The sequence below is a fragment of the Miscanthus floridulus genome, chromosome 17, assembly GCF_019320115.1.
Source record: "Miscanthus floridulus cultivar M001 chromosome 17, ASM1932011v1, whole genome shotgun sequence".
Classification (NCBI taxonomy): domain Eukaryota; kingdom Viridiplantae; phylum Streptophyta; class Magnoliopsida; order Poales; family Poaceae; genus Miscanthus; species Miscanthus floridulus.
Window position 1 is genome coordinate 25689964 of NC_089596.1, and position 144179 is coordinate 25834142.

General features: G+C 46.0%; 3 protein-coding genes across 3 annotated transcripts; all 3 read left to right on the plus strand.

The window, feature by feature from the left end:
* The first annotated feature begins 42409 nt into the window (after window positions 1-42409).
* LOC136516332 (beta-glucuronosyltransferase GlcAT14B-like) lies at window positions 42410-45371 on the plus strand. The gene is made up of 4 exons (XM_066509697.1): window positions 42410-43181; window positions 44036-44111; window positions 44184-44299; window positions 44378-45371. Exons 1-4 carry the CDS (start codon window positions 42626-42628, stop codon window positions 44893-44895), a joined length of 1266 nt encoding a protein of 421 aa, XP_066365794.1. The 5' UTR covers window positions 42410-42625; the 3' UTR covers window positions 44896-45371.
* Window positions 45372-46091: 720 nt separating this feature from the next.
* Window positions 46092-102781, plus strand: LOC136515437 (uncharacterized). The gene is made up of 5 exons (XM_066509019.1): window positions 46092-46428; window positions 56605-56767; window positions 91105-91422; window positions 102378-102438; window positions 102532-102781. Exons 1-5 carry the CDS (start codon window positions 46186-46188, stop codon window positions 102779-102781), a joined length of 1035 nt encoding a protein of 344 aa, XP_066365116.1. The 5' UTR covers window positions 46092-46185.
* Window positions 102782-116890: 14109 nt separating this feature from the next.
* On the plus strand, window positions 116891-117642 carry LOC136516237 (protein GAMETE EXPRESSED 1-like). The gene is made up of 3 exons (XM_066509597.1): window positions 116891-116947; window positions 117046-117232; window positions 117398-117642. Exons 1-3 carry the CDS (start codon window positions 116891-116893, stop codon window positions 117556-117558), a joined length of 405 nt encoding a protein of 134 aa, XP_066365694.1. The 3' UTR covers window positions 117559-117642.
* The last annotated feature ends 26537 nt before the right edge of the window (window positions 117643-144179 follow it).

Below are 144179 nucleotides of genomic sequence, written 5' to 3' on the forward strand. Positions count from 1 at the left end.
TGTAATATGTGGCATGTATGTTGAATCCTGTACGATCTTGGTTGTTGTACATCGTTTATCGAGACCCGTCGTGGTACTCGACGGACTACCGGGTTTATATGGGTTCAAGTATGACAGTGCGACCGCTTGCGGATTGCCATTATACTTGTATTCTTATAAATTGGTCGGTTCTGCGACAGCTGGTATCAGAGCAAGATTCAACGTTAATTGTTACAAGTGTATTTAAAACAAAAGTTTTTGTTTTCCAAAAATCCTTCTCTAGCAACTAATAGTCAAATAATAGGTATTTGAAATCTAAAGTGTGCCATTGATCACTTTCCTTATGCCCAAATTAAGGACTATTAGGTGGCTATTTAAGTACTAACCTGGGGGTTTTTACTTCGTCGTCCATACGGCGTGCTATAGTATAGATGCCATTCACTTGAGTGGTAATGTATGGATCAAATGCCTCTACGCCAAGGTAAGATGAGTGTATGACCGCAAGATGAGAGCGTGCGGTCGGGAAGAGTTAGCTTTGGTACGGCTATGTATGCATGCTTGCATGTGTATATGGTACGTATTTAATTGTGGGTTTAAATCATTGTTGGGTAGATTGATACGGAAATATATGTATGGGTATACATATATGAAAGTATTTACAATTACATTCTGCATATTTCATTATGGGTTTAGGGCTGAAATGAAATTTTATGCAGGTACACTAACAACGAAACGTGTAGCTCGACTAGTTACGCTATTTATGAGAGAACGTATGTATGCCACCGTGTCTACCGTTAGAAGCAAATTTTTCTTAAGTTTGTGAGGACGTACGGAACGAGCATGCATCATGTTAAATTACCATTCATGTAACTACATTGTTCCTCCCCTTATAAAGATTCTTACTCGGTTATGTAACTCTTATCCATTATGGCATTGTCTCACCAAGGGTACATGTTAATGGTGCAGATGGCACGCACCAAGCAGACTGCTCGCAAGTCCACCGGAGGCAGAGCTCCTAGCCGTCAGCTTGCTCCATGTACCCGTCAACGTCACACGTTCCTTGGAGAGTTTGGGATGCCTACACTCTTATGGAGAGTGCTCAGCTATGTAGGTTATCCTGATGGAATGGAACCCCGCTACTTCTAGGCGAATGAGCAGTTGGGAGAAGGTCTCTTAGTTACAGTGGAGGCCGTTGTTCGTCCCCGAGGTGACGATTCTGAGTGGACAGGTTGGTGTTATGAGTCGACTGGTAGGACTGCTGAAGAAGCAGCTGGCAGGGCAGCCTTTGGGATCCTGAGGGATATCATGGATCGTTTTCCTCAGGAGCTGGCAGCCGCTTTGGTTGGAGTTTTCCCGAGGGGCAATCCCTCCACTGACTCATGGCAGTAGGCAAGAGGAAGACCCTTGGAAATTGGTGCAGCAGAAGGGCAGAACAGCGATAACCCTGCAATGAGAGCCATGTTCACAATGATGAGAGTGTTAGATGGAGTTGAGGGTAGCCTCAGACGTGTGTCTGGTGCTCTTGGTCATGCCCGTGAGGACCGACGTCAGCTTCAGAGGGAGCACGACATCGAGATTGAGAGGCTTACTGAAGAGATGACTCGGTTAACTCACCAGCGAAATGTAGCTTGGTCCAGGGAAGATGTCCTGAGGGCTCGACAGTTTGAGCTAGGACAGCAGCTGGCCAATGCGGAAGAATACAACGATAATCTACATGAAGAGGTTCATCTACTGCACAATCAGCTCCACCCGTATGTTCCACCTGGAGCCGTAGAAATGGATCTAGAAGGGTACGAGGAAGAAGAAGAAGTGGCACCTGAAGAAGAAGTCGAACCTGAGGAAGGAGATGATTCTGCGTCTGACCTTGATAGTGATCATGATGAGGATTAGATCGCTTAGCATTTAGTGGAAGGACTAATGTATCACCATTATTTATGTAATGGACCTGTAGTTCTAAGTTGGCATTAGTAACCAGACTATCATGTAATGTTAATCACATGTTTGGAGGAACGTCAATGCAATTCCTATACTTTGTCGTTAATCACGCTTTAAAAATTGCATGCGTTAGGAGCACGATAAGTGGTCAAATTAGTGATGTCATGTTGCGAGAATGAATTGTTATGCCTCTGTTTTTATTGTGCTTTTGAGAATATTCTCTAGTAATTTCAGTTTGGCATGAGTACCTAATTCATCTGCAATCTCTTGGCATCAACCAATAATCGCTTATTGTTGCAACTTCGCAGATGACGCGCACCCGTGCTGGAGCTGGTGGCAGCCAGGATGGCAACCATGATGACTTGCCACCCCCACCGCCACCGTCTGCTCAGGAATTCTTTACCCAGTTCCTAGGGAGCCAAAGGACAATGGAGGAAGCTTTGCGCCTCATCGCGCAAAACACTGCTCGTGGCCACCCACAGCAACCGGGGGCCGAGCCAAATCAGCACAGTTCATTCAAGGAGTTTCTGGACACGAAGCCTCCGATCTTCAAGGTGGCTGAGGAACCACTGCAGGCCGATGAGTGGCTGAATACAATTGAGCAGAAATTCCATCTGTTAAGGGTCACGGAGCACCTAAAAGCAGAATATGCTTCTCATCAATTGCAAGGACCAGCAGGAATCTGGTGGACGCACTTTCTGTCGTCTCTACCTGCTAATGCGAGAGTGACCTGGGATCAATTCAAGCTGGCTTTTAGGGGACACCATATTCCCCTGGGCCTGATGCGCATGAAAGCAGCAGAATTTATGAGGCTCACTCAGGGAACAAAGTCACTCACAGAATATATGCACGCATTCAATAACTTGTCAAGATATGCTCCAAGTTTTGTGGATACTGAAGAGAAAAAGATTGAGAGTTTCAAGCGAGGGTTGGGTACCAAGTTAATGAAGACTATGGCAAATTCTCGATGTGCCACGTACAATGAGTTTATTAGTGATGCCTTGACCCAAGAAAACCACAACAACATGCATGCAGTTGCTAAAGGTCGCAAGAGGGCATATGAGGCCGATGCATCCGGATCTTTCCAGTCAAAAGCGCCTATCACAGCTAGGCCACAATTCCGTCCACCTGCACCCAAGTTCAGGCCTCCACCACCGAAAGCTCAAAATAATAGGCCACAGAAACCATTTCGTAAGGCGTTCACTATTGCCTTACCAAAAGGAAATGGCAATCAGGACAGCTCCACAGGATTCAGAAGTAATCAACCATGTTTCAACTGCAACCAACTGGGTCATTGGTCCAAGGAGTGCCCCCACCCCAAGAGGAATGGCAACCCAAATCAGAACAATCAGAGGCAGGTGAATGCCAGGGCACGTCAGGGACAAGTGCATTATACCGCTGTGGAGGAAGTGCCCGCCGGAGAAGTTGTTACGGCTGGTATGTTTCTTGTCAACAAGCATCCCGCTGTTGTTTTATTTGATTCAGGAGCTTCTCATTCATTTATGAGTCAAGCATTTGCATCTAGACATGATCAAGAAATAATAGAAGTAAGTAAAGGGGGTTTTAACATAAGTTCAGTAGGGGGAACTGTTACTACCAAAAAGATAGTAAAAAATGTACTCATCTTGATACAAGGGAGGGAGTACACAACAGATTTGATAATATTGCCGGGATTGTCGATAAGTGTAATCTTAGGCATGAATTGGATGAAGGATCATGGTGTTCTTATTGACACTAGCACCCGCACCATCATGTTGAGAGAACCCACGGGAGGGAATGCTTTTCTAGTTCCACTCTCCCACGATTTCGAACCCCAACATTTAGCCTGTGCTATCCAAGCCACCACCATATGTGATATTCCAGTGGTTTGTGAGTTTCCGGATGTATTTCCAGAGGAATTACCAGGTCTACCACCGGATAGGGACGTGGAATTTAAGATCGAATTAGTGCCAGGTACCGCACCCATATCCAGAAGGCCCTATAGAATGCCACCCAATGAGTTAGCAGAACTCAAGGTTCAATTGCAAGATCTATTGGACAAAGGTCTTATCCAACCTAGCTCATCTCCGTGGGGATGTCCAGCACTGTTTATGAAAAAGAAGGATAAGTCACTAAGGATGTGTGTAGATTACAGACCACTCAATGCTGTGACCATCAAGAACAAATATCCGTTACCCCGCATCGACATCTTGTTTGATCAGCTAGCGAAGGCAAAGGTATTCTCCAAAATTGACTTAAGATCAGGTTACCATCAGATAAAGATCAGACCGGAGGATATACCTAAGACTGCTTTCTCTACTAGGTACGGCTTATACGAGTATTTGGTTATGTCTTTCGGACTAACAAATGCTCCAGCCTACTTTATGTACCTAATGAACTCGGTATTCATGCCCGAACTTGATAAGTTCGTAGTTGTGTTTATCGATGACATATTGATTTATTCAGAAAATGAGTCAGATCATGAAGAGCATCTGAGGATTGTCCTATCCAGACTGAGGGGACATAAGCTGTATGCCAAGTTTAGCAAATGTGAATTTTGGATGAGCAAAGTACCTTTCTTAGGTCACATTTTATCAAGAGATGGAATCTCAGTAGACCCATCAAAAGTACAGGAGGTCATGGATTGGAATGCCCCAACTTCGGTTCATGAAGTTCGGAGTTCCTAGGGTTAGTAGGATATTATCGCCGATTTATTCCAGATTTCTCAAAGATAGCTAAGCCTATGACCAGACTACTTCAAAAAGATGAGAAGTACAAGTGGACACCAGAATGTGAAACAGCTTTTCACACCCTCAGAACTTTGTTGACTACAGCACCAGTGCTAGCACAACCAGACATTGAAAAGCCTTTGATGTATTTTGTGATGCATCAGGAATAGGTTTGGGATGTGTGCTTATGTAACAAGGGAGAGTAATTGCATATGCCTCTCGGCAATTGAAAAAACATGAAGTCAACTACCCTACACATGATTTGGAACTTGCAGCCGTTGTCCATGCATTAAAGATATGGAGACATTACTTGTTGGGCAATGTATGTCATATCTATATTGACCACAAAAGCCTCAAGTATATCTTTACCCAGCCAGAACTGAACATGAGACAACGTAGATGGTTGGAATTGATCAAGGACTATAATTTGGAAGTGCATTACCATCCGGGTAAAGCTAATGTAGTAGCCGATGCACTTAGTCGGAAGTCCCATTGCAACACTATGGAAGCACTATTGGAAGATAGACTCAACTTGCTACATCCTGCTGTACTACACAATATCACAATCAGTTGTTCGCTTGAGGGCAAAATCATAGAGCTACAGCAGACTGATGTAGGAATAAGTCACATCAAGAGAAAAATGCAAGAGCAAGAAACCAAACATTTTAGATTGGACGAAAGAGGTGTATTATGGTTTGAGGACCGACTAGTGGTGCCGAAAGACCGTGAGCTAAGGAATCAAATTTAGAAGAAGCTCACTCGTCCAAATTGTCTATCCACCTAGGTAGTAGTAAAATGTATCAAGATCTAAGAAAACCGTTTTTGGTGGACTAAGATGAAGAAAGAGATCGTAGCCTATGTTGCTAGGTGTGATAACTGCAGCAGAGTGAAAGCTGTCCATATGAAAACCGCTGGATTACTTCAGCCACTGCCTATTCCAGGATGGAAATAGGAGGAGATCAGTATGGACTTTATCACAGGCCTTCCAACAACACCCCAAGGTCACGATTCAATCTGGGTCATTGTTGATCGTCTCACCAAGTCAGCACATTTTGTACCAGTTCACACAACATATCACGCGGGGAAATACTCTGAGTTATATGTTTCCCAGATCGTGAAATTGCATAGAGTACCCAGGACCATAATCTCAGATAGAGGACCACAGTTCATAGCTCGTTTCTGGAGCACTTACACCAAGCTTTGGGAACCAAGCTAATCAAAAGTTTAGCTTATCATCTGCAAACTTCAGGACAGACAGAGCGAGTGAACCAAATCCTAGAAGATTTACTTAGGGCTTGTGTTATATCTTCAAAAGGTTCATGGGAGAAATGGTTACCTTTAGCTGAATTCTCCTATAACAATAGTTATCAAGCGAGTATCAAAATGGCTCCATTTGAAGCCTTGTATGGCAGAAAGTGCAGAACTCCATTGAATTGGATTGAGCCCGGTGAAAGGAGATATTTTGGTATTGATTTTGTCAATGAAGCCGAAGAACAAGTACGTATCATCCAACAACACATGAAGGCAGCTCAATCAAGACAGAAGAGTTATGCCGATAGAAGAAGAAGACCACTAACTTTTGAAGTAGGTGACTATGTGTACTTGAGAGTATCACCCATGAAAGGTGTGAAGAGATTTGGGATGAAAAAGAAGCTTTCACCAAGATATGTAGGGCCATACAAAATTTTGGAACAAAAAGGAAATGTTGCGTATAAGCTACAACTACCACCAGAGATGAGTGCAATCTTTGATGTGTTCCATGTTTCTCAGCTAAAGAAATGTCTTCGAGTACCGGAAGAAGCTATTGCACCCACCAACGTGCAGCTTCAATCGGATTTGACTTATGAAGAAAAGCCAATTCGAGTATTAGAAGAGATGGAGAGAGTAACAAGGAGTAAGATCATTAAGTTCTATAAGGTGGTGTGGAACAATCATAGTGAACAAGATGCTACGTGGGAAAGAGAAGATTATCTGCGAGAAGTTTATCCCGCCTTTTTCCAAGAATGGTAGGCCTTGCAAATCTCGGGACGAGATTTTTATAAGGGGGAGGGGCTATAACACCTCGGGTGTTAGCCTTGCATAACTTGACTTGCATAACCTGAGCATGAGCATCAAGCATTCATAATCATCATTTACAATTGAAACATTTGATCGAAACATATGAAACATTTCTTGTTATCTCGTGTTTCTTAGAACATATGCATATGATCTTGTACAAATGAATGCAAGTGGGGTAATGCTAGTCACTAAAACACCTTAGCCACACTTAGGTTAACAAAAGGAACCTTGTTCATGAAGGCCACATTTCATGATCAAGCACTTAAGTGATATTTCATGTGTTGACCTGGATAGCTCTATGAGTGACCACTGCATAAAATGATAGGATGACCTTGCAAATTGCTCAAACATGCTTAGGATATCATTAGGAACAACTTTGGTATTTAGTGCTAGGGCTAGTTTGGTCATTTAGCCATGGTTGAGTATGTATCATGATTTCAAAGTGACATGTTTGACTAAAGTTGAACTAGGTGTTAGAGACCTTGCATGGAGGAGTTCACTAAAGCAAAGTTGTAGTGTTTGACATAAGGAACAACTTTTATTTTTGGGTCATGGACTGATTTAGCTTCTAAGATGCTTGTATGGGTCCCACAAAAACCAGCAAAACCCAGCTTTCAACACTTAACGATTTTTTTTTCTAAGTCTAGGTTCACTGACAGCCTGACGAGCCGATTTTGATCATGATTTTACTCAGTTTACGATGAGAATTGGAACACGATCATTGAACAACATTTGTAACTGGTACTTAGGTCTACAAAGTCGGTTTAGTGACCTAGCGCTAATTCCTCACGGTTTGGAAGTTATTCATCACCAAAACTCGTCGTCAGGCACTGCATCGCGCGATTGACGAACTGAATCGACCGGCACAGTGGCCGACCGATTTCAGGACACCGCGTGCCGCAATGGCGCGGGAAAATGGCCGCGCGTCGCCGCCGGTCTGTCCGCGTAGGGCCATGACGCGCCTGGGCGCGCCTTCATCACCGCCAGCGTCCGCCCGACCCCTCCACGCTCCATTTTTTCGTTTTCTCGGCCTTCCTCCTCGCCCGCTGCTGCAGCCATTCCCGCACCAGAGCCGCCAGCGCCATTGCCGACGACAGCTCGTCCCTCGCTGCTCCTCCGCCACCGCAATAGCACCACCGTCACCCCCAGCAACTCCAGACGTCCCCCTTTGCCCGCTGTTCAGCTTGGTAAGCCGCAGCAACGCGCACGCTCCTCGCCGGAGTTCGCCGCCATGTTCCGTCGTCGTGGCCACGCCGTGGTAGTCTACCATTCCACGCGATAGCTGGTGCGCTAGGGTCCGCCGTAGTACCCTAGTGCTCGTCCGAGCCTTAGATCGGGCCACCGAGGTCGTCACCGGCGTTTTGCCGTGGTCCAGCCCCGCCGTTCCGCCATGGTCGCCGCCGTCAGCTCTAGGGTCGGCCATAGGACCGGCCAAGTGGCTCAATCACTTCGCTAGGTCACGTAGGTCGTGTGGTGAAGACGTTACCGCCGGCAAAGCTTGCCGTCGACGAGCCGCAACCGCGCAGTGCCCAGCAGCGCCGCTGCTCTGCTCCGTGTCACTGACGGGTGGGGTCCCCTGACCAGCGGGTCCCACCAGTCAGCGACTCATTGTTTGAAGGCTAACTCATTTGATTCCAGTTTTTGATTTATTTGGTGAATTTTGTATCTTCAGTTTGGTAGCTCCTAAAATGTTGAAATAAATATGATTGTGTTGCTTAGAAAGTGTAGTATTTAAGAAAAATATGTCCTTGGTTTCAACAGTAGAAATTTCTGGAGATTTAAATAGGAATTTGAAATGTGCTTTTGAATGCATTCAAATTTGTTTATTTTATATCTAGAGTTCTTGTGCTCCAAAAATTATGAAATTTTTGTGGTAAGCTAGTCTGAGCATATATGAGCTTGGGTAAAAATTGAAGGCCAGTGCATGTGTAGAATTATAGTTATTGATTTTTCTTTTATGGCTAGTCCATCCTTGCATAAATTTTTTATAAATTATTTATGAGTCCAAAATTCATGAAATTTGTTGGAGGTAATTCTAGTACCTTATGGATGTTAAGAAAAATAATAAATCTGTTGCTTGACACTTTCAATAGGATTTTCCATTTATGCTATTTCAAGCCTTGCTTCCTTATCATTTTTGTATAGAATGTTCTACTTAGTAAAATGACATGAAATTTTTATAGTAGTCCTTTGATAGCATTAGTAAGGCTCTGTAAATTTTTGAGAATTTATTAAGCACATCTGATATATATTTATTATTTAACCTAGATATCTAAATAAAACAATAAAGGCAATTTGATAAATAGTTTAGGCTTTGCCATTATATTATCTTAACTATATTTGGTATGCTTAAACTGTTGGTAGGTTCTAGGTTGTCAAATTGTGAATGATTACCTGAAGTAGAAGTATTCTTACTTTATATTGCATGTTAAAATCATTTCTGACTGATTCTAGAGTGTGATGAGTTGCATATTGAAACTGAGGTAGACTGTAAAAATAGGTTAATAACAAAGTTGTAGAGAATTTGATAAGCTTTCCAGAAAGTCTAGGATCACTGTTTTTGGATTTGTAGAACTCTAGTTATGAGTGAAACAAGTAGCTACTATTATGGCATAGTCGATGCATTGTAGAAGTAGTTAAGTAGTAATCGAGAAGAGAATATGCACCTACTCAAACAACGTGATGCACTTGTTAACATATATGCATTCATGATACTCATACCTACTCATGCATCTAGGATCGGAGGAAGAGATCACGTTGCTAGAATTCGAAGAAGTAGAGGAAGGGAACCCGCAGGAGGATCCGCAAGCCAGCAGCTTCCCGAAGGCGTGGAGCAGAACCCTGAAGAGCTTCCGGAGTGTCCTGACCATCGCCCTACTTCCTTTCTGCTAGGCAAGCCCCGGAGCATTATAAGTCTCCCAGTAATTTACAACTGTTTACTTACGTACTTATGATTGTTGCATTCGGATTATAAGAGTTGATTGAAACCACTTGGTGCATGTACATTCCTTGTCCAGATATCACCCTTTAACCGGTATAGGTCCAGGATCGAATATATGCTTAGCCATGCTTAGACCGATAGAAGTCGGGTGATTTCCTGTCACCTGCGAGATATAGGTGGATACCGGAGCATGATTGGTTATAATTGTTATCGTGGAAAAGAACCATGGTTAATGTAATGGAGACCGGGCGGGATAGTCGATAGAAAAGCAACAAGACATGGAGGTCTTGGGTGTGGATCTATCCCCGTCTGTGTTCGATCAAGGACCGTACCGTTGTTGGAACTTCTGACAAGATTGAACGCATGCCTCTCACTTAGCTGACCGGATAATTCAGTTCCGACCGCGAAGCCGAGTAATTCAACTCAGGCCAGGAACCGTTCTGTTGTGCGCTCCTTCTAGGGAACGATCAGACTGAGCCCAAGGGCAGGCTTGGCCTGAGCATCCTAGCATTCTGGTGTTCCAGATTGTGCGGCGCGGTACGGACCCGCGAATGTGTACCTGAGTTGTATCAAAGGTGACCTAAGGCTATCGTGGCTGGTAGACCTGGGTTTGTGTTAGGAATAAACTCCCAGCTGGTTGAAATCGATTCGAATCGCCGTCTCTCCCGGATAGTGAGAAACTTGGCTAGCTCCAACATCGTAGTAACTGTGTTATGAAACATGATGGTTTCAGATAAAATTGGAATTTCAATACCGGCTATGGTTACTATTGTATGCTTCTAATAATATACCACATGTTTGGCACAGGATAGTTGCTAATCTAGAAATGGATAGTTATAATTAACTTGATAAAGGAATCACAATCGTACAACGATTAATTGCCTTTTTCGCAAAAATGTTGTCAAGTTCCGTCCACTTATACAGCCTTGCATAATCCTTGGAGTCATTTTATTTCTGGTTCATGATGGGTAAGTCTAGCTGAGTACCTTCTCGTACTTAGGGTTTATTTTCCCATTGTTGCCAGATGGCACTGTGTATCATGGTTATTGCAAGAGTTGCTTCTATCCTGCTGTGGATGAGGAGTAAGCCTTGGGCAGGCTTCCTTAGTAATTCCTATCTTTGCTTTTGTGGACCGTGATCTGGTTTGGCACTGTATCAAACTATGTTGGAAACTTTATCTTTCGAACTGATTTGCTTCCGCTTTATTTATCAAACTCGGTTTGTAATAACTTTTATTCGTACTCTGATGATGAAAAGTATCTGTGAACTTTATGTAATATGTGGCATGTATGTTGAATCCTGTACGATCTTGGTTGTTGTACATCGTTTATCGTGACCCGTCGTGGTACTCGCCGGACTACCGGGTTTATATGGGTTCAAGTATGACAGTGCGACCGCTTGCGGATTGCCATTATACTTGTATTCTTATAAATTGGTCGGTTCTGCGACAGCTGGTATCAGAGCAAGATTCAACGTTAATTGTTACAAGTGTATTTAAAACAAAAGTTTTTGTTTTCCAAAAATCCTTCTCTAGCAACTAATAGTCAAATAATAGGTATTTGAAAATCTAAAGTGTGCCATTGATCACTTTCCTTATGCCCAAATTAAGGACTATTAGGTGGCTATTTAAGTACTAACCTGGGGGTTTTTACTTCGTCGTCCATACGGCGTGCTATAGTATAGGATGCCATTCACTTGAGTGGTAATGTATGGATCAAATGCCTCTACGCCAAGGTAAGATGAGTGTATGACCTGCAAGATGAGAGCGTGCGGTCGGGAAGAGTTAGCTTTGGTAGCGGCTATGTATGCATAGCTTGCATGTGTATATGGTACGTATTTAATTGTGGGTTTAAATCATTGTTGGGTAGATGATACGGAATATATGTATGGGTATACATATATGAAAGTATTTACAATTACATTCTGCATATTTCATTATGGGTTTAGGGCTGAAATGAAATTTTTATGCAGGTACACTAACAACGAAACGTGTAGCTCCGACTAGTTACGCTATTTATGAGAGAACGTATGTATGCCACACCGTGTCCGACCGTTAGAAGCAAATTTTTTCTTAAGTTTGTGAGGACGTACGGAACGAGCATGCATCATGTTAAATTACCATTCATGTAACTACATTGTTCCTCCCCTTATAAAGATTCGTACTCGGTTATGTAACGCTTATCCATTATGGCATTGTCTCACCAAGGGTACATGTTAATGGTGCAGATGGCAGCCACCAAGCAGACTGCTCGCAAGTCCACCGGAGGCAGAGCTCTAGCCGTCAGCTTGCTGCCATGTACCCGTCAACGTCACACGTTCCTTGGAGAGTTTGGGATGCCTACACTCTTATGGAGAGTGCTCAGCTATGTAGGTTATCCTGATGGAATGGAACCCCCGCTACTTCTAGGCGAATGAGCAGTTGGGAGAAGGTCTCTTAGTTACAGTGGAGGGCCGTTGTTCGTCCCCGAGGTGACGATTCTGAGTGGACAGGTTGGTGTTATGAGTCGACTGGTAGGACTGCTGAAGAAGCAGCTGGCAGGGCAGCCTTTGGGATCCTGAGGGATATCATGGATCGTTTTCCTCAGGAGCTGGCAGCCGCTTTGGTTGGAGTTTTCCGAGGGGCAATCCCTCCACTGACTCATGGCAGTAGGCAAGAGGAAGACCCTTGGAAATTGGTGCAGCAGAAGGGCAGAACAGCGATAACCCTGCAATGAGAGCCATGTTCACAATGATGAGAGTGTTAGATGGAGTTTGAGGGTAGCCTCAGACGTGTGTCTGGTGCTCTTGGTCATGCCCGTGAGGACCGACGTCAGCTTCAGAGGGAGCACGACATCGAGATTGAGAGGCTTACTGAAGAGATGACTCGGTTAACTCACCAGCGAAATGTAGCTTGGTCCAGGGAAGATGTCCTGAGGGCTCGACAGTTTGAGCTAGGACAGCAGCTGGCCAATGCGGAAGAATACAACGATAATCTACATGAAGAGGTTCATCTACTGCACAATCAGCTCCACCCGTATGTTCCACCTGGAGCCGTAGAAATGGATCTAGAAGGGTACGAGGAAGAAGAAGAAGTGGCACCTGAAGAAGAAGTCGAACCTGAGGAAGGAGATGATTCTGCGTCTGACCTTGATAGTGATCATGATGAGGATTAGATCGCTTAGCATTTAGTGGAAGGACTAATGTATCACCATTATTTATGTAATGGACCTGTAGTTCTAAGTTGGCATTAGTAAACCAGACTATCATGTAATGTTATCACATGTTTGGAGGAACGTCAATGCAATTCCTATACTTTGTCGTTAATCACGCTTTAAAAATTGCATGCGTTAGGAGCACGATAAGTGGTCAAATTAGTGATGTCATGTTGCGAGAATGAATTGTTATGCCTCTGTTTTTATTGTGCTTTTGAGAATATTCTCTAGTAATTTCAGTTTGGCATGAGTACCTAATTCATCTGCAATCTCTTGGCATCAACCAATAATCGCTTATTGTTGCAACTTCGCAGATGACGCGCACCCGTGCTGGAGCTGGTGGCAGCCAGGATGGCAACCATGATGACTTGCCACCCCCACCGCCACCGTCTGCTCAGGAATTCTTTACCCAGTTCCTAGGGAGCCAAAGGACAATGGAGGAAGCTTTGCGCCTCATCGCGCAAAACACTGCTCGTGGCCACCCACAGCAACCGGGGGCCGAGCCAAATCAGCACAGTTCATTCAAGGAGTTTCTGGACACGAAGCCTCCGATCTTCAAGGTGGCTGAGGAACCACTGCAGGCCGATGAGTGGCTGAATACAATTGAGCAGAAATTCCATCTGTTAAGGGTCACGGAGCACCTAAAAGCAGAATATGCTTCTCATCAATTGCAAGGACCAGCAGGAATCTGGTGGACGCACTTTCTGTCGTCTCTACCTGCTAATGCGAGAGTGACCTGGGATCAATTCAAGCTGGCTTTTAGGGGACACCATATTCCCCTGGGCCTGATGCGCATGAAAGCAGCAGAATTTATGAGGCTCACTCAGGGAACAAAGTCACTCACAGAATATATGCACGCATTCAATAACTTGTCAAGATATGCTCCAAGTTTTGTGGATACTGAAGAGAAAAAGATTGAGAGTTTCAAGCGAGGGTTGGGTACCAAGTTAATGAAGACTATGGCAAATTCTCGATGTGCCACGTACAATGAGTTTATTAGTGATGCCTTGACCCAAGAAAACCACAACAACATGCATGCAGTTGCTAAAGGTCGCAAGAGGGCATATGAGGCCGATGCATCCGGATCTTTCCAGTCAAAAGCGCCTATCACAGCTAGGCCACAATTCCGTCCACCTGCACCCAAGTTCAGGCCTCCACCACCGAAAGCTCAAAATAATAGGCCACAGAAACCATTTCGTAAGGCGTTCACTATTGCCTTACCAAAAGGAAATGGCAATCAGGACAGCTCCACAGGATTCAGAAGTAATCAACCATGTTTCAACTGCAACCAACTGGGTCATTGGTCCAAGGAGTGCCCCCACCCCAAGAGGAATGGCAACCCAAATCAGAACAATCAGAGGCAGGTGAATGCCAGGGCACGTCAGGGACAAGTGCATTATACCGCTGTGGAGGAAGTGCCCGCCGGAGAAGTTGTTACGGCTGGTATGTTTCTTGTCAACAAGCATCCCGCTGTTGTTTTATTTGATTCAGGAGCTTCTCATTCATTTATGAGTCAAGCATTTGCATCTAGACATGATCAAGAAATAATAGAAGTAAGTAAAGGGGGTTTTAACATAAGTTCAGTAGGGGGAACTGTTACTACCAAAAAGATAGTAAAAAATGTACTCATCTTGATACAAGGGAGGGAGTACACAACAGATTTGATAATATTGCCGGGATTGTCGATAAGTGTAATCTTAGGCATGAATTGGATGAAGGATCATGGTGTTCTTATTGACACTAGCACCCGCACCATCATGTTGAGAGAACCCACGGGAGGGAATGCTTTTCTAGTTCCACTCTCCCACGATTTCGAACCCCAACATTTAGCCTGTGCTATCCAAGCCACCACCATATGTGATATTCCAGTGGTTTGTGAGTTTCCGGATGTATTTCCAGAGGAATTACCAGGTCTACCACCGGATAGGGACGTGGAATTTAAGATCGAATTAGTGCCAGGTACCGCACCCATATCCAGAAGGCCCTATAGAATGCCACCCAATGAGTTAGCAGAACTCAAGGTTCAATTGCAAGATCTATTGGACAAAGGTCTTATCCAACCTAGCTCATCTCCGTGGGGATGTCCAGCACTGTTTATGAAAAAGAAGGATAAGTCACTAAGGATGTGTGTAGATTACAGACCACTCAATGCTGTGACCATCAAGAACAAATATCCGTTACCCCGCATCGACATCTTGTTTGATCAGCTAGCGAAGGCAAAGGTATTCTCCAAAATTGACTTAAGATCAGGTTACCATCAGATAAAGATCAGACCGGAGGATATACCTAAGACTGCTTTCTCTACTAGGTACGGCTTATACGAGTATTTGGTTATGTCTTTCGGACTAACAAATGCTCCAGCCTACTTTATGTACCTAATGAACTCGGTATTCATGCCCGAACTTGATAAGTTCGTAGTTGTGTTTATCGATGACATATTGATTTATTCAGAAAATGAGTCAGATCATGAAGAGCATCTGAGGATTGTCCTATCCAGACTGAGGGGACATAAGCTGTATGCCAAGTTTAGCAAATGTGAATTTTGGATGAGCAAAGTACCTTTCTTAGGTCACATTTTATCAAGAGATGGAATCTCAGTAGACCCATCAAAAGTACAGGAGGTCATGGATTGGAATGCCCCAACTTCGGTTCATGAAGTTCGGAGTTTCCTAGGGTTAGTAGGATATTATCGCCGATTTATTCCAGATTTCTCAAAGATAGCTAAGCCTATGACCAGACTACTTCAAAAAGATGAGAAGTACAAGTGGACACCAGAATGTGAAACAGCTTTTCACACCCTCAGAACTTTGTTGACTACAGCACCAGTGCTAGCACAACCAGACATTGAAAAGCCTTTTGATGTATTTTGTGATGCATCAGGAATAGGTTTGGGATGTGTGCTTATGTAACAAGGGAGAGTAATTGCATATGCCTCTCGGCAATTGAAAAAACATGAAGTCAACTACCCTACACATGATTTGGAACTTGCAGCCGTTGTCCATGCATTAAAGATATGGAGACATTACTTGTTGGGCAATGTATGTCATATCTATATTGACCACAAAAGCCTCAAGTATATCTTTACCCAGCCAGAACTGAACATGAGACAACGTAGATGGTTGGAATTGATCAAGGACTATAATTTGGAAGTGCATTACCATCCGGGTAAAGCTAATGTAGTAGCCGATGCACTTAGTCGGAAGTCCCATTGCAACACTATGGAAGCACTATTGGAAGATAGACTCAACTTGCTACATCCTGCTGTACTACACAATATCACAATCAGTTGTTCGCTTGAGGGCAAAATCATAGAGCTACAGCAGACTGATGTAGGAATAAGTCACATCAAGAGAAAAATGCAAGAGCAAGAAACCAAACATTTTAGATTGGACGAAAGAGGTGTATTATGGTTTGAGGACCGACTAGTGGTGCCGAAAGACCGTGAGCTAAGGAATCAAATTTTAGAAGAAGCTCACTCGTCCAAATTGTCTATCCACCTAGGTAGTAGTAAAATGTATCAAGATCTAAGAAACCGTTTTTGGTGGACTAAGATGAAGAAAGAGATCGTAGCCTATGTTGCTAGGTGTGATAACTGCAGCAGAGTGAAAGCTGTCCATATGAAAACCGCTGGATTACTTCAGCCACTGCCTATTCCAGGATGGAAATAGGAGGAGATCAGTATGGACTTTATCACAGGCCTTCCAACAACACCCCAAGGTCACGATTCAATCTGGGTCATTGTTGATCGTCTCACCAAGTCAGCACATTTTGTACCAGTTCACACAACATATCACGCGGGGAAATACTCTGAGTTATATGTTTCCCAGATCGTGAAATTGCATAGAGTACCCAGGACCATAATCTCAGATAGAGGACCACAGTTCATAGCTCGTTTCTGGGAGCACTTACACCAAGCTTTGGGAACCAAGCTAATCAAAAGTTTAGCTTATCATCTGCAAACTTCAGGACAGACAGAGCGAGTGAACCAAATCCTAGAAGATTTACTTAGGGCTTGTGTTATATCTTCAAAAGGTTCATGGGAGAAATGGTTACCTTTAGCTGAATTCTCCTATAACAATAGTTATCAAGCGAGTATCAAAATGGCTCCATTTGAAGCCTTGTATGGCAGAAAGTGCAGAACTCCATTGAATTGGATTGAGCCCGGTGAAAGGAGATATTTTGGTATTGATTTTGTCAATGAAGCCGAAGAACAAGTACGTATCATCCAACAACACATGAAGGCAGCTCAATCAAGACAGAAGAGTTATGCCGATAGAAGAAGAAGACCACTAACTTTTGAAGTAGGTGACTATGTGTACTTGAGAGTATCACCCATGAAAGGTGTGAAGAGATTTGGGATGAAAAAGAAGCTTTCACCAAGATATGTAGGGCCATACAAAATTTTGGAACAAAAAGGAAATGTTGCGTATAAGCTACAACTACCACCAGAGATGAGTGCAATCTTTGATGTGTTCCATGTTTCTCAGCTAAAGAAATGTCTTCGAGTACCGGAAGAAGCTATTGCAACCCACCAACGTGCAGCTTCAATCGGATTTGACTTATGAAGAAAAGCCAATTCGAGTATTAGAAGAGATGGAGAGAGTAACAAGGAGTAAGATCATTAAGTTCTATAAGGTGGTGTGGAACAATCATAGTGAACAAGATGCTACGTGGGAAAGAGAAGATTATCTGCGAGAAGTTTATCCCGCCTTTTTCCAAGAATGGTAGGCCTTGCAAATCTCGGGACGAGATTTTTATAAGGGGGAGGGGCTATAACACCTCGGGTGTTAGCCTTGCATAACTTGACTTGCATAACCTGAGCATGAGCATCAAGCATTCATAAATCATCATTTACAATTGAAACATTTGATCGAAACATATGAAACATTTCTTGTTATCTCGTGTTTCTTAGAACATATGCATATGATCTTGTACAAATGAATGCAAGTGGGTAATGCTAGTCACTAAAACACCTTAGCCACACTTAGGTTAACAAAAGGAACCTTGTTCATGAAGGCCACATTTCATGATCAAGCACTTAAGTGATATTTCATGTGTTGACCTGGATAGCTCTATGAGTGACCACTGCATAAAATGATAGGATGACCTTGCAAATTGCTCAAACATGCTTAGGATATCATTAGGAACAACTTTGGTATTTAGTGCTAGGGCTAGTTTGGTCATTTAGCCATGGTTTGAGTATGTATCATGATTTCAAAGTGACATGTTTGACTAAAGTTGAACTAGGTGTTAGAGACCTTGCATGGAGGAGTTCACTAAAGCAAAGTTGTAGTGTTTGACATAAGGAACAACTTTTATTTTTGGGTCATGGACTGATTTAGCTTCTAAGATGCTTGTATGGGTCCCACAAAAACCAGCAAAACCCAGCTTTCAACACTTAACGATTTTTTTTCTAAGTCTAGGTTCACTGACAGCCTGACGAGCCGATTTTGATCATGATTTTACTCAGTTTACGATGAGAATTGGAACACGATCATTGAACAACATTTGTAACTGGTACTTAGGTCTACAAAGTCGGTTTAGTGACCTAGCGCTAATTCATCACGGTTTGGAAGTTAATTCATCACCAAAACTCGTCGTCAGGCACTGCATCGCGCGATTGACGAACTGAATCGACCGGCACAGTGGCCGACCGATTTCAGACACCGCGTGCCGCATGGCGCGGGAAATGGCCGCGCGTCGCCGCCGGTCTGTCCGCGTAGGCCATGACGCGCCTGGGCGCGCCTTCATCACCGCCAGCGTCCGCCCGACCCCTTCCACGCTCCATTTTTCGTTTTCTCGGCCTTCCTCCTCGCCCGCTGCTGCAGCCATTCCCGCACCAGAGCCGCCAGCGCCATTGCCGACGACAGCTCGTCCTCGCTGCTCCTCCGCCACCGCAATAGCACCACCGTCACCCCAGCAACTCCAGACGTCCCCCTTTGCCCGCTGTTCAAGCTTGGTAAGCCGCAGCAACGCGCACGCTCTCGCCGGAGTTCGCCGCCATGTTCCGTCGTCGTGGCCACGCCGTGGTAGTCTACCATTCCACGCGATAGCTGGTGCGCTAGGTCCGCCGTAGTACCCTAGTGCTCGTCCGAGCCTTAGATCGGGCCACCGAGGTCGTCACCGGCGTTTTGCCGTGGTCCAGCCCCGCCGTTCCGCCATGGTCGCCGCCGTCAGCTCTAGGGTCGGCCATAGGACCGGCCAAGTGGCTCAATCACTTCGCTAGGTCACGTAGGTCGTGTGGTGAAGACGTTACCGCCGGCAAAGCTTGCCGTCGACGAGCCGCAACCGCGCAGTGCCCAGCAGCGCCGCTGCTCTGCTCCGTGTCACTGACGGGTGGGGTCCCCTGACCAGCGGGTCCCACCAGTCAGCGACTCATTGTTTGAAGGCTAACTCATTTGATTCCAGTTTTTGATTTATTTGGTGAATTTTGTATCTTCAGTTTGGTAGCTCCTAAAATGTTGAAATAAATATGATTGTGTTGCTTAGAAAGTGTAGTATTTAAGAAAAATATGTCCTTGGTTTCAACAGTAGAAATTTCTGGAGATTTAAATAGGAATTTGAAATGTGCTTTTGAATGCATTCAAATTTGTTTATTTTATATCTAGAGTTCTTGTGCTCCAAAAATTATGAAATTTTTGTGGTAAGCTAGTCTGAGCATATATGAGCTTGGGTAAAAATTTGAAGGCCAGTGCATGTGTAGAATTATAGTTATTGATTTTTCTTTTATGGCTAGTCCATCCTTGCATAAATTTTTTATAAATTATTTATGAGTCCAAAATTCATGAAATTTGTTGGAGGTAATTCTAGTACCTTATGGATGTTAAGAAAAATAATAAATCTGTTGCTTGACACTTTTCAATAGGATTTTCCATTTATGCTATTTCAAGCCTTGCTTCCTTATCATTTTTGTATAGAATGTTCTACTTAGTAAAATGACATGAAATTTTTATAGTAGTCCTTTGATAGCATTAGTAAGGCTCTGTAAATTTTTGAGAATTTATTAAGCACATCTGATATATATTTATTATTTAACCTAGATATCTAAATAAAACAATAAAGGCAATTTGATAAATAGTTTAGGCTTTGCCATTATATTATCTTAACTATATTTGGTATGCTTAAACTGTTGGTAGGTTCTAGGTTGTCAAATTGTGAATGATTACCTGAAGTAGAAGTATTCTTACTTTATATTGCATGTTAAATCATTTCTGGACTGATTCTAGAGTGTGATGAGTTGCATATTGAAACTGAGGTAGACTGTAAAAATGGTTAATAACAAAGTTGTAGAGAATTTGATAAGCTTTCCAGAAAGTCTAGGATCACTGTTTTTGGATTTGTAGAACTCTAGTTATGAGTGAAACAAGTAGCTACTATTATGGCATAGTCGATGCATTGTAGAAGTAGTTAAGTAGTAATCGAGAAGAGATATGCACCTACTCAAACAACGTGATGCACTTGTTAACATATATGCATTCATGATACTCATACCATACTCATGCATCTAGGATCGGAGGAAGAGATCACGTTGCTAGAATTCGAAGAAGTAGAGGAAGGGAACCCGCAGGAGGATCCGCAAGCCGCAGCTCCCGAAGGCGTGGAGCAGAACCCTGAAGAGCTTCCGGAGTGTCCTGACCATCGCCCTACTTCCTTTCTGCTAGGCAAGCCCCGGAGCATTATAAGTCTCCCAGTAATTTACAACTGTTTACTTACGTACTTATGATTGTTGCATTCGGTTATAAGAGTTGATTGAAACCACTTGGTGCATGTACATTCCTTGTCCAGATATCACCCTTTAACCGGTATAGGTCCAGGATCGAATATATGCTTAGCCATGCTTAGACCGATAGAAGTCGGGTGATTTCCTGTCACCTGCGAGATATAGGTGGATACCGGAGCATGATTGGTTATAATTGTTATCGTGGAAAAGAACCATGGTTAATGTAAATGGAGACCGGGCGGGATGTCGATAGAAAAGCAACAAGACATGGAGGTCTTGGGTGTGGATCTATCCCCGTCTGTGTTGATCAAGGACCGTACCGTTGTTGGAACTTCTGACAAGATTGAACGCATGCCTCTCACTTAGCTGGCCGGATAATTCATTCCGACCGCGAAGCCGAGTAATTCAACTCAGGCCAAGAACCGTTCTGTTGTGCGCTCCTTTCGGGGAACGATCAGACTGAGCCCAAGGGCAGGCTTGGCCTGAGCATCCTAGCATTTGGTGTTCCAGATTGTGCGGTACGGTACGGACCCGCGAAATGTGTACCTGAGTTGTATCAAAGGTGACCTAAGGCTATCGTGGCTGGTAGACCTGGGTTTGTGTTAGGAATAAACTCCCAGCTGGTTGAAATCGATTCGAATCGCCGTCTCTCCCGGATAGTGAGAAACTTGGCTAGCTCCAACATCGTAGTAAATGTGTTATGAAACATGATGGTTTAGATAAAATTGGAATTTCAATACCGGCTATGGTTACTATTGTATGCTTCTAAATAATATACCACATGTTTGGCACAGGATAGTTGCTAATCTAGAAATGGATAGTTATAATTAACTTGATAAAGGAATCACAATCGTACAACGATTAATTGCCTTTTTCGCAAAAATGTTGTCAAGTTCCGTCCACTTATACAGCCTTGCATAATCCTTGGAGTCATTTTATTTCTAGTTCATGACGGGTAAGTCTAGCTGAGTACCTTCTCGTACTCAGGGTTTATTTTCCCATTGTTGCAGATGGCACTGTGTATCATGGTTATTGCAAGAGTTGCTTCTATCCTGCTGTGGATGAGGAGTAAGCCTTGGGCAGGCTTCCTTAGTAATTCCTATCTTTGCTTTTGTGGACCGTGATCTGGTTTGGCACTGTATCAAACTATGTTGGAAACTTTATCTTCGAACTGATTTGCTTCCGCTTTATTTATCAAACTCGGTTTGTAATAACTTTTATTCGTACTCTGATGATGAAAAGTATCTGTGAACTTTATGTAATATGTGGCATGTATGTTGAATCCTGTACGATCTTGGTTGTTGTACATCGTTTATCGTGACCCGTCGTGGTACTCGACGGACTACCGGGTTTATATGGGTTCAAGTATGACAGTGCGACCGCTTGCGGATTGCCATTATACTTGTATTCTTATAAATTGGTCGGTTCTGCGACAGCTGGTATCAGAGCAAGATTCAACGTTAATTGTTACAAGTGTATTTAAAACAAAAGTTTTTGTTTTCCAAAAATCCTTCTCTAGCAACTAATAGTCAAATAATAGGTATTTAAAATCTAAAGTGTGCCATTGATCACTTTCCTTATGCCCAAATTAAGAACTATTAGGTGGCTATTTAAGTACTAACCTGGGGGTTTTTACTTCGTCGTCCATACGGCGTACTATAGTATGGATGCCATTCACTTGAGTGGTAATGTATGGATCAAATGCCTCTACGCCAAGGTAAGATGAGTGTATGACTGCAAGATGAGAGCGTGCGGTCGGGAAGAGTTAGCTTTGGTACGGCTATGTATGCATACTTGCATGTGTATATGGTACGTATTTAATTGTGGGTTTAAATCATTGTTGGGTAGATTGATACGGAAATATATGTATGTGTATACATATATGAAAGTATTTACAATTACATTCTGCATATATCATCGTCAGCATAGGTAACTGTACTGGCAAAGTTTCATCTTCACGAAACTCAAATCATCCCTCTCTTCTTCATTATCCTACTAAGTCATCTAAAATACTGATGTGGCAAAGTATTTAATGCCAATAAAATTGCCACTCAGACTGATCATAGAGAAACCAGCGGGATCACTCGTCCCTAGATGGTCACACGGGTTTGTTGCTAGATTTAGATTTAATCATATTCTTTTTTTCTAAAAAACTTACATACTTAATTACTTTTAAGTATTTTGTTTGCGTATTAGGAAGACCAGCGTGATCACTCATCACTAGATTAGGGATCTCGCCCAACAATAATATCAAGTATTCATATCGCTTGAGTTTTCTATCGACTAGAAATCTACCATCTCTTTTATGTTTATATCTCGAACTATCAGTATTGCATTTGAATTATTTACATTGTAATTTGTCAAAGTTTTCAACTTAATATTTGAAACTAAGATTTATTATGTTATTCGTGTATGTATACCGAATAACACACAATTTTATAATTGTTTACCGAATTAATAAATGATTTTACCAAATTGCATATGATTTTTTATGGAGCATTCCCTTTGGTAGAATTTATTGTGGGGGGCAATCCAAATTACCAAATGGCATATGAAACTTTTTGTGGGGTTTACTGTAACAGAACCGACCAATTATACGAAATTAAGTAAGAAAATCATCCGCCAGAGCAGACGATTTAGCAAACTTAAGCCCGTATAACCCGGTAGTCTGTGAAATCACGAAGGATTTCAAACCAACTCACATCCCAGCCAACATCGTAATAAGTTTAATGGTCACCATCACATATTACATAAAAGTTCACATCTCAGATACATCAAAGTTTAAACATAGTTATTACAAAATGAGTTCGAATAAAAGTAGCGGAAGCCATTTGTTCAAAACCACACACACTCACACGGAGTTCAAATACAGTGCCAGCTAATGATCATCTCCAACAAAAGCATTAGACGAGACATAAGGAATGACCATGCCCATGGTCCTAAGCATCACCCATCGCAGGATAAAGGCAGTTGATACAGTAGCCGTAATACATCTGCCCATCTGCAACAAGTGGGAATAAAACACTGAGTACGAGAAGGTACTCAGCTAGACTTACCCGACATAACCGAAAATAAGTGACACCAAGGATTATGAAGGCTTTATAGTAGGGGAGCTGACTCATTTGCAAAAAGAAGCATTTTTAGCATTTCAAGAACCTTTCTAAAAGCATTATTGCTAAATTAACTATTTATAACCTGTCGACTAGATTTGCACCTAAACTAGAGCAACCAAGTGATTAAGCCAATAATGATAACCAATAATCATTAAACAACTTCCATAATGTCATATTCATTATAGCTGTCCAAGTGTTCCATTAACATTACTACGATGAAGTCACTCAAGTCAAGTGCTCACTATCCAGGAGCGATGGCGATTCGAATCGATTCCTAACCAGCTAGTGATTTATTCCTTACACAAACCTCACTCACCCGCTAAAGTGAGGTATTGATCACCGAGTCAACTATCCAGGAATCTCGAGTTTGCCAGGAACCACATGTACCCGGGGGCCGACCGACTGCACTTTGGTCTTATCATCTCGCCCCCGTGTCCTACCACACCTGCTCCGGCACAGTGTGCTGCGGGCAATCTACTCGGCCTGAATAATCTCCCAGCTTCGCGGTCGGAAGGTACTTTATCCGGCCAGCTAAATGTAAGGCATGTGTTCAACATAACTCGAGGCCCAACAACGGTTGGTCCTTAATCGACACAGACGGAAAGCACTACAGTTCAAAACTCTGTAAGTCTCCGTCCGGTCTTAACTTCATTTAACACTTAGTTATACCATGACTACATAGTTATCCAAGCAGATCCAGGTAACCACCTATAGCTCGCAGGTGATACAACTTTTATCAAAATGAGATAATTAATTTATAAGGGGAGGAATGCATGACATGAATGAAAGGCACAAGTAATATGATGTATGTACGTGCCGTACGTTCTCACAAACTTATGAAATAATTAATTTCTAGCGACGAATTCGGTGGCATACAAACGATCTCTCAAATACGTAGCTAATACGTTCTACATGATAGCGTTGTTATGTACCTGTAGAAGATTCATTTCAGCCCAATTCCCAATGAATGCGTAAAAGGAGTAAAATTTTTTTATCTACACGCTCTACACGAATCCCCAGATATGTGTACAATGGTAGTAACTACCCGAACCATCGCCCTATTGACGGCATCGCCTCAACAGACGGAAGACCCACACATGAGGTACCTTTGTAAAACATACGTAGAACATGTAATTACTCCAGCATCATATAAACATTCACCCTAGATCGGCGGTGTATCCGATCATGCTCTCACAACTCACACTTACCGAGGCGTAGAGGCAATTGATCCATACATTACCACTCAAACAAGTGGCACTCATATAATAGCACGCCGTATGAGCGACGAAAGAGAAATATGATGCAAGAACCCCAAGTCAGTACTTAATTAATCCACCTAAAGTCCTTAACTGGGCATAAAGGATATGACCACTGGCACACTTTATAGTTTGGAAATCATGTTTTTCAATTACCTTTTTGTTTTAAATACACTTGTGAACAGTAACATGCTAAACCATGCTCTGATGTCAGCTGTAACAGAACCGACCAATTATATGAAATTAAGTAAGAAAATCATCCGCCAGAGCAGACGATTTAGCAAACTTAAGCCCGTATAACCCGGTAGTCCGTGAAATCACGAAGGATTTCAAACCAACTCACATCCCAGCCAAGATCGTAATAAGTTTAGCGGTCACCATCACATATTACATAAAAGTTCACATCTCAGATACATCAGAGTTTAAACATAGTTATTACAAAACGAGTTCGAATAAAAGTAGCGGAAGCCATTTGTTCAAAACCACACACACTCACACGGAGTTCAAATACAGTGCCAGCTAATGATCATCTCCAACAAAAGCATCAGATGAGACATAAGGAATGACCATGCCCATGGTCCTAAGTGATGAGGACATCGCCACGCTGGACACACCGACGCCATGGTCTTCCCCAAGTTGCAATTCGTTCCCAACTCAGCTGCCACGTCACCCTCGGATTCAGCAGACACGTCGTCACTGTTTTGGTCATAACTTTCTCATACGACATCGAAACGGGCCGTTCTTGGATGCGTTGGAAAGGGGACGACGACGCCGTCGTTTTGGATCTGGTCCCAGCTCCAGAAGGTCCGTGGATCATTCTGTGTGACCATGGCAAGGTGCTGCATCACCTATTTGGGCCAACTTGGCCATGTATCGTGTTGGGCCTTAAGCCCAAGTTGTGGGCACCCAACCCCTGGCCGTCCCCAACCCTAGGTCGAGTCTTAGACTATAAACACAGCCGCTGCCGCTGCTATACAATTGGGTTTTGTTTAGAGTTTAGTTTTCCATCGAGAAACTGAATCGTTCATTGTAACTATGGTGACAAATCCTTTTACAGTGATCCAGGGCCCCCATTCTTGATCTCCTCCACTATGTCGATTAGTCCTTTGGAACCGAGTTCTTGAATCCTCTATTGATATTAGCGTCATTCATATTTGCAATTTTAGATTGCGTGTTTTACCTTCTTGCTTGTGCTCTTCGATTCGCTCGCAGGAAAAGCCTTCTTGGCGAGGTAAATCAAGTTGTGCTTGGTTGATAACCAACGGAGCAGTGGTGTAACGGTTGCAGGGTTCGAATCGCGTCTGATTTGAAGCCGGATCGCCAACATCGAGATCTCCACAAAATCGAACTTACCAGCTACCTCTCGAAAGATCGGGCATGTACTCATCACTAAGCATCACCCATCGCAGGATAAAGGCAGTTGATACAGTAGCCGTAATACATCTACCCATCTACAACAAGTGGGAATAAAACCCTGAGTACGAGAAGGTACTCAGCTAGACTTACCCGACATAACCGAAAATAAGTGACACCAAGGATTATAAAGGCTTTATAGTAGGGGAGCTGACTCATTTGCAAAAAGAAGCATTTTTAGCATTTTAAGAACCTTTCTAAAAGCATTATTGCCAAATTAACTATTTATAACATGTCGACTAGATTTGCACCTACACTAGAGCAACCATGTGATTAAGCCAATAATGATAACCAATAATCATTAAACAACTTCCATAATGTCATATTCATTATAACTATCCAAGTGTTCCATTAACATTACTACGATGAAGTCACTCAAGTCAAGTGCTCACTATCCAGGAGCGATGGCGATTCGAATCGATTCCTAACCAGCTGGTGATTTATTCCTTACACAAACCTCACTCACCCGCTAAAGTGAGGTATTGATCACCGAGTCAACTATCTAGGAATCTCGAGTTTGCCAGGAACCACATGTACCCGGGGGCCGACCGACTGCACTTTGGTCTTATCATCTCGCCCCCGTGTCCTACCACACCTGCTCCGGCATAGTGCGCTGCGGGCAATCTACTCGGCCCGAATAATCTCCCAGCTTCACGGTCAGAAGGTACTTTATCCGACCAGCTAAATGTAAGGCATGCGTTCAACATGACTCGAGGCCCAACAACGGTCGGTCCTTAATCGACACAGACGGAAAGCAATATAGTTCAAAACTCTGTAAGTCTCCGTCCAGTCTCAACTTCATTTAACACTTAGTTATACCATGACTACACAGTTATCCAAGCAGATCTAGGTAACCACCTATAGCTCGTAGGTGACAGGAAATCACCTGACTTCTACCGGTCTAAGCCAGCTAAGCATTGACTCGACTGCGGATACCAGGGTAACAAGGATATAGTATAACAAAGGTAGACAAGGTATAATGCAGCAACGGTTGCAAACAACTCCTGAACGTAATGCATCAATTAAAGTAAAGCATTTAATTAATAATTGCAAACCAGGAGAAAATGCTCCGGGGCTTGCCTCTCTCGAAGGAGCTTGGGTGGTGATCGGGGCACTCTGGAAGTTCCTCAATGTCCTCCTCGTCGGCTTCGGGCACTTCCTGCGGCTGCACCTCGAGCCGCTCCTCGGGCTCCTCAGGTATGATGACTGGGTTCTCAGTTTGCGATCCTATATGATGTAATGTGCATAAGTGCTTATGCCATCGGTGCATTGGATGAGATGAATACAATGGATATGCTTGAATGCAAGGTAGTCAACATCATCCAAGAACATATACTACAAGCACATGTCATCTACTGCATTCTCTTCTACTACTAATATGCTAAGTCAACACATCTCATTAAATTCTTCAAAGATACACCAAAGCTTCACTAATTTCTTAATCACACATAAAGCAACACTTGATTAAACCCTAATTAATAATAGGTTTGAATAGTAACATCTATTTTTATTGATTAGAAAAATCTTAGAAAATTACCATAGCACAGTACTACCCTAAGTAGTCTACCATCAGATTTTCATGGTATTTGAATGAGTGGATTAGCCTACACAAAAATAACAAGCTATGGCATGATTATGAACATGAAAATACTTTGTACTGTGAAAAGTGTCAAACAACAGAGGAAATATTTTTCCTATGTTCTACCCAGCAAATAATCACTGTACAAAAATTATCACATGCATGTTTTATACAAATTTTGCTCTCTAGCAAAAATAACAAAAATCAGCCATTAAAGGCACTTGAACTACACCTCATACTTTTTCTACAGCACATGCATGACACATATTTTTCCTAGTAAGTACATTACATAAGAAGATTAACAAACTTGGAATCATATTTTTCTGAAGCTTATATGTTTTTCTACACATTTTTCAAGTTATCAGCAATATCAAGGATTAAATAAAGCTCTACAGAAAAGTATCTCAAAATGACATGGAATATTTTTATCATGTAGATCTGGTGACAAGGAACCTAGCAAAATTTGTTTCAACAGATTTGGAGCAAATTTGAGTATACAAACATTTTCCAAATCATTTCTCTTTCTAAATAAAAAAAGAAAAACTGAAAACAAAAACTTCCTATTACTACTGGGCCGGCCCGTGGGAACCAACTGGCCCATGGCCACTTTCGGCCTATGCAGTCCGAGCAAAGGGGAAGGGTGGCCTGGCTTGGGGCTTCGGCCCATGGCCACTTGGCCCAGCTCGGCCGAGGCGAAGGGGTCGCGCCCCGCCGGCGCTCCGGACGACACGGTGGCGCGGCATGCTCGCGTGCGGGCACCTCCCGGCCACAGCAAGGCATGGGGGGCATGCACAATATGCGCAAGGGCAAGGCGGGCACGGTGCACGCGGAAGGACGAAGATAGGAAGGTAGAGCCGGGCTATCCGCGTGGGCACAAGCTCTGGCAAGCTCGGCCACGGTGGTGCGGAGACAAAAACCGACCACAACCGCCTCTCACCTCGACGATAGTAGCCGAATGCAGGCGCAAATGATGGAGCTTGACGAGGCAGAGCTGTGGACTAGAAGTAGGTGGTGGAGGTGCGGTGGAGCTCGCGCGAGGCGACGGCGGAGGTGGTGCGGTGCTCAGCGGCGCTGTGCTCTACCGCGGCGAGAGGAGGGGCGAGCACGGGAGAGCGAGAGAGCAAGCGAGAGTGAGTGGAGAGGAGCACAGCGCGGTCGACAGAAGAAGGCGCGCGCGTGGAGGCAGAGTCAGGCCATGGCGGCCGCGCGGCGGGCATCGCCGGTGCATGGTCGCCACACGGCGATCACGTTCTGACGCGGTCGGGACGCGGCGCGGGCGAACGGCGCGGCGCAGCGCGGAGGCAGGCCAGACACGCGCGGGGCTGGGCTGGGCCGAGGCGAGGTGGGCTAGCGCGGGCGCGGGAGGTTCCCTGGGCTGGCTTTGGCCGTGGGCCGAGAAACGGGGCGACGGCCCGCGAAAGGAGGAAACATTTGTCTACATTTCTATTTTTAATAAATTTTCAAATATCAGTTTTCAAATATTATTTTGAGCAAGAAAATGACATCTTTTGAAAATGGCCCAAAAATAAAAGTTGCTTAGAATTTAATCCTCTACAACTTTGCTTTTATGTCCAAAGTCTAATTCTTGCTAGATTTTGAATTATAAATTTAAAGTCAATTTTAACTCAAAACCCTAATTTTGGAGAATTATTTTTAAAGCAAAATTTGCCAATAATTTAAATACAAACTTTGCTCCAAAAATTTTGCTAAATAATTCTAGATGATTTACAATCATTGCCAAACAAGTTCTACTAACCTAGCAAGCATAATTAGGGCAAAAACAACTCTAAACAAGTGTATGCAACATTTACGTTTCACGAGCATGTTTCATATGTTTCGAAGCAGGGTTTTAGTTATTATTTACATGATTAGGCATGTATGATTAGGATGCTTGATGATGCATGATATGCATGATTTACAGTGCCTAAATGCTGGCATAACACTGGGGTGTTACAGCCCTCGCCCCTTATAAAAATCTCGTCCCGAGATTTGGGTTACGAACCATTTGTTATAAAAATCTTCATAAGCTTTTTATAGATATTCTCCCGTTTCCTAAGTTGCATCTCCCTCATCATGATGATCCCACTATATCTTGTATGTTTTCACCACACTATTCTGAGTAGCACGTTCTTTAGTGTCTAACACACGGACCGGTTGTTCATGGTACACCAAATCTGATTTGAGTTGGATGCCTTGAGGTTCTATTCTTTCCTCTGGAACACGCAAACACTTCTTGAGATGTGATACATGGAAAACTGGGAAGATGGTACTCATTGTCTCAGGTAACTCTAACTTATAAGCTACTGGACCTCTTTTTCCAAGATCTTGTATGGTCCTACGAATCTCGCGGCAAGCTTTCTTCGGACTCCAAACCTTTTCTTCTTCATTGGCGTGACCTTTAGATAAACATAGTCACCAACTTCAAACACAAGGGGTCTCCTTCTTCTGTCTGCATAACTTTTCTGACATGATTGGGCCGCCTTCATATTTTGCTGAATAATATGAACTTTCTTCTTGGCTTCTTCTACAAAGTCAATGCCATAATACCTTCTATCTCCAGGCTCAACCCAATTCAATGGTGTTCTACATTTTCTGCCATACAAAGCTTCGAATGGAGCCATCTTGATGCTTTCTTGATAACTATTATTATAAGAAAACTTAGCTAATGGTAACCATGACTCCCATGATCTCTTAGAAGACAATACACAGGCTCTTAACATATCCTCCAAAACAGCATTCACTCATTCAGTCTGACCATCTGTCTAAGGATGATAAGCGGTACTACGAATCAAACTAGTTCCTAAGCCTTTGTGTAAATGTTCCCAAAAGTGAGCCGTGAACTGTGACCCTCTATCAGATACTATAGTCCTTGGTATACCATGCAACCTCACAATTTCTGTGATATACTTCTCGGCATATTGAGGTGGTCGATAAGTTGTCTTGATAGGTAGGAAATGAGCGGTCTTAGTAAGACGATCCACAATCACCCAAATCGAATCATGTCCTTTTTGAGTAGTGGGCAAACCCGAGATAAAATCCATACTTATATCATCCCACTTCCAACTAGGGACTGACAAGGGTTGCAACATACCGACAGGTTTCATATGAATGGCTTTCACTCTACAACATGTGTCACATCTGGCAACATATGCTGTAATTTCTTTCTTCATTTTGGTCCACCAATAATGAGGTCTTAGTTCTTGATACATCTTACTACTTCCCGGATGGATAGATAGCTTAGAAAGGTGAGCTTCATCCATGAGTTTATTCCTAAGCTCTTGATCCTTGGGAACCACAAGACGGTCGTCAAACCACAACACGCCCTGTTCATCCACTTTAAAGTGCTGAGACAGCTTTTCTTTTATTTTCTCTTTGATGTGGAATATTCCCTTGTCAGTTTTCTGGCCTTCTATTATCTTACTCTCCAAAGAGCAACTAATCTGAATACTATGTAACACAGCAGGATGCATCAGATCGAACCCATCTTCAAGTAATGGCTGCACATTCAAGTAATGTGACTTTCTGCTCAAAGTATCTGTCACTATATTGGCTTTTCCAGGATGATATTGCACATTTAAGTTGTAATCTTTGATCAATTCCAACCATCTACGCTGTCTCATGTTTAGCTTGGGTTGGGTGAAGATGTACTTGAGACTCTTGTGATCCGTGAAAATGTTGCACACATTACCAAGTAGATAATGTCTCCAAATTTTTAGGGCATGCACAACTGCAGCAAGTTCAAGATCATGTGTTGGATAGTTGACCTCGTGCTTTCTCAATTAACGTGAGGCATAAGCAATGACTCTCCTTTCTTGTATAAGAACACAGCCCAATCCAGTTTTTGATGTGTCGCAAAACACATCAAATGGTTTCTTGATATCTGGTTGTGCTAGAACAGGAGCAGTGGTCAACAGTTTTCACAAAGTGTGAAAAGTTGCTTCACACTCCTCTGTCCACACAAACTTGTGATCCTTCTGTAGCAGACTTGTCATCGGTTTGGCAATCTTTGAGAAGTCTGGTATAAAGCAACGGTAATAACCGGCTAGTTCTAAGAAACTTCTAATCTCAGGAACTGTGGTCGGTGCCTTCCAATCCATAACCTCTTGCACCTTACTTGGATCGACTGAAACTCCATTTTCTGACAGAATGTGACCAAGGAAAGGAACTTTCTTCAACCAGAATTCATATTTGCTAAACTTAGCATACAGCTTATGATCTCTAAGTCTGGTCAAGATAATTCTTAGATGCTCTTTATGATCCTTCTCGTTCTCAGAGTACACCAGAATGTCATCGATGAACACCACCGTGAACTTATCCAATTCTGGCATGAAAACTGTATTCATCAAAAACATAAAGTATGCAGGAGCATTTGTCAAGCCAAAGGACATGACCAGATACTCATACAACCCGTATCTGGTGGAAAATGTAGTTTTTGGTATATCTTGTGGCCTAATCTTGATCTGATGATAGCCGGATCTCAAATCTATTTTTGAGAACACCTTAGCCTTGGCTAACTGGTCAAACAGAACATCAATATGAGGCAAGGGATACTTATTCTTGATGGTTACAGCGTTAAGTGGCCTGTAATCTACGCACATTCTCAACGTGCCCTCTTTCTTCTTCTTCACAAATAAGGCGGGACATCCCCATTCAGACTTGCTTGGCCGGATAAACCCCTTTTTCGATAACTCTTCTAGTTGCTTCTTCAGCTCAACTAATTCATCTAGAGGCATCCGATAGGGTCGCCTTGAAATCGGAGCTGTTCCGGGGATTAACTCAATTCCAAACTCAATATCCCTATCTGGCGGAAGACCAGGTAGCTCATCGGGGAATACATCCAGAAACTCACACACTACCAGAATCTGCTGAATAGGAATAACTTCAGTAGCACATGTAACACTTACAAGGTCTGTTCTCCGAGGCAATGGTACTTGGAAAGTACCCTCACCCAGGGGATCCTTAAGGGTAAGTACTCAACTTCCGGTATCTATGACTGCTCCCTAATCCTTCATCCAATTCATCCCTATAATGACATCCAAAACTAGTCCAGGCATAACTATCAAGTTCACTCGAAACTTCCTGCTACCTAATTCAAGGGTTGCCCCTCGAACCATCCGATTGGTCAAAACATCAGCCCCTGCTGAACTTATACGGTAACCATAACCTAATTATGTGCATAGTTGTTCATGTTTCTGTGTAAATGCTTGACTCATAAAAGAATGCGATGATCCAGAATCAAAGAGAACAACTGCAGGGTTTAGGTTGATAGGAAACTTACCAGCAGTGATGGGCTCTCCCTCAGGAACCTCATCCACAGTCATACTATGTACCCAAGCATTATAGGTCTGCTTCTTCTTGGGCGGATAAGGACAGAATCTTGAGAAGTGGCCAGGTTGGTCACAATTGTAGCAGGGTCCCCTCACTGTCTCAGCAGATCCCACAGCTCCCTTGGAACTGCCTTGTACCGCAGTTGCGGCTACCTTGTTAGGCTGTACTGCCATTTTGTAAGGCTTCTAGGGTCTACGGAAATTCTGACTTCTCTACTATGGTGGCCTGAACCTAGCGCCAGGTGCAGATGGACGATAGGGAGGACGACCTCCCGCAGGTGCTCTTGCTTGGGACGGACCACCTTCTAGGGCTCTCTTGCGAGTCTTGGCTATGGTGCTGGCATTGTTGTTTTTTTCCTACTTCAGATGGTCGCTGATGAAGTCATTGAATCTGACGCGGTTGTTGGTACCCACATGCTTCATCATTTTTGGATTGAGTCCCCTCTTGAAACTGGCTATTCTCTTAGCATCGGTGTCAACCATGTTGGAAGCATAACGACACAAGTTGTTGAAGGCATGCAAATATCACGTCACGGTCTTAGTGCCCTGATTCAACGCCAAAAACTCTCCCAACTTCATCTCGGTCAGCCTGGGTGGAATATAAACTCCACAAAAGGCCTCAGCGAACTCTCTCCATGAAATCTGAGCATTTGGAGGGAAGGTGGTGCGATGGTGCTTCCACCACATTCCCGCTGGTCCTTGCAACTGATGTGCAGCATACTCCATTTTCAATACCTCAGTCATCCTCAACACACGGAATTTATCTTCCATAGTGTTGATCCATTCTTCAGCATCAAGTGGCTCTGTTGCTTCCTTGAATATTGGCGGCCTAGTGTTCATAAAATCTTTGAAGCTGCTATATTGGTTCACCCCAATGCCACCACCCTGATTGTTACTGCGCTGAACATTGTTGGCGATGGTATGCAGAAAATCCTCCATGTTTTTCTGGGATTATTCCGCGTTGCGCTGACTCCCGAGCAACTATGTGAGGAACATCTCGGGGGTAAACGGGGGAGAAGATGACAAATGTGGTTCATGGGGAGGCTCATTGTTGTTGCCGTGGTTTCCACCACCACCACTGGTTCCCGCACCGTTAGCACCGGTCTCAGCGGCCTCATACGTGGTACGGCGAGTGTTTGTCATCTGCATATTTTAGCAACAAGTAATGATTGAGTGAAGCTGTAATAATTGTGAGTGAAGGAAAAATTATGCCGTACTGAATTTACTGGAGAGAATAAATTCATACAATAAAACAGAGGCACAACAATCGCATCCCAATTAAAACAACATCACTTAATCAAATTACTTCAACAGCAAATATCGCGTCCATACAACTAAATTGTCAGCATACATACACTGGACTTTTATGCGTTCAGATACGCATTCTTAATCAAGTTCCAACCACATGCCAAGTCTCATAAGTTCGAAGCAAAACACATTAGGTTACATGCCAACAAAAGAAAGGTCATCACGATAGGACCTAGATACTAGCGCAAGGCAACTAGCCTACTCCTCGGGGCCATCGTCGGGGTCGGAGACGTCACCATCGCCCCCAGGTGAAACTACAGGCTCATCCTCGTTGTCGTCGTCGATGTCCATGCCAGTGGCGTCTGGTGGAGCATATGGGCCAACCCCATTGTAGAGCGCATGAAACTCCTCGTGCAGGTTGCCGTTGTACTCCTCTAGCTCATCGACCCTCTATAGTAGAAGGTCCCTCTCATCCCAGGCTTCATTCCTTTCCTAAACCAACTGTCCAATCATGCGGTCTACATTGTTGTTGGCTTGAGTCAACGTATGCACCCGCTGCATAGCTCTATCACCTCTCTCAACCACCTGGTCTCGCTGTAAGTTCATATCAGCCAACTGCTCCTACAAACTAGCTATAGCACGTGCCTGTCTCTTCTTCTGCTTTCTCCCCTTGAGCTTATCCTGACCACGTAAGCCAGTCAAAGTCCAGTAGGTACTCTCAAGACCCTCATACGCTTTGATGGCGGCGAACATAGCACTCATAGCCTGATTGTCGCTAGCCTGTCCCTCAGCTGGACCTCTGACCAAGGCACTTCCCTGAGGCTGAACCCAAATAGCATCACGAGGATCATCCCTAGGAAAAGTGCTAGCTAGAGCTGCTGCAAGCTCACTGAGAAATCTGCTCATGATATCCCTGATGACACGGAAAGCTACTCCCTCTGCACCCTCAGCAGGAGTGCGACCCTCAAACTCCAAGTGCCAACCATCCCAATCTGGAGCATCACCGAGAGCAGGAACCGTGATCTCTACCACTGCAAGTCCAACCTCTGCTAACTGGCTCTCATTCCAAGAGTACACCGGCTCTTGACCCTCTGGGTACCCCACATCATGGAGCACTCTCCAAAGCAAGGTCGGCATGCCAAACTCGCTCAAGAAGGTGTCTGTGGTGCGGTGCTCCCTCAGGGCCAACGGACGTCGAGGTGCTCTTCCTCCGGTGGACTTACAGGCGGTTTGCTTCGTGCGGGCCATCTGTAGCAAAAGTTCTTTTATTACCCCGTGGAAACATATTTTAGATGATACAACTTTTATCAAAATGAGATAATTAATTTATAAGGGGAGGAATGCATGACATGAATGAAAGGCACAAGTAATATGATGTATGTATGTGCCGTACGTTCTCACAAACTTATGAAATAATTAATTTCTAGCGACGAATTCAGTGGCATACAAACGATCTCTCAAATACGTAGCTAATACGTTCTACATGATAGCGTTGTTATGTACCTGTAGAAGATTCATTTTAGCCCAATTCCCAATGAATGCGTAAAAGGAGTAAAAATTTTTATCTACACGCTCTACACGAATCCCCAGATACGTGTACAACGGTAGTAACTACCCGAACCATCGCCCTATTAACGACATCGCCTCAACAGACGGAAGACCCACACATGAGGTACCTTTGTAAAACATGCGTAGAACATGTAATTACTCCAGCATCATATAAACATTCACCCTAGATCGGCGGTGTATCCGATCATGCTCTCACAACTCACACTTACCGAGGCGTAGAGGCAATTGATCCATACATTACCACTCAAACAAGTGGCACTCATATAATAGCACGCCGTATGAGCGACGAAAGAGAAATATGATGCAAGAACCCCCAAGTCAGTACTTAATTAATCCACCTAAAGTCCTTAACTGGGCATAAAGGATATGACCACTGGCACACTTTATAGTTTGGAAATCATGTTTTTCAATTACCTTTTTGTTTTAAATACACTTGTGAACAGTAACACGCTAAACCATGCTCTGATGTCAGCTGTAACAGAACCGACCAATTATATGAAATTAAGTAAGAAAATCATCCGCCAGAGCAGACGATTTAGCAAACTTAAGCCCGTATAACCCGGTAGTCCGTGAAATCACGAAGGATTTCAAACCAACTCACATCCCAGCCAAGATCGTAATAAGTTTAGCGGTCACCATCACATATTACATAAAAGTTCACATCTCAGATACATCAGAGTTTAAACATAGTTATTACAAAACGAGTTCGAATAAAAGTAGCGGAAGCCATTTGTTCAAAACCACACACACTCACACGGAGTTCAAATACAGTGCCAGCTAATGATCATCTCCAACAAAAGCATCAGACGAGACATAAGGAATGACCATGCCCATGGTCCTAAGCATCACCCATCGCAGGATAAAGGCAGTTGATACAGTAGCCGTAATACATCTGCCCATCTGCAACAAGTGGGAATAAAACCCTGAGTACGAGAAGGTACTCAGCTAGACTTACCCGACATAACCGAAAATAAGTGACACCAAGGATTATAAAGGCTTTATAGTAGGGGAGCTGACTCATATGCAAAAAGAAGCATTTTTAGCATTTCAAGAACCTTTCTAAAAGCATTATTGCCAAATTAACTATTTATAACCTGTCGACTAGATTTGCACCTACACTAGAGCAACTAGGTGATTAAGCCAATAATGATAACCAATAATCATTAAACAACTTCCATAATGTCATATTCATTATAACTGTCTAAGTGTTCCATTAACATTACTACGATGAAGTCACTCAAGTCAAGTGCTCACTATCCAGGAGCGATGGCGATTCGAATCGATTCCTAACCAGCTGGTGATTTATTCCTTACACAAATCTCACTCACCCGCTAAAGTGAGGTATTGATCACCGAGTCAACTATCCAGGAATCTCGAGTTTGCCAGGAACCACATGTACCCGAGGGCCGATCAACTGCACTTTGGTCTTATCATCTCGCCCCCGTGTCCTACCACACCTGCTCCGGCATAGTGTGCTGCGGGCAATCTACTCGGCCTGAATAATCTCCTAGCTTCATGGTCAGAAGGTACTTTATCCGGCCAGCTAAATGTAAGGCATGCGTTCAACATGACTCGAGGCCCAACAACGGTCGGTCCTTAATCGACACAGACGGAAAGCACTACAGTTCAAAACTCTGTAAGTCTCCGTCCGGTCTTAACTTCATTTAACACTTAGTTATACCATGACTACATAGTTATCCAAGCAGATCCAGGTAACCACCTATAGCTCGTAGGTGACAGGAAATCACCTGACTTCTACCGGTATAAGCCAGCTAAGCATTGACTCGACTGCGGATACCAGGGTAACAAGGATATAGTATAACAAAGGTAGACAATGTATAATGCAGCAACAGTTGCAAACAACTCCTGAACGTAATGCATTAATTAAAGTAAAGCATTTAATTAATAATTGCAAACTGGGAGAAAATGCTCCGGGGCTTGCCTCTCTCGAAGGAGCTCGGGCGGTGATCGGGGCACTCCGGAAGTTCCTCAACGTCCTCCTCATCAGCTTCGGGCACTTCCTGCGGCTGCACCTTGAGCTGCTCCTTGGGCTCCTCGGGTATGACGACTGGGTTCTCGGTTTGCGATCCTATATGATGCAATGTGCGTAAGTGCTTATGCCATCGGTGCATTGGATGAGATGAATACAATGGATATGCTTGAATGCAAGGTAGTCAACATCATCCAAGAACATATACTACAAGCACATGTCATCTACTGCATTTTCTTCTACTACTAATATGCTAAGTCAACACATCTTATTAAATGCTTCAAAGATACACCAAAGCTTCACTAATTTCTTAATCACACATAAAGCAACACTTGATTAAACCCTAATTAATAATAGGTTTGAATAGTAACATCTATTTTTATTACTTAGAAAAACTCTTAGAAAATTACCATAGCACAGTACTACCCTAAGTAGTCTACCATCAGATTTTCATGGTATTTGAATGAGTGGATTAGCCTACACAAAAATAACAAGCTATGGCATGATTATGAACATGAAAATACTTTGTACTGTGAAAAGTGTCAAACAACAGAGGAAATATTTTTCCTATATTCTACCCAGCAAATAATCACTGTACAAAAATTATCACATGCATGTTTTATACAAATTTTGCTCTCTAGCAAAAATAACAAAAATCAGCCATTAAAGGCACTTGAACTACACCTCATACTTTTTCTATAGCACATGCATGACACATATTTTTCCTAGTAAGTACATTACATAATAAGATTAACAAACTTGGAATCATATTTTTCTGAAGCCTATATGTTTTTCTACACATTTTTTAAGTTATCAGCAATATCAAGGATTAAATAAAGCTCTATAGAAAAGTATCTCAAAAATGACATGGAATATTTTTATCATGTAGATCTGGTGTGGGGGGTACGACCCCGGATACCCACGGCAGGTCACATGGGCTATGCCTCTAGGGGCAGCCCAGCCTACAAGAAGGAGACTTGCGGGGCACGATTCTGCTCGGCGGCCCCCGCAAGGCACGGAGAGGATATCCTGAGGATGTTACGAGATCTGATAGGATATGTACGATCCCATGTTTCTTGTAATCTGTTATTACTTTCCGGTTATCTCTCAGATCTAACCGACTTGTAACCTTGCCCCCCAGACTATATAAGGCGGGCAGGGACCCCCTATGAATTCACGGCAAATCATACGATAGCTAATGCAAACCAACAGACCACAGGAGTAAGGTATTACGTCGTACCGACGGCCTAAACTTGTATAACTCGTGTGTCTCTGTTGTCTTCTTGTTCTTGATTACACGCTTCTCTACCGATCAATCTACCATCGCGGGATGCCCCTCGGTGGACTGCCGACGATATTCTGTCGACATCTGGTGACAAGGAACCTAGTAAAATTTGTTTCAACAAATTTAGAGCAAATTTGAGTATACAAACATTTTCCAAATTATTTCTCTTTCCAAATAATAAAAAGAAAAACTAAAAAAAAACTTCCTATTACTACTAGGCCGGCCCGTGGGAACCAACTGGCCCATGGCCATTTTCGGCCTGTGCAGTCCGAGCGAAGGGGAAGGGCGGCCTGGCTCAGGGCTTCGGCCCACAGCCACTTGGCCCAGCTCGGCTGAGGCGAAGGGGTCGCGCCCCGCCGGCGCTCCGGACGACACGGTGGTGCGGCATGCTCGCGTGCAGGCACCTCCCGGCCATAGCAAGGCACGGGGGGGCGCGCACAAGATGCGCAAGGGCAAGGCGGGCACGGTGCGCGTGGAAGGAGGAAGATAGGAAGGTAGAGCCGGGCTATCCACGCGGGCACGAGCTCCGACGAGCTTGGCCATGGCGGTGCAGAGATGAAAACCGACCACAACCGCCTCTCACCACGACGACGGCAGCCAAACGCAGGCACAAATGATGGAGCTTGACGAGGCGGAGCTGTGGACTAGAAGTAGGCGGTGGAGGTGCGGTGGAGCTCGCGCGAGGCGGCGGCGGAGGTGGTGCGGTGCTCAGCGGCGCTGTGCTCTGCCGCGGCGAGAGGAGGGGCGAGCACGGGAGAGCGAGAGAGCGGGCGAGAGTGAGTGGAGAGGAGCGCAGCACGATCGGCAGAAGAAGGCGCATGCGTGGAGGCAGAGTAAGGCCATGGCTGCCGCACGGTGGGCGTCGCCGACACATGGTCGCCACGCGGCGATCGCGTTCTAACGCGGTCGGGACGCGGCGCGGGCGAACGGCGTGGCGCAGCGCAGAGGCAGGCCAGATGCGCGCGGGGCTGGGCTGGGCCGAGGCGAGGTGGGCTGGCGTGGGCGCGGGAGGTTCGCTGGGCCGGCTTCGGCCGTGGGCCAAGAAACGGGGCGACAGCCCGCGAAAGGAGGAAACATTTTTCTACATTTCTATTTTTAATAAATTTTCAAATATCAGTTTTCAAATATCATTTTGAGCAAGAAAATAACATCTTTTGAAAATGGCCCAAAAATAAAAGTTGCTTAGAATTTAATCCTCTACATCTTTGCTTTTATGTCCAAAGTCCAATTCTTGCTAGATTTTGAATTATAAATTTAAAGTCAATTTTAACTCAAAACCCTAATTTTGGAGAATTATTTTTAAAGCAAAATTTGGCAATAATTTAAATACAAACTTTGCTCTAAAAATTTTGCTAAATAATTCTAGATGATTTACAATCATTGCCAAACAAGTTCTACTAACCCAGCAAGCATAATTAGGGCAAAAACAACTCTAAACAAGTGTATGCAACATTTACGTTTCAAGAGCATGTTTCGTATGTTTCGAAGCAGGGTTTCAGTTATTATTTACATGATTAGGCATGTATGATTAGGATGCTTGATGATGCATAATATACATGATTTGCAGTGCCTAAATGCTGGCATAACACCAGGGTGTTACATTTACCCATTGGTACAATTGTTTACCTGCAGCGATTCACACTGTGCTCGGCAAGGATTTTTCTTGTCCCGCATCACCAGTTTCGTATTTGTCCCAGTTTCAAATTTTAGAAGACCATATAAAACTTAAATAAATCTAAGAAAGGAACAAAACATAGAGCATATTCTAATATTAAATTATCTATGAATTTTCTAATAATTCTAATAACTAGTTTTATATTTTCTAAAAATTATCTATGAATTTTCTAATATTAAATCAGATTATAGTATTTTTAGATGCATTTTAATTCCAAAAAATATTTGCATATTTTCAAAAATCATTTATATAGTTATTTCATAAAGTTTAATTGAGCCCTAAACTATTGCGAAAGTATGGTTACCTTCCTCGTGGTTGACATGGCGGTACATATGACAGCTAATGTGGTTCCAAATACGTTAAAACCGTTTTTAAAATCGTTCAGGAGCTAAACGGACAGTTCTAAAAGTTTGATGTGCCTACAAATTTAGTTTTGTGATCGAGAGACTTGTGAGAGTGTAATAGTTGAGGTGAAATTGACCTTTTCTTCTTTTCTTAGTTGAAAAAAGTCCACATTATCTCCAGCGACGAAGCCAGGGCTGGCTTCCTCCTCTTCTTCCTCCAGCCCCTCCTTGCCTTCTTCTTCCTCCTCATGGCGGTAGCCCGGGCTAAGCCCGGGCTCCATGTAAATCATGGCCGTAGGGGGGGCTGGAGCATGGGTAGCCCCCCCGCTGGCTTCGTCGCTGATTATCTCCATCAACTTTTATGAAAGTCTCCTGAACTCTAAAACCGGGTAAACCACCTTCCTGAACTTTTAAAACCATTCATTTTACCTCTCTAACCGATTATAAGCCATTTTCAAAGGCAGTTTTGTCTTTTGTCTTTTTTATTTATTTCGGCTGAATCTTAGAAAAATCATAGTAAATCACAGAAAAATTATATAATATAAAATCTATAACTAAGTTATACATGATCCAATGAGTATAAAATTTTTACTACATTTTAAACATACAATAATTAGCCCACAATAAAAATTTCACCACAATTGGACCATATAAACTGTAGCTATGAATTAATTATAAAAAAACATAACTACAACAAAAAGTTTGTACTAAAGCATACCATATTATATGTTCACTATGTAGATCTACTCATATGGAGTCCAACAGAATTTGATTTTATATTTTATAATTTTTTCTGTGATTTACTATAATTTTTCAGAGATTCAGCAAAAATAAATAAAAAAGAAAAGACAAAACCGCATTTGAAAACCGCTTATAACCGGTCAGAGAGTTAAAAAGAATGGTTTTAAAAGTTCAGTGAGGTGGTTTACCCGGTTTTAGAGTTCAGGAAGGAAAATCAGACTTTCGCAAAAGTTGAAGGGGTAATGTAGACTTTTAGTTAGAAAAGTACACGCAGGAGGGTCCATTGGTACAGTTTGGGCTTTAATTGGGCCCAAAAGTGTAACTGCAAGCTAGATCCGGCCCACGGCCCACCTTCCACACGCTCCCCGAGAACTCCGCCCACTCGCACAAACCAAGACAAAGTTGCGATGCTCCATGCTCCACGTCGCGCCGCCGCATCTAACCCTCCGGCGACTCACCGCCGGCGAGCCGATCCGCCATGCCATAGCCTCGTTCTGAAGCGCAATTAATCCTACGCCTCGTTCCTCTCCCGCCCCCGCTACCCTCGATAGGCATGGGAATGGGGGCCGCGAGAGGGGCCGCAGGGGGCTGGCTTCCCGGCGAGCGGTGGCGGCGGGTCCTCTTCCTCGCGCTGGCGTCCGTCTCCTTCCTCATCTCGCTCATCCTCCTCTTCCTCTCCGTGCCACGCCTCCGCCTCCCGAGCGTCGTCCTGCCTTACACCGCGGCTGCCGCTTCCGCCGTCCGCCGCGGGCCCGACGCGCCGCCCTGCCTCGCGTACCTCCTAACCGGCGCGCGCGGCGACGGGCGCCGCCTCCTCAGGCTCCTCCTCGCGGTCTACCACCCGCGCAACCGGTACGTGCTCCACCTCTCCGCCGACGCGCCAGACGACGAGCGCCTGAGCCTCGCTGCCGGGGTCGCCACCGCCGCGCCCGCTGTGGGAGCATTCGAGAACGTTGCTGTTGTCGGCAAACCCACCGCTGGGACGCCCGTGGGGTCCTCCGGGCTCGCCGGCACGCTCCGCGCTGCAGCCGTGCTGCTCCGGCTCCACGCTGACTGGGACTGGTTCCTCACGCTCAATGCCGCAGACTACCCCCTCGTCACACAGGATGGTAGGGCGACACTGGCATCTATGCATATCTACATTAGGGGAAAAAATCTTCTCTTTTTCCTGCACACATTTCACGTTATGGTCTTGGGGGGTTTCTAATTGGTTGGATTAGCTGGTCCAATCTAGGTTACAAAAGAATGGCTATTGGTTGTCTTCTTCCTTTTATTATATGAACATTGCAAGTAGTCTTCTAGTAGCTATTGCATCGAATGGAAATGCAAGTTCTGCTTGATTGTGCTGACTGATAGCAAATAAATACTTAGGACTTGGAAGAGCTGCACACCCAGTCATGAGTCAACCATACACATTTCATATAATTCCAATTGCCTATTAGGCACACTGTCAGTCTTATTTTGCATTGAAAGTTGTACTCTCAGTATAATTAATAATAGATTGAGGCTCCCCTTGTTTATTGATTATTAGTAATGCACATGCTAAAACTTGTGCTGCTGCTATACGCCCTGTTCGTTTGGGCTTGTTTGGCTGATAAGCCATGGCTGAAAGTACTGTTGGTTGGTTTGGTGTGAGAGAAAAATACCGTTCGTTGGCTGATAAGCCATGGCTTATAAGCCAAATACGACCAAGCGAACAGGCTGATACTTATATCTGTTAAAGTGTTATAGGTCTGTTGTAGAGCCTATGCCAAATGATGTTCATGATTACAAATTCTGTTATACATCACTCTTGAATGCTAGAATATATCATGCTTATTCTGGTTCTCCACAAAAACTATTTATCTTTTACAGAAATCTGCTTGGGTGTTTCATTAATTATTCCAGCAAGTCATCATTGTGTGATTATCCTTATTAATTAATGGAGATCATTATAAATCTTTATGTTTTCTCCCTGTTGCAGACCTGATTCATGTCCTTTCTTCTGTTCCAAGGGATCTTAACTTCATTGACCACACCGGTGACATTGGATCAAAAGAGTATGGGGCATCTAAATTTTCAAATAATTTTAGCTGTTGGCAGCATTGTTACTGATCGAAATTTCTATGCAGACCTGAGAAAGTGCAACAAATTATAGTTGATGCTGGAATTTACTTGTCAGGGAGGACCAATTTCTTTCGAGGAACACAGAAACGACCAGCTCCTGAGGCTTTTAAGTTCTTTACAGGCATTTCTTGCTCTCTGTCCTTGGTTTGTTTCCATTGGTCTTAATAATTTCCTCACCAGTTTATCTCCTTATTAATAGGTTCTCCATGGGTCATATTAAACCGGCGATTTATAGAGTACTGTGTTCTTGCTTGGGAGAATCTCCCTCGGATTCTTCTCATGTACTTCAACAACGTAATACAACCCCAGGAAGGATATTTCCAGTCAGTCATCTGCAACTCACTGGACTTCCGCAATTTCACTGTGAACAACGACCTGAGGTTCGTGGTGCGGGACGATTCCGCTCAGACAAAGCCCCTTTTCCCGAGCAGAGAACATTACGGCCACATGGTGGATAGTGGGGCGCCTTTTGCAAGGCCGTTTCAGGAGAATGATCCTCTGCTGGACCAGATTGACAGCAACATACTCAAGCGTTGGAGCCATGGACCAGTTCCTGGTGCCTGGTGCACAGGTAGGAAGAGGTGGTTCAGTGATCCATGTTCCCAGTGGGGCAATGTGAATATTGTGAGACCAGGCCCTCAAGCAGTGATGTTGCACCAGTATGTAAATCGGACCTTAGAAGAAGCAAAGTCTAGCAGCAACTCATGCAGGCGGTAGCAGCATTGGCGTCAAGGATCTCATATCCCATGGTTGAAAGCTTTGAGCTTTTTCCACTTATCCACCAAGGGTTAACCACTCTGCTGAATAAATAGCCGCCACATGCTCTTTCCTGATATTTTCATGACGACTATCATAGTCACAGATCAGGGGTTCCACTTGGGTCTGTAATTAATCTGCTCAATCCCCCATATTTGGCTCATATGACACTTCAAGGCAGATAGCTTAGACCCGATAATAGGTAGAAGCTTATATAACTACTGTTGTTTATATGTTGTGGTCATTTATTGAACAGCTTATGTTCGTGCTAGTAGACAAAGTTATGAATCCCTTATGCTCCCCTGTTGCGAGGACTGGAGACGGTGTAGAATAAGGGATCTTGTTACTTCTTAGTCTTACTGAATCCACGTTGTGCTTTTGACTTACATAATATATGCCTAGTCCTGTACCTATAGAACTAGGCTCCAATTGTCCCAGTTTACCTTTGAATTTTTTCTTCTCTTGCATTGTTGTACCGATACTATATTTTTTCTCTGGAAAATTCGCTGTATGTGCATTTGGACACTAAAGAATTTGTTTGCTCAATGCCGATTCAGTACTGGAATGCTGATGCTGTACTACAGTTTGGCATGCGGCCATGGAGAAATCTAACTTCAATTTGGATGAAAGAACCTGTTCTATATAAATCGGGAAGGAATTCTTTTGTGGGTTCTATGCTCAAATGTCAGGCAAAAATTTCGAATGAGATTTGAACCTTCCAAAATTTCTTGAAATTTTCCATCGTGCCAGGTGCAGCTCGGCAATTCCAAAAGTTTGCAGGGTGAAACTGAAAAACATATACAACACCTTAGGTTGTCTCTGTCAGGAGACCCATTACCGAACCCAAACTCAAAATAGATGTCCAATACAGTACCTATAGTTTCCAATAGAGTACCTATATAGAAGATCTATTTTGGGTGTAAGAAGAGGCGTAACCGAAATTTGAGTATCCTCTCTCTTGAAAATCTATTTACAGAAAGAGTTGTCTTTTGAGTTTTATTGTTGAAAAAAATAAAAAATAGATATTGAAATCTTTGCCTTTAGCGCTCTAAAAAAAACTGATGGGTCTGGTATTTTGTCACACGATATTTTGGCACGCGATTGTCAGAGACAGTCCTAGGCGGCTGCAAAAGGCCGCTACCACTACGAGTGTTTTAGAAGTCAGAACTCGACATCTTCAGAGGGTTGCTCCAGCGAGCCATGTAGCCTGAGTCCTTGCTGAGGTTGAACTGAAGCTTGAGGAAATCAGGGATGCGCCTGAAACGGCAGAAGCCGCCTTCTCCGGGATGCGCTGGTGGCGCCCACAACAAGGAGAAGGAGGAGAAGGAGAAGGAGAAGGAGAAGGAGAAGGAGAAAGAGAAGGAGAAGGAGAAGGGATCCTCCGGGGCGCGGCCGGCGGGCGCAGCGGCGGCGGTCGGGTACGTGCCGGTGGAGGATGCTGACGCCCTCGACTGTGGCGTCTGCTACCGCCCGCTCAAGCCCCCCATCTTCCAGGTACACCCTAAACCCTACACGCGCCCACGCATTGCCCTGGAACCCATGTCCTGCAACTGCAACCAGTACACAGCGCTCTAGTATGAGTACCTAGCAACCTGATTTCCAGCAGTTCCTTTTGAAAGGGGGCACATTTTTGACATTCAAGAAACGTTTCCACCAGCTGAAACCACAGGTCACTTTCTTTCAGTTAATAAACTGCAGACATGCTGCATTATGAATTAAGTATTCGTGGCTCATGGATGCCTTCGCATCCGCAAAGCCAAAGGCCAAAGCATCATTTCTATCCCTGCAAATTGCATAGCAGCGACAACTTTATCATCTGTAGTAAGCGACACAGCCCATGATTGCAAACAATTGGTTGCATACAAGAAATTTGATGGTCATGTGTTTCTTCCTATATGTCATGTTTTTACGCTATTTCAATAACCCCCAGATTTGCTTCACCCACAAAATCTGCCCAAATTGCAATTCAATAACCCTGCACCAAAAACATGATCCCCAAATTGTAAGGAAGTTGCTTTATCAGCCCCAATTGGATATAAACATGTTCATCCTTGACTGGCTACAGCAGCACAGTCAGGAAATAATTTCTTCCCCAAACAGAAAGATGGTCTACAGGTTCATCCTTGTCACAAAAATCACATTTTATATCCGAATGGCAGCTGTGCTGAGTAATTGATATCTAGTGAGTGTTGGTTAAAAAAAACCCGCTTAATATGGGGATAAGAGGAGAAACACCGCAGAGGTGGAGGGGGACAGTAGGAGTAAAACTCTGAAACAGATGAGGAAACAGAAAGAGGAAGCTAAATAAACTAGGACAATACTGTCAATACTATCTATGTACTTAGTATGCTGTAGGTCCAGCCGAATCTGAGTTCATTACAATTCTAGGAAATTTCTTTTTTTCCTTTGACATTTGATCCCAAACTTTCTACCGATAACAAAACCAGAATACCTTAATCCTTCGAGATATTTAGTATCATTCCAACATATGAAGTGATGTCCACAAAAAATGCAAGATTCAAGTGTCATCTATCTACCCCAATGCAACCCTTTGTATCAAGAGATGCACATCTTTTATGGAAATTGATGACAAAGGGGGAGAGATTAGTACAAAGATACTGAGGGAAGTTGGATTTGGACATAAATACAGCTAAAGAGGGAGCAATATTGAAGAATATGAGAGGATCAAAATTTTTGGACAAGAGAACCACACAAGTAGGGGGACCAAGCTCATGAACTTGTTTGATTGCATTTGATATGTGCATATTCATGTGCTTGCTTGCATTGCATAAGTTTTTAAATTTGATATGCATGCTTGTGTGTTGTATGCTAGTTGTAAAACTTGAATGATGATTTGATAACTAACATGCATAGGATGGTAGCTAGACTTGTGTTTTTGAAGCAAAAACTAGAACTTTGCTTATAATGTTGATCTCATGGGGTTTCTAGTGTTTTTGTTGTCTAGCTACTCATGGTGCTAAGGATAGTGTTAAAATGTGCACTTCGATTAGTATCACGCATCAAAGGTTAATTCTTTACACCTTAGCATCATTGGTAGTAATTACTCTCCCACAATTTCAATCTATGCATATGTGCGAGCTTCAAACCAAACACTCTAGCACATATGTAGGGGGAGCTAATACTATCAATTCGGGTTTGTGGTACTTGTCCAAAATCATTTACACATGATCAAATTGCTTGGGCAAGCAACATGAATCCAAAAGTGCTTAATTTCTATATCTTTGTAGAGTTGTCATCAATTACTAAAAATGGGTGATTGAAAGGTCCCTAGTTTGGTTTTGGTAATTGAGTGACAACCTAGGTGGACTAATGTGTTTAAATATGAGATACATAGGTAATTAGTCCAGAGGTACACTTGTGTGAGCAACTCATGTCATGACGGTGAAGATGGCTTGAACTTGTTGTAAGGCTCACACATGTGATGAAGGAGCTCATTGCATATGAGACATGACATGGAGGCATGTAACTAAGATGGCGAAGATCAAGACAAGATTTGGCTTGATGGACCGGTTGCAAGCGTGAATGGCAAGTTGGAGGCTTTGGAGTGATGGACCGCGTGGCGGTAAAGCTTGAGCAAGACTTAGCATCGATGGACAAAGGCAACGGTAAAAAGCAAGTGAGGTCAAGATCGATAAACCAACAAGGTCACGTGATGATATAAAGTGGATCATATCATTTGTGATATGGTTGGTGCATGTGTTGCATCAACACTGGAGGAGATGGAATGGAATGCGCAAGGTAAAGGTATAATCTATAGGGCATTTCATTTTACCGATCATAGGTGAGTAGAGAAGTGCATGACCGGGTTTAGGATAGATGGTCGTACTATCAAGAGGAGCAAACTTGTTTGCATATCGGTCATCTAGTGCCACTCAGGTGATCTAACTTTGCATCGTTACTAGGATCGAGTGGCATGATGAATTGAATGACTAATCCTTGGGAAAATGTTTGTGAAAAGCTAACACATGTGCACAAGGTGGTGATCACTTGGTGGTGTTAGCACATTTGCAAAGGTGAAGAAGTTGGAAAGAAGAGGAGGCGAAACCGGGCTCGGAGTGCTGCCTGAGTGGCACCGCCACCCCTGGTCCGGTGGCACCGCCACCCCTGGTCCGGTGGCACCGCCATCCCTAGGGCGGTGCCCACTTGGAGGCCAAGAGGGAGGAGTTGGCTGGTACCACCGCCACTGCCTGTTCGGTGGCACCGCCATACCTAGGGCGGTGCCCACCAGATCATGGCCAAGAGCAGCAGTGGGTGACTCGTTCACCGTCGTGTCTGACATGCACCACCATGTGGAGGGCGGAGGCACCCCCAGGGTTTGTTCGGTGCACCGCCCCTTTTTGGCAGAAAGCAGGAGAAGGTGAGGGGGTCACTGTTGCGGGCACCGTCGTGCCTATGGCGGCGCACCGCCCTATTTTTCTCGAGAGTGGGAACTTCGCGGGGTTGGCCTGGGTGGTCACCGCCACCCCTAGGGCGATGCCACCACCTCCCCTGTCCGGTGACCAGAATTCGACCATTGGGAGGGGCACCGCTGTGTCCGGTGCCCTCGCAGAAACCAACAACTTTGCTCAAACGGCTCTATTTGGCTTGGGGGCTATAAATTGTGGTGGAGCTCGGGCATTTGGCTGGCTGAGAACACTAGAGCCTTGGTGGCTTATGTGATGGTGCTTGGGAACCCTCTAACTCACTTGAGCTTGATAGTGATCATCCAATCGACCGAGTGAGCGATTCTAGTACGATTGCATCGTGAGGTTGCATCGAGTGGCACTAGGTGATCGTGTTGCAAGTCGGTGGTACTTGTTACTCTTGAAGGTTGCCATCTCCTAGATGGCTTGGTGGCTTGTGACTCCGTTGAAGCACGCAAGAAGATTCTGCGGTGCGCCGGAGGAGAATTTGTGAGGGGGATTATGCTCACCCCGCGGGGATCACGAAGAGCAACTCTAGTTGAGCATGTCATTGAGCTACCCTTACTTTGGGGTAGGTTCTTGCGGTACCCGACGCGCGGGTTTGGCGGATGATGCCAATTAGCCGTCAAACCACAAAGTGAGCGGTCGACATAATGGAGACTAGCGTGTTGGCAAGCACGTGAACCTCGAGATAAAATCATTGTGTCATGCTTGTCTTCCCGTTGGTTTGCATCCTCATCACACAAACTTGTATTTACTTCACATACATTGTGCTTGTGTAGTTGCTCTTGTAATTAGTTGACTTGTGTAGTTAGCTAGTTACCTTCTTGCTTATGTAGCATAGAAGTTGCTCCCTTGTGTGGCTAATTTGGTTTTAGTAACCTTGTTAGTCACATTGCTTAGTTTGTGTAGCTAAGTAAGTTGTGCTCTTTAATTTGGCTTGTGTAGCCTTGTTATTGAGCATTGCTAGTGAGCTTTGGAGCTTTGTGCTTTTGCTTACTAGATTGTGTAGGAGCTCCCCCGGTTGTTTGAAGTACTAGTGCACAGGTTTGTGTGACCTTGCTCTAGAATTAATTAGGTGAGCTCTAGCTAGCCCAGAACCTCTATTTCTTAATTAGGATCTTTATAAGGTGCTTGTGAATTTAGATAGAGGGGTGTAGTCTTAGCTAGATCGATAGTTTTAATTTCGCATTTATTACGGTTAGCCGATGTGATTAATTTTAGAAAAGACTATTCACCCACCTCTAGTCCGTCATCTCGACACTACACCCCCAACCTTTAGGGCAAGGGGATGTGCTAGGACGAATACTCGAGGTGGCTCCTCTGCTAGCCCCTCAGCATATCGTTTAGGCGAAGGGAGAAACGCCACCCCAACCTTTAAGGCGAGGGGATACGCTAGGACGAATACTCGAGGTGGCTCCTCTGCTAGCCCCTTGGCATATCGCTTAGGAGAAAAGACATTGTCCCCTAATTCTTTTTAGGGCGAGGCGATATGTGAAGGCGCGAGTTCTTAAGATGGCTTCTTTGCGAGCCCCTCGGCATATCGTTTAGGCGAAGGGAGAAACGTCATCCCCCAACCTTGAGGGCGAGGGGATATGCTAAGACGAATATTCGAGGTGGCTCCTCTGCTAGCCCCTCGGCATATCGCTTAGGCGAAAAGATGCCGTCCCCCTATTCTTTTTAGGGCGAGGGGGTAGCTGGTCCGTTCGTCATCTTGATATATTTTCATTTTTCTTTTCGATCTTGGCTGTTTTACATTTGATTTCAGGCTAGGTGTATTGACAGAAATGTACAATCAATATCTTTCCTTCTACTTCTTGGCTTGCAACATCTAGTTTGTTTGGATAATTCGCCAGAGTGAATCAGCACTATTGCTGGGCGAATTAGCTAAATTGACGTGCGGTGTTGTGATGTCGTGCTTCCCAGCGCAGAGCTACGCAAGAATCCTGTCTCGTGTAGGTACATGGCCTTCCTTTGTGGTTTTACCGTGTGAGGGGATGTTACATTTTTTCTTGCGACATCCCTCCATGCTTGCTTGTCGCTGTGTCTCGTGTAGGTACATGGCCTTCCTTTGTGGTTTCACCGTGTGAGGGGATGTTACATTTTTTCTTGCGACATCCCTCCATGCTTGCTTGTCGCTGTGCTGCGGCCACATCATCTTGCCTCATCTTTCAACTCTGTGGCTGGCGAATATGAGGTGCATGCTCCTCTTGGACAGTATGCACCCTAAGCTTTACGTGGTTTCTCGCAACATCCAATTTTCGCTACTAGCGGCCTTGTGCTTGTACAACCTTCTATCAAACACTCGAGACTTTCCTATTTTGATAGACGCCGAAAATCCTGACACTCTGTCAAGCCCACTCATCGCCTTTATGAGGCGAGAACTCTCTCGCTATCGCTCCTGACTTGAGCGGCGTGGGTGCCTAACCTAATGCTTTTGCTCTAGACTAAAACTTGATATGCTACCTGGGGTTGCCCGGGCCTCTTATTTATAGGGTTCCAGGGGTTCGGTGTCATTAATTTTGGTTGTTGCGGTTGGTAGCGATATTTAACGCCAGTGTTTGGTGCCGTTCTTAATCTTGGTAGTCCTTTGCAGTACATGTACGTATTCGTGGATACGCTTCTTTATAATGCTTTTGCTTTTTTGACAATGTGAGTGGATCCTTTCGTACTCATTTTGCGACCCTTGTCTCTGCGCGCTTTGTGGCTCTTAGGCCTTTCTTGTTCGTCACCACTCCTTTTTGGCGGTGCGAATTGTTTTTAGCCTACCCGGCTTTCTGTGTTCGTCTACACTCCTTTTTGGTGTGACAAGACACTTGCTATGGCTTATTGGCCTTTTCCTTTTGCTCACTTCGTTATGGTGAAGCGGAAGGTTTTTGTAGCCTTTAGGCTTTTCTAGGTTGTTCAGTTTTTGCTCGTGACATTTCGCATGAGTGCAAAATAAATAGCGCAACTTTCTTTGGTGCATGCTGTCGTCGATATCCATGATCTGCCGAAGCCAGGTTTTGTTTCGATGTCTTACCTTTTAGATCTTTTGTGGGGAAAGGTTCAACTTAAGAAGGGTACATGGGATCGCCTCATTAAAAACCTCATGCCTTTTTGCTAAGGCTTCCCCTGTGAGGAAAAAGAGTGCGGATCCCTTTTTTGATGTTTACAGAATTGTCAAAAAGGAAAAATTACAACCCTTTTGGGGCGAAATTGCTATGGGTAGAAGCGATGCAAGTTGTTCGCGTTCCACGTGTGGCTTGTTTCAACTCCTTCATTGAGTAGCTGAAAGCTCTAGTTTGGTTTTGGTTAATTGATAAAACCCTAAGTGTTAATCTAGTTTATCAAAGTGATTATGAGATAGGTAGCACTACTCCAAGTGATGAAGCAATGGCGAAGATCATGACGATGGTGATGGCATGGTGATGATCAAATGCTTGAACTTGAAAAAGAAGAAAGAAAAAAATAAAGGCTCAAGGCAAAAGTATAAATAGTAGAAGCCATTTTATTTCGGTGATCAAGACACTTAGCGAGTGTGATCACATTTAGGTTAGATAGCCGTACTATTAAGAGGGGTGAAACTCGTATTGAAATGCGGTTATCAAAGTGCCACTAGATGCTCTAACTCATTGCATATGCATTTAGGATCTAGTGGAGTGCTAACACCCTTGAAATGCTTTGTGAAAATATGCTAACATATGTGCACAAGGTGATACACTTGGTGGTTGGCATATTTGAGCAAGGTGAAGAAGTTAGAGGTGAAATAAAGTTGGTCGTAAAGATGCTGGCGTCGGTCAACTGATCGGACGCTAGGTCGCACAGCGACCGGACGCTGAAGGACTGCGTCCGGTCGTGTTGTCGGTCAGCACAGTAAGAAGTCACAGTGTAACCGGACGCTGGCAGGGTCCGGTCGAGCATGACCGGACGCGTCCGGTCGGCAAAAAATCGGTTTTGGAACCTTACTGTAAACGACTGGACGCTGGATGTTTAGCGTCCGGTCAACTCAGGCGCAGTGTTCGGTCAAGTCTGACGACCGATGAAGTCAGGATACGTGGCTGACTACGAGCGACCGGACGCTGGGTGCTCAGCGTCCGGTCAACTGACCGGAGCATCCGGTCAGCCCGCGTTATGCTCAGTGAAGGGATATAATGGCTCTATTTTATGGGGGCTTCTATTTAAGCCCCATGGCCGGTTCAAGCTCACTCTCTTGCACATTTTCATTGACATAGCAACCTTGTGAGCATAGCCAAAGCCCTTTCACTCATTTCTATCATTGATCCATCATCTTTGTGAGATTGGGAGAGAATCCAAGTGCATTACTTGAGTGATTGCATCTAGAGGCACTTGGTATTCGTGTTGCACTGTGAATTTCGCTTGTTACTCTTGGTGGTTGCCACCACCTAGACAGCTTGGTGCAGCGGTGGAGGATTGGCACGAGTCGGTGATTGTTCGTGGCCATCTCCGGTGATTATGAGGGGATTTGTACCTTCTCCGGCGGAGCATCAAAAGGTAACTCTAGTGGATTACTCGTGTCATTGAGTTACCTCACTTATGGGTAGGTTCTTGCGGTGTCCAATCGTGTGGACGAGGTTTGTGCAACACCTCTTAGCCGCCGAACCACCAAGTGTTGGTCGACATAATGGGGACATAGCGTGTTGGTAAGCACGTGAACCTCGGGAGAAAATCGGTTGTCTCTTACTATTTGTCATTCTCTCGGTGATTGATTTCATCTTCATCTTGTGATTGGTTCATCCCTCTACACGGCGGTATAATCACCCTACTCATTCTTTTATATTCTTGCAAACTAGTTGTGGCAAGCTCTTTAGTGCAATTAAAATTGAGAGCTTTATTTGTTATTTAAGTTCATCTGGTGGAGCTCTTTAGTGTAGCAAGATTGAGAGCTCTTAGTGAGTAGTATCATAGCAAGTTGTGTGTCTAGTAATCATTGCAACTAGAATTGTTGGATAGGTGGCTTGCAACCCTTGTAGAGCTAGAGCAAGTTTGCATTTCACTATTTGTCTTACTAATCAAATTGCTCTACTTGGTTTGTAGAATTTAAATAGGCTATTCACCTTCTCTAGCCATATTAGGACCTTTCAAGTGGTATCAGAGCTGTGGTCACCGTTTGATTGAAGGCTTAACAACCTCGGTGTCAAATTATAGCTCAAGTTGTGTTCAACCATATGGGGGTCAAACCACCGTTCTTTGATGGCACATGCTATGATTATTGAAAGAGAAAGATGATGATGTATCTTGGTTCAATCAATGATCAAGTGTGGAAAGTGACCGAGAATGACTATGCTATCATCGATCTTGATGATCCCACCAACCAAGATAAGATCCATAAGCAATGCAATACAATGACTCTCAACACCATATACAATGCCATTGATTCCAAGGTGTTTGAGCAAATCAAGAATTGTGAAAGAGCAAATGAAGTATGGAAAAGATTGAAAGAAACTTATGAGGGCACATCGGCGGTGAAGAGTGCCAAATTGTATATCATCAAGAATAAATTGACAAACTTCAAGATGGAGGAAGATGAGAGCATTTTAGAGATGTTCCATCGTTTGCAAGTGATTGTCAATGATTTGAAGGCATTGGGAGAGAAGATCAAGGATGATGATGTCTCATCGGTTCTTGATGTGCCTACCTCCAAGATTTGAGATGTTGATATTGCTCATCATAAGAGGAGGATTGAAAGAGATTACCCTCAACCAAGTACTAGGTGATGTCATGACCCAAGAGACATACCGTGTGGAAAGGGAGGAGGATGACAAAGAGGACAAGAAGGAAGAAGAGGACAAGAAGAAGAAGAGTGTAGCATTTAAGGCTAGCTCATCATCATCCAAGAACAAAGGCAAGTCAAAGAAAGAATCAAGTGATGATGATGATCTTAGTGACATTAATGATGAAGCCATGGCTCTATTTGTACGCAAGATGGGCAAATTCATGAAGAAGAAGGGCTATGATGTAAGAAAGAGAAGAGATCACACCAAGAGCAAAGAGTATGTGAGAAGATGCTATAATTGCAAGAGCCCCGATCATGTTGTAGCAAATTGTCCCTACAATAGTAATAATGATGAAGATGAGAAGAAGAAGCACAAGAAAGATAAAAATAAAAAGAAAGAGAAGAAGGAGAAGAGAATGACCTTCCAAAAGAAGAAGGTGGAGGCTATGTAGTCACTTGGGATAGTGATGGTTCCTCGGATGGTGATAGCTCTAGTGATGATGACAAGAAATCTATCAAGAGAGCACTAGCAAGTATTGCCATCAACAAGAAGCTCTCCATCTTCGACACTACATCGACATGGCTCATGGCAAAGCCTACCAAGGTAAATTATGATGAGAGTGATGATGATGAATATGAAAGTGACTCTTGTAGGAATGATAATGATGATGATGAGGATGAGGAGTACACCAAGGAGGAGCTCTTAGACATGTGTGAGCAAGTGCACGCTTGCAATGAGATGTAGAGAAAGGAGTGCAAAGAATTACGCAATAAAGTAAAATTTTTTAAGCAATCCTTTGATGAGCTTAATGCTACTCATGAGATGCTAATGGAAGCCCATGAGAAGCTTGTCAAAGCTCACTCTAAGCTTGAAAAGGCTCACTCTTCTTGAGCAAGTCAAAGTGGAGGAAGCCAAGAAGAAACAAGTGATCATATCATGTGATGTGGGACTAACATGTGATCTTATTGATGAATCTATTTTTGTTGCTCCCACTAATACTTCTGGTAGCACTACCACTTTCACTTCACCCTTGAGTGATGGTCTCACTTGTGAAAACTCACTAAAAGTGGAAAATGAGACCCTCAAGAAGGAGGTGAATGAGCTCACTCGTGTCTTAGGTAATGCCTATGGTGGAGATGCCCGCTTGCTAAAGTGCTTGGGTAGCCAAAGGTTTTCTCTCAACAAAGAGGGGTTAGGCTATACCCCCAAGAAAGGCAAGGCGGCCTTTGTCACTCTCAAAGTTAGCTTTGTGAAGGGCAATAGTTGGTTTTGCAATAGATGCAAGCAAGTTGGACATATAGAGCAATATTGCAAGATTAACAAGAACAAGCTACCTAATGTATCCTCAATTAAATTTGATTCTTGTTACATGCTTTTTAAGGGTGCCAATGGTGTGAAGGCTAAGTTCATTGGTACATCAATTGTGGGTCCAAAGAAAAAGGCCATTTGGGTACCAAAGACCTTGGTAACTAACCTTCAAGGATCTAAGCAAGTTTGGGTACCTAAAAAGAATTGATCTTCTTTTGTAGGTCAATTATAAAGGCGGAGGAAGGCATTGGGTGCTTGATAGTGGGTGCACACAACACATGACCGTTGATCCAAGAATGTTCAATTCAATCAATGAAAATAAAAGCAATGGGATTGATAGTATCACATTTGGTGACAATGGCAAAGACAAGGTCAAAGAGCTTGGTAAGATTGCAATATCCAATGACTTGAGCATTTTTAATGTGCTACTAGTAGAGAGCTTGAACTTCAACCTATTATCGGTAGCTCAATTGTGTGATCTTGATTTTAAGTGCATATTTGGTGTGGATGATGTAGAGATTATAAGTGTAGATGGCTCCAACTTGATATTCAAAGGATTTAGGTATGAGAATCTATACTTGTTGATTTCAATGCTAGAGAAGCTCAATTGACAACATGTTTGATCACTAAGTCTAGCATGGGTTGGTTATGGCATAGAAGGCTTGGTCATGTTGGAATAAAACAATTGAACAAGTTGATTAAGCATGACTTAGTTAGAGGTTTGAAACATGTCACATTTGAGAAGGATAAGCTATGTAGTGCATGTCAAGCCAGAAAACAAGTTGGTAACACACATCCTAAGAAGAGCATAATGAGCTCATCTAAGGCATTTGAGTTGATGCACATAGACTTGTTTGGACCAACCACATACATAAGCATTGGTAGAAACAAATATGGATTTGTGATTGTGGATGATTTTACTAGATACACATGGGTATTATTTCTTATTGACAAGAGTGATGTGTTTGCAACATTCAAATCATTTGTCAAGGGCATTCACAATGAGTTTGAAACAACCATTAAGAAAGTTAGAAGTGACAATGGTAGTGAATTCAAGAACACTAGAATTGATGAGTTGTGTGATGAATTTGGAATTAGACATCAATTCTTGGCCAAGTATACTTATCAATCAAATGGCTTAGTTGAAAGGAAGAATAGAACTTTGATTGACATGACAAGATCAATGTTGAGTGAGTACAATATGAGTCATTCATTTTGGGCCGAAGCAATCAACACGGTTTGCTATTATAGCAATCGACTCTATTGTCACCCCATGATAGAAAAGACACCTTATGAGCTATTGAATGAAAGAAAGCCCAACATAGCATACTTTCGGGTTTTTGGTTGCAAATGCTACATATTGAAGAAAGACACTAGATTAAGCAAGTTTGAAAAGAAATATGATAAAGGTTTCTTGCTTGGTTACTCCACTACTAGCAAGGCTTATAGAGTTTGAAATTTGGCTAGTGGTACTCTTGAGGAGGTTCATGATGCGGAATTTGATGAAACAAATGGTTCTCAAGAGGAAAATGAGAATCTAGATGATGTAAGAGGCACTCAATTGGTCAATGCAATGAAGAACATGGACATTGGTGGTATAAGGCCTAGAGAGGTGATTGATGTTGAAGATGATAAGAATCAAGTGCTCTCTAACTCAAATGTGCAAGCTAGTGGTTCTCATGATCAAGTTCAAGCAAGTACTAGTCATGACAAAGTGCAAGATTAACAAGTGGCTAGTTCATCATCTCAACCAAATAATCAATCTAATGCAAGCAATCAAGTGCAAGTGCTCCAACCAACCAATGTTGCAAGAGATCATCTATTGGACACTATCATTGGTGATATTTCAAGAGGTGTGCAAACTAGATCAAGATTGGTCTTATTTTATGAGCATTTCTCTTTTGTGTCATCCATTGAATCTAAGAAGATAGATGAAGCTTTGAAGGATGTTGATTGGGTCAATGTTATGCATGAAGAGCTAAACAACTTCACAAGAAATCAAGTATGGGAGTTTGTTGAGAGGCCTAAGAATCATAATATGATTAGAATTAAGTGGATCTTTCGGAACAAGCAAGATCAAAATGGGATAGTAATAAGGAACAAAGCAAGATTAGTGGCTCAAGGTTACACTCAAGTTGAAGGTCTTGACTTTGAAGAAATATATGCCCCGGTTGCAAGATTGGAAGCAATGAGGATCTTGTGCCTATGCTTGTGCCCACAACATCAAGTTGTATTAAATGAATGTGAAGAGTGCATTTTTCAATGGGTACATCAATGAGCTTGTGTATGTTAAGCAACCTTTCGATTTTGAAGATGAAAAGAAACCCAACCATGTTTACAAGTTGAGAAAGGCTTTGTATGGATTGAAACAAGCACCAAGAGCCTGATATGAGAGATTGAGGGATTTTCTACTCTCTAAGAGATTCAAGATGGGAAAGGTTGACACCACTCTCTTCACTAAAAAGTTTGGAAATAACTTGTTTGTAATGCAAATCTATGTTGATGATATCATTTTTGGGTCAACAAATCAAGATTTTTGTGATGAGTTTGGAAAGATGATGGCTAATGAGTTTGAGATGTCCATGATTGGAGAGTTGAGTTACTTCCTTGATTTTCAAATCAAGCAAATGAAGAATGGCACATTTGTGAGTCAAGGCAAGTACATCAAGGACATGCTCAAGAAGTTTGAAATGGATGATGCTAAAGCTATTAGTACACCAATGAGGACAAGTGAAAGCTTGGATAGTGATGCTAGTAGCAACATGGTGGATCAAAAGATGTATCGGTCTATGATTGGAAGCCTACTTTATGTGACCGCATCAAGGCCGGATATGATGTTTAGTGTATGTATGTGTGCTAGATTTCAAGCCTCAACAAGAGAGTTATTTGAAGGCAACAAAGAGAATATTGAGGTACTTGAAGCATACACAAAATGTTGGATTGTGGTATCCTAAAGGAGCAAGATTTGAGTTGATTGGATATTCGGACTCCGATTATGCGGGATGCAAAGTTGAGAGAGAGCTCATCGGGCACATGTCAACTATTGGGAAGATCACTTATATCTTGGTCATCAAAGAAGCAAAATAGTGTAGCACTTTCAACCGCCGAAGCGGAGTACATTTCGGCAAGTAGTTGTTGTGCTCAATTACTTTGGATGAATGGCACTTTGAGTGACTTTGGAATTAAATTTAAGCAAGTGCCATTGCTATGTGACAATGAGAGTGCCATAAAGCTCACTAAAAACCCGGTTCAACATTCAAGAACAAAGTATATTGATGTCCACCATCATTTCATAAGAGATCACCAACAAAAAGGGGACATTTGCATTGAGAGTGTGGGCACCGAAGATCAACTTGCCGATATCTTCACCAAGCCACTTGATGAAAATAGGTTTTGCAAGATAAGGAATGAATTGAACATACTTGACTTTTCCAATATGTGTTGATGCACCCCTAAATTTATATGATGTGCCTCTCCTTCGAGCAATTCAAGGTAAAAAGTTGATTGGCATGGTATACATCCTTGCTAAGGACATGTTTAGTGCATCTCGACATATTTCATATTTGAATAGGCTCATTCATGAAAACAAATGAATTTGATGCTTGTATGGTACCACTATTGCTTGTATGCTTGAAATGATCTAGTGGTAGCATATGACATGTTTGTGGGCGTGTAACCATAGTGTTTGATCTAGAAAATAAGCAATAAGTGTTTAACTCAACATGGTACAAGATAACCCTTATTTGGAGGTGTGAAGAAGCTTGTCCTTGGATCAAATCGAGTTAAATATCTTTTGCAAGTGATCTAGATTGAACCAAATTGGAAAAATAATCCTCATTTCATATGGTTTCACCCCAACCTATCTATAATTTGAGCTCACCTTTTGTGCCAATTGTTGACAAAGGGAGAGAGAAATTCACAAAGATAGTAAAATAGGAGGAGCAAACAAATGAAAAGACATTGTAAGGGGATCAATCAAAATTGCACACAAGTAGGGGGAGCAAGCTCATAAACGTGTATAATGCATTTGAATGTGCATTTCATATATTTGCTTGCATGGTACAAGTTCTTAATTTCAATATCCATGTTTGTGTGGTGTATGCTAGTTGTATGTTTGAATGTTGAAATGAAAAACTAGCATGCATAGGCTAAAGTAACTAGACCTATGTTCATTCTATGGAAACTAGACCCTTATTTGTAATATTGATCTCATGGGGTATTCTAGTTTTTATGTATGTCTAGTTACTAATGGTGCTAAGGATGGTATATTGGTGCACTCCGATTGGTATCACGCTTCAAAGGTCCATCTCTTATACCTTAGCATCATTTGGTAGAAATTGACTCCTATATTTCATATCTAAGCATATGTGCAAGCTACAATTCAAACTCTTAGCATATATGTAGGGGGAGTAATTGCTACCATTTGGAGTTCATGAAACTTGTCCATATTCCTTTACACATGGTAAATATGCTTGGGCAAGCAACATGGATTCAATTAAATTTTAATTCATATCTTTGTGAAAGGGTTGTCATCAATTACCAAAAAGGGAGAGATTGAAAGCTCTAGTTTGGTTTTGGTTAATTGATGAAACCCTAAGTGCTAACCTAGTTTATCAAAGTGATTATGAGATAGGTAGCACTACTCCAAGTGATGAAGCAATAGCGAAGATCATGACGATGGTGATGGCATGGTGATGATCAAATGCTTGAACTTGGAAAAGAAGAAAGAAAAACAAAAGGCTCAAGGCAAAGGTATAAATAGTAGGAGCCATTTTGTTTCGGTGATCAAGACACTTAGCGGGTGTGATTACATTTAGGTTAGATAGCCGTACTATTAAGAGGGGTGAAACTCGTATTGAAATGCGGTTATCAAAGTGCCACTAGATGCTCTAACTCATTGCATATGCATTTAGGATCTAGTAGAGTGCTAACACCCTTGAAATGTTTTGTGAAAATATGCTAACACATATGCACAAGGTGATACACTTGGTGGTTGGCACATTTGAGCAAGGGTGAAGAAGTTAGAGGTGAAATGGAGTTGGTCGCAAAGATGCTGGCGTCGGTCAACTGACCGGACGCTAGGTCGCACAGCGACTGGACGCTGAAGGGCTGTGTCCGGTCGGGTTGTCGGTCAGCATAGTAAGAAGTCACAGTGTGACCAGACGCTGGCAGGGTCCAGTCGAGCATGACCGGACACGTTCGGTCGGCAAAAATCGGTTTTGGAACCTTACTGTAAACGATCGGACGCTGGATGTTTAGCGTCCGGTCAACTCAGGCGCAGTGTCCGGTCAAGTCTGACGATTGATGAAGTCAGGACACGTGGCTGACTGCGAGCGACCGGACGCTGGGTGCTCAGCGTCCGGTCAACTGACCGGAGCGTCCGGTTAGCCCACGTTATGCCCAGTGAAGGGGTATAATGGCTCTATTTCGTGGGGGCTTCTATTTAAGCACCATGGCCGGTTCAAGCTCACTCTCTTGCATATTTTCATTGACATAGCAACCTTGTGAGCATAGCCAAAGCCCTCTCACTCATCTCCATCACTGATCTATCATCTTTGTGAGATTGGGAGAGAATCCAAGTGCATTGCTTAAGTGATTGCATCTAGAGGCACTTGGTATTCGTATTGCGCTACGGATTTCACTTGTTACTCATGGTGGTTGCCACCACCTAGACGGCTTGGTGCAGCGGTGGAGGATTGGCACGAGTCGGTGATTGTTCGTGGCCATCTCCGGTGATTGTGAGGGGATTTGTACCTTTCCCGGCGGAGCGACAAAAGGTAACTCTAGTGGATTGCTCATGTCATTGAGTTACCTGACTTGTGGGTAGGTTCTTACGGTGTCCAATCGTGTGGACGAGGTTTGTGCAACACCTCTTAGCCGCCGAACCACCTAGTGTTGGTCGACACAACGGGAACGTAGCGTGTTGGCAAGCACGTGAACCTCGGGAGAAAATCGGTTGTCTCTTGCTATTTGGCATTCTCTCGGTGATTGATTTCATCCTCATCTTGTGATTGGTTCATCCCTCTACACGGCGGTATAATCACTCTACTCACTCTTTTATATTTTTGCAAACTAGTTGTGGCAAGCTCTTTAGTGTAATAAAAATTGAGAGCTTTATTTGTTATTTAAGTTCATCTAGTGGAGTTCTTTAATGTAGCAAGATTGAGAGCTCTTAGTGAGTAGTATCATAGCAAGTTATGTGTCTAGTAATCATTGCAACTAGAATTGTTGGATAGGTGGCTTGCAACCCTTGTAGAGCTAGAGCAAGTTTGCATTTCACTATTTGTCTTACTAATCAAATTGCTCTAGTTGGTTTTTAGAATTTAAATAGGCTATTCACCCCCTCTAGCCATATTAGGACCTTTCAGTAGCCTGTATACCCCTAGCTTAACCATGTTTGCCACCAAGAACGACCCGTACCACTGGGATTGTAGCTTGCCCTGCTTGTTAGGGTGACGTATCAGCACCATGTCACCTGGATTGATGTTTTTCATAGATTTTTCTTGTCTCTCTAGGTCTTTGTTTCTTCATGATATTTGGCGAGGTTTGTCGCCGCATGTAACCTGGTGTTTTCTGTCGCTTCGAGCTCCATGTATCACTGTATTGGAGTGGTTGCTGCAATTTGGGTACGGAAAGACCCTAGCTTGAGCTCCTCTGGCGTGATTGCTCTTCGCCGTACAACAAGCGAAAAGGGGTGAACCAGGTTGTTCGAGTGCGTGAGATGTGACCCCAGACAGAAGTGACCAATTCCTAGGCCTATTTCCTTTAGGGAAGTTGAATAGTGCTTTTGATACTGCATTGAAAATCAAGTCATTTGCCCTTTCGACTACTCCATTGCTCTCTGGGTGGTTCACTGAGGCGAATGTTAGTTTGATCCCCAACTCGCTGTAAAAATTTCTGAACTCTGTGCAATAGAACTGCTTTTCGTTGTTGACTGTGATGTAAGACGGGACCCCAAAACGGTAGATGATCCTTTGCCACATGAAACTGATTAAGGTACTCGAGGTGATTTTCGCTAGTGCCTTGGCCTCAATCCACTTGGTGGAATACTCTAAAGCTACTGCTACGAAATGCAAGTTGCTAGGCGTTGTCGGCAACGGCCCCACAATGTCGACTCCCCATCTCTACAAAGGCCATGTTGGGGTGATTGATGTGGTCAGATCAGCTGGGGCTCTCCTTTTCGGTGAACATCTGGCAGTTTTTGCAACTGTGGACCAGCTCTTTCGCATCTTCTGCTACTGCCGGCCAATAGAATCCTTGCCTCATTGCTCTATGAGCAATTTTCATGTGGTCCCCTGTGAGCTCTGCACATTCCAATGTTTATTTCGCTCAGCAATTCGATCCCTCGCTCTTTGCTTATGCACTTTAGCATTGGTGCGGCTATTCCGCTCTTATACAGCTCTCTCGCTATGATGGAGTATTGTTTCATCCTGGAATTCATTCTATGTGTCTCATGCTTGCTATGCGGCTCATAGGTTCCATTGAGGTAGGCGAATATGAGCGATCTCCAATCCTTACTTGTGATAATATGCACGGTGCTGGGTCATTCCTCTTTTTCTCGTATTGCTTTGACTGACAGCTCTTGATAAAAAACATTTGCTAGCATTGGTGCTCTCTACGTAGCTGGTTTTGCCAGCTCGTCGGCTTCTGCATTCTCACTTCTTGGAATGTGGCGAAAAGTGAAGCCGGTGAAATGCTTCTCCATTCTTCTTTCCGCTGCCAAGTACTTGATCAACTCAGGTTCCTTCGCAGTGAACTCTTTTTCGACATGTGCCACTATTACCTGAGAATCTGACCTGACTATACACCTCCTGACTCCTAGAGCTTTGAGCTTTCGCAACCCCAAGAGCACTGCCTCATATTCGGCTATATTGTTCGTAGTGAGGAATTCGAGTCTTGCTGCATAACGAAGTTTTGGGCCTTTTGGCGGCGTTAGTATCGCTGCTATTCCTGCACCATTCATTCCCCACGCTCCGTCGTAGTGCATAGTCAAAATTGGCTCTTTAAATTGTATTGTTGTGTCGTAAGCTGTTGGGGTCCAATCCGCGATGAAAACTATGAGTGCTTGAGACTTGATAGCGGATTTGTGTTCGAAATCCACTACAAATTTGTTTAACTCGGTGGCCCATTTTCTAATTCTGCCGATGGCTTCGCTATTGCGAAATAGCGCTTCCAGCGGTTGTGTTGAAAGGGCTTTGATGCGATGGGCTTGGAAATAATGTTTCAGCTTTCTTGATGCCATGACCACAGTGTATGCTATTTTTTATTGTTCAGAATAGTTGAGCTTTGCTCCTGATAGGGCATCTAATACGAAGTATATCGGGAACTACATCTTGTTTCAATGTTCTTTTTCTTCGACCAGCATTGTACTGATAGTTGTTGGCGATGCTACTAGATATAACAGCAACGTTGCCGATGGCGACGGTTTGGACAAAGTTGTCAACTTGGTTAAGTAAGTTTTGAGTTCATCAAAAGCGTGCTGCTGCTCATACCCCCATTCAAAATGGTCTGAGCTTTGAAGAGTTCTAAAAATGGTAGGCCCTTTTCGACTGATCTCGAGTTGAATCTGTTCAATGCTGCTAGCCTTCCCGTGAGCTTCTGTACCTATTTCTTGCTTGCTGGCAGTTTTATGTTTACTATCGCTGCTATCTTTTCAGGGTTTGCTTCGATGCCTCTCGTCGATACTAGACAACCAAGTAGTTTGCCTTTCTTAATGCCGAATATGCATTTATCTAGGTTTAGCCTGAGGCCAACCTTTTGTAGGTTTTTGAATGTTTCCTAAAGGTCCTAAATATGGGTCTCCTTATCGTTCTTGACCACGATGTCATCGACATACGCAACGAGATTTTTGCCTTTCTGCTTGTCGAAGACCCCATCTGCCATCCTAGAAAAAGTGGGCCTGCGTTTCGCAGTCCCTCAGGCATTCACCAATAGCAATAAGTTCCTCCTAGGGTGATGGAACTCGTTTTCTCTTCGTCATCTAGGTTCATCCAGATTTGGTGATACCCAGAAAAATAGTCTAGTAGACTCATCACTTCGCATCCGGCAGCGATATCAACCAACTTGTCAATCCTTAGAAGCGGATATGGATCTTTTAGGCAACACTTGTTTAGGTCGGTGAAATCAACACACATTCGCCATTTCCTATTTTTGTTTCTAACCATTACAACGTTAGCCAACCATTCTGGGTACTGAACAGGCCTGATGACGTCGGCGTCGAGTAACCTCTGCACTTCTGCTTTCGTTGCTTTTGCTTTGTCTACGGACATCTTCCTCAGCTTTTGCTTCTTGGGTTTCGCCCCTTTTGCTACATTCAAGTTGTGCTGTGCGAGATCGTGACCGACACCTTGCAGGTCTTTTGCCGACTAGGCGAATACATCTTGATTCTCGAGGAGAAAAGCTAACAACCTGTCTTTTTCATCCTCTACCAGATCAAAGCCCACATGCACGCATTTTTCTGGCGCTAGATTTGACAGTGGGGCTTTCTGAGTGTCTTCGGCTGCTTCTGTCCTTGGTTTGACTTTGTTTTCACTATCCTCTTCTTTGCTAGGTGGTTTCTTGGAAACTTCATTTACAAGGCTGTAAGCGGGGATCGGTTTGCCTTCTATTCGTCTGGATGTAACTTGATCATCGTATATTGCGATGATGCCGATGGGGGATGGCATCTTCATGCATAAACAACTTTGCTTTATCGTGATATCGAATTTGCTTAGAACTCCTCTGCCAAAAATTACGGTATATGGGTTATCCATGTTGTCTATGTCGAAAGTTATGGTTTCTGTACGGACCTTCTCGCCTTCTGCGAAAGAGACCAGGATTGCCTTCTTTCCTAAGGCGTCTATCTTTTCCCCCCAAAATTGAACAAGTTCCCGGCCGGTTCCAACGTTCGCTTGTCTAGGTTATCTGCTCGAAAGGCTTGACAAATAAAATGTCGGTGGAGCTTCCATTGTCTATCACACTTGAAAGTCACTTTCGTTGAAAGTAATGGGCACCATGGACCAAGCTGGCCTGTTAAGCGATACCCTTGGCGAGACGGTGTGCACTCTTCTTTCAAATTCTCTTCTGGCTCTTGTTTTCATGCTCTTGGTTTGATCCGCTGGTGATTGCAAATATATGGCCTTGCGATGGTAGGATATTGTTTACGGCTTGATGTTCTTGAGTATTTTCTTGCTTTGTGGGCTGAGGTTGGCTTGAATGTTGCTGCTCTTGCTGAACTAGAGAGGATGCGACTACCGACTGCCCTGGGTACTGGGCGAAATGCTAGCATACTAGAAACGGAAGTTGCTGCCAGATGTACAGATGTTGGCTGTATCCGTGTGAAAAGCTAGGGTGCTGGAAAGCGCTGCTGTTTGTTGACAAATAATGGATGTCATAACCCTGGTTGTTCACTGTTTACCAATGTTGTGGAACACGTGGTTGATGTTTCGCTGCTTCTTGCGGCCTCGTCTTTCTCATTAAGTTCTCTGGCCATTTTGTTGTATTTGCAATCTTTTGTGAAATGTCCTGCGTTCTCGGCACAAACGACGCAATAGGGTGTTCTTTGGGCTTGTCCTCTTCCTCTGCTTTCACGCCCGGCCATAGGGAGTTCGTCCTCCGTGCGGAGACTAATCAAAACTTCTATACTGCTGGTTCGACGGCGGCCCTTGGAGACCTTGTTCCACTGGTTTGTGCAATGGCTGCTCTTGTAGATTGTTGATTGCGCGGAATGGTCTCATATTTCACTGGCTTAGGGTTGGTGGTGGCCTAGGGGCCTTGCCCGCTTGTCTCCATGAATTCCTTGTCACTTTTCGCTTCTTCAAGTCATCATCTGATCTTGCGTATTGTCTCATCACCTCAAACATCTCCCTTATGGAGGTGGGATAATTCCTGGCGAAATGAGCTGCACACTGGCCTATGGCCAACCCTTCCACGGCTGTTGCTATAACCGTCTTCTCTGGTGCATTTGGAACCTGAGCTTTGGTCTGAATGAATCTCTCCAAAAACTCAGACAAGGATTCGTCATCTCGCTAGATGCGGTTTAGCAAATCTCTCGATGTTTTCGTTCATAGGTGGTATCCTTAGAAAGTGGACACATAGCTCTGCTCTGACTTGGCCCCAGGACCTGGTAGATAAAGGCTTCAGCGAGCTATACCAATCATGTGTGATGTCCTCGACCACCATGATGAGTGATTTTGCGAGGATTTGAGCATCTCCCCTAGCTGACATTACTGTAGTTTCATAACTCGCAAGAAACTTCCTCAAGTTTGTCTTTCTGTCTAAAACCGGAAGGACAGGCTTGTAGCCGGCTAGCCACGGATACAACTAGAGTTCTTTCGATAAGGGTGAAGTGGGGTCGTATGCACTTTCGTCTTCTTCCGGAAGATTATCATCTGGTATTACAATGTTTCCGCCAGCGCGAATGGCACCTCTTGCTCCTGCTCCCTGTAGTCCTTGAATTTCTCTTGCCAATCTATCCCTCTGGATTTTGGCTTCCCTAATTGCCCTCTGCATCTGTTCAGCTCTATTATGGGCAGCGGCTTGCCTGAGCAGTTGCTCCTTTTTGTTCTAGAGTCTGAGGATGTCTTGCTGGTACTGATTCAGTGTCTTTAGGTTTCTAGCTTGCTCAGTGATCTCACTGTCTTCATCTTCTTCGACCTCATCGATGTTTTGGTCGATCTCGACTTCTTCGACGTCGCCTTCCAGCGTTTGCCCTCGCTCTCGTGGCGCTGCGGTATTTTCCATCTCCGGCTATGGCACAGGTGATTCCATAGCTGCTGCTGCATCATTTCATGCGTCTGCTTCTGCTATCGCCACAACGGTTGTAGCTGTGGATGGTCCGGCCTTATCCGTCTTCTGCTTCTTTGGTGCCACGATAAGCTCGAGCAACAACCACGGTGGGCGCCAATGTTGTTCAAGTCTAGGGCCTTCGAACACCAATTGTCGCTCACGCAAAATCAAGCATGAGAAATGGGCAAAGCGAGACTTGAGCGAAACGAGATGAATGATTTCATTAAACTTGTTTCCCTCCTCTCACAATCCCTCAACGAGGTTTATTTATACACGCCCATAGGCTTATCATAGGACGTAAATGCCCTCTCAACCACTACAAATTTGGGGAATATTCCCCGTAGCTTTGGGTTTGTTCGCCATTTGGAGTACCCGTCTTTCCCAGGTAATGCCGGCCCAGAGAGGTCCGACCAGCTCCGCTTTATGTCGCCTATCCAGCCGACCCGGGGGGCCACAGCAACAGAAGCTGTCGGCCAAGCGAAGGAGAGTGGCTCCTCCTTTGGCAAAACCTGCTAAAACTATCAACCAAATCGTTAGCAACTATTCGTTTGGGCAAACAGCCGAAACCGACTGTGTGCCCTCCTTTGGTGAAATCTACAGAAATAATCGAACAAACTGTTAACAGCTATTCGCTAGAGCGAATAACCAAGACCGTCTATGGCCCTGCCGCTAGGGCAAAGGGAAAAGATCTAGGCACGACCTGGTCCTGGCCGCAGAGTTCCTTTCGCCATGGCAAAAAGGGAACCCTAAGAATGGGACGACAAGCGGCGTCTTTACTTCACCGTGGCGAGAAAGGGGCTCGACTCATCCTTCTCTTCACACACGGCCAGCCCTCTTGCCTCTTATTATAGCGAAATGCTAAGCGCGCCGGAGTCCAACTCCTATTATTTCGCTTTTGCGAGGAACTAGGATGGCGATCAAGCCACACAGGGTGCCCATAGGCGGGGCACACCCCAACAAAGGTCATGTTGTTCGGAGGTGACTTTAGGCAAGTACTTCTTGTTGTGACACGAGAAACAAGAGCACAGATCACTGATGCTACTTTACTAAAGTCATATATGTGAGGCTGAAGGGATCGTGACGTCTAAGAGGGGGAGGGGTGAATTAGGCAACTTAAAAATCTAACTCTAAACTATGACCTCTTTTTCTAACCCTAGCAAAACCTATGCAATAGATAACCTATCTAAATATGCAACTACAGTTTTGCTAGTGTGTTGCTATCTCTACCGCAAAAGGAGTAATACAAATAATATAAATGCGGAAGCTAAAGAGCAAGGTAGAGATATGTAAACTTTTGTCGACGACTCCGGTATTTTTACCGAGGTATCGAGAAGCGCACAAGCTTCTCCCTAGTCCTCGTTGGAGCCCCTCGCAAGGAATCCCTCGCAAGGGCCAAGCTCCCGGTCGAGTAACTCCATGGATAGCCTCGGGCCTTCCCCACGCGTAAGTGGGTCTCCGACGTGCCTTCTGGCAAGCCTCTCCTGGATGCTCACTGCCGTCTTCACTATCAAGCTTTCGTCCGAAACGCCGTGGGCCTTGTTCCCTCTGGTACATGGTGGCGGCCACACCACAAACGTGGTTGGTGTGATCTCGTAAGACTATAAGCCCCTCTGATGTACAACAATGGTGCACACAAGCACCGAGTGGTAAGAGGTATGCAAATCTCACTAAACACTAGGCCTAAACCTAGAGCAAGCGCATAAGCGGTGGTCTAATCAACCTAAGCACTTCGCAAAGCATCTACACTAATCACCTAATGAAACACTAAGCACTATGAAAGTGGAGATCACTAAAATGGTGTATCAACACCCTTGGTATGTTTCCTTAGCTCCACACTTCTCAAATGGCCGGTTGGGGGGTCTATTTATAAGCCCCACCGAAAAAGTAGCCGTTGGGAACGAAATCCTGCTTTTCTGCTACTGACCGGACTCTGACCAGCGTCCAGTCACGAAAACAGCTCTCTGGAACCTTACTGATGTTGACCGAACTCTGGCACTCAGCGTCCGGTGCAGCGTCCTGTGCAGCATCCGGTCGCTGCTGCTGACACTGTTGTTGCCAAGCCTCTTGATCGGAGCGTCCGGTGCAGTGTCCTATGCAGCGTCCTGTGCAGTGTCCTATGCAGTGTCTGGTGCAGCGTCCTATGTAGCGTCCTGTGCAGCGTCCGGTGCAGCGTCCTGTGCAACGTCCTGTCACCTCTATGTGTTTGTTTCTTCGCGGTCTTGCGTCCGGCTTAGTTCCTATCTTCGTGCTTGGACTTTGCTTGATATCTTGGGTCTTCTCTTGTGCTTCTAAGGTCTTGCTTATGGTGTTGATCATCGGATCATCACGTCACATTCGTCCAAGTCATGTCTTGCACCCTATTGAACTATAAAACAAACACTTGCAAATTCTTTAGTCCAATTTAGTTGTGTTGGTCATCAAACACCAAAATTCAAAGTAAATGGGACTAGGGTCCATTTTCCTTACAATCTCCCCCCTTTTTGGTGATTGATGACAACACGACCAAAGCAAGCAAATAATAGAATTTTGAAAATTGAAAACTAACTGCTTGCTAGGATGCAATGCAAGGGGATGATGCTAAAAGATACTACATAAAAACTTATCTTGCCCTTGCAAAATGTCCCCATGTGGCATTATGAATTTAAGCCTTGCTTCCTACAAATTCTCCCCATTATATAGTCAATCCATAATCCACTATCCTCCCTTTCTCGGACCATTAGCACTTATAAATTATTAATGCTTGCTTTTGGTCCTCTAAATTCTCTCCTTTTGGAATTAAACACCAAAAAGGAAGACATTAGTAGCATAAGGGAGGGTCAAACTTTGTGATCCTTTGTAAGTAGAGTGGAATAGGTCACAAAATTTGACTCTCACATTATATAGATTAAGCTCCCCCTAAATATATGCATACATATGATAGAAAGCAAGGCATATGCATATTTGGCAAATTATTACTCAAGGGAATTTAGTCTATATAATGCATGGAGAAAGCATATAAATATCAAAATAAAATCAACATGAGGATATCGGTTTAGAAATACCACATGTGGAAATCAATTTGATTTCTACCACTTGCAATAGGTGGTGGATGTTTGAAGTATGATGCTTAACTCTGGGGACTCTATTTTTCTTGCAATGAGACTTCTATACATATGATAAGCTTGAAAAGGTGTTAGTCTCAAAGCATTCAACTTGTAGATTAACCTCTCCCTAAATTTATGCACATAAGTGTTGGATACTTGTAGAAGTCATGCACATTGATTTGAGAATCAATAATACTACTTGAAAGATGACTTCTCATGAATATGAGAATCATTTTCGAAGATGATATTCAGGAGAAATTATCTACAATTTGGTCTTTGGCACATATTAGATGTACAATCAAAAGACAAGCTATATGTCGTGCTCCTAAATAATTTTAAACCATGTAGGTTTGCTCTAAGGGTTAAGAATGAAACCGAGCAAATCTACCATAAGATATGCCTAGTGTATGCATGACAAAAGATATAAGCTTGCAAATGCAAACATAGACATAAAAAGTGACTAGATGCTATAAGATGCCAATTTGTAAGAAATACCACTTGAAGAAAGTACCAATTGAAAGTAATAACATCTAGTTACCTAACATAGAAAGGGGAATTTGCGTCCATAGTATTCACTAACCTACTTGGCAATGATTTTGTCCATCATGATGCACCCCATAAAATGCACTCATAATTTGCCAAGTCTCCAAATTCCTCGAAGTCCATTGGACTTCTCACTTTCCTTTCAGGATCCAAACCTTCTTGGTGCTCTTCATGTTGGAAATGATTTCCTTTGGCACCCAAAAACGTTTAACCCCATTGTTGGCTTGCTTGTTCACCTTGATGGCCACCACCTTATCATTTTTCTTCTTCAAAAGATAAGGTGTGGATGTCTTCTTGTCTACCTTATTGGTGTAGGTGTTGGAGAGCTTGCTTGTTTGCTTCTTCTCTTTCTTCTTTGCTCCTCCCCTATTCTTCATCTTGCACTCATTGGACTTGTGACCTTCCTTGTGGCACATATATCAAACCACGGTTTGTCCTTTATCAAGCTTCTTCACTCCCTTGATGGTGTTATCTTGATGAAGTTGGGCTTGCTTCGCCTTGCCTTTCACTTGAGTCAAGTCCTTGGTGAGGCGAGCTACTTCTTGCTTGAGTTGCTCATTCTCCTTTGCAACCTCTTGTGTGCATGTATCTACAACAACTTTCTCAACACAAACTTGGTCACATAAAGATGAGTCTAAACATAAATGATTACAAGAAGTAGAGGCATCCTTTTTAGACATGTTAAAGATAGAGCTTTTCTTTTTAGATGCCTTGGTGGGTGTTGTACTAACGGCTTCAAGCTTAGCAACTTTATTAGTTAGCTCATCACAATGTTTGCACATGGTTTCTATTTTAGCAAGCAAACTTTTATAAGCATCTTGTGAGCCAGCTAACTTTTCTTTTAATCTTTCATTTTTCTTTACAAGTTGCTCATCATTGATTGTGCATGTATTTGTTGTTGTACTAGCCTTAAGTTGCTCAGTTTTAGTAGATAGTTCAACATTGAGATTAGCAAAGTTCTCATATTGTTCAAGCAAAGTTTTGTATGCTTCTTGTGAACTATCTAGCTTCCCTTTTAATTTTTCGAGTTTCTTTTGTTGACTAGTGCAAACTTTAGCATAATTAAGATTTTGTTGCACAATTTCATCATAAGAATGTATTTCATCATCACTATCACTCTTACTAGAGGATGAACTTTCGTTACCTCGTGCCATAAGGCACATACGAGAAGAGCTTGATGAGTGCTTGCGGCCTCGCCTCTTGTGATGGTGTTCTTCTTCACTTGAAGAATCATCCCATGACTTTATTGATGTGAGGGCTTGGTTCTTGCATGTCTTCTTCTTTGTCTTGGGTGTGAGCTTATTTGGACAAACTTTCACAAAGTGCCCCAACTCGCCGCATCCATAGCATCCTCTCTTTCTTTGCTCATTTCTTTGATTGGTGAAAATGAGATCTTGAATTTGGATGGGCACACCCTTGCTATTGAGCCTTTGGATCATCTTCTGCACCTTGTTGATAAGTTTGATTGATTCTTCATCAAGGTCGGAGGTGGAGGAGGAAGATTGATCATCATCACTTGAATCTTCATCACCATCCTCATCTTCTTCTTCATCTTCACTTGAGGAACTTGAGCTTGAGCTTGTCTCAACTTGCTTGCCCTTCATCTTCTTTTTCTCACTATATGCGAGAGCTTTGTCTTTGCTTGATAAAGATGCTTTTTCTTGACCTATCTTGCGTGACATTTCAAATGCCACTATCTTGCTAATGACTATGGTCGGGGTCATGGTGCTCAAGTCCTCCATGTTGTGAAGGATGGTGATCATGCTTGCATATTTCTTTTGTGGTAGCACGGAGATGATCTTCCTCACGATGTCTGCATCATCTGGCTTGGTTAATCTTATTGAATGGAGCTCATTGATAATTAGATTCAAACGAGGATACATATCACGAACAAGCTCGTCATCATTCATTTTAAAGGAATCATAATTTTGTTTAGCTAGATAATGTTTTTGTTCACGGACATTAGTTGTGCCGTCATGGAGCTCTTAGAGTTTTAACCAAATTTCATGTGCGGAAGCTAAAGAGTAAGGTAGAGATATGCAAACTCCCGTCGATGACTCTAGTATTTTTTACTGAGGTATCGAGAAGCGCACAAGCTCCCCCTAGTCCTCGTTGGAGCCCCTCGCAAGGAATCCCTCGCGAGGGCCAAGCTCCCGATCGGGTAACTCCGTGGATAGCCTCGGGCCTTCCCCACGCACAAGTGGATCTCCGACGTGCCTCTCGGCAAACCTCTCCCGGATGCTCCCTGCCGTCTTCACTATCAAGCTTCTTGTCAAAACATCGCGGGCCTTGTTCCCTCCGGTACACGGTGGCGGCCACACCACAAACGCGGTTGGTGTGATCTCGCAAGACCACAAGCCCCTCCGATGTACAACAATGGTGCACACAAGCACTGAGTGGTAAGAGGTATGCAAACCTCACTAAACACTAGGCCTAAACCTAGAGCAAGCGCATAAGCGGTGGTCTAATCAACCTAAGCACTTCGCAAAGCACCTACGCTAATCACCTAATGAAACTGTCGGTGTTTCGGACTGGGGGGTCCTCAACCAACCAGTGAATTTGTTCTGTGTGCTCCCAATTCCGGATGGTGATGCAAAGAGACACAAGGTTTATACTGGTTTAGGCAATCGAGGCCCTACGTCCAGTCTGAGAGGTCGATCTTGTATTCCTTGCACTGAAGTGCTCGTAGTAGGGGGTTACAAGCTAAGGGAGAGAGGGAACTAGTCCTAGGTCTCGGCAGGGTGTCGTGTGGGCCACTTGAGGCGTTGCTCTCAGGCGACAGGGATGGGCGCGTGCGTGTGTGTTACAAGGTGTTCTCCCTCGTCCTCCCTAAAACGGCCCAAGTCCTCTCCTTTTATAGCATGAAGGGAGGACTAGGATGGTACATGAGCTAACTATATGGCGTCGTGTAAACAGAGGCGACGCATCTAGGCCCTATAGCCTGTTCCTGTGGTGGCGTGGTCATCGAAGTGGTCCGTCCTTTGGAGCACTGGGGCAGCGTGGTCGTCCCATCAGATCCTGTGCGTCGTGGGAGCCCCAGGACTGCCTCGAAGTGGGTGCGGCGGTGAACGCGCAAGCCTACTGTGGACGGACTACGCGCGAGGCCGAGGCTTGGTCGGTGCCGAGGCTGCGCTATGGTGGAGGGGTCTCGACAGGCTCGAACTCCAAGATAGCCGAGACCTTGGTGTACAGTGCCGAGGCCTCGAGCGGGCGGCTGATCGTGGGTACAGCGTTAGGACACAGTGGCCGGTAATCCCCGCCGTACCCTGTCCCAGCTGGTATGGCGCTGATCGTGGACACAGCGTTAGGACACAGTGGCCGGTAATCCCCGCCGTGCCCTGTCCCGGTCGGTATGGCGTTGATGCGACCTCGGGTCCCATCGGTCATTCTATGGCGTTGAGCCATCGTCCGGCTGAGATTGCGGGAGTGGTTGAAGCATTAATGAGACATGACGCGTTGTCTGGAGGGTCGGTCGAGGCGGGGGGTGACGGGCTGCAGGCGACCTGGCCTCGAGCGACACGGAGACTGAGGCCTCGCGCGAGACGGAGATCGGGCTCCTTGCCGTGGCCTTGCGTGAGACGCCTCACGCGATACGGAGAATGCACCCCCTGCCGAGACCTTCCGTGGAGAGCCTCGGACGAGGCGGAGATGGCATTCCCTGCCGAGGCCTTTCCTGGAGAGCCTCGCGCGAGGCGGAGTTTGCGTCAGGATGCCGAGACCTCCTGCTCGAGGCTCGAGGCGAGGAGGAGGACCCGGTGGGCTCGGTCGTGGCGGGTGAGGGGCCCACGGCTTACCTTCTAGCTTTATTTTTTATTTTTTAGATGGGATTTCAGCGACCCATTTGATGTTTGCTTGGGGTACCCCGTTCTAAGGTACCCGACAGTAGCCCCCGGGCCTCGGGGGGAGTGCGTGCACTCTCCCTGAGGGTTTGCCGAGGCTGGGTTTATACCTGCTCCATAGGAATTGGGGTTTGTCTTTTGAGGTTCCGGTGGGTGCGCGCGAGCGCACCCGCCGGGTGTAGCCCCCGAGCCCCTAGAGGAGTGAAGTTACTCCTCCAGGGGCTTTTTCCATTTTCGTGTTTGAGTGAGTAGTTTTTTATTGCATTTGCCGAGCCCATAAGCGCAAGTTCGGGTTGCGGGGGTCTCAGCGAGGTTGCAGGAAGAAGCCCTCGAGCCTCCGCACGGAGCGAGAGGTCCATCAGGGGTCCCCCTGACTTTGGATATGACCCTCACGCTTCCTTTCGCTCGGAAGGAGGGGTGGAATGTGCCAGGCTACCCTCGATGGGCGCGAGCGTGGACACTTCCGGTGAGCTGTTATCGGGTAGTCCGAGTGGAGGCCCGTACCCCGTTCGCTAGGGGACGGCTAGCGGTCTAGAGACGCACTCCAAGAGTACCAGAGGGTTTCTCTAGTGGGTGCCGAGGCCGTTCGCTGGGCCTTGGTGGCTCGATGCCTCCCTACGGTGGGATCCCATTCGGATACTTCCCTACCGGTCTCGGACACGACTTAGGACGCCCCGAGCGACTTCGCTCGGGCCTGGGCCATTTGTAGGCTCGCCCCGAAGTCGTCCCTGACTCTGTTGCCCTGGGGCGGCTGTCGAAACCTCTTGGAGGCCCAGCCTTCGAACCCCTGGACCGTAACGGGCTCGGTGCCCTTTATCGTGTTTTGTAATGAAACCTCTAGCATGACTTTGAACCGTTTGTCTTGGTCTTTGGGTGCAAGAGGAGCCCCCGAGCCTCCGCCTGGAGCAAGAGGACTGTTGCGGGTCCCCTGACTTTTTCATCTGCCCCTCACATATCCTTTTTGTTCGGATGGAGGGTTTGTTTGCCGAGCCCATTCTGGTCTCGGCAAGGTTGCAGGAAGAGCCCCTAGCCTCTGCGCAGAGCGAGAGGGCCGTCGGGAGTTCCCCTGACTTTTTATACGCCCCTCGCGCGTGAGGGTTTGTTTGCCGAGGCCCCTTTTGGGCGCGGGCCCGAGTTGTGGGGTCTCGGCGTATTTGCAGGAAGAGCCCCCTAGCCTCTGCACAGGGTGAGAGGGCCGTCAGGAACTCCCCTGTCTTTTTGTACGACCCTCACACTTCCTTTTCGCTCGGAAGGAGGGTTTGTTTTGCCGAGCCCCTTTGAGTGCGAGCTGGGGTCGCTGGGTCTCGGCAAGGTTGCAGGAAGAGCCCCCTAGCCTCTGCATAAAACGAGAAGGCCGTCGGGGGTTCCCCTGACTTTTTGTGCGACCCTCACGCTTCCTTTTCACTCGGAAGGAGGGGTGGAATGCGCCTCGCTACCCTCGATGGGCACGAGCGGTGGCACTTCCGGTGAGCTGTTATCGGGTAGTCCGAGTGGAGGCCCGTACCCCGTTCGTTAGGGGACGGCTAGCAGTCCAGAGACACACTCCAAGAGTACCAGAGGATTTCTATAGTGGGTGCCGAGGCCGTTCGCTAGGCCTCGGTGGCTCGGTGCCTCCCTACGGTGGGATCCCATTCGGAGACTTTCCCCCGGTCTCGGACACGACTTTGGGCGTCCCAAGCGTTTCGATTGCTTGGGCCTCGGCCCCATATAGGCTCGCCCGCGGTTGCCCCTGACTCTGTTATCCTGGGGCGGATGTCGAAACCCCTTAGGGCCTAGCCTTTGAACCCCTGGATCGTAATAGGTTCAGAGCCCGATTCCTTCGTATGAAAGGAATAGGCCATAGGGAATATCTTCCCTATTGGCTTGGCATGGGCGGCGCGCCTTTTGAGGCAGTTTCATGGGGAGTCGAAACGACGCCTGTTGCCGTAGTGGCCGAGTGTGACGTGATGGAGGGGACGCAACCGTACTCGCATTTAATGCGGGAGGCGTGGGCGCGTGGGCCGGCGGAATCGGCTCGTGGTTAACTGCGCCAGACGGGGGGGAAACCTCCCCGATTTCGTCGCCCGTTCGTTTCGCCTTCCCCCTGCATAAATACCCGAAGACTCTCGCCCCTCCTCATCTTACCTTGCCTGCATTAGCGCCGTCCCCGTCGAGCCGTCGCTAGAGCAGCGAGTGCCGAGAAGAAGAGGAAGAGCGAGCCTAGGGAGAAAGCGAGAAAAAAGCGAGAGCGTGGGAGGGAGAGAAAAGACTCACCGCCGCACCTGATTCCTCCATCGCACCCATGGCTGGCGACATCGTTGTTGTCGAGGCGGACCCCTGGGATCCGTCGGACGTCACCGAGGAGATGCTCCAGTCGCTTGTCGACGGTGGGCTCCTCCGCCCGGTGACAGACTCCACTAGGCCGGAGTGGATTGCTCCGTACGGCGAGCCGGAGCCAAGGCCTCGTGACGGCTACGTCGTAAGCTTCGTCTCCTTCCACGAGCACGGCCTCGGCGTCCCGGCGGACCGGTTCATGCGGGCGCTCCCGCACTACTACGGCGTGGAGCTCCACAATTTTAATCCCAACTCCATCGCTTAGGCGGCTATCTTTGTTGCCGTCTGCGAGGGGTATTTAGGGATCGCTCCCCATTGGGAGTTGTGGCTCCATCTGTTCCGGGTGGGGCATACTACAAAGCCGACGGGCACGTCGGGTAAGAGGAAGGCAGCGAGGGCCGGAGGCTGCACTCTCCAAGTGCGTCAGGACCACCTGCACCTCTACATCCCGGCCCAACTCTCGTCCTCCAACCGCCGGTGGTACACGAGTTGGTTTTACCTCCGCAACGACGACGGAGGGCTTCCCCCCTACACCGGGCGGATTGTGGGGAGTTGCCCGGAGAAGTGGAAGTGGGGTGTCCCGAAGGTCGACCAGCCCAAGCTGGAGCCGCTCCTGGAGGGGCTAACGAGGCTACGGGGCCATGGCCTCACCGTGGCTATGGTTGTGGCCGCGTTCCACCGCCGGAGGGTGCTGCCACTGATGGCTCGACGACGGCGGCTATTCGAGATGAGGCCAGGTGAGCCCATTGAGGGCACCCGGATGTCCTCCTCCGCCCTTTCCGAGGAGGAGATTCTTCGTCGGGTGGGGGAGACGGTAGAGGCAAAGCTGAGGGGCGGCAACTTGACCCCTATCGCGATGCGGTCGTCGCGGGGGTTCCTTTCGCTGGTAAGTCGTGCGCCGCTGTAGCCTCTGAACCTCCTCAGTCTCCCCTTACCCCTTGTTCCCTCATGTGCGTTTGTCGTTGCTTCCGGGGATGAGGGACGTGCGCTCCTCTCCACCGCTCGTTCCCGAGGACGCGGGGCGGCGGGCGGTTAACCGCGCTCACGCCGATGCGCAGAAGAGGCAAAAGGATGCCAAGGCGGCGAAGCGCACGAAGCACATCCTCGCGCGCGAGGAGCTGGATAAGCGCCGCTGTCAACAACGGATGGACGGTCTCCCGCTGGAGGAATCCCCGTCGACGTCGTTGTCGACGGAGGCCTCGGACGGGAACGACAACGGCGAGGGAGGGCGAGGTACCCTGGACCACCTTCCCGATGTCGTGGAGGTGGCACCCGAGGTGTCGGCAAGCAGCCCGGTACCCCCGGGAAGGGGAGGAGAAGCGGACCCGGGGCCGGCGGTTGCTCGCTCCGGGGCCGAGGCCGACGCGCCCGAGGCGCGGGTGTTAGGCAAACGCGCCATCAGCCCGGTAGGCTCGGCGGCCGTGGTGGAGCAGGTGGCGGTGGAGGCGACGCTACCGCCCCTGCAGAGGACCGAAGGGGCGCCGGGGTCCGCTGAAGACCGACCGGCGTCGATGGATACGGAGGCGACGCCTCTGCCGCCGCCTCCGCCGCTGCGGATGAGGTTTGTCGTGGCGAAGCGGGGGCCGCCCCGTTCAAGGCAAGTGTATTCTTGGCAGGGTCATGGTGTCTTTCAGTCGCTTTTTTAGTTTTGCGCTGACCCTGTAGGTTAATTTTCTTTAGTCAGAAGCGGCCTACGGACGACCTCCCCTTGGCGCCACTTAAGGCGCTTAAGGTGAGCCCCGGCTCCTCCGCCCACTGGGTGGCGGAGGCACAAGCCGCTATCCAACGCGGCGCGGCGTCGGCGAGGGTCGACCCAAAGGGGCCGGCCGCCTAAGGAGGGGCTACACAGACGAGGGAGGGAGCACCTCCGCCTCGTGGGGGCGAGGCTCACGAGTCGGATAGGGCCGGCGTGCCCTTTGTTGCCGAGGCTCCCGGGGTCTCCGAGGCTTAGGCGACGGAGGCTACGGCGCCCACGACCGCCGAGACCGCGGTGGCCGCGGTCGGTGTCTCTGCGTCTGCCGAGGCCACATTGGCGGAGGCTAGAGCCCCCGAGATCGCCGAGGCCGTAATTGCAGAGACCGGAGCCCCCGAGGTCACCAAGGCCGTCGTGATGGCGGCGAGGCCGTCTGTGCAGAAGGCGGAGATGCAGGCGGCGGAGGCCTCGGTGGTGCCCTTGGTTCAGGGCCCGCCGTTGTTGCGAGAGAGCGCCCGGGAGGCGGAGGTCTATCCGATCTCCTCCGACGATACTTCCCGGGCGCGGGAGGTGGTCGACGTCGAGGAGACCGATGCCGTGGAGCAGCCGGTGCCGCTCTTGGACGAGGGAAGCTCGGCCCTCGTGCGGGTCCGGCCCGAGCCTCGCGGGTGGGATCACCCGCGGGTACTGTGGCGAAGCCGGGACGACCCTGAGGGGGAGCCTCTGTTCGCCCTTGAGGACGCGGCCGAGGGCGGGCGCTGGAACACCTTCGAGCAGTACCGCCAGCTGGCGGAGCGGTTGCTACGGACGGCGCTGTCCGTGGTGGCCGACGAACTGCCCGGAGTCGCCCAGGTTCGTGTTTTCCTTTCTCACGCGACGTTTCCTTTCCTGATTTTGTTGCGACCAATGACCCTCATTCTGCTTCCCCAGGAGCTCGAGACCCGGTCGCTTGGGAAGTCGGTCTTTCTCTGGCAGGAGAGGGGCGTCTGGGACCAGCTTCAGCGGCAGAAGGGCCTTCTTGCCGACGCTAACGAGCTTCTGTCGGCGTGAAGTGCGGAGGTGGAGGACCTTCGCCTTCGCTGTGCCGACACGAAGGTCGAGGCGGCCACGGTCCAGACGTAGCTCGCCCCTTTGGCGGCGCGGGTCAAGGAGCTGGACGAGGAGCTTACCCGCACCGCCAGCGATCGGGATGCCTTCAGGTCCCGGGCCGAAGAAGCGACGGCCTCGGGCAAGGCCCTCGCCGGGCGGCTGGGGGCACAGGAGAGTGCGCACCGGCTGACAAAAGGTGCTCTGAATGAGGCCCTTGCTGCGGTTGAGGCCTCGCCAATCGAGGCTGTGGTTTTGAAGGGGACGGTCGAGGGTGAGTTCCAGTCCCCTTGTTTTGTTTCCTTTTCCTTATGTTTGCTCCCTGACTCCCTTGCGTGATGCAGAGCTAGGGAGTGAAGCTTCTAGGGCGGCCGAGGCTTCTCGGGTCGAGGCTCAGCGTTTGAAGGAGGAGGCCGAGGCTTCCAGGGCCGAGGCCCTACGCTGGAAGGAGAAAACCGGGGCCTGTCAGGCCGAGACCCGACGATGGGAGCTGAAGGCCAAGGGTGAGTTCCGTGGGTTTCCGACCCTGGCTTAGGTTATTTTTTCCCTCGCTCGACCTCATTCCATTTTCCGCGGTGCAGAGTCAGAGGCGGAGGTTACTCGGGTCACCGAGGCTTCCAGCGCGATGCAGACAGTGCTCGAGACCGAGATCGGGGAGCACGAGGCGCTGAAGCGTGCTGCCCGTTCCGCCTGCGAGGCCCTGGAGGTCGAGGGGGTTCAATCAGGCAGCTCCCTTGGGAGCCGCTTGATTGCACTGAGCAGTCGGATGCGCGAGCGGCTCCGGGGGGCGCTGCACACGGGTGTCAAGCGGGCGTTGGCCGTCATCTCCTCTCACTACCTTGGCGTCGACCTCTCGGCCATCAGTGATGGCTATGTTTTGCCTGATGATGACGAGGAGGCCGACGCGGTGGTCACGAAGCTGATGGAGGCGGCGGAAGGCCCTGGCACGGCGCCGGCGACGCTCTTCGAAGAGGAGGTGGTTCCTCCCCTACCATCTGCCGGTGCTGAAGGCCCTGAGCCTTGATTTGTGCCCCGGGGGCTATGTAAAAATAGAATAGGGGTTATTTTTTGTATCGTAACGCTTGTGGCCGTTGGGGCCTTTGTTTTCGAAGTATATGTGTTTTTTAGTTGTTTTTCTTATGTTTCTGATCCTCTGCCCTCTGTTGCTCCTGATCGGATTTCGTTTGCAAAACACCCCCCTGGGGCCTAAGCCGTCCCTTAAGCGAGAGGTAGTGAGGGAGTGCCGTAGCCCGGAGGCGTAGGCCGTCTCGCGACTCTACTAGTCTCTTGCTTAGGAAACAGACCTTGGTCCGAGGAGTTTTTACAACTGATTCGTCAGAGCCTGCTAGGGACTTGGCGTAGGAATTTTTGTGAAAAACAACTAAAAAATGGTGCGTGGGACCTAGGGGACACCTGGGGGGGTCCCCTATATAGCCCCCGAGGGAGGCTTGGTTCTGCCGAGGCATAACCGAGTCTCCCTTGCCGTGTTATTGTATTGCCGAGGCGTACGATGGGCTCGGGGGGTTTCTCGAAAAATTAGACCAACTAAAGAGCGCTTTTTAATTGTAATTCGAGAAACAACATATACAATGCTTGGAAATTTAGGGATAAATGCGACATAGCTGTTCTATGTTCCAAGCGTTGGTGAAGACTTCGCCCTTCTCGTTTGCCAGCTTGTAGGTCCCGGGCTTCAGCATTTGGGCGATGATGTACGGTCCTTCCCATGGCGGGGTCAGCTTGTGGCGACCCTTGTTGCTCTGTGCTAGCCTCAACACCAGGTCGCCTACCTTCAAGTCTCGGCCTCGGACGCGTCGGGCCTGATAGCGCCGCAGGCTCTGCTGGTATTTGGCCGAGTGTAGTAGTGCAACATCTCGGGCTTCCTCCAGCTGATCAAGGGCGTCCTCTCGGGTGGTGCGGTTACTTTGTTCGTTATAGGCTTGCAGTCTCGGGGAACCATATTCCAAGTCGGTGGGGAGGATGGCCTCGGCCCCATAGACTAGGAAGAAAGGCGTGAACCCCGTGGCTCGGCTTGGAGTGTTCCTCAAGCTCCAGATGACCGACGGGAGTTCGGCGAGCCACTTCTTGCCAAACTTTTTCAACCAGTTGTGAATCCATGGCTTGAGGCCTTGTAGGATCATGCCGTTGGCGCGCTCTACTTGGCCGTTGGTCCTTGGGTGTCCTACGGCCGACCAGGCCACATAGATGTGGTGGTTGTCGCAAAACGTCAGGAACTTTTTACCGGTGAACTGTGTCCCGTTGTCGGTAATGATGGTGTTGGGGACCCCAAACCTGTGGATAATGTCAGTGAAGAACAGCACCGCCTGCTCGGATTTGATTCGATTGATTGGACGAGCCTCGTTCCATTTGGAGAACTTATCGATTGATACCAATAGATGGGTGTAGCCCCCGGGGGCCTTTTGCAGAGGCCCAACCATGTCGAGCCCCCATACGGCGAACGACCATGTGATGGGGATGGTTTGCAAGGCCAGGGCCGGGAGATGTGTCTGCCGAGCGTAGTACTGGCATCCCTCGCAGGAGCATACTAGCTTGGTAGCGTCGGCGACCGCCGTCGGCCAGTAGAATCCTTGGCGGAAAGCGTTCCCTACGAGCGTCCGAGGCGTCGCATGGTGCCCGCAAGTGCCTGCGTGTAAGTCCCAAAGCAGGGCTTGGCCTGCCTCGGTACTGATACACCGTTGGAGGACACCTGAGGGACTTCGCCTGTACAATTCGTCATTGTAGAGGGCATAGGTCTTGGCTCGGCGCGCAAGCCGTCGTGCCTCGGTTCTGTCGTCAGGAAGCTCCCCCCGATCGAGCCAATCGAGGAACGGGACTCGCCAATCCACGTCCTGATCAGTCTGCGGAGGCTCGGCATTGACTTCCATGACCTCGGGCTCGGTCGACGGGGGTCTCGGCAGTAGAGGGAGCGTCGAGCTTTGCCGTGGGTTCCACAGGTGGACCCTCCTCTGTTGCCGAGGTGTAGCCAATGGATGGTTTGTGGAGGTCTCTAGCGAAGACGTTCGGAGGGACCGGGGCCCAAGCCGAGGCCATCTTTGCCAGCTCGTCGACGGCCTCGTTGTACTTCCGCGCGACGTGATTTAGCTCGAGACCGTCGAACCTGTCTTCTAGGCGTCGTACTAACTTGCAGTAAGCCTCCATTTTGGGGTCGAGGCAGTTTGACTCTCATCACTTGATCTATGACGAGCTGCGAGTCGCCTCGGACGTCGAGGCGCCGCGCCCCAAGTTCGATGGCGACTTGTAAGCCGCTGATGAGGGCCTCGTATTCGGCCACGTTGTTGGAGGCGGCGAAGTGGAGCCGTACCATGTAGCGCATGTGTACTCCGAGGGGCGAAATGAGGAGTAGACCCGCACCTGCCCCGGTCTTCATCAGGGATCCGTCGAAGTACAGGGTCCAGCACTCTGTCTGAATTTGGGCAGGTGGCAGGTGGGTATCTATCCATTCAGCCACGAAATCGGCCAAGACCTGAGACTTGATCGCCTTTCGAGGCGCAAAGGTCAAGGTTTCCCACATAAGCTCGACAGCCCACTTGGCTATCCTACCCGAGGCCTCCCGGATGTGAACTATCTCGCCCAGGGGGAAAGATGATACCACAGTCACTGGGTGCGACTCGAAGTAGTGACGCAGTTTGCGACGGGCCAGGACCATGGCGTAGACCAGCGTCTGGATGTGGGGGTCGCGTGCTTTGGTCTCGGAGAGCACCTCGCTGATGAAATAAACAGGTCGTTGGGTGGGCAGAGTATGCCCTTCTTCTTGCCTCTCTACCACTACGGCAGCGCTGACCACTTGGGTCGTTGCGGCGACGTAGAGTAAGAGGGCCTCGTCCATGGCCGAGGGTATGAGGACGGGAGGATTCGTGAGCAGTGTTTTGAGTCTATCGAGGGCTTCTTCGGCCTCGGGGGTCCAAGAAAAACGCTCGGATTTTCTCAAGAGTCGGTACAGAGGCAAACCTTTTTCGCCGAGGCGCGAGATGAAGCGGCTCAGGGCCGCAAGGCATCCCATGACCCTCTGTACTCCCTTGAGGTCTCTGATTGGTCCCATGCCGGTTATGGCTGAGACCTTCTCTGGGTTAGCTTCAATGCCGCGTTCCGAGACTATGAATCCCAAGAGCATGCCTCGGGGGACCCCGAACACACACTTCTCGGGATTGAGCTTGATGCCCTTCTCTCTAAGGCATTTGAAGGTTATCCTCAAGTCATCGACGAGACCCTCGGCCTTTCTGGTCTTGACTACGATGTCGTCTATGTAGGCCTCGATGGTCCGCCCAATGTTGTCGCCAAAGACCTGGGTCATGCACCGCTGGTACGTGGCGCCTGCGTTTCTGAGGCCAAAGGGCATCGTCACGTAGCAGTACATGCCGAATGGGGTGATGAAAGAAGTCGTGAGCTGGTCGGACTCTTTCATCTTGATTTGATGGTAACCAGAGTACGCATCAAGGAAAGACAGGGTCTCGCACCCTGCAGTGGAATCAACGATTTGATCGATTCGAGGTAATGGGAAGGGGACCTTTGGACAGGCTTTGTTCAAACCGGTGTAGTCTACACACATCCTCCATTTCCCATTTTTCTTCTTGACTAACACGGGGTTAGCCAACCACTCTGGGTGGGACACTTCCTTGATAAACCCGGTCGCTAAGAGTTTCTGTATCTCCTCACCGATGGCCCTACGCTTTTCCTCGTCAAAGCGGCGCAGGCGTTGCCTCGTAGGTCTAGATCCGGCCCGGATGTCTAGGGCGTGCTCGGCGACCTCCCTTGGTATGCCCGGCATGTCCGAGGGACTCCATACGAATATGTCGGCGTTCGCACGGAGAAAGTCGATGAGCACGGCTTCCTATTTGATGTCGAGGGTGGCGCTGATCCTTAGCGCTCGGTCGTCGGGGCAGGTGGGGTCGACCGGGATGAGTTTGATGGCCTTGGCGGACTCGAACGCCCCCACGCGACGCTTGGAGTCGGGTGCCTCGCCGCTGAGTTGGTCGAGGTGGGCGATGAGGGTCTCGGCCTCCTTAAGAGCCTCGGCGTACTCGATGCACTCGACGTCGCAGTCGTATGCATGTTCGTACGTGGACTCAATCGTGATGATACCGCTGGGGCCTGGCATCTTGAGCTTGAGGTAGGTATAGTTGGGGACTGCCATGAACTTGGCGTAGCATGGCCGCCCCAGGATGGCGTGGTAGGCTCCACCAAACCCGACCACCTCGAAGGTAAGGACTTCCTTGCGGTAGTTGGAGGGGGTGCCGAAGCAGACGGGAAGGTCGATGCGCCCGAGGGGTCGCGTGCGCTTCCCTGGCACGATGCCGTGGAAGGGTGCGACGTCGCCTCGGAGCCTCGACCGGTCGATCTCCAAGAGCTCCAGGGTGTTGGCGTAGAGGATGTTGAGGCCGCTGCCTCCGTCCATCAACACCTTGGAGAGTCGGGTGTTGCCGATGATGGGGTCGACAACCAGTGGGTACTGCCCGGGATTCGGAACATGGTCAGGATGGTCATCTCGATCGAAGGTGATCGCCTCTCGAGACCAGTCGAGGTACTGGGGGGTGGCCACCTTGACCGAGAAGACTTCTCGGCGTTCCCTCTTGCGCTGCCGCGCCGTAAGGCATGTCGAGGGCCCACCGAAGATCATGAAGGCGTTGCGTACCTCGGGGAACCCGTCGTCCTTGTCTTCGTCCCGGCCGCCGGCGCCCTTCTGCTTGGCGTCGTCGTCGGGGAGCCCGAGCCTGGCGTAGTAACACCGCAGCATGGTGCAATCCTCGAGAGCATGCTTGACCGGGCCCTGGTGGTACGGGCAGGGTTTCTTGAGCATGTCATCAAAGGGCCTAGGGCCTTTGAAGCCTCGGGGGTTCTTGCGTTCTGCGGCCGCGACCAGATCAGCCTCCAGGACCTCCTGCTTCCCCAGGCGCCCCTTTTTCTTTCTCTTGGGGAGGCGGGAGGCTGAAGCCTCGAGGGCCTCGTCCCTCCGCTTACCCTTGGTGTTGGTGTTGGGGAAGATGGCTCCAATAGCCTCTTCACCCGAGGCGAAGCTAGTGGCGATGTCAAGGAGCGCAGCTGCAGAGCGCGGCACGTTCCGGCCTAACTCTCGAACCAAGTCTCGACAAGTGGTGCCGGAGAGGAAAGCCTGGACGATCTCCGAGTCGCCAACGCTGGGCAACTCAGTGCACTGTTTGGAGAAGCGCCAGATGAAGTCTCAGAGAGACTCGTCCGGCTTCTGGCGACAGCTCTTAAGATCCCAGGAGTTCCCAGGGCGTACGTACGTGCCCTGGAAGTTCCCGACGAAGACCCTAACCAAGTCGCGCTAGTCGTGGATTTGCGAGGGAGGAAGGTGCTCGAGCCAGGCTCGCGCTGAGTCTGACAAGAGCAAGGGGAGGTTGCGGATGATGAGCAGGTCATCATCCGCGCCACCTAGCTGGCAGGCTAGGCGGTAATCGGCAAGCCAGAGTTCAGGGTTGGTCTCGCCGCTATACTTCGTGAGATTGGTTGGTTGCCAGAATTGGGCGGGGAAAAGAGCAGCGCGGATGGCCCTGCTGAAGACCCGGGGGCCTGGCGGTTCAGGGGAAGGGCTGCGGTCCTCCCCGCTATCGTAGCGACCACCTCGGTGTGGGTGGTAGCCCCTAGCGGGCCCCTCGTCGTCGTGGCGTCGTCGCCTGCTGACCACCTCATGGTCTCCCTGTACCTCGCATCGATTGCCAGGGCGGTCCAGAAGCGTGGGGACCCTGTGGGCTATCGGCGCTCGGTCAGGCTCGGGACGAGCCGGGGCTTCCCTGTCCTGCCGAGGCGGTGCCATGGGCAGGTTTGAGGCGCCCCCGTGTCGTCGGGAGGCGGAACTCTCGGCCTGCTGAACCGCGACGGTCTCTAGGAGATCCCGGAGCTCGCCGCGGACCTACCGCCCCTCCGTGGTAGAAGGTTCGGGCATTGCGCGGACCAGCATTGCCGCAGTCGCGACGTTCTGGCTAGCGTGATTGAAGACTGGGGGTTGCTCACTCCCTTCGTCGTCATGGATGCGGTGATGCACATCGCGGGCCCTCCGTCGGGCTCCCCCGCCTTCGCCGCGACCTCGCTGTTCCTGTTCGAGAGAGTCTCGAAGCTGCTGCAGAAGAAGTTGGTCTTGCTCGACCTTGGCCTGGAGCTCGCGGAGCTGTTCCAGGTCTGGGCGCTGAGGTCGCGTAAGAGCGACGTTCTCATTTCATGCGGCCGGTAGGACGGCGCGTGGAGGTGTGGCGGCGCCCGCACCTGGGCAAAGCGGGGAATGGCTACCTGCCGCCTCGTCCTCTTCGCCTGCCCTCGGCATCCCGAGCCCGACGTGAAAACACTCGCGAGTGGGGTCGTAGGTGCCTTCGTCGTCGGAGTCGGAGTAGCCAAAGCAGTAGTCGCTCGCGGCCAAGAACTGGCGCAAAGCCCTCGGGTCGTGGAGTCTGGAGAAATCCACTCTGGGCCATGCCTCGTCCTCATCCGAGGAGTCAGCATGGGTGCTTAGGTCGAGAGCGAAGCGCTGGCGGCGTTCCGAGGGATGCTCGTGAGCGGCAATGTAAGCGTAGGCGTAAGAGGCGGCGGCATTTCTCAACCCAAAGGGGTATAGGGATGGTGCCGTTGCCAGATTCTGCCCCGCCGGGGTCGGTTCTTCAGGGAGTGGTGGAGCGGAGCTTGACGTCTGGGCACCGCCGCGTGCCCCCCGGTGATTTTCCATTATCCAAACTCAGGCTAGACAGGTCCCCAGCCAGGGACCCTGTGCCAACAGCTGGCCGTAGAATATAGGCGGTGGGTGGCGTGCCGCCCTAGATTCGCGTAGCGTCGGGGTGGCCTTGCTCGTGTCGTGCCTGGCGAGCGCGGCGAGATCGACCGCCCGGGCGCCGCCTGCGCCTGGGCTGCCGGTGCGTAACTTCTTCGTCGGACGGTGGGGCTCGGGAGTGAGGAGTACCATGTCGTACTCATGCCCTAAAGACATGAACTCTAATCTCCCGAACCAAACCACGGTGCCGAGACGCAATGGTCGTACAGGGTCTGCCATCCGCAACTTGCTGGGATGACGAAACTAACACGCAGAGGCCCTTACCTGGCGCGCCAACTGTCGGTGTTTCGGACCGGGGGGTCCTCAACCAACCAGTGAATTTGTTCTGCGTGCTCCCAATTCTGGATGGTGATGCAAAGAGACACAAGGTTTATACTGGTTCAGGCAATCGAGGCCCTACGTCCAGTCTGAGAGGTCGATCTTGTATTCCTTGCACCGAAGTGCTTGTAGTAGGGGGTTACAAGCTAAGGGAGAGAGGGAACTAGTCCCAGGTCTCGGCAGGGTGTCGTGTGGGCCGCTTGAGGCGTTGCTCTTAGGCGACAGGGATGGGCGCGTGCGTGTATGTTATAAGGTGTTCTCCCTCGTCCTCCCTAAAACGGCCCAAGTCCTCTCCTTTTATAGCATGAAGGGAGGACTAGGACGGTACATGAGCTAACTATACGGCGTCGTGTAAACAGAGGCGGCGCATCCGGGCCCTATAGCCTATTCCTGTGGCGGCGTGGTCATCAAAGTGGTCCGTCCTTTGGAGCACTGGGGAGGCGTGGTCGTCCCATCAGATCCTGTGCATCGTGGGAGCCCCAGGACTGCCTCGAAGTGGGTGCGGTGGTGAACGCGCAAGCCTACTGTGGACGGACTGCGCGTGAGGCCGAGGCTTGGTCGGTGCCGAGGCTGCGCTATGGTGCAGGGGTCTCGGTAGGCTCGAACTCCAAGATAGCCGAGACCTTGGTGTACAGTGTCGAGGCCACGAGCGGGCGGCTGATCGTGGGTACAGCGTTAGGACACAGTGGCCGGTAATCCCCGTCGTACCCTGTCCCAGTCGGTATGGCGCTGATCGTGGACACAACGTTAGGACACAGTGGCCGGTAATCCCCGCCGTGCCCTATCCCGGTCGGTATGGCGTTGATGCGACCTCGGGTCCCGTCGGTCATTCTATGGCGTTGAGCCATCGTCCGGCTGAGATTACGGGAGTGGTTGAAGCATTAATGAGACATGACGCGTTGTCCGGAGGGTCGGTCGAGGCGGGGGGTGACGGGCTGCGGGTGACCTGGCCTCGAGCGACACGGAGAGTGAGGCCTCACGCGAGACGGAGATCGGGCTCCTTGCCGTGGCCTTGCGTGAGATGCCTCGCGCGATACGGAGAATGCACCCCCTGCCGAGACCTTCCGTGGAGAGCCTCGGACGAGGCGGAGATGGCATTCCCTGCCGAGGCCTTTCCTGGAGAGCCTCGCGCGAGGCGGAGTTTGCGTCAGGATGCCGAAACCTCCTGCTCGAGGCTCGAGGCGAGGAGGAGGAGGACCTGGTGGGCTCGGTCGTGGCAGGTGAGGGGCCCACGGCTTACCTTCTAGCTTTATTTTTTATTTTTTAGATGGGACTTTCAGCGACCCATTTGATGTTTGCTTGGGGTACCCCGTTCTAAGGTACCCGACAGAAACACTAAGCGCTATGCAAGTGGAGATCACTAAAATGGTGTATCAACACCCTTGGTATGTTTCCTTAGCTCCACACTCCTCAAATGGTCGGTTGGGGGGTCTATTTATAAGTCCCACTGAGAAAGTAGCCGTTGGGGACGAAATCCTGCTTTTCTGCTACTGATCGGACTCTGACCAGCGTTCGGTCAGCACTGACCGGACGCGTCCGGTCACGAAAATGGCTCTCTAGAACCTTACTTATGTTGACCGGACTCTGGCACTCAGCGTCCGGTGCAGCGTCCTGTGCAGCGTCCGGTCGCTGCTGCTGACACTGTTGTTGCCGAGCCTCTTGATCGGAGCGTCCAGTGCGGCGTCCGGTGCAGCGTCCTGTGCAGCGTCCTGTGCAGCGTCCAGTGTAGCGTCCTGTGCAGCGTTTTGTCACCTCTGTGAGCTCGTTTTCTTCGCGATCTTGCATCCGACTTAGTTCCTATCTTCGTGCTTGGACTTTGCTTGATATCTTGGGTCTTCTCTTGTGCTTCTAAGGTCTTGCTTATGGTGTTGATCATCGGATCATCACGTTGCCTTCGTCCAAGTCACGTCTTGCACCCTATTGAACTACAAAACAAACACTTGCAAATTATTTAGTCCAATTTAGTTGTGTTGGTCATCAAACACCAAAATCCATAGTAAATTGGACTAGGGTCCATTTTCCTTACAGGGACAATGTGCGAAGGCTTCGGCTTATCCAAAACATGCGAGCTAAAACGATAATTGGTTTGCAGATTACCTGTTAAGAATTTGAAACAGAACAGAAAAAACATTTGGTGATAATTATGTTCAATTGCCTGATGATATCATCGTAGAATGGAGGCAAGATTCCATTAAGAATGCAAATAGAATATGTTCAAAAGACAATCCAATTGACAACCTTATCTAAAAAGGTGTTTCCCAAACTCAAGAAAAATTGCACCTCTGCAGATTATATGCGCGAACGTGCGATTCTTTCTACTACAAATGAGCATGTCGATGCAATGAATGCAATAATGATCGAGAAGTTTCCTGGAGATGAGAAGGTATTCTACAGTTTTGACTCAGTGAATGATGATACAAGGAATAACTACCCTCTTGATTTTCTAAATTCTATTATACCTAATGGGTTGCCTCCTCGTGAGCTTAAGGTTAAAAAAGACTGCCCTGTTATCCTACTACGTAATCTTGATCCTCACAACGGTCTTTGCAACGGCACAAGTCTCGGCCTCGGACGCGTCGGGCCTGATAGCGCCGCAGGCTCTGCTGGTATTTGGCCGAGTGTAGTAGTGCAACATCTCGGGCTTCCTCCAGCTGATCAAGGGCGTCCTCTCGGGTGGTGCGGTTACTTTGTTCGTTATAGGCTTGCAGTCTCGGGGAACCATATTCCAAGTCGGTGGGGAGGATGGCCTCGGCCCCATAGACTAGGAAGAAAGGCGTGAACCCCGTGGCTCGGCTTGGAGTGTTCCTCAAGCTCCAGATGACCGACGGGAGTTCGGCGAGCCACTTCTTGCCAAACTTTTTCAACCAGTTGTGAATCCATGGCTTGAGGCCTTGTAGGATCATGCCGTTGGCGCGCTCTACTTGGCCGTTGGTCCTTGGGTGTCCTACGGCCGACCAGGCCACATAGATGTGGTGGTTGTCGCAAAACGTCAGGAACTTTTTACCGGTGAACTGTGTCCCGTTGTCGGTAATGATGGTGTTGGGGACCCCAAACCTGTGGATAATGTCAGTGAAGAACAGCACCGCCTGCTCGGATTTGATTCGATTGATTGGACGAGCCTCGTTCCATTTGGAGAACTTATCGATTGATACCAATAGATGGGTGTAGCCCCCGGGGGCCTTTTGCAGAGGCCCAACCATGTCGAGCCCCCATACGGCGAACGACCATGTGATGGGGATGGTTTGCAAGGCCAGGGCCGGGAGATGTGTCTGCCGAGCGTAGTACTGGCATCCCTCGCAGGAGCATACTAGCTTGGTAGCGTCGGCGACCGCCGTCGGCCAGTAGAATCCTTGGCGGAAAGCGTTCCCTACGAGCGTCCGAGGCGTCGCATGGTGCCCGCAAGTGCCTGCGTGTAAGTCCCAAAGCAGGGCTTGGCCTGCCTCGGTACTGATACACCGTTGGAGGACACCTGAGGGACTTCGCCTGTACAATTCGTCATTGTAGAGGGCATAGGTCTTGGCTCGGCGCGCAAGCCGTCGTGCCTCGGTTCTGTCGTCAGGAAGCTCCCCCCGATCGAGCCAATCGAGGAACGGGACTCGCCAATCCACGTCCTGATCAGTCTGCGGAGGCTCGGCATTGACTTCCATGACCTCGGGCTCGGTCGACGGGGTCTCGGCAGTAGAGGGAGCGTCGAGCTTTGCCGTGGGTTCCACAGGTGGACCCTCCTCTGTTGCCGAGGTGTAGCCAATGGATGGTTTGTGGAGGTCTCTAGCGAAGACGTTCGGAGGGACCGGGGCCCAAGCCGAGGCCATCTTTGCCAGCTCGTCGACGGCCTCGTTGTACTTCCGCGCGACGTGATTTAGCTCGAGACCGTCGAACCTGTCTTCTAGGCGTCGTACTAACTTGCAGTAAGCCTCCATTTTGGGGTCGAGGCAGTTTGACTCCATCACTTGATCTATGACGAGCTGCGAGTCGCCTCGGACGTCGAGGCGCCGCGCCCCAAGTTCGATGGCGACTTGTAAGCCGCTGATGAGGGCCTCGTATTCGGCCACGTTGTTGGAGGCGGCGAAGTGGAGCCGTACCATGTAGCGCATGTGTACTCCGAGGGGCGAAATGAGGAGTAGACCCGCACCTGCCCCGGTCTTCATCAGGGATCCGTCGAAGTACAGGGTCCAGCACTCTGTCTGAATTTGGGCAGGTGGCAGGTGGGTATCTATCCATTCAGCCACGAAATCGGCCAAGACCTGAGACTTGATCGCCTTTCGAGGCGCAAAGGTCAAGGTTTCCCACATAAGCTCGACAGCCCACTTGGCTATCCTACCCGAGGCCTCCCGGATGTGAACTATCTCGCCCAGGGGGAAAGATGATACCACAGTCACTGGGTGCGACTCGAAGTAGTGACGCAGTTTGCGACGGGCCAGGACCATGGCGTAGACCAGCGTCTGGATGTGGGGGTCGCGTGCTTTGGTCTCGGAGAGCACCTCGCTGATGAAATAAACAGGTCGTTGGGTGGGCAGAGTATGCCCTTCTTCTTGCCTCTCTACCACTACGGCAGCGCTGACCACTTGGGTCGTTGCGGCGACGTAGAGTAAGAGGGCCTCGTCCATGGCCGAGGGTATGAGGACGGGAGGATTCGTGAGCAGTGTTTTGAGTCTATCGAGGGCTTCTTCGGCCTCGGGGGTCCAAGAAAAACGCTCGGATTTTCTCAAGAGTCGGTACAGAGGCAAACCTTTTTCGCCGAGGCGCGAGATGAAGCGGCTCAGGGCCGCAAGGCATCCCATGACCCTCTGTACTCCCTTGAGGTCTCTGATTGGTCCCATGCCGGTTATGGCTGAGACCTTCTCTGGGTTAGCTTCAATGCCGCGTTCCGAGACTATGAATCCCAAGAGCATGCCTCGGGGGACCCCGAACACACACTTCTCGGGATTGAGCTTGATGCCCTTCTCTCTAAGGCATTTGAAGGTTATCCTCAAGTCATCGACGAGACCCTCGGCCTTTCTGGTCTTGACTACGATGTCGTCTATGTAGGCCTCGATGGTCCGCCCAATGTTGTCGCCAAAGACCTGGGTCATGCACCGCTGGTACGTGGCGCCTGCGTTTCTGAGGCCAAAGGGCATCGTCACGTAGCAGTACATGCCGAATGGGGTGATGAAAGAAGTCGTGAGCTGGTCGGACTCTTTCATCTTGATTTGATGGTAACCAGAGTACGCATCAAGGAAAGACAGGGTCTCGCACCCTGCAGTGGAATCAACGATTTGATCGATTCGAGGTAATGGGAAGGGGACCTTTGGACAGGCTTTGTTCAAACCGGTGTAGTCTACACACATCCTCCATTTCCCATTTTTCTTCTTGACTAACACGGGGTTAGCCAACCACTCTGGGTGGGACACTTCCTTGATAAACCCGGTCGCTAAGAGTTTCTGTATCTCCTCACCGATGGCCCTACGCTTTTCCTCGTCAAAGCGGCGCAGGCGTTGCCTCGTAGGTCTAGATCCGGCCCGGATGTCTAGGGCGTGCTCGGCGACCTCCCTTGGTATGCCCGGCATGTCCGAGGGACTCCATACGAATATGTCGGCGTTCGCACGGAGAAAGTCGATGAGCACGGCTTCCTATTTGATGTCGAGGGTGGCGCTGATCCTTAGCGCTCGGTCGTCGGGGCAGGTGGGGTCGACCGGGATGAGTTTGATGGCCTTGGCGGACTCGAACGCCCCCACGCGACGCTTGGAGTCGGGTGCCTCGCCGCTGAGTTGGTCGAGGTGGGCGATGAGGGTCTCGGCCTCCTTAAGAGCCTCGGCGTACTCGATGCACTCGACGTCGCAGTCGTATGCATGTTCGTACGTGGACTCAATCGTGATGATACCGCTGGGGCCTGGCATCTTGAGCTTGAGGTAGGTATAGTTGGGGACTGCCATGAACTTGGCGTAGCATGGCCGCCCCAGGATGGCGTGGTAGGCTCCACCAAACCCGACCACCTCGAAGGTAAGGACTTCCTTGCGGTAGTTGGAGGGGGTGCCGAAGCAGACGGGAAGGTCGATGCGCCCGAGGGGTCGCGTGCGCTTCCCTGGCACGATGCCGTGGAAGGGTGCGACGTCGCCTCGGAGCCTCGACCGGTCGATCTCCAAGAGCTCCAGGGTGTTGGCGTAGAGGATGTTGAGGCCGCTGCCTCCGTCCATCAACACCTTGGAGAGTCGGGTGTTGCCGATGATGGGGTCGACAACCAGTGGGTACTGCCCGGGATTCGGAACATGGTCAGGATGGTCATCTCGATCGAAGGTGATCGCCTCTCGAGACCAGTCGAGGTACTGGGGGGTGGCCACCTTGACCGAGAAGACTTCTCGGCGTTCCCTCTTGCGCTGCCGCGCCGTAAGGCATGTCGAGGGCCCACCGAAGATCATGAAGGCGTTGCGTACCTCGGGGAACCCGTCGTCCTTGTCTTCGTCCCGGCCGCCGGCGCCCTTCTGCTTGGCGTCGTCGTCGGGGAGCCCGAGCCTGGCGTAGTAACACCGCAGCATGGTGCAATCCTCGAGAGCATGCTTGACCGGGCCCTGGTGGTACGGGCAGGGTTTCTTGAGCATGTCATCAAAGGGCCTAGGGCCTTTGAAGCCTCGGGGGTTCTTGCGTTCTGCGGCCGCGACCAGATCAGCCTCCAGGACCTCCTGCTTCCCCAGGCGCCCCTTTTTCTTTCTCTTGGGGAGGCGGGAGGCTGAAGCCTCGAGGGCCTCGTCCCTCCGCTTACCCTTGGTGTTGGTGTTGGGGAAGATGGCTCCAATAGCCTCTTCACCCGAGGCGAAGCTAGTGGCGATGTCAAGGAGCGCAGCTGCAGAGCGCGGCACGTTCCGGCCTAACTCTCGAACCAAGTCTCGACAAGTGGTGCCGGAGAGGAAAGCCTGGACGATCTCCGAGTCGCCAACGCTGGGCAACTCAGTGCACTGTTTGGAGAAGCGCCAGATGAAGTCTCAGAGAGACTCGTCCGGCTTCTGGCGACAGCTCTTAAGATCCCAGGAGTTCCCAGGGCGTACGTACGTGCCCTGGAAGTTCCCGACGAAGACCCTAACCAAGTCGCGCTAGTCGTGGATTTGCGAGGGAGGAAGGTGCTCGAGCCAGGCTCGCGCTGAGTCTGACAAGAGCAAGGGGAGGTTGCGGATGATGAGCAGGTCATCATCCGCGCCACCTAGCTGGCAGGCTAGGCGGTAATCGGCAAGCCAGAGTTCAGGGTTGGTCTCGCCGCTATACTTCGTGAGATTGGTTGGTTGCCAGAATTGGGCGGGGAAAAGAGCAGCGCGGATGGCCCTGCTGAAGACCCGGGGGCCTGGCGGTTCAGGGGAAGGGCTGCGGTCCTCCCCGCTATCGTAGCGACCACCTCGGTGTGGGTGGTAGCCCCTAGCGGGCCCCTCGTCGTCGTGGCGTCGTCGCCTGCTGACCACCTCATGGTCTCCCTGTACCTCGCATCGATTGCCAGGGCGGTCCAGAAGCGTGGGGACCCTGTGGGCTATCGGCGCTCGGTCAGGCTCGGGACGAGCCGGGGCTTCCCTGTCCTGCCGAGGCGGTGCCATGGGCAGGTTTGAGGCGCCCCCGTGTCGTCGGGAGGCGGAACTCTCGGCCTGCTGAACCGCGACGGTCTCTAGGAGATCCCGGAGCTCGCCGCGGACCTACCGCCCCTCCGTGGTAGAAGGTTCGGGCATTGCGCGGACCAGCATTGCCGCAGTCGCGACGTTCTGGCTAGCGTGATTGAAGACTGGGGGTTGCTCACTCCCTTCGTCGTCATGGATGCGGTGATGCACATCGCGGGCCCTCCGTCGGGCTCCCCCGCCTTCGCCGCGACCTCGCTGTTCCTGTTCGAGAGAGTCTCGAAGCTGCTGCAGAAGAAGTTGGTCTTGCTCGACCTTGGCCTGGAGCTCGCGGAGCTGTTCCAGGTCTGGGCGCTGAGGTCGCGTAAGAGCGACGTTCTCATTTCATGCGGCCGGTAGGACGGCGCGTGGAGGTGTGGCGGCGCCCGCACCTGGGCAAAGCGGGGAATGGCTACCTGCCGCCTCGTCCTCTTCGCCTGCCCTCGGCATCCCGAGCCCGACGTGAAAACACTCGCGAGTGGGGTCGTAGGTGCCTTCGTCGTCGGAGTCGGAGTAGCCAAAGCAGTAGTCGCTCGCGGCCAAGAACTGGCGCAAAGCCCTCGGGTCGTGGAGTCTGGAGAAATCCACTCTGGGCCATGCCTCGTCCTCATCCGAGGAGTCAGCATGGGTGCTTAGGTCGAGAGCGAAGCGCTGGCGGCGTTCCGAGGGATGCTCGTGAGCGGCAATGTAAGCGTAGGCGTAAGAGGCGGCGGCATTTCTCAACCCAAAGGGGTATAGGGATGGTGCCGTTGCCAGATTCTGCCCCGCCGGGGTCGGTTCTTCAGGGAGTGGTGGAGCGGAGCTTGACGTCTGGGCACCGCCGCGTGCCCCCGGTGATTTTCCATTATCCAAACTCAGGCTAGACAGGTCCCCAGCCAGGGACCCTGTGCCAACAGCTGGCCGTAGAATATAGGCGGTGGGTGGCGTGCCGCCCTAGATTCGCGTAGCGTCGGGGTGGCCTTGCTCGTGTCGTGCCTGGCGAGCGCGGCGAGATCGACCGCCCGGGCGCCGCCTGCGCCTGGGCTGCCGGTGCGTAACTTCTTCGTCGGACGGTGGGGCTCGGGGAGTGAGGAGTACCATGTCGTACTCATGCCCTAAAGACATGAACTCTAATCTCCCGAACCAAACCACGGTGCCGAGACGCAATGGTCATACAGGGTCTGCCATCCGCAACTTGCTGGGATGACGAAACTAACACGCAGAGGCCCTTACCTGGCGCGCCAACTGTCGGTGTTTCGGACCGGGGGGTCCTCAACCAACCAGTGAATTTGTTCTGCGTGCTCCCAATTCTGGATGGTGATGCAAAGAGACACAAGGTTTATACTGGTTCAGGCAATCGAGGCCCTACGTCCAGTCTGAGAGGTCGATCTTGTATTCCTTGCACCGAAGTGCTTGTAGTAGGGGGTTACAAGCTAAGGGAGAGAGGGAACTAGTCCCAGGTCTCGGCAGGGTGTCGTGTGGGCCGCTTGAGGCGTTGCTCTTAGGCGACAGGGATGGGCGCGTGCGTGTATGTTATAAGGTGTTCTCCCTCGTCCTCCCTAAAACGGCCCAAGTCCTCTCCTTTTATAGCATGAAGGGAGGACTAGGACGGTACATGAGCTAACTATACGGCGTCGTGTAAACAGAGGCGGCGCATCCGGGCCCTATAGCCTATTCCTGTGGCGGCGTGGTCATCAAAGTGGTCCGTCCTTTGGAGCACTGGGGAGGCGTGGTCGTCCCATCAGATCCTGTGCATCGTGGGAGCCCCAGGACTGCCTCGAAGTGGGTGCGGTGGTGAACGCGCAAGCCTACTGTGGACGGACTGCGCGTGAGGCCGAGGCTTGGTCGGTGCCGAGGCTGCGCTATGGTGCAGGGGTCTCGGTAGGCTCGAACTCCAAGATAGCCGAGACCTTGGTGTACAGTGTCGAGGCCACGAGCGGGCGGCTGATCGTGGGTACAGCGTTAGGACACAGTGGCCGGTAATCCCCGTCGTACCCTGTCCCAGTCGGTATGGCGCTGATCGTGGACACAACGTTAGGACACAGTGGCCGGTAATCCCCGCCGTGCCCTATCCCGGTCGGTATGGCGTTGATGCGACCTCGGGTCCCGTCGGTCATTCTATGGCGTTGAGCCATCGTCCGGCTGAGATTACGGGAGTGGTTGAAGCATTAATGAGACATGACGCGTTGTCCGGAGGGTCGGTCGAGGCGGGGGGTGACGGGCTGCGGGTGACCTGGCCTCGAGCGACACGGAGAGTGAGGCCTCACGCGAGACGGAGATCGGGCTCCTTGCCGTGGCCTTGCGTGAGATGCCTCGCGCGATACGGAGAATGCACCCCCTGCCGAGACCTTCCGTGGAGAGCCTCGGACGAGGCGGAGATGGCATTCCCTGCCGAGGCCTTTCCTGGAGAGCCTCGCGCGAGGCGGAGTTTGCGTCAGGATGCCGAAACCTCCTGCTCGAGGCTCGAGGCGAGGAGGAGGAGGACCTGGTGGGCTCGGTCGTGGCAGGTGAGGGGCCCACGGCTTACCTTCTAGCTTTATTTTTTATTTTTTAGATGGGATTTCAGCGACCCATTTGATGTTTGCTTGGGGTACCCCGTTCTAAGGTACCCGACAGAAACACTAAGCGCTATGCAAGTGGAGATCACTAAAATGGTGTATCAACACCCTTGGTATGTTTCCTTAGCTCCACACTCCTCAAATGGTCGGTTGGGGGGTCTATTTATAAGTCCCACTGAGAAAGTAGCCGTTGGGGACGAAATCCTGCTTTTCTGCTACTGATCGGACTCTGACCAGCGTTCGGTCAGCACTGACCGGACGCGTCCGGTCACGAAAATGGCTCTCTAGAACCTTACTTATGTTGACCGGACTCTGGCACTCAGCGTCCGGTGCAGCGTCCTGTGCAGCGTCCGGTCGCTGCTGCTGACACTGTTGTTGCCGAGCCTCTTGATCGGAGCGTCCAGTGCGGCGTCCGGTGCAGCGTCCTGTGCAGCGTCCTGTGCAGCGTCCAGTGTAGCGTCCTGTGCAGCGTTTTGTCACCTCTGTGAGCTCGTTTTCTTCGCGATCTTGCATCCGACTTAGTTCCTATCTTCGTGCTTGGACTTTGCTTGATATCTTGGGTCTTCTCTTGTGCTTCTAAGGTCTTGCTTATGGTGTTGATCATCGGATCATCACGTTGCCTTCGTCCAAGTCACGTCTTGCACCCTATTGAACTACAAAACAAACACTTGCAAATTATTTAGTCCAATTTAGTTGTGTTGGTCATCAAACACCAAAATCCATAGTAAATTGGACTAGGGTCCATTTTCCTTACAGGGACAATGTGCGAAGGCTTCGGCTTATCCAAAACATGCGAGCTAAAAACGATAATTGGTTTGCAGATTACCTGTTAAGAATTTGAAACAGAACAGAAAAAACATTTGGTGATAATTATGTTCAATTGCCTGATGATATCATCGTAGAATGGAGGCAAGATTCCATTAAGAATGCAAATAGAATATGTTCAAAAGACAATCCAATTGACAACCTTATCTAAAAAGGTGTTTCCCAAACTCAAGAAAAATTGCACCTCTGCAGATTATATGCGCGAACGTGCGATTCTTTCTACTACAAATGAGCATGTCGATGCAATGAATGCAATAATGATCGAGAAGTTTCCTGGAGATGAGAAGGTATTCTACAGTTTTGACTCAGTGAATGATGATACAAGGAATAACTACCCTCTTGATTTTCTAAATTCTATTATACCTAATGGGTTGCCTCCTCGTGAGCTTAAGGTTAAAAAAGACTGCCCTGTTATCCTACTACGTAATCTTGATCCTCACAACGGTCTTTGCAACGGCACTAGGTTGGTCATTAGAGGACCCCTGAACAATTCAATTGATGCTGAAATAGTTAACGAAGATCATGCAAGAACTAGAGTATTCATACCAAGGATTCCCATGTCCCCGTCTGAAGACCTTACATTGCCATTCAAGTTTAAGCAAAAGTAGTTCCCAATAAGATTGAGTTTTGCATTGACAATAAATAAAGTCCTAGGTCAGACAATACCAAATATTGATGTTTATCTCCCTGAACCAGCTTTCTCCCATGGCCTTTTGTATGTAGCATTGTCAAGAGGTGTTTCTCATAAGAGTACATGGGTTTTGGCCAACACAAATAAGGATGTTGACCCCATTGGAAAGAGCACAAAAATATTGTCTTTAAAGATGTATTAGAGATGTGATACCGGTACATTCAGTACTTTTATTTAATCTTATTTCAGTTTCGAAGATATAATAATAGAAATAAAAATATTTATTGTACATACAAAATTTTCTTGCAGGAAATGTAGGAATGGCCTGAGGTTTTTTAGAGCACCAAAATGTTGGACCATGGATAGCTGATCTCATCACTTCCCTTGGGAGTTCAAGACTCCGTTAGAGCAAAGAACACTAGGAAACGTGATTTATATGTATTTTCATTATAATATTAGATGCAAAACCTCTATGTCCTACTTAAAATTATAGCCCAAAATCAATTCTAAACTAATTTGATCGTATGTTTTCTAGAAAATGGCAAATAAAAACGATAAATGTTTTCTAGACGTGCATGTTAACTAGTAGTAATAAATCATTAATAAATCCTTCATGTCACATTACATGCACATCATCACATTACCGGCCGGCCATTAAATTGCATCTCGCCGTCCCTCACGCGCCGAGCATGTATTATCATCGTTTCCTTGTCCCGTTTCTCTAGAATGCCCATTTCCCAACCGTAACCCAGTGGATGATGAGATGCATGTGCTATGTTCACGTGCCTATCTGCTCAGCATACATCACCTTTTTTTTTAATTTTTTTAGCAAGCTCAGCATTCATCACGTGCCGTCATGCTATAGACTGTAGGCGCAAACTCGCTCGTTCATTGGGCCGCGTGATGTTTCGGCTGCCGTTTCATTGCCAACGAGTTCTCCACGAAATTAATCTCTTCATATATATATATATATATATATATATATATATATATATATATATATATATATATATATATATATATATATATATATATGGATCTATCGAATCACGTGCAGTGCCATAGACGCGCTGCTGCTCTCGAGTCTCGACCATGGTGGTCGAGCATCTCCAGCAACGCTATATATATATATATATATATATATATATATATATATATATATATATATATATATATATATATATATATATATATATATATATATATATATATGGATCTATCGAATCACGTGCAGTGCCATAGACGTGCTGCTGCTCTCGAGTCTCGGCCATGGTGGTCGAGCATCTCCAGCAACGCTATCTATCCCCACTATGTAGTAAGGGCAAACAAAAAAAAAACCCAGCTCTAACCTCCAGTAGATTACCTACTAGATCCCTAGATTTGTTAGCTATCCAAATCCCCCCTTTCCACTACCAATTCCTGTTTGGCCAACAATGGCTACCCAAATTTCTTCTGTTCCACCCGATGCTCGGTCGAGCGCGTAGGAGCCCGCCGCCTATTTCCATACTACCAATATTTTACCTAGCCCTTCGCCGAAGACATAACGAACATCGTCGAGGTAGGGAGAGGCCGGAGAGACCTTATTCCAAAGCGCCATTGTCGCCACTACCTCGTCGATGACACCAGAACCAAACATTACGACAAACAGGGGAACAAACCTAGATCTATGAAGGAGTCTAGTCCCCACTTCTCGAACCACCGGTGAGATCACCGGATGGGAGTGAGGAGGACCGATGCGATGGCAGTAGAAGCCAGCGGAGCAATTTCCACGTGGGGGAAGTTCCGCGGAGACGCAACTTCCAAGCAGATTTGCAAGATTTTGACACTCAGGAAGTTACGATTTTACACCTCTTCTAAACTTAAGATTCAGTTGTTGTTAGTCGCAACATCTTTCGGGGCGGAAGATCTCAGTGCAGGGTTCTGTTGTTTTTCTGACACGATATATGGACTCTCTTGTGCAGTAGCACTTTGCAACTTGATAGTAAGGGGAAACAATGTGCGCTGGTGGGGAGCTAGCAGACGGTCAGTAGAAGTGGCTCGAAAGGTCCAGCAAAAATGGGTTCCACCTCCACAGGGTATGGTGACGATTAACGTTGATGGAGCTTTTATCTCCAGTTCGGGTACCGCGGCTGTGGGCGTGGTGATCAGGTATCATAATGGTCAGGTAAAATTGGCATCGTGGCACTTGCTCCGTTATTGCAGGGACGCCAAGGAAGCTAAAGCTGTTGCCTATTGTGAAGGGATCGCCCTTGCTGCGCAGTGGCCTGATGTTCTGATGGTGCTGGAGACTGATTCTGCCATGGTGGCTGCGAAGCTGAAAAGCAATGTGATGGACCGATCGGTGGGCTCACTAGTAGAGAAATGACCTTTGATCCAGCTCGAAATTTGGCTTTAGTCCTGGTATTTTTCGCGCCTGGGACTAGAGAGACATTTAATCCCGGTTTGTAGCTTCAACCGGGACTAAAGGTCCCTGCCCAATGGCTACTGCGGCAGGCTTTTGCTGCAGGGGACCTTTAGTCCCGGTTGGAGCTACCAACCGGGACTAAAGGTTAACTTTTACTCCCGGTTGGTCCCTCCAACCGGGAGTAAAAGTCTACTCCTGGCTGGAGGCTCCATTCGGGACTAGAAATGGACCTTTAGTCCCGGTTGCTGTCTCCAACCGGGACTAAAGGTCAAAAAGGCTAGCTTGGCCGGACGGCCTGCAATGCAATAGTGGGTGCGTGTCCGGATCGGAGGAGATCGCTGTCGTCAACAATGGAGAGTAGTAGTGCTCGTGTGTTCGACGTACTACACCGTAGACCGTAGGAGTACAATGATAGGGTGGGTGTCCTAGTAACTAGTTGTACACTCTTGTACACGTACTTACTACTACGGTAAAAAAAATCATAAATGTTTAGCACTCCCGGTAACATCGTCGAGCACATCTGTAGTTGAACCCGTAGATTTACTCTTGGTATGCATGGTACAAGACTTCATCATTTGCGTTTACTACTCCTAATATATACTGTATCTGACACTGACAGGTGGCTAGGCTAGCCGAGAGCACACATGAAAACAAACTGTACCGAAGAGTCACTGCCGCACGACAGGAAAACGCCCTTGCAGATAACGCTACATCTGCATCAAGACCTTTAGTCCCGGCTGTTATTACGAGCCGAGACTAACGGTAATACCCGGCTATTATTTGCGGCAGGTTTTTGCTGCAGGGGACCTTTAGTCCCGGTTGAAGCTACCAACCGGGACTAATGCAGCCTCGATGGGCCGGCTCGACCTAAAGCCCACACATACGAGCATATACCAGAATGGAGCGGCCCAGTACGCAATATGCTGAAATTGCTGGCCAGTCCCACCTATTAGCACCACCTCGTTTGCTCAGAAGAGTGAAAGCTAACTTAAAAGCTTAGCTCTCGAGCCATGCAGCACAACCTTACTTGAACAGAACAGATCGTACTACTGCATCCTTGACTAAAGGTCCTTCATACTTTAGTTTATACAAAATGTTTAAACATTATAAACATGTAGAATACGTATATTCTAGCAGCGTAGAATGTGTATTAGAAAACCAAAACGAATCATCAATTGAAAAAAGAAAAAGAAAAAAGAAAAAAAAGAAAACCTTTAGTCCGGTAGCAGCGTAGAATGCGTATTCGAAAACCAAAACGAATTGAATTGAAAATAGGAACAAAAAAAGAAAAAGAAAATAAAAATAGAAACAAAAAAAAAGAAAAAAAAACCTTTAGTCCCGGTTGGGTCGGCCCACGTGGCCAGGCCGGCCCTTTAGTCCCGGTTGGTATTATCAACCGGGACTAAAGGTGGACCTTTAGTCCCGGGCGCGAAACTGGGACTAAAGGAGGGGCCCTTTAGTCCCGGATTCATGCTCCCGGTTCCAAAACCGGGACTGAAGGGGGTTGAGAACCGGGAGTACAGCTCGTTTCTCTACTAGTGGCTAGTCCCTTGTTCAAGAAGCACGGACAAATATGGAGGAGCTGTCGAGTTTGGAGATGGCTAAGAGCCTCTTTGGCAGTGCTCCTGCAGGGGCTTCAGCTCCAGCTCCTGCAGGAGCTGTGTCAAACGCCTGTTTTGGAAAGGGCTCTGCATGGGGAGCCGGTCAAGAGCCGGAGCCGTTTTTTTATTTGTGCAGGAGAAGCCTCAAAAACGAGCTTCGCGCGGCTCCTTGCTGTGGGTTCACATCGTCTAGTGCGAAGGAGCCGTTTTGCCAAACGTTTTCCAGAACGGCTTCAGCTCCTTCAGAGAAGCCAGAGCCGGAGCTATTTTCAGAGGAGCCGGAGCCCTGCCAAACAGGCCCTAAGATTAGTAGGAGTTAGAATAATATAGCGTATGAGCTTGCTCATTTTGCAATTAGGTTTGGTCGCAGTGAAGTCTTTTTGCTTCTTTTCTTAAGTTTGTTTTGTCTCGAGTCTGTAATGATACTACCTGATTTTTAATAAAGTTTCTGTTTCGCAAAAAAAAAAGTTGCAACATCTTAAAGTGATATGCGGCATGCGGCTTTGAATCCTATTTGAATAATACTATGGTTTTCTCTCATTTTTGTTTTTCTTTTTTTTCGTTTATCTTTTCTCCTTTTTTCCGTTCATGTGTCTTTTTTTCTTTTTTTGCGTTACGTCCTGACATGTCAGTGCATTTTTTGCTTGTTTTTATTTTTCCATTTCATACCTCGGCACATTTTTACATTTATTTTTTCATTTTGCCATCTATCATGCTTCGTTCTTTTTTTCTTGGTTTATTTTCTAAATAACAAAGATTTCTGTTGGTATCCTTATGAGTAAAAACAATATTATACTTATTAAAATCTGATTTAACCGATGTTCTAACTAATCAAATAGTTGAATAATACAAAAAGTAATATTATAATATATTTATGAGAAATTATTTTTGCTTGCAACCGAAAGAAAAATGATTTCCCTTTATAATAGATGTTCGATCTAGACGTCTGAGCCTTTCATCATAATGTGGATGTAAGATTTATAATATTTTGACACTCAGGAAGTTACGAGTTTATTCTTTGTTTATTTAATTCATGTTGTTATAGATCTACTGATGTTTGTTTTACGTTATTTTACATCTACTAATTTATGTACAATCTTACATCATTAATAAAGTCCTAATTATGATATACTTAAGTAAATATTTTTGTACAATGCAATGGAAGAAAAAGAAGCTCCCTCAATAATACTCGTTCGATCTAGATGTCATCATTCCCAACCTTCCATCTTTCGTATGATATAAGATTTTTAAGATCTTAACACTTAGGCCTTATTTGGTTGGGCTTTTGGCCGTGGCTTTTAACCAACAAAAAGGGGTAGGAATCCATGGCTGCTTTCACCGGAAGCTGCTTTCATGCCAGTGCAACTGCCACAGCACCTCCCACCCTGCTTCTAGCGGTTGTGAGATAGGTAAGTTCACGAAAATTACCCACCTTGCCATTGGTTATCTAGCGTACCTTCTTTCTTTTCCCCCCTTCGCGTCAATTTCCTCGGTTTCATCTTCTCGAAAGAACACCGTGCATAGTCACAGGGCTAGGGTTACAGGCGCGCCGGCCCTTCCTTGTCGTTGGCAGCGAAACCGGTGCCCGTGCCTGCCTCGTCAGCGGCGGCCTCCTCTCCTCCCCTCTCATTGCCCCGCTCGCCCGTTCTGGTCCCGCAGTCAGGTTTTCGCCTAAGGTGGCCAGATCTAAGCGGACAAGGAGTCTGCGGCGGACGAGCAACACGGCGGAGACGCTTCCTCACTGACGTCCCTGGCTCCGATGTGTGCTCAGCGGTGGCAGACATGCAGCTCGATGGACAAGCAGCCCGCCGATGGCGGCTCCGAGCAAGTGGGCGGATGAGTGGATCCCCGTAGCTCCCTTTCTCCACCAGTGTGCGCCTGTCGGCAGTCGCCCCTCCTCTCATCCCCTGCCATGGCCCTCCTCTGCCACCCGCGCACCATTGACTCGATTCCCCAATCTAGAGACAACCAAGACTTGTACATGTGAATTGAATAAAGGACAAGGGGCTAACTATAGAGCCATAAGAGACAAATCAAATAGTAGTAAAGTTATTTCTTAATTTGTAAAGAGAAAATGGACTAAACTGTAAAAGTGACTAGCAGCTTCTAAATGGCTTTCAGCTTTCTCACAGCTGTCATCCCACAACAGCTTTTCCATAGCCCATAACCCACAAAAGCCTTTGCCCACAACCACAGCTCAACCAAACAGACCCTTAGAAAGTTACAATTTTACCCTTTATTTGTTTTAAATCAAGTTGTTTTACATCTGTCATTTTTTGTCTGTTTAAGTCACGTTATTTTACATATTGCTGATTTATGTACAATTTTAGATCATTAATAAAATCATAATCACTCATACTGTTGGTACGTGTACAATTTTATATCATTAGTCATATTCTATCATATATACATCACCGCATGGTCATGATATCACCCTGTAGAGCACCGCTTGGTCCATAGTCCCCACTTCAGATCTTCTTCTTTTTTTGCACGGTGAACAAGCGACATCACTCATTCATATAAATTTGTAGATTTCTTTAATGTTTTATAGACCCAATAAATAATTCATTATCATATTTTTGAATTTAAAGAAATTGGTGATGGTAATAACATATCAAGAATTCAACTATTATTTCCATTATATTTGAAATGGTTTTTTAGAAACACGTGATTGTCACACGAGTGTATTTGTTAACTTGCGCCTGGGTTGCGCAGGCCTTTCAGCTGGCCCAAAAGCGGAGGGCCTGAGCAAACACTACCGAAAACAGGTGATTTGTCGAGTACCAAAATATTTGTCGAGAGCATTCTATCGGGCACTCGACAAAAAAGCTATTTGCCGAGTGCTGCAGAAACCACACTCAGCAAAATAATGGCACACGACAATCCAAACTCTTTGCCGAGTGCTGAAAAAAGAGCACTTGGTAAACTAAGAAAAAACACTCGGCAAAACAGAGACACACAGCAAAAAACCACCACGTGGACATCCATCAGTTAGTGTGCCTGCCGTTAGGAGTTTGCCGAGTGTCCATTAGTGGCGCTCGACAAAGAAATAAGTTTGCCGAGTGTTTTCCTTTAGCACTCGGCAAAGAAATAATTTTGTCGAGTGTTTTTTTGCACTCGACAAATAAATAAGTTTTTTTTCTCTTCTGACCTTAAAACTTTTTATACTCTCCACATACAACATGTGGTACTCCATGTTAAGATTTGGTATATTCCTAGATCTGTTTGCTATATTAATTTAATTTATTGAATTTTAAGGAATTTTTTGGTATAAGTCAAATTTGAACTGCAAGTGATTCAAATAATAGAATAAAATGAGTAGAAAAATGATATTCATGTTATTGAGTCAGGTGTGAGGCCTTACTCGGGAAATGAAAAGAAATTTCGAAAATCTTGTTCAGGAAACACGACCACGAACGTGTGGCCGAATGGTTTTTAAATTCTAAAAAAAGCAAACAAAGTCTGAAAATCATGAGATTTGTCAAGATCTCATGATATCATATGTGGAAGTTGTGCTAAAAATTTGAGAAGGTTTGGCACAATTTACCATGTACGATGTTTACAAACCAAAATATCTTAGAAGAAGAATCGTAGCGTTGAGAAGGATTCGGTAGGATTTAGAGTCAAAGTGACGGTCGAATTGAGGTTTGACTTTAAAACTTTTTGTATAGGTAATAGAGAACATAGATTAATTCATGTGAAATTTTGGTAATTTTTTTGGATCCGTTTGATAATTTTAATTTATTAAGTGTAATTATAGGATTTTAATTGATATAGATTGAATTTGAGCTATAACGACATGAAATAATAAGTTTTTTTTCTCTTCTGACCTGGAAACTTTTTATACTCTCTACATACAACATGTAGTACTCCATGTTAAAATTTGGTATATTTCTGGATCTGTTTGCTATATTTAATTAATTTATTTAATTTTAAGGAATTTTTTTTGTATAAGTCAAATTTGAACCGCAAGTGAGTCAAATAATAGAATAAAATGAGTATAAAAATAATATTTATGTTATTGAGTCCGGTGTGAGGCCTTACGCGGGAAATGAAAAGAAATTTCAAACCTCTTGTTTAGGAAACATGACCACGAACGTGTTGCCAAATGGTTTTTTAAATTCTAAAAAAAGCAAACGAAGTCTGAAAAACATGAGATTTGTCAAGATCTCATGATATAATACATGGAGGCCGTTGTAAAAAATTGAGAAGGTTTCGCACAATCTATCACGTATGATGTTTACAAATCGAAGTATCTTAGAAGAAGAATCATAGCGTTGAGAAGGATTCGGTAGGATTTGGAGTTAAAGTGACGGTCGAATTAGAGTTTGACTTCAAAACTTTTTGTATAGGCAATAGAGAACATAGATTGATTCATGTGAAATTTTGGTAATTTTTTGGATTCGTTTGATAATTTTAATTTATTAAGTGCAATTATAGGATTTTAATTGATATAAATTGAATTTAAGCTATAACTGCATAAAATAATCAAATAATATTCCTAGAAAAATCAAATATATATTGTTCAGTGAATTTGAGAATGTATTTCATAGTACATTGGAACAAATTGAGGAAAACACATTATGAAAAAGGAGGAAAATAAAAAAATACGTTTGCCGAGTGCCTATGATCTGACACTCGGTAAAACTGTGTTTTGTCGAGTGTCAAACCTAGAAAACTCGGCAAACCGCTTCACGGCCCCACTAACGCGTAGTAGTTTATGGTTCAAAAATGAAAAAAATAAAACAGGTTTGTCAAGTGCCCGTAATCAAGCACTCGACAAGCTAGATCGCGAGCACTCGGCAAACGTCCATCGTACATAGCCCCCGCCGCACACACATGCACACACGCACACCCGTGCCAGCACACACACACATAGCCAGCCGCCAGCCCCGGCTCCGCGCTCGCGCTAGCCGTCGGCTCTGCGTCTGCGCCCGCGCCAGCCACCGACACCGCGCCCACACCAGCCACCGGCACCGCGCCAGCCACCGACACCGTACCCGCGCTAGCCGTTGGCTTCCCGCGCTCGGCACCCGACCTCCCATGCCTGCCCCCCCCCCCCCCCGCCCCCGCGCGCCGCCGCTGGCCCCACGCCCACACCCACCCCGCTCTAGTGGTTGCCACCGGCCACCTCGCTCGGCTGTGCCTTTGCCGGCTCGCGGCGTCGTGTGCGTAGCTACGCCCCTCTCACGCTCGTCCAAGCGCCCAAGCCGAGCAGGAGCAGGAGAGCCGCCTCGTGCACAGCCACCCTCGCCGCCCCGTGCACCCTCCCCCTGGTGCCCTGCCTCACGGTAGCCGGCCCCTACGCCGTTGCCGTCGGCACCCTGCCCTGGCCCCGGCCCTAGCCTCATAGCCCCCTGCGCCTCGATCAGGTAAGCACCCTACGATTCTAGAATGACTAATCATTGCAACATTATTTTATAAGCACCCTATTTAGCAACATTACCTTATTTGGTGGCAATAACATAGCAATGTGTCAATATTAGTACCCCATAATAGTTGATGGAAACATAAAGATGTTATTGCTCTTAAGGCACTACTTTCGCACTTTGCAGCTAATTGAATGCACTGGAATTTGATATCGTTGTGTGAGCATCATTTATTTAGCACAGCTTCATCTGTTTTCACATGAAATAGTTACATGTTTTGGAGCATATGATGTGTCAAATGAGGATGAAGCTACACAACAAATGCTAACGTGATTTTGTCTACTGGGATTGAAAGTAGAATAAACTCTTGTGTACTTTCATATCTGAATTTGGATAGTACCTGCTATTGCTAGATGTTGGATCAGATTTTATTCTTAGTTCGATCTGATGGTCTGATGAGTGTTATATTGCTATGTATATGGTTGTCGGGCATCATGCTATTGGTTTGTTGCAGGTTTTGGTTACCTCACCATGCAGGGGAGATGCTGCTAAAATTTATAATTGACACTATTATATTCCTTTGTTATAGGAGAGGCTATTGCAAAGATCATTCCCAACCGTCCTCGACTCATCACTATGCAGGACAACAAGGTGAGGCATCCTACACTCCTCTTTCCATATGATGTTCGTATATCATGTAACCTAGCTAGATGTCTCCCGTTCGAAAGAGATACGGTTGGAAATATGCAGATCTTTGCATATCTATAACCGTATCTATTTCAAATTATCCATGTTTTTAGACAGCCCGAGTATGTGTAGATGGGGTTAGTTTCCATGCTAATTGATTTATTATTTGTCATACCATGTTATTTTCTAAGTATGTTTTATTTATTTTGCATCTATTTTGATGTATTATCTATGCTAATTGGCTTACTCTTTTTAATTGCAGGTGATTGAACAACGGTGGGCGATATGAAGAGGATAAAGTCGCTTTACTCAAAAGCGACAGCGACACGTAAAGGGTCCGATGCAGCTGAGGGGTCCAGGAAGAGATCACGGGGTAGACCCAGGGGTGGAGGGAAGGGTGGAGGCAAGACGAGGCCATCGTTGCATGTACCTTCATCGCCGTCTGAGTTATCTTTCGCTCACTCATCCTCTGAGGAGGAGGAGGTACAGGTGGAGGAGGAGGTAGGGGTGGAGGAGGAGGAGGCAGGGGTGGAGGAGGAGACAGGGGTGGAGGAGGAGATAGGGGGTACCTCTTCCTCTACTTCGTCGCGTGTGTGGTTGTGAGGTCCCTCGACCCTCCTAACATGACTGATACTTCTTGAGAGACGCCCGCTGATTTGACCTGATGGAGACAAGTAAGTAACTTTAGATGTTATCACTATTTTTCATTTGATATGTTCAAAATTACAATATAAACTAATAATTTATCTTAATCACTTGGGCAGGGGTTGAAGGAAGGTCGATGGGGGTGATCATGCACGCCATGTGAATGGCATCCTTAGTCTTTTGATCAAGGAATAGTTCCCTAGCCTAGTGTAGTTTGGTGGAACTATCGAGCTGGCCTACACGTGGACCCACTATGTCGCCGTCCCCGACGCCCCTGATCAGGATGGCAGAGTATTCACCGACAAGGCACATCGTGTCAAGTCTGAGCTTTGGGTAAGTCTTTCTCGCACTACATTGCTCAATACATCGCATTGATTGGACATTCTTGAAATAATGACTGGATACATCGCGTCTATATGCTGGATTTCTTTAGATGCGAGGAGGGATACGAGGCCAAGGAGGATGCTGTGGCTGATAAAGCCGCCAAGAAACTCATCAAGAACATGCACTACGAGGCACGCATCCAGGTCATTATCCAATACCACGCAGAAATTCTTAGAGTGAGGCTCCCTAAAAGTGCGGCAAGAACCATGAGGCTGACCCCGAAACAATACATGAAGGTAAATATAGAATATTAATACTTATTTTTTCTAAGATTAATTACGCTTAATTTCATCTTCTTATATGTCATATACTTGATGACGTAGGTGCCTCTGTGGTGGTGCGCCTACGATCTGCAGTGCTGGGTCCGGATGGTGGACTGGTGGTGCGACCCCGCATGGGAGGAGAATCACAACGCTTGTTGGGAGCGGCGTTTGCTGATGTCGGGTGCACCACACCATCAAGACAACCTCAACCTCTCAGAATACACGGCTAGATGGGTATACAAATTCATTTCTTTATTCTAACGCTCAACTCTGTATAATTTCTAATCATATTGCTTTTTTACAGTCGACGACACATGGTGGCGAGCCTTGCTCCCAGTTCATGGCATATGCTTTGGCCCACAAGGGCAAGGCAATGGCCGACGTCGCCTACAACCCGGAGGACCCGCCCTTGGCGTACAACAACGAGTTCGTCCACAACCGCCTTGATGGATACACATCGATGGCAAGGGCGGTCCATGGCCCAGAGTACGATCCGAGCACCCATGACCTTGATGGAAAAGTGGTCATGAGGGCGGGAGGAGGCAAGAAGCATGGTCGGTTCTAGATTGGCGATGACATAATCGACATGGCCAGTACTCTCACTCTCTCCCAGTTTCGAGCACGGAGCACGAGTTCGAGCCCAACGATACGCCCACGGCCGGACTCTACACGGCTCTAGATGAACGCACTCCAGGTTATTTCTATTTTATTCATCATTCATTGATTTTTACATACTTTTGCATTGCGTTGTAACATTGGGATGAAATATTGTAGGCTCAGCTAGAACATGAAACGAGGCATCGGGAGGAGCTAGAGGCGAAGATGGAGGCAAAGCGACAAAGGGCGGCGGTAGAGCGGCTGCAGATGTTTGAATATATGAGGGGTGTTTACGTTGCAATCGGTCAACCTTCGCCACCGATGCCAGTCCCTCCTCCTCAACCTGCTCCAAATACTGTTTCAGGCACTGTGAGTCACTTTACAACCTTATAATCACTGTTTCTAATTTATGCAGAATCAATCTTACAAGATGCTCGGACACTAGAAACTTAGTGACTAATGCTATATTTGTTACCAACTAGTACTTAAGCAATCATACTAGAGCACAATGCAACTGAGAAGATATTGCTGATAGTTGCAAGGGTTATACTAGTTAGGCAGCAGAGAGACCATACGTGTTGTTCAATCTTGTCTCACACATGCAATCTCTTCTTCTTTATGCAAAATCAATCGGCGACATCGAATAAGCCTCATGACCCAGCATAGTCGCAGTGGAACCCGTGGCCTACGTGACTACTTGTGATTTTGTTTGCGTTTGTAGATTACCTGTGACTACTTTTGACTATTTGTGGTTGTGAATGAACCTACTAGTGATTCTAAAGTTTATTTGCATTTATGTCTTGTCGATATATCTATATGAACTGCCTGTGATGCTTATTGTGAACTATGTGTGATGCCTGTAATGTTTATTTGAGTGGGGTACGTTATACGTGACCGAACAATAAAAACAGAGAATATAGGGTCGCTTTGCCGAGTGTTACACTCAGTAAAGAGGCATTTTGCCGAGTTCCAAGGGAAAAACACTCGGCAAAGCGGACAAGTGGTAAATTTCTGTGCATTCTGGGACTAAAATGGCTTCTTTACCGAGTGTCCACTCGGCAAAGAAGCCAACATTTGTACGTTCTGGCCCAGTCTTTACCGAGTGTCCAGTATTTGACACTCGGCAGAGAAGGCAGGTTTGCCGAGTGTCCGGGATTTGACACTAGGCAAAGAAGGCTGGTTTGCCGAGTGTCAGGTCCAGGACACTCGGCAAACGCGCCGTGACCATCTCCGCGCCGTCGCGTTACTCTTTTTCGCCGAGCGTCGGTTTCAGCTCTCGGCAAAGTATTTGCCGAGTGCCCGATAGAAAACACTCGGCAAAGAGACGTTTGCCGGCACTGTAGATGTTGTGTGCTGTTTGCCGAGTGTTACACTCGGTAAAGCCTTTATTAAGTGTTTTGTGGGCTTTGCCGAGTGTTTTGTGACATACAGCAAAGCCACCGTTTCCGGTAGTGAAATAGCAAGTGAGATGTGGCCATCTTCTAAATTATATAGAGACCAGACACAAGTAGCGCAAATGAGTTGACTCATTTGATCTATATTTGCATGCTATGCATAGAATAGTACAGTACTTCAGTTACAAGAAGAAAGTGTGAATAATTAGAGATTACATTTCAGTAGTACATGAATGGATGGAAATAGGACAGATCAACAGTAGATAGTTATAGGTTGTTAATATGATCAGAGACTAACTCGATCGATTCTGCTTCGTCAACATTACATTATTTTGGTCATCCTATTAGTGACACATGCAATTTCTAAAGTTTCAATGCTTATTAGATCAGACATTTTTATTAGATTAGACATTCTACTGAATGGACTTGTTCAGTTTTGGTATGTCCTGCTATGTTCTGAATTTGGCAATTTGCTTGAGGTGCCGCCATGTTATGAGTTTTTTTCATTGCTCATGATAACCATGTCCTTCTATGTTCTGTCCTTAAAAACTTGTAATAAGATCTCTAATGAAGAATCCGATGCAAGTCTTCAAAGATGGGCAGTGGAAGATAGGATAACTTTTTTTTATACGATTCATGACATACAACCGCTCGTGGATTGTTTGTTGAAACATCGGTGGAGCCAAGCCTAAATATTTTTTTTAGTAAAGTTCATGGCCAGTCCTCAAGCTTGTGCGGATGTGTCCCGGTCATCAAACTTAGAAAGTGTGTCATTCCGGTCCTTCAACTCTATTTGGGTCTCGTATATTCATCCAATGATCCAAACGGGTATATAGGCCCGTATGTCAGGTCTATCTTCCATCTCTCACCTCTCTCGTGGCTATGGCTTGCTCGTCCGCGTGCCGTTGTTCAGCCCGTGCTGCCATGCAGCAGCTGAACAAACGCAAACGAGGGGTCACTCGCGTCACTGACCAGCAGCTTTGAGCACTGCACGTCCATGGCCCAGGACAAGCAGTCACAGAGGAAGCATGCAAGCTACATGCGGCCATTGATGGACTGAGATCTGAACATCAGCTGCTGCACGAGGCGCATCAGCAAGCCGTCCGCGCCGAGAAGACAGCCAGCGCGCAGGTCGGTCACATCACCGAAGACAAGAACTCACCGTGCCGTGTCTAAGAGAGTGCCGCATTGGAAAAAGAGACTGGCACGGCGGCACGCCTCCTCGGCCCTGCGCGGGCGCGGCTGTGCGCGGCCGCGGCTGCTGGTCGCGTGCGCGCCGGCGGCTCGCGCGTGTGCCCGTGCGCGGCGGCGGCAGCTCAGCCGCGCCCATGTGCGGCAACGGCGGCGGCTCTTCTGTGCGGCAACAGCGCCTGTGCTGTGGCGCCTGTGCGCGGTGACGGAGTCTGGCAGGTGCCGTGTGGCGGCAATGGCAGCGGCTCTCCCGTGCGCATGTGCCGCGTGGCAATGAGGAAGAAGATAATTATTTTCAAAATAGCCCCACGAGAAGTTTGTAAATATTTGTGTGATATATGTGTCTGGACCATTTTGTTTATAACCACTGCTAATCTTTTAATTTAAGCAATTCAGTCTTATCTTTCCTTATGGGCACAAATCCATACCCGTTTGTATTGAATGAGTACGAGACCCAAATAGAGTTTAAGGACCGGAATAACATACTTTCTAAGTTTGGGGACCAGGGATGACACACTTGGACAAGTTCGAGGACCGTCCATGAACTTTACTCTTTTTTTTTGTAGAGTGATAATTACCCTTTTTGGATAGTTGATGGTATTTTGTGCCAATTTATATATGATATGTCTAGCTGTTGGTGCTTTATGTAATGTGATATGCTAATTGAATTTTGCTGCCGTATAAATTATCCATATTAAATTTGAGATTCTTTTATGAATTTTTTAGTGTGTTGTTTTGATGTTACATGAAACCAAAAAAGTGGAATTTTTTTACGGTAGATATCAATTTTCCTGTCGGTTAATTGTGACAGGGATAGAATTCTAGACCTGATGGCCACAAATTTTCATGTCGATGTCATACCGACAAGTCCACCCACAGGAATTTTTTCTATTTTTGTCACTTTCGTTCTATCGGTGTATTTCTATCGGTCAACCGCAGCTAGAAAAATAATCCGTATCTCGTATTTTCTTGTCGTTTTCGCACGGACAGAGAAATTTCTGACCAGTTTGAATTGCACGAAGAGCTTGATATTCTAATCGTAACAGCCATACCGTGCATGGTAATACGGAGTATATAGCAACAGATGAACTAGAAGCAGAGAGAACTCCACATATATATATATATATATATATATATATATATATATATATATATATATATATATATATATATATATATATATATATATATATATATATATATATATGCAGGTGCAGCATCCGGCATCCCTCTACGAAAACATGCATGGCTCGTCGATCCGTTTTGGCGTGGAGTGCGGCGAGAAAGTAAATTTTGCCCAAGGGCACGTGCCCTCACACTGTTGTGAACCGATGGATTCGCACTAGGATACGTGCAAAGCAGGAGATGTCTCTCCTATTGTGTATGTATCCTGGTGTGAATCCAATGGTTCCCAATACGAGGACACATGAGAATTCGGTAATGGCGTAGGTGTACCGTTGGTGCGTGCGCCTGAGTCAAAGCCTCGCAACGATATCATGCATGCATGTATCTCCCGCTTCCGCTGCGCACGCCGCCGGCCGCTTCCCTTCCACAGATCGATGCGCCCACCTCTTCCAGTTTCCCGGGAACCTGCAACCGGCGCCGTCTCGTGGAGCAGCAGGACCTCCTCCTCCAAGCAAACCGACGACGAAACGCCATACATCATAGCCGACAAGCAAGGAGCGGCATCAGGATGAGGTGAGGCTCGCCTGGAACCTCACCAGCTGCTTCGAGACCAACACCAACGTACGTTCCTGATGACCATCTTAATTAATTATTGGTTTAATTAATTTTCTTTTGCTCTCAATCCATGATCTATCTTATCTTGTTGCTGCGGTGCCACTGCCGCAGTAAGGTGCTGGAGACCATCGTGGAGCGCTCCCACCGTCTCCGGAACCAGAACCAGAAGCTCGCGCAGGAGGAGGAGGAGGAGGAGCTGATGGCTCGTCAAGAGGAGGAGATCCGCAGCAACTTCCAATCCATACTGGAAAATCAGGTACGTTACGCACGGTCCTCTGCCATCTTCTTTCTTCTTCCCAAGTCCCTCCCAACGCAGGAGTATCTCTCTCATACATACAGCCTTTACATATGCAGCAAGAGTTCACAGCGATGCAGGCCAACATCTCTGCTGCACTGGAGAACGTCCTCCACATGGCCATCCTCGTGGACTCCCAGTCCCGGCTCATCCGGACCTTCTTCTTCTACTGCTGCGTCGCCTTCCTCCTGTACATGTCCACCACAGCCGAGCAGACGCTCCGCATCAGGGGCCACCTCTGTCTTGGTGCATGCCATTCAGACACTCTGATGAACTAGCATGAGGCTGCTGCTGCTATTTAAACAAACACCGTTCAGCTAGCAGACATGTTTCTAATCTGAGTATCTGACATGCGTGCGTGCTCACCTCACCCCTGCTGCGATATGCATGTGCATGATCTTTCCCTTCCAGGTCTCTGTGCTTCGGTAATGCTGGAGTCTGGAGTCATCAAACTCGGAGCTGACGACGACTATAGCACTCAGTTGTCCATGGTGTTGCTGCTCAGATCGGTGTTATTCGCCGCTGCCACCGTTCACATCCTGCACTCCATCGTCACATACAAGAGGGGCTAGAGTAAGGAATTATACATGTAAAAGCTAAGCGCGGCTCAACTGGTTAGATTCTTCGTAATGAACGTTTGGGTTAAGTCATAGACTTCACATGGGAGATATGATGCTTGTATTCAATTGTAGCGTTGTGATGATAAGAAAGGACGTGTCATCTTTACTTCTCGCACATTATTTTTGGACTCCGCACCAATGGCCTTCTTCGCCTCCCATGGGTGGTCTTATGTTTTTAGGGTTACAAACTAAGTTTATTTGGCCTATGAGACTGATTTTGCTATAAGCATTTGTGTCCTGTAATAGCTTGGTTAGATTCTTCACTTAAGGGGATGATCAAGGCGGATGTTCATCCATTATATATTATTAAAAGGGTAAAATACACTTTCCAACCCTCAACTCGCGCCGAAGTTCGATTTTCAACCTTCAACTATAAAACCGGTCAAGAAACACCCTCCAACTATCAAAACCAGACAAATTTGGTCCTCGGCTGGTTTCAAAAGCGCCTACTAGCGCCTACTTGAAAGACATAGATCCGTTATAGGCTACTCACTCCAAGACCTCAAGGGCATTAGCCCCACTCTTTGTACTCATCGCATCCCTATTGAGCCTGATTGCACACCTTCAAGGGAGCCACAGCGGAGACTTAACAACGCTATGCGAGAAGTTGTTAAGAAAGAGGTCCTTAAACTCCTGCACACTAGGATTATTTATCTTGTGCCTCATAGTGAGTGGGTTAGCCCTGTCCAAGTTGTGCCAAAGAAAGGAGGAATGACAGTTGTTAGGAATAAGAAGAATGAACTCATTCCTCAATGAACTGTCACTGGGTGGCGGATGTGCATTGACTACCAGAAGCTGAACAAGGTCACTAAGAAGGACCACTTCCCATTGCCATTCATTGACGAGATGTTAGAACGTCTCGCGAATCATTCCTTCTTTTGTTTTCTTGATGGGTATTCCGGGTATCATCAATCCCAATCCACCCAAATGACCAAAGGGTAAGACTACTTTCACTTGCCCATATGGAACTTATGCGCACCGATGAATGTCGTTCAGGTTGTGCAATGCTCTAGCTTCTTTCCAATGGTGCATGATGTCTATATTCTCCGACATGATTGAGAAAATCATGGAGGTGTTCATGGATGACTTTAGTGTCTATGGCAAAACCTTCGATGATTGTTTGGAGAATTTAGAGAAAGTCTTACAACGGTGTGAAGAAAAGCACTTAGTCCTGAACTAGGAGAAATGCCATTTTATGGTTCGGGAAGGAATTGTGATAGGACACAAGGTGTCTGAGCGTGGGATAGAAGTGGATAGAGCAAAGATTGAAGTTATTGAACAACTTCCACCTCCCACGAATGTGAAAGGAATTCACAGCTTCCTAGGACATGCGGGGTTCTACAGGCACTTTATTAAAGATTTCTCTCAAATTGCTAGACCCCTAACTAGTCTCCTAGCTAAGGATGCACCTTTCATCTTTAATGATGAGTGCCATAAAGCCTTTCAAATCCTTAAAAAGGCAGTCGTCTCAGCTCTAATTATTCAACCACCTGACTGGAAGCTTCCTTTTGAGATCATGTGTGATGCTAGCGACTTTGCGGTTGGAGCCAGTGTAGGCCAAACCAAGGATAAGAAGTATTATGCCATATCCTACGCTAGCAAAACCTTGGCTGGACCTCAGCTCAACTATGCTACCACTGAAAAAGAGCTATTGGTTGTTGTCTTTGCTATAGACAAGTTTAGATCTTACTTAGTGGGGGCAAAGGTAATCATTTATACAGATCATGCTGCTCTCAAGTACCTCCTCACTAAGAAAGATGCTAAGCCTCGGCTAATTCGATGGATCCTCCTACTCCAAGAGTTTAAAATAGAAATAAGAGATAAAAAGGGAGTAGAAAACTCGGTAGCTGACCACTTGTCTAGACTTTAGTTTAAGGAAACACATGAGCTACCCATCAATGATTACCTAAGGGATGACACCCTACTCAAGATAATAGACTCTGATCCATGGTATGCAAACATCGTGAATTTTATAGTGACAGGCTATGTCCCACCTAGTGAGAACAAAAGAAAGTTGATCCATGAGAGTCGTTTTTACCTGTGGGATGAGCCATATCTATACCGAGTTTGCGCTGATGGATTGTTGAGAAGATGTGTCCCTATGGATGAGGCTACTAAGATTATGGAGAGATGTCATGCCTCACCATATGGAGGACATTATGGAGCATTCCAGACAAATGCCAAGATCTAGCAAAGTGGCTTTTTCTGGCCAACGATGTATGAAGATACAAAGGAATTTGTCAGGAGATGCCACCGATGTCAAAAACAAGGGAACATTAACTCACGAGATGCAATGCCTCTCATGAACAACCTCCAAGTAGAACTATTTGATGTGTGGGGGATTGATTTCATGGGGCCATTCCCTAAGTCCAAGAACTGTGAGTACATTTTGGTGGCTATGGACTATGTATCCAAATGGGTAGAAGCAATACCATGTCGAACTGCCGATTCAAAACATGCCAAGAGAATGTTCCACGAAGTCATATTTCCTCGCTTTGGTACATCCTGGATGGTCATAAGCGATGGAGGATCCCATTTCATAGATAAAGTCTTCTGGAAGTACCTAGCAGAACATGGAGTTCGTCATAACATCACAACGCCATACCATCCCCAAACTAGCAGTCAGGCAGAAACATCTAACAAGCAAATCAAGAATATTCTGCAAAAGTCCATAGATGAAATGGGTAAGGGATGGAAGGACAAACTCCCTGATGCACTTTGGGCTTACCAAACTGCATACAAGACACCGATCGGCATGTCACCTTATCAACTTATCTGTGGAAAAACATGACACTTGCCTGTTGAATTGGAATTCAGCGCCCATTGGGCAATCAAGAAATGGAATATGGATCTTCACTTAGCTAGCAAGAATCATCAAATGCAACTATCTGAGCTTGAAGAATGGAGAGAAAAGGCTTATCCCAACTCCAAGATTTATAAAGAAAGAATAAAGAGATGGCATGATAAGAGAATCAAGTACAAGGAGTTCAAGCCTGGAGACAAAGTTCTACTGTTCCATTCAAGAGTAAAGCTCTTTGGACATGGTAAACTATGAAGTAAGTGGGATGGACTTTACGAGGTCATTGACACTTCAATCCATGGGGCCATCACCATCCAAGATGATACAGGTAACACCTTTAAGGTAAATGGCCAATGGTTGAAAATTTATTTTGAGCCACAAATTAACATGGTTGAGGAACTTGATGTGATTGAGTTCATAGAATTCTCACATTAAAACTCATTCAATCTTCCTCATAAAATTGGAACCTTTCTTTAGTATAAAATTTTGAGAAATTAAATTTTGTCTTCATTTGATTTTAGTTACATTTTGTAGTTGAATAAATGTTGACTCTCTGGTGTCTCTCACCAGAAGAGTCCTTTTTGTTTTCTTCATTTTTTGTCTATGAATAAAAGCCAAGTATAGTTTGGAGAAGTGTGGGGGTCGAGCCAACTCCCATTGTGAACAAAAGATTGAAGCACATCATGAACTGGTGAAGGAGCCTACATACAACTTCTGGAATTTGGTTTGATTCTCTTTCACTTGTTCATATGCTTACTCTCTGCTTGCACTTGTTTAAACATTCAAATTAAACAAAACCAAGTTTCACACTTAAAGTTAAAAATTTGAAAGTGAATATGAATATAGCTCTTTAAGATTGGCATGCGCAGTGTTTATTCCTTGCATATACTTAGTGCTTGTTGGAAAAATATCATATAGGACAATCATATTGACTAAGTTGTTGTCGAGTGTGATAAAGTTCTGGCTTAGAAATCCTACTAGTTCTAATCAAGGTACAAGGAGAATTTATTTTTGATAAAAATATTATAAAACCGTAGTATCACATACTCCTTAGTGGTGATAAATTCCTACCAGAGCCATATACGTACTTGTTGGATACAAACCTTCCACATGATGCTTGCTTTGTGTTGAGTTTTGTCAAGTCTTGTTGACCCTTGTTGAGAGATTTATCATGCTCCCAAGATCAAGAACATGTACACGCCACATATATGTGTTGCTTCTACACAAGAAGTACGCAAAACATGCTTTTCATCCATCTTAAAATGTTTGACTCCTACACTGGGGGTGAACACAAAAATATGCTTGATAGGTTTATCCACCAAATAAATGCTCCAAATTCTTGTGAATATCTCTCTTGAAAAGTTTTGTTGCAAAAAGAGACTTGGGCCTATGCAAAAGAAAAAGTAAATAAAAGAAAGAAAAAAGAAGAATTTGAAAAAAAAAATGGACACAAAGATGTCCGGAGTATTGAAAACAATGGGTACTTAGATGCCCACCATAAAAAGAAGAGATAGCCCCTGCTCTTGCAAATATTTCAAGTTTCAACAAGAGAGATATGTTTTCAAGGAGCAAAGTAGAATTAGGTTAGCCACCAAATATTCCACACACATACACATATTGATCTAAGAGTATGACATTTCCCTCCTTCGATCTGGGATTTAACTTTACAATATATGCAAGGTAAGTATGCTACATATTTTATCCCTACCTTAAACTTCACATAAGCTTTTTAGAAGTAGGGAGGAAAAGAAGGCAATGCTAATTTATGTCTTGGTGAGGAATCACACACCATTGAGCGATTCGAGAGTATCATTTGAGGAGTATAAAGTGAACTATACTTTTCTTGTGAAAATTTTAAAAACTCCAAGTTACTGAGATGAGAATTTGGGAAGATCACTTCACTTCGAGAGCTGTTCCACTTTTCAACTGCTCAAGGATATATGTTAGCCACTCCACATATCCCGCAGGTACAAGGAATGTTTTGGAATAATCCATATGCTAGTTCCATATCTTGAATAGTCATGTTTATGTTTATCTTAACCTTCACTCGGGGACAAGCAAAGGACAAGTGTGGGGTAACTTGTTGATGGTCATTAAACTCCAAATATAACCATCAACTTTTGCATAATTTGACATGAAATGAATAACAAACTATAGTTATAGGGTTTGATTCTAACAAGTTCCACGAGTTTTGGTACTCTCATATATTTTGTAGGATATTTATTTTTTCACCAAATAAAATTATGTCAAATGATGAATTGGAGTACACCATTGCGAAGAGTTCATCGAGCTAATCGAAATGGATATATCACTTGCTATATTTGGAGCCTAGAATGAAAAGATATTAATTTCGCAAATAAAAAAGAGAATTGACATGCAAGTGGGACCCACGTGCAACAGCACCATGTAGCCTCACGAGTGGAGGGCACAACCGCTGGTCAGGTGTTGACAGTCACTAACACCAATTATAAACCATCAACATAACCTGCATTTATATTTAATTCCATCACCAAACATAGGTATAGGGGTTTAAACAAATGAATTCCATGAGCTTTGGTACATATCTGTATGTAGGAGGATTTATCCAGAAAATAGCTCCTAGGACCACTGTCATACACTTCAAACAAACAAACCGACGACAACAAGTGATTCAACCTGCGAAAACTACGAAAGACAACTCTAGAAGGTTCCAAAAGACACCACGTCGAAGCTTGGGCCAAACGGCCATGAAAGTGGGCCGACTGGCCCAAGCCATAGGTCGGCCGGCCTGCTCCGGAGTCTATTTTCCCTTCGCCACCTCGTATGCATTTCCAAGATCTACACCGTTAATTTAAGGCGGTTTATAGTCGGTGCATTCAATGGTGATCGAGGGAATTGACGCGAATTGATGACGTGGCAATTCTTTGCCCCCCTACTCCACCTCGATTCCTTGTCCCCTACTCCACCTCAGTCTATATATAGCAGCCCCTACCTCTCTCCCTGAAGGCCATCCTAAAACCCTAATTCATATCATGAGGATCAGAGCCAACTATCAAGAGAAGATTAGTCCTTCATAGGATCTAGTCTTATAAATAATAGTGAGATAGAGAGTGAGGGAAGAGTTTGGAGGATGTGTCAGCCTATCGGTGCTCTCTCTATAGCTTGTACCTTGGCAGATCCAAGTTCTACTTTAGCTTGCCATCGAGATTTCTCTGGTAATCAACTTCTGATTCAAGTAAGTAATTGTTTATATTGTTCATTAGGATCATGACTCTTTTGAGTGCTTTATTCTCTTCCTAGGGGGAGTAGAGTATTAGTCATAGTGTAAGCGTGGTGTTTAGACTTAGGTTAATCATGGATGTACCCTGCATTCTGGAAGGTGGTAGATCACATGAGTGATATAAGTTCTATATAGCATGTACTATATAGCTTCGTTGATCCTTTATAGTCCACCTCCCATCTGTAGGCACACATAGGACGCGGTTGTGAAGGAAAGTATCCTCTGCTGGTGTCTTTACCTAGTAATGTCCCTAGTTGAATAGTAGAAGATATAAGCTTACCCAAGTCAGAACTAGAGAACCTTAGTTATCCTCTCTACGCTTCTATTTATCCTAACCTTGTTGATACCCCTAGTTAAGTTAGATCGTAGTTAGTCTCACATGTTTCCCTATGGATACGATACTTGGAATACCTCTGGGTAAAAGCTACAGCGGTATCCGTGCGCTTGCGGATTTGTCTATGTGCGTTAATAAATAGCAACAAACTTTCTGGCGCCATTGCCGGGGAAACGGTTGCTGAATTAACTTTGAGCCTAGCTTAATATTTTATCTTTTATTCTTTCTTTTAATTTTTCTTTTAGCATGGATTCCACTCCTATCTATCAATATGCTAAACCCATGAGTGCAAGCCTAGAGCCACCAAAATCTTCAGAGCCTATCCTAACACCTGGCTATGAGCTGTGCCCGTGTTTTATAAAATTGATATGGGATAAATCCTTCTCGGGAGAAGGTAACAAAAACCCATACTCACACCTACAAGAGTTTGAATAGACCTGTGCATGCTTGCGTATCGCTGGCATGTCTGACAAAACCTTAAGATGAAGTTGTTTCCGTTCTCTTTGATGGGAAGAGCTAAACATTGGTATAGTCAAACCATAGAAAGTATGCAGGGAGATTAGGAAACGTTATGCTCTAAATTTTGTTTATGTTTCTTTCCGATCTCTAAAGTGGTTAGCCTTCAGAAAGAGGAATCTCTTCGTACATCGTGGGATCATTTTAATGAACTCATCATCACTAGCCTAGACCTTGCCATTCAAGACCTGTACTTCTTCAACATTTTTATATGGGTCTTAGCAAGGATTCCATGGAATCCCTTGATGCAGCCTCTAGAGGAGCTTTCTTACATTTGTCTACTAGTGAAGCAAGGGCTATACTTGATAGAATTAGTAGAAAGACTCTACACTAGCATTCATAATGAACTCCCCGAGAAAGAGAAGAAATCATCTCTTGATCAAGAAGAGGAAGTTCTGATAGCCAAATCACAATTACTTCAATCCCAAGATTTAGCTATCAATCCTGAACCACCAATACCCCAAAATCCCCCAAGAGAAGAAGGAATTCCACCTTTGGAAATCCCTGTTGAAATTAAAGATGACCTCTTTAGTGCTGATTTTGGGAAACAGTAAATTCTCATCTTCATAAGAGACATTCGAGCGAATATAATTCAAATCCTCTCGAGAAGGGATCTCTTAGAAAACGTCTTTATTCCCATGTAGGACATTGGGAAGAATTCAAGGATGGCATTTCAAGTAATGCCATAGAAGGAGAGTTGAGCCATCTAGAACCCATTCCTATCATCTCCCCTTCTATGTCCACATTAGATGTCTCATCTGAACCCATCCTTGACCCCAATGACCCCTCTTATGCTCTCTCTCCTAAGTCTCATGATGACCCTAGAAATCCACTAAGACAACCAAAGGATAGGAATCATGAAGGCCACAAGGATGACCAAAAAGAGCAACGACAATGGCTGGAATGTATTAAGAATTTATATGTCATTGCAAAAGAATGGATGGATAAGGATGAAGCCTTATGGGTAGAATCCAAACTTGGCTTAGATCCAAACGGTGAGCTTAAATCAATCTCTTTAATAAACATGACGCATCCAAGTTTGGAGGAGGCCTTAGACAAGATCAACCCGAGAGCCACCAATCCATAGAAAATCTTGGACAATAAAACATCCAATGAATGTCATAGGCATGGAATGATGGAGACAATATTTTTGCCTATAGACATTCATGAAGAAACACCCTTAAAGCTTGAAAAGGAAGATAACATCAACGAGCATGGAAGTTATTTCATGAACACCTCATTGAATCCATGCTCGCATGAGAAATCTCCAAAATCAATCGGTCTCTCTAACATTGCAGCACACGAGGTCTTCAACCCTCTTATACTTTTTGTTTCTAAAATTTTTGAAAGGGTGGTTGTAGATGCATATGTTTATTATAAATATTGCAAATTTCATTGGCATGAATCTTGAAGATAGGTACACAAAGGTTGATATTGGAGAGGAAACCACTTCACCAACTTGAGTGCAATTCGAAGGTTTCCCAAGGACAAGCTCCTGTCCTAAAATAAGCACTTTTGGGAGATAATATGAGTTTTCATCTTCTACTATGATACCCTTATAAAATAAGCCTAGAAATATAATTGTGAAAATATTTCTTCAGATATTTTTATCACTAACCATTCTAGGTTTGAAGCAAAAAGAATGAAGAATGACAACGCCGGGTATGTCCAACCATTTATCATGCAACATTTAAGTACATCCATCCAAACTTGATTTTTCTACAAAATTCAAGCTGGGGGATAGACTTCCCTAAAAAATATCTTATGCCATTTGTTAACTCATCTTGGTTGTCTCTACCTTTAAGCCATACTCAATTTGCTAAATAACAATCATGCTCTTTCATCTCTCTTTGAATAAATCTCTATAATGCTTTCATGCTATCTTTGTTTACTACAGTATGCTTAAGGTTTGGAGTATGATTCATACATCTTTTAAATTAAGCATAGTGCTTAGTTTAGAAGTGCTGATCTTACTTCCAAAGGTTTTAGTACCTTCCTAAATAAAATTAGATGTGGTGTCTAGGTTGATTTTTGAGCCGATAGGAGGCTGTAGTAGATATTAGATATTTTGTTGGACTAACCCCTACAGGAAACTCTCAATTCAATTTGGGTAAGTCACAAGATGAATTCAAATCGGAGATAAAGTAAGACACATGTCAAACTCCAATAACATGGTGTAGAGAAGACACAGCTCATTCATCATGGATGAAAGAACTGTAAGTATCAAAGATCATTCACCTTGTCTTTAGCTGCAAGTTACCTTTGCCTTGAAGCCATGCTTGTATAGAACATGATAAACAAAAACTATGCTAAAATAATTTTAACACTATCTTTTCATTAGCATAGAGGGAAATTACAAAATTCTGGACAAACAACCCATGTTTCAAAATTGTATTTTCCTTCGGGTATGTGTTGTCCACTAATCCTTTGCATGCATAAAATAATGAGTGAGGCGAAAGGTCTAACAAGGTGTCAAAAGATCGAAGATTAGAAAGATGACATGACAAAAGGATGAGAAAGAAAGGGTGCAATTTAGGAAACAAGAAGCTCATGAACAGCTCAAGCTGCGAGACTAGCCGAACAAGGAAAACTTCAAGCAACAGGGAAGGACCATCACGAGTCATCTACCCTTCATCATATGGTGACATTACGCTCTAGTGACAAATGTAACATCCTAAGATAAATGGTCATTATTTAAAAAGCTTTTCCTTGATTCTGGTAGGCACATAAATAAGAAACAAAATATGTTTGAGTTATAATTTACCTGATCAGACCTGATTAGCTCAACATGTCTTATTCTTTAAGCTTGTTCCTAGCAGCACTTTCTTGATTTCATAGTTTTAACAAAATGAGCTAAAATATTGCACATCCTATCTCTAGAAAATGATAGTCATAATCATATAAAGTTCGATACATTATGTAAAGATAGACAATCCTTCCAAGGGTTAAGAAACTCAACCCTTTTGGACAAATGAACTTAAATGCTACATGCATGCTCAATCTTCTGATCTTATCACCCATGATATAATTGAACAAAGCACATAAACATCAACTTCATCATATTCAATGTGCCTAAGGTTAGAGAGGAATGAATAAAATTTTGGTTCTGTTGGTGTTTTCCCACCAATAGAGCCCATGCACTTGATCTCTACCTTGTCCTTATGAGCAGGACACACTTCAAGCAAAGTGTGGGGGAAGACAGTCGACTCCCCAATTTCTACAAGTGTTCTAAACCTGTCAAACCAAAGTCCTAACTCAAAACCAAGACGGGTTTGGTGGAAGGAGGTGACATCACCATTAGAGGCACCACCATAAGAATCATTCTCTTCAGAGCAAACCGAGGTATTTGGTCAATAAACTTCACAAGTAGAAGTCCGGTTCGAAGGACTTCAAACACCAAACCCTCACTGAAAGAGCTAGCTTGGGGGAGAAGCACTCCCATATATCTAGGTAAGTATGTTTTCCCTTTGTTCTAGTTTTAGTTTCTTTTAAATAGTTAAGAAAATGGTGAATTGAAAACAAAATAAAAAGGTGTGTCTAGTTTGCTTTAATTTATTTTTAAGAGTTGAATAAAATAAAGAGGACTCAGAATAATCTCTTAAATGGAAATGATGAATAGTTACTATGTTGTAAATCCTTTCAAGTACCTAGTTTTTAGCCATGAATTCTCCCGAGTTTTGGATACGACTGATTTGATATAAAGATATACTCTGAACTTGAAACTTGTGGGTAGCGAATGCTTGATCTAAGTCTAGGTAATTGACGGATATAATATGAGAAGGTCTGAGCTGTTGTTTATCTTGTTCTAAGTAACACTAAAGTTTTAGAGATTTATCTTTTGAAAAACATAAAAATGCTATATGATGAGTTCCTGTATGACAAAGCTTGAATTCCTACTAGAGCCATACATGTTACTTAGGCTAGGAAAACTTCCACATATATGCTGCTTGCTTTTGCATTGAGTTTTATCAAGCTTTGTTGACCCGTATGAGTGGTTTGTCATGCTCTTAAAATCAAGTTCACGTACACACCACCCAAATATGCACTACTCCTACACTGGGGGTAGGCGCAAGAACATGCTTTCCATTTAGATCCACCAAAAAATGTTCTACTCTTACACTGGTGAAGGGTCGAGATGGCGACTAGAGGGGGGGTGAATAGTCTTTTCTAAAACTTAATCACGTTGGCTAACCGATACAAGTGCGGAATTAAAACTAACGGTCTAGCCAAGACTATACCCCACTATATGTGTTCACTAGCACCTTGCAAAGATAACAATTATGCAACAAAGGTGCCGGACTAGCTAGAGCTCTCCTAAACAATTCTAGGAGCAAGGTTACACAAACCTATGCCACTGGTACTTTAAGCGACAAGGGAGCTCCTACACATGCTAGTAAGCAAAAGCACAAAGCTAACTAAGCTCACTAGCAATGCTCAATAACAAGGCAACCAATGCCTAATTAGAGAGCGCAAATACTTAGTTACACAAACTAAGCAATGTGACTAACAAGGTTACTAAAACCAAATTAGCCACGCAAGGGAGCTACTTCTATGCTACACAAGCAAGAAGGTAATTAGCAAGCTACACAAGCTATCTAATTACAAGAGCAACTACACAAGCTTAATATGTATAAAAGTAATTGCAAGCTTGTGTAATGGGGATGCAAACCAACGGGAAGAACAAGGTTGACACGATGATTTTTCTCCCGAGGTTCACGTGTTTGCCAACACGCTAGTCCTTGTTGTGTCGATCGCTCACTTGGTGGTTCGGCAGCTAATTAGCATCACCCGCTAAGCCTGCACGTCGGGCGCCGCAAGAACCTACCCCTTGAGTGAGGGTAGCTCAATGACACGCTTTACTAGAGTTGCTCTTCGCGGCTCCCGCGGGGCGAGCACAATGCCCCTCACAAGCACTTCTCCGGAGCGCCGCACAAGCTTCTTGCGCGCTTCGACGGAGACCACCACCAAGCCGTCTAGGAGGTGGCAACCTCCAAGAGTAACAAGCACCACCGGCTTGCAACTCGATCACCTAGTGCCACTCGATGCAACCTCACGATGCAATCGCACTAGAATCGCTCACTCACACAATCGAATGATCACTATCAAGTATATGTGTGATGGAGGGCTCCCAAGCACTCACAAGCATGGACACTAAGTCCCTTGAGGTGCTCAGCACCAGCCATGGCCGAAGGCCAATTCTATTTATAGCCCCAGGGGCTAAACTAGCCGTTACCCCTTCACTGGGCAATGGTCGGGCCGACCGGACGCTCCGGTCGTGTTGACCGGACGCTGGACCTCAGCGTCCGGTCGCTCACAGACGACCACGTGTCCCGGTTCCAACGGTCATTTGTCTTGACCGGACGCTCCAGCTTCAACTTGACCGGACGCTGGACCCTCAGCGTCCGGTTGTTTCCAGTAAGCTCCCGAGCGTGACCGGACGCGTCCGGTCGAACGCGATCGGACGCAGCCAGCGTCCGATCACTCTCCAGCTACTGCTACACTCCACGTTAGTGCGACCGGACGCAGCCTGCCAGCGTCCGGTGCATTCAGATCCAGCGTCCAGTCAGTTGATCGACGCCAGCATCTTCTCCATTCTCTTCACCCTTGCTCAAGTGTGCTAACCACAAGAATTTGCATCCGGCGCAATAGAAAATAGGCATTCCATTTTCCCGAAAGCGCCGAATCCCGCCTCGCAAGCTCGGTGGGAGGGAGAGAGGGACCCAAACCCATCTCAACCCTGCAAATACCACCGCCTTTGTAAATGTGCCAACACCACCAAGTGTACACCACCATGTGTAAGTGTGTTAGCATTTTCACAATCATTTCCCAAAGGATGTTAGCCACTCAACTTGCCACGCCACTCGATCCTAGCGACAATGCAAAGTTAGATCACTCAAGTGGCACTAGATGACCGATATGCAAACAAGTTTGCCCCTCTTGATAGTACGGCCATCTATCCTAAACCCGGTCATAAACTTCTCTACACACCTATGACCGGTGAAATGAAATGCTCTAGGTTATACCTTTGCCTTGCGCATTCCATTCCATCTCCTTCAATGTCGATGCAACACATGCACCAACACGATCAACAATGATATGATCCACTTCATATCATCACATGATCATATTGGTTCATCGATCTTGACTTTACTTGCTCTTCACCGTTGCCATCGTCCATCGGCGCTAAGTCTTGCTCAAGCTTCACCGCCACGTGGTCCATCACTCCAAAGCCTTCGACTTGCCCTTCACGCTTGCAACCGGTCCATCAAGCCAAGTCTTGTCTTGATCTTCTCCACCTTGATCACATGACTCAATGTCATGTCTCATGTGCATTTAAGCTCCTTCATCATCACATGTGTGAGCTTTGCAACATCTCCAAGCCATTTTCACCTTCATGGCATATGTTGCTCACACACATGTACCTGTGGACTAATCACCTGTGTATCTCACATAAACACAATTAGTCCACCTAAGTTGTCATTCAATTACCAAAACCAAACAAGGACCTTTCAATCTCCCCCTTTTTGGTAATTGATGACAACTCTACAAAGATATATAAATTAAGCTCTTTTGGATTCATGTTGCTTGCCCAAGCAATTTTACCATATGAAAATGATTTTGGACAAGTACCACAAACCCGAAATGGTAGTATTAGCTCCCCCTACATATGTGCTAGAGTATTTAATTTGAAGCTTGCACATATGCATAAATTGAAATTGTGGGAGAGTAAATACTACAAAATGATGCTAAGGTGTATAGAATAAACCTTTGAAGCGTGTACCAATCGGAGTTGTACCTTTAAGTTCATCCTTAGCACCATGGTTAGCTAGATATCACTTGATAATAAAACACTAGATACCTTGTGAGATCAACATTAAAAGCAAGGTACTAGCATTACTTGAAAAGCATACCAAGTGTCTAGCTATCATCCTATGCATGCTAGTTATCAAATCATCATCCAAGTTCTACAACTAGCATACACCACACAAGCATGCATATTGAATTTTTAAAAGCTTTATGCAATGCAAGCAAGCACATGATTATGCACATATCAAATGCAATCAATCAAAGTTCATGAGCTTGCTCCCCCTACTTATGTGCTTCTCTTGTCCAAGAATTTTGATCCTTCTCTTTTCTCCAATGTTGCTCCCTCTTTGTCCATGTCCATGTCCAACCTCCTAAGCTTTTGTATCTCATCTCTCCCATTGTACAATCTCTCCCCAAGCTTCATATCTTTGTACAACTTCTCCCCCTTTGTCATCAATTTCCATAAAAGGTGTGCTTCTTATTGATGCAAAGGTATGCTCTTTGGGGTAGATGGTTGAGACTTGCATTTTTGATGGACATTACTTGAATATTGGAATGACACCACAAGTAGATACCATTTAGAATTTGCAACTTGTACTACTTGTATCTTATCATTCTTATGCATGGGTCATCCATTTTATTTCACTTAAGCTCTTGTAGGTGAGGGATGCATTCTTCATTTGATGATCACTTAAGGTTGAGGATCACTTGTGGAACCATCATCTACTATGTATAGATACCACTTGTAGGAAGTGAATACCATTTGAAAGAATCTTCTAGTATGGAACCACTTGTTTGATTTATCAATAAAGACCATTTCTTGAACATTTGCTATCTTCATGAGTACCATTTATAGGATATCACTTGTGAGTTGAAACATACAGACTAGATATCCATTTGCATTGTTGTCTTGTGCTTGTACTCTTATCACTATCATGAGCTTCTTATGTGACTTGAAATAAATTGTTTTGCCTAAGCTTCCAAGTCCGGTTTGAACCAATGACAAGCTTCTTCACACCTCTTTTAAGGGTTATCTTGTCAATGTTGTACTTGTCACTTGTTTAGCAATCCAAATTAAGTCAAGTACATGGGATCACTAGCTCATGAACAAATTCATATATTAACCACTAGATCAAGTAATCATTCAAGCAATAGTGGTAGGCTATGAATTTAAACATTTCATTTGTTATGCATGATCCTATGAAGCATGTACTATATGCACTAACCACATACTAGTAAGGGATGAAATGATCATGCACATTACAATGATACCTTTGCTATGTTGGAGTAGAGGATAGTCACATAGATTCCAATTCATTACTCCAATAGCAATGTGAAGTCCAATTATAAGCTTGGTGAAGCCCAATAGATACCAATTTGAATTACATTCTTCACCCATATGAAATGAATACCACTTATGATCAAGTGCACTTTCTTGTTGTGGTTGACTTGCTTCATCTTTTGATCTTAGCTTGCATGAGAGCATCAATATGAGAATACCACTTGAAATATCATGACTAGCTCTCTTTTGGGTGTTGCTTGCTTTTCTTGATCAACCCTTTTGATTTCTTCAACTAAGCATCTTAAGTGTTCCTCGGATCACCACTTCCATGTTAGCCTTCCAAGTACCACACTTGGTTCACCTACACATAGGCGGCAAGCCCCTACACTAGGGAGAAGTGACCTCTCTCCAAGAACCATTGTTGACACTCACTTGAAATAACTTGATTGATTGATCCAAGTGATGGACTTAACTTGATGAGTAACCTTGATTCCTTCTTTAAGTCCTTTTCTTTCTACTTGTTTAAGTCATTTTCTTTCTACCAAATGATCTCCAATCACAACTAGAACTTAAACTTTATCTTCATCTTGAGTTTGATCTTGATCTTTTAATTTGAGTACCAAAAGTGTGCAAAGTACACTCCTTAATCAAATGACCTTGTACTCTTTGTTTAACATGTTTCTAGATCATCTCAAAACCAAACTTAGGTACCTCAATCACTTGTAAACATGTTTCCAACTTGAGGACCTTTCAATCAAAGTGACTCTAGATCAATCCAATACTTGTCACTTTTCTGGCAGATTCTGTACTCTTCAAAGAAGTAAGCATATTTCTCAAAGTACAAATCCAAATACTATGAAATTTGGTGGAGATGAGGTTCACTATGTTATCTAGCAGCCATAAAAATTTTAGCTTCATTTGATCTCATATGAACTGCCAAATTTTAATTCTTCCACCACTGCTACATGCTGAAAACTGCTGCACTATAGCTGACAAGAACCACTCCAAAACCGAAGCATTTCTTATCCAATTTCCATGAAATTTCTACAGCATCTTATAACATAAGTCTAGAGCATGTACACCAATTTTCATGCCAATCCAATAAGATTTGATCACTCAAACATGGCTATGATCACAGCTAGCTCAGATTTTGAATATAGGACAGATTTCAAGCAATTGAGCTATACTTCATCAAATATGAATCAAACTTGATACTAACTTGTTTGAATACTTCCATAAGACATATATCCATTCAAATCACTTACTAAATATCATCTCATGAATTTATCCAACACAAATCAATCCAAACTTGATTACTAAGCAATTATCCATTCAATCATCTTATAGCAAGCAACATTGCATATTTATCTAATTCAATCAACTCATATGCACCCAAATGAAATGATCAACAAGAGATATACCTTTGGTTAGCTCATGATCATCCAATTAGCAAGCTTTCAACTCAAATATTTGCAAGCCATCAAATATATCCAATGAATTACCAACAACTTGAAATTTACACTTGTATGTTATAGCACATTTTGGACTTCATTCAATTTGTCATGGCATTGGGATAATGATCATCACTTAGAAATACTTGGCTCAACTACATGATCAACAAGATGAATATCATTTGAACCAAGCCTCCAATGCCGATGGTACCTACAATCAATCATCCACTTTTTGATGGTACCCAAATAAGTTTGGGTCCTCTCAAGTTAGGAGCAACATACTTAGGCGATGCCTTAGTATGAGTAGCGGGATGTTTTGCAATTTCAACCAATGAGGTACCATTGCCATCCTTTCTAAGCATATCATGATCATCAATTGAAATGGGCTTAGAAATTTTACCTAGGGGACATGAATGTGCCATGTGTCCCCTTTCCCGGCATGAGTAGCACTTTCTCTTTGATTGAGCCTTCTCTTCCTTGCTCATGTTGTGCTTCTCATTGCCTTGCCTCTCATGGATTGCTTGAGCCTTCTTCTCAAGCTTGTTAGGACACTTAGAGGCAAAGTGTCCCATACTTCCACACTTGAAGCACTTGATGTGAGCATAGACTTTCTTCTCAACTTCATTCTTGCTCATCATCTTGGCATCTTGAGTTTGCATTGGATGCCTTGCCTTTCCACCCCTTCTTGTTTTCTTCTTCTTTATCATCAAATCACCACCATCTTCATGGTTGATCTTGATTTGCTCTTGGGGTGTCTTCTCTTGCTCAACTTATGGCTTTGGTTGAGGCTTCACTTGTTGCTTCACCAATTCCTTGGTTGGGCACATCGAGGTAAGATGACCCCAAGTGCCGCACTTGAAGCACTTGACATGCTTAAGCCTCTCTTCTTCTTTTAGCTTCTTGAGCTTCTCGATGTTAGGGCAACCATTTGCAAAGTGTCCCACTTCATGACACTGGAAGCACATGGTATGAGAGAGCTTTCTTTGTTGTAGCTTCTTCATCTTTCTTTCTCTCTTCATTTTGCCCTTTGTCATCTTCTTTTCGAAGCCAAGGCCACACTTGTCACCATAGTTTCTTTGAGTTTTCATCATATGCTCAAAGGTGACTTTTGAGTTGTAGCACCTCTCTAACTTGTTGCTCAATTTCTTCACTTCATTTTTGAGCTCATTGTTCTCCTTCAAAATGTTAGTCTCACAGGACATAGAAGTAGAACAAGCATCTATATGTGAAGAGCATGGCATATCTAATAAATCATCACAAGAGGTGGATACATGCTTCTTGCCTACATCACAAGGGTTAGCAACAACATGTGATTGATCATTTGACCCATGTGATGAGCTCTCATTATTTTTAAGTTTCTTTGTAAATATTTTAATGAGAGAAGCTTGTTTTTCTAATAATTCATCATGAGATGCAAGTAGTGTCTCATGATTCAATTTAAGCTCATCAAGTGAAGATTTATAAGCATTATTTAATTTCTTATGTTCTTCACAAGAGTTCTTTAGAAATGAGTTTTCATTTTCTAATTTCAATGTTTTAGCTTTCTCATTTTCTAAAGACATGGTCATGCTAGCAAGTCTACTAACAAGCTCATCATATGAATCAACATAATCAACCACATTATCATTTGATACCTTAGTGTCACCTTGTGACATGAAGCAATGTGGTGTAGTGGATGGGCTTGTAGTAGCATCATCATGGCTTGAGCATGAACCATCATTACCATCAAGTGTGCATGGGGTAGCATCATCACTTGCAACACTTGAGGCATCATCATCAACCTTGTCAAGTGAACTTGTAGTGGATTGATCATCATCATCCTCACTTGACAATGAGGTAGAGCAATCTTCCACAATCACCAAATTGTGGTTATGCTCAACACACTCATGCACCTCCTTCTTAGGCTCATCCTCCTTCTTGAATTTGCCATCATCCCATGTGGAGGAATCACCATAGAAGGCTTGGAGTGCTAGCCACATATCATGTGCATTCTCCAAGTCCCACACACGTCTAAAAATATCATCATGTAAAGCACATATTAGATAATAAAGAGCACGATGATCAAGTTGTAAGCAATCCTCTTGTGCTTGGGTTAGGTTATCCTTATCCAAAGCATCACGAGAAAAACCAACAACAATGATCCACCATGCCTTGGGACCCAATTCACGGAAATGATCAAGCATATGATGTTTCCACCGTGCATAGTTTGTGCCATCAAAAATGTGTGTGTCACAAACAACCTCTAGCCCAAAGTTCGCCATCCTCTCGGGTCGGTGAAGACCACAAATGAGAGACCGGGCTCTGATACCACTTGAAGGGTCGAGATGGCGACTAGAGGGGGGTGAATAGTCTTTTCTAAAACTTAATCACGTTGGCTAACCGATACAAGTGCGGAATTAAAACTAACGGTCTAGCCAAGACTATACCCCACTATATGTGTTCACTAGCACCTTGCAAAGATAACAATTATACAACAAAGGTGCCGGACTAGCTAGAGCTCTCCTAAACAATTCTAGGAGCAAGGTTACACAAACCTATGCCACTGGTACTTTAAGCGACAAGGGAGCTCCTACACATGCTAGTAAGCAAAAGCACAAAGCTAACTAAGCTCACTAGCAATGCTCAATAACAAGGCAACCAATGCCTAATTAGAGAGCGCAAATACTTAGTTATACAAACTAAGCAATGTGACTAACAAGGTTACTAAAACCAAATTAGCCACACAAGGGAGCTACTTCTATGCTACACAAGCAAGAAGGTAATTAGCAAGCTATCTAATTACAAGAGCAACTACACAAGCTTAATATGTATAAAAGTAATTGCAAGCTTGTGTAATGGGGATGCAAACCAACGGGAAGAACAAGGTTGACACGATGATTTTTCTCCCGAGGTTCACGTGTTTGCCAACACGCTAGTCCTTGTTGTGTCGATCGCTCACTTGGTGGTTCGGCAGCTAATTAGCATCACCCGCTAAGCCCGCACGTCGGGCGCCGCAAGAACCTACCCCTTGAGTGAGGGTAGCTCAATGACACGCTTTACTAGAGTTGCTCTTCGCGGCTCCCGCGGGGCGAGCACAATGCCCCTCACAAGCACTTCTCCGGAGCGCCGCACAAGCTTCTTGCGCGCTTCGACGGAGACCACCACCAAGCCGTCTAGGAGGTGGCAACCTCCAAGAGTAACAAGCACCACCGGCTTGCAACTCGATCACCTAGTGCCACTCGATGCAACCTCACAATGCAATCGCACTAGAATCGCTCACTCACACAATCGAATGATCACTATCAAGTATATGTGTGATGGAGGGCTCCCAAGCACTCACAAGCATGGACACTAAGTCCCTTGAGGTGCTCAGCACCAGCCATGGCCAAAGGCCAATTCTATTTATAGCCCCAGGGGCTAAACTAGCCGTTACCCCTTCACTGGGCAACGGTCGGGCCGACCGGACGCTCTGGTCGTGTTGACCGGACGCTGGACCTCAGCGTCCGGTCGCTCATAGACGACCACGTGTCCCGGTTCCAACGGTCATTTGTCTTGACCGGACGCTCCAGCTTCAACTTGACCAGACGCTGGACCCTCAGCGTCCGGTTGTTTCCAGTAAGCTCCCGAGCGTGACCAGACGTGTCCGGTCGAACGCGATCGGACGCAGCCAGCGTCCGGTCACTCTCCAGCTACTGCTACACTCCACGTCAGTGCGACCGGACATAGCCTGCCAACGTCCGGTGCATTCAGATCCAGCGTCCGGTCAGTTGATCGACGCTAGCATCTTCTCCATTCTCTTCACCCTTGCTCAAGTGTGCTAACCACAAGAATTTGCATCCGGCGCAATAGAAAATAGGCATTCCATTTTCCCGAAAGCGCCGAATCCCGCCTCGCAAGCTCGGTGGGAGGGAGAGAGGGACCCAAACCCATCTCAACCCTGCAAATACCACCGCCTTTGTAAATGTGCCAACACCACCAAGTGTACACCACCATGTGTAAGTGTGTTAGCATTTTCACAATCATTTCCCAAAGGATGTTAGCCACTCAACTTGCCACGCCACTCGATCCTAGCGACAATGCAAAGTTAGATCACTCGAGTGGCACTAGATGACCGATATGCAAACAAGTTTGCCCCTCTTGATAGTACGGCCATCTATCCTAAACCCGGTCATAAACTTCTCTACACACCTATGACCGGTGAAATGAAATGCCCTAGGTTATACCTTTGCCTTGCGCATTCCATTCCATCTCCTTCAATGTTGATGCAACACATGCACCAACACGATCAACAATGATATGATCCACTTCATATCATCACATGATCATATTGGTTCATCGATCTTGACTTTACTTGCTCTTCACCGTTGTCATCGTCCATCGGCGCCAAGTCTTGCTCAAGCTTCACCGCCACGCGGTCCATCACTCCAAAGCCTTCGACTTGCCCTTCACGCTTGCAACTGGTCCATCAAGCCAAGTCTTGTCTTGATCTTCTCCACCTTGATCACATGACTCAATGTCATGTCTCATGTGCATTTAAGCTCCTTCATCATCACATGTGTGAGCTTTGCAACATCTCCAAGCCATTTTCACCTTCATGGCATATGTTGCTCACACACATGTACCTGTGGACTAATCACCTGTGTATCTCACATAAACACAATTAGTCCACCTAAGTTGTCATTCAATTACCAAAACCAAACAAGGACCTTTCAACTGGGAGTGAACACCAAAAACATGCTTGTTAGGTTTCCCATCCACCAAATAAATGCTCCAAGTTCTTGTTGATATCTCTCAAAAGTTTTGTTGCAGAAAAGAGACATGGGGCTATGCAAAAGTTATTCATAAAAAAAGAAGAAGAAAAAAGAGATGAGAAAAAATGGACACAAAAGTGTCTGAGATATTTAAAACAATGTGTACTTAGATGCCCGTCTGAAAAAAAGAGAGATGAATAAGATAGTCCCCTGCTCTCTAGCAAGTGTTTCCAAGTTTTAAAAGAGAGATAAGTTTTCAAGGAGCATAGTAGAATTAGGTTAGCTACCATATATATCCACCATATATCCACACACATGCACATCTTGATTTGATTGTATGACTCAACTCTCTTTGGATCCGTTGTTTGACTTTACAATATATGCATTGTAAGGATGCTCTAGCTTTGTCCCTACCTATGAACTCCACATAAGCCTTAGTGGTAGCAAGAGAAAAAGGCATAACATCTTTATTGCCTTGGTGAGGATCCACAAATACCACATATATTGAGGGACTTGAGAGTGTCATATAATGGAATGTCTAAGTTTTATTTTGAAAACTTATAAAAACTCTAGAACAATGGTGGAACAAAGAACTTGAGACATAGTGCTTGACTTGATTATTTTGTCTTTCAATTGCTCAAGACCTAAGTAAAGGCTAAGAAGCCCCATGGTTGAAGGTAATATGGGTAAGTTTGAAAGTAAGATTAGTTTATTCTAATTTGGAGGAGAATTCTCGATTGAACGCCTATGTACTTTGGAGGTGTGAAAGCATAGTAGCAACTCCTGATCCATTGCTAAGTTTAGCTTTACTCAGGAACTAGCAAAGGTTAAGCTTGGGGGAGCTTATTGACGGTCACTAACACCAATTATAAACCGTCAACATAACCTGCATTTATATTTAGTTCCATCACCAAACAAAGGTATAAGGGTCTAAACTAATGAATTCCATAAGCTTTGGTAAATATTTGTATGTAGGAGGATTTATCCTAGAAAATAGCTTGTGGGACCACTATCATACACTCCAAACAAGCAAACCGACGACAACAAGTGAATCAACCCACGAAAACTATGAAAGACAACTCTAGAAGGTTTCAAAAGACACCATGCCGAAGCTTGAGCCAAACAGCCATGAAAGTGGGCCGACCTGGCCCAAGCCCTAGGATGATCGGCCTGCTCCAGAGTCCATTTGCCCTCCGTCGCCTTGTATGCGTTTCCAAGATCTACACCGTTAATTTAAGGCGATTTATAGTCGGTGCATCCAACGGTGATCGAGGGAATTGACGTGGATTGATGACGTGCATCCTAAAACCCTAATTCATATTATAAGGATTAGAGCCAGCTATCAAGAGAAGATTAGTCCTCCATAGGATCTAGTCTTATAACTAATAGTGAGATAGAGAGTAAGGGAAGAGTTTGGAGAGGGTGCCGGCCTGTCGGTGCTCTCTCTACTGGCTTATACCTTGGTGGATCCAAGTTCTACTTGAGCTTGCCTTTGAGATTTCTCTAGTAATAAACTTCTGATTCAAGTAAGTAATTGTTTATATTGTTCATTAGGATCACGACTCTTTTGAGTGCTTTATTCTCTTCCTAGGGGGAGTAGAGTATTAATCGTAGTGTAAGCATGGTGCTTAGACATAGGTTAATCGTGGATGCACCCTGCATTCCAAAAGGTGGTAGATCACGTGAGTGACATAAGTTCTATATAGCCTATACTATATAGCTTCATTGATCCTTTGTAGTCCACCTCCCATCTATAGGCGCACGTAGGACACGGTTGCGAAGGAAAGCATCCTTCGCTGGTGTCTTTCCCTAGTAATATCCCTAGTTGAATAGTAGAAGACATAAGCTTACCCAAGTTAGAACTACAGAACCTTAGTTATCCTCTCTATGCTCCTATTTATCCTAACCTTGTTGCTACCCCTAGTTAAGTTAATCGTAGTTAGTCTCACATGTTTCCCTATGGATACCCCTAGTTAAGTTATATCATAGTTAGACCCCCTCTAGGAGGCACACATCTACATACCCTATGCTCCAGAGCTTCATAATTTCATACACTTGTAGTAGTGTCCCTCTAGATGATTTCCATCTAGTTGTAATATAGAAAATAGGGAGAGAGAAGAGAAGAGAGCTAAGGAGGAGCCGGGTCTAGTCGGATCTTCCTTGATTTTGTACTTCTACAGATTTGATTCATCCTTGAGTAATCTCTAGGTTCTTCAAATACTATTCCTAAGTTCTCTATTTACTTAATTTTAGTATTTACTTTAAGTTATTTATTGGATTCCCTTTTGCATCGAGTGTTCTAGTCTTTGCAAAACTAGAGTAGTAATCAATAGATTAGACGTGATGCTTAGTCTTGTGATTACCTGGAATTGCACCCATCCCTACGGATAGTTGTGGTAGCCCTAGGTGGTGATAGCACTGACGGCCAACGTAGTCCACCACGTTCAGGGTTGGTGTTTGCAGGACCGTAGTCTGACCTTCCTAGCCCTTTTCTCATCTCAGTCTGAGGCTAGTGTTCTAACGTCCCAAACTAAGTAAACTTATAGTAACCTTGATTCTTAGATCAACTAGAGAAACCTTAGGAAATTCCTCTCTACCCACAAAAACAATTATCTATCTTTATCCTTGGGCGACCTTGACCCTTGATTAGTACACTTCGTGTTTCCCATGGAAATCGATACCTTGGAATACTCTTGGGTGAAAGCTATAGCGGTATCCATGCGCTTGCAGATTATTCTATTTGCGTTAACAAATACCAACAACCACCTAAAACCTATTATTCATATGTTGAACTGGTGTAAGGGAAATGCAACCTATATCATTCTCTTACTCATATGATGTTCATGCATGCTATCTATTTGGGTGATCATGTTTTGTGGCCTACTTTGTATTTTGTATCACCTATATGAACCTTGGTTAACTTAATGACTATGTTTAATGTGAGCACAATAGCCCCTATACATCTGGTAATGCCATGCTAGCTAATTCATAATAGATGAATACCTTGTAGTAGTTTAATAAAGGTGACATGTGATTGAATGATTTGGATTAGTAACTCGCAATCTCATTATGGTAAACTTGTGTGATGTGTAGTTTAATATAAGTGCTTTTGCCAACCTATCATGGCCTTGTGTTTGTCTTGCTCACCTTCTTGTGATGTATCATATATTGCTCTTCTATGTATTCATGTCTTGCATTGTTGCATATCATCTAGGTACGTTAGATTCATGACTGTGAAGGTGAAGGGTGTGGTTTTGTAACCAACCAAAAGATGATGTTGGTGGACGGATCTAGAAGATGGAAGTACCCCAGGAATACATGTCAGGCAAGAGATGCTCGCCAAGCGAATATCATCTAACAAACACTGACTTAGTGTTGAACCCCGGGCAAGCCCCGAAGCATTCTAAGCCTCTGTCGACGAAATATGGTCGGCAGTCTACCTAGGGGTATGCCCAAGGTAGTAGATTGTCGGCAGACAAATGCGCAAGCCACAAACAAGACGGTGACGCAAGACAGACATGAGGTTTTATCCAGGTTCAGGCCGCCAAGAAGGCGTAATACCTACGTCCTACGTATGACTGTATTGTTGTATGTTAATGAGAGATGTTTTTTAGAGGGGTCCCCTACCCACCTTATATAGTCCGAGGGGTAGGGTTATAGATCTGGAAACTAATCCTAGTCAGTTACAATTGCCATAGGTGACTGGATAAGGATTCCTATTCTAACCGACCAAGATCTTGCTTGATCGCCAAATCTGTCTTGACTCCTTGCGCGGGACTCCGAACAGATTGGCTGGGTCGCGTGTCATCTTTTGGTGGACCGGACCCACTGATCCAGGCCGGCCCAATCTTAGCCGTAAGGGTATAGGGGTTAATACCCCCACAGCTAGTCCTCGAGCACCATGTATTATGCTGCGACATGCCATTTTAACCTTCTCCGAATAGTAAAGCTTGAGTCCTTGACATTTCTGACCACCGTTGTCGCCAGAGAAGTAGGTTGTCTGAAGAATGTATGGTGCTCTTAAGAAAAAAGAAAAAGATTTCCATCCTGTGAAGTGTGCCCACTTGTATTTCTGAAAAGAAATGTAAGTGAATCTTGAAGCCTATCATCCTTGATCATCAGAGGCGTAGGGGTCGAAAAACAAACACATTCACCGCAAGGTGAAGTGTGCCCACTTAGTCCCTGAGCCTGGTAGTAGGTGACGTAGGCACATGGTGCCAGGGTCTAAAAAGAATTCCCAGTTAAGTTGAGAACCGAACCGTCGTACAGGCGATACAAAATGCACCGGTAGGTGTATCGTACCGATGTAGTCCCCGGGCTTGCTGGAAGGCGAAGTATGAGCCTTGTAGCAAGGTCTAAATAAATGTCTCTCAACTGTATGTGAGTACAAATCACATGTAGCCGAGGAGAACGATCTCCGAGCAGTGGTCGGGACAGTTCCCGAGCACGATAGTAATCCGTTTAATCAGTCAAAGCATTAGGGTCAATTAAATAAACACATTCACTACAAGGTGAAGTGTGCCCACTTAGTCCCTGAGCCTAGTAGTAGGTGACGTAGGCATGTGGTGCCAGGGTCTAAAAAGAATTTCCACTAAAGTTAAGAATCCAATCGTCGTACAGGCGATACGAGATGCACCGGTAGGTGCATCGTACCGATGTAGTCCCTGAGCTTGCTGGAAGGCGAAGTATGAGCCTTGTAGCAAGGTCTAAATAAATGTCTCTCAACTGTATGTGAGTACAAATCACATGTAGCCGAGGAGAACGATCTTTGGGCAGTGGTCAAGATAGCCCCCGAGCACATGAGCAGTCCCCGAGCACGGTAGTGGTCGTAGCAGTCCCCGAGCATGGTAGTGGTCTGGGCAGTCCCGAGCATGGCAGTGGTCTGGGTAGTCCCCAAGCACGGCAGTGGTCTAGGCAGTCCCCAAGCACAGCAGTGGTCTAGGCAGTCCCTAAGCACGGCAGTGGTCTGGGCAGTTCCTGAGCACGGCAGTGGTCTGGACCATCCTTGAGCAAAAGACAAGCAGCGAAAAAATGAACGCCGCTTGTACTATTATTTGGTGTATTTATTTATCTTCTTATTCTGTCAAGTCCAATCATACACGTCTAGTCAAAAAAGCAGACAGGTATAGCACGTCATACTGTCTTCTTGCCCTTTCTAGCAAACAGTCGCTTAGGCACCTATAAAGAGGTGCGTCAGTGTGGGCCCTCTCACACTAGTAACGAAAGAGGCACGTACACTAGTAACTGAAGGGGCCGTGTTTATTGGCGTAGATCTCGAGGTTGTGAAAACAACCGTCTACGGCGCGTGCGCACATCTCCCAAGAATCTTAGGCGAACGAAACAACGGAACTCTTGGTTATTTATAATATAGAACTGGTAAGTTATTTTTTATCG

What these genes read in the sequence shown, in the direction of transcription:
- LOC136516332 (XM_066509697.1), top strand. Translation starts at nt 42,626, where the DNA reads ATGGGAATGGGGGCCGCGAGAGGGGCCGCAGGGGGCTGGCTTCCCGGC. An exon ending in GGTGACATTGGATCAAAAGA is followed by an intron (nt 44,112 to 44,183) that starts GTATGGGGCATC and finishes ATTTCTATGCAG; the next exon opens with ACCTGAGAAAGTGCAACAAA. An exon ending in GGCTTTTAAGTTCTTTACAG is followed by an intron (nt 44,300 to 44,377) that starts GCATTTCTTGCT and finishes CCTTATTAATAG; the next exon opens with GTTCTCCATGGGTCATATTA.
- LOC136515437 (XM_066509019.1), top strand. Translation starts at nt 46,186, where the DNA reads ATGCGCCTGAAACGGCAGAAGCCGCCTTCTCCGGGATGCGCTGGTGGC. An exon ending in AGACAAGGTCAAAGAGCTTG is followed by an intron (nt 56,768 to 91,104) that starts GTAAGATTGCAA and finishes GCACCTCTGCAG; the next exon opens with ATTATATGCGCGAACGTGCG. An exon ending in TGGTGGGGAGCTAGCAGACG is followed by an intron (nt 102,439 to 102,531) that starts GTCAGTAGAAGT and finishes TTTTATCTCCAG; the next exon opens with TTCGGGTACCGCGGCTGTGG.
- LOC136516237 (XM_066509597.1), top strand. Translation starts at nt 116,891, where the DNA reads ATGGCTCGTCAAGAGGAGGAGATCCGCAGCAACTTCCAATCCATACTG. An exon ending in AATCCATACTGGAAAATCAG is followed by an intron (nt 116,948 to 117,045) that starts GTACGTTACGCA and finishes TTACATATGCAG; the next exon opens with CAAGAGTTCACAGCGATGCA. An exon ending in CAGGGGCCACCTCTGTCTTG is followed by an intron (nt 117,233 to 117,397) that starts GTGCATGCCATT and finishes TTTCCCTTCCAG; the next exon opens with GTCTCTGTGCTTCGGTAATG.